Below are 141105 nucleotides of genomic sequence, written 5' to 3' on the forward strand. Positions count from 1 at the left end.
TTTGTATTGTATTATATTGTCATCCAGATTATTACTATTGTATGGATATTATTTTAAATATTTTAAAATTTGAGGGGGAAAAAAAGGGGGGGGGGGGGTGATGTGACGACGCATCCAGCGGAGGTAGGAGGATACTTGTGGAAATGAGTGGGGAGAGAAGGGAGGCGTCCTCTCGCAGCTCAGCCTGACAAGTAAAGAGTTAACGGGGCGGTGGGTTTGCCCGTTCTCCACTTTGAGTGACGCGATCATCTCTCTTCTTCCCCCAAGTTTGCATGTTGCCAGAGCAGGCAACCGAGCTGCTTGGACGCAAGCTGCCTAGTGTGTGTCCGAGGGCAGGCGTTTGTCTGTGCGTGCTTGCGCGTCTATGCTTGCGTGACATCCGCGAGCGCAACCGCACGCCGATATAACGTTACTGACGTGAGCGCGCCACCTCCAACCAAAAACCATGATGACTTTTTCCTCTCCGGCGGACGCCTCGATGTTGTGCCGAGGCGTGAAGCTTGCTCTTTGAGCGGAAGGTGGATCTTCCCGAATACGGCGATTGGCTTTGTCGCGTGCGGAGAAAAAGGAGGAGTTTGGCGGAAATCCCCACAAATACACGCAAATGCCACGGAGGAAACAAGAGGCGCCCAAGCGCGCGCCAGGTACGTATATCCTATGATGACGCGTGTGTCAAAATAGCTTTTATGCGCCTCACGTTGTGTTCATTTCACATAATAGTCAGCTAAAAATGACTTATTCCAGCGTCTTTAAATTCATAAATGATAGGTTGGACGTTGCTCGCCGCTTTTTCCTGCTGCCATAACTTCTTTACACAAGCTGAAAAACAAAGTCGGTTCCACGCCATCCTTTCTCTCGCTCTTGACAAGATAAACAATTTTGGAGCAGACAATGGGAGTTTCGTGGGCTGGAAGGAGCCGTAATCGACAGTTGCCATGTCCGATTTGACGGTTGATTGATTGGCTGTCACGCGGCTTTGATGTGATCCCTCCCGATTTGCATCAGAAAATCACTTCGCACCATGTGCTGCAGGCCCCTGACGTCACGTTTAAACCACTTTCAAAGGATCCGTGTACTTTTTTCGCTTCCCCTCTAGGACGCTCACTGATGGTTCAAGTGACTCATAAACTTCTTGATTTTCGCATTTTTTACTCACTAACCCAAAATGTACTTAGACAATAGTAACGGATATACAAGGCTTGTCAGCTGTATGTTGCAACAACAGGTGGCGCTATAGCCCCTGACAGTTATTTTATTTAATCAGAAGATTCACAATATTAATTTATTTGAATTTTATTTTAACTCCTTGATAAGGAATGTGTTGGAAACCCCTTATTTTAATTGTGTGTTTTTCATGGTTTTCAAGGATTTACATTATTTTTGAGCAGGACAGTCTGATAATGAGTAGCAATTCCACCTCACAGTTCTGAAGTTGGGAGTTTGAATTTGCATGTTCTCTGTGGACTTTTTCTGTCTCCCACATTCCAGAAAAATGCATACGTCCTTAGGTGTTAAGTTGTTTGTCCCGCCTCTTACCCAAAGTCAGCAGGTATAAGCGCCTGCTCTCTTACGACCCTAATGACGATAAGCGGTACAAAAGTGGATGAATGGCCATTATTTTCATATTGGGTATGGTTGGCCAACATCTGGGTACTGAGCATAATAATGCTAGCCATTAAAGTTGTGCTATAGGGTTGCTCTACATGAGCGTAGCACATCTTCCCATAGAGCTCATGTTGTTCTTTCACTAGTTGAGACTGAATTAATGGCACCTCTTCTGGTTTCAGCCAAGTAGGGTCGACCTGTTCAATCACCACATGTTTAATCAACAATCAATTCCACACTAGACTGATTTTGTAATCATCAATTCCACAAATTAATTTGGCCATCCTGACGAGGGAGACATTAAACCTGTCAAAAAGCAGTGCTTTGAAAAATCTTAAGCCTGAAGTGTGAAGTGTTTCTAAAAGGTATTAGCATGTATACAAAACACGTGTTTTATAAAAGTACCCAAGCGTGCTTGAACCTGGCTTGGAACACCACACACACACACACACACACACTAACAAACAAACAAACACACACATGCACGCACACACACACACACACACACACAGTGAAAACACCACACCCCCGTGCACACATGTTCACTTTGAACACACACTCACACAGTGGCCAGGGGAGGTGGGAGGAGCGGGTAAGGGGTTGTAAAAGGAGCTGTGTGCTATGTAATGGAGGGGAGGAATGGGTTTGCTCTGTCAGACCGGGCCGCCACAACGGCTTTGTTTCATGTTTGATTTAATTGTCTCCACCCTGACAGGCCCATTCATCAATGGTTTTAATGGTCAATCAGAGACAGGCTGAGTGAGTGCTCCCATTCTGTTTAGCCATAAGCTGGCCCGGGCTTTTATTTCATCAAAATGCCCCAGCCTAATGTACATGCTCACTGGCTCGGAGTGGCCGCGGGGAGCACATAAAGAATGACTGAAAGCTTTCTGATTTCAGATCAGTGAGAAGGATGTTTTGTTCCTCCTCCTCTCTCGCTCTCCTGCTGCCCGCTACACGGCTGTTTGTCTGTCGATGAAAGGGAATAAAAGGGCTGTAATACAGATCGTTTGGTGTTTGTAGAAAACAACTTTTTTTTTTCTGGCTGAAACCATGCTTCTTTGTGCATTCATTCATCCATCCATTTTCTTCATTTTTTTTCACACTCCCCTTGCACCCCTGTCAGTCAGCCTGTGCAGCTGCAAGTTATAAAGTTGTCAACTGTTCAGTGGCACACAAAGGGTGATGATGAATTGATTGCAGCACAGAGCGTGGTGATAGAGAGAGCAAAGAAAAGGATGACAGATGATGGGCCTTGATTAGGGACTTAGGGGGAGAGTCGGCCCACTGCAACCTTGAGACTTGCATGAAAAATCTACCTCCCCCGTACACACACACACACACACACACACAGGCGTACACCCTCTTTGCTCCCTCATTGTCTCTCAAGCACACACACAAGCACCCCCCCCCCCCCCCCTTGCCATCTCTCTGTGAGTGTCTCCACAGTAGAAAACTTGTTTTGCCTGCTTCATTAGCATCGGTCCAATTAGCCGTGAGGCTGATGGAGTCCTGACAGGCCTTGTGATTGGAGATGACAAGCTCGGGGTGCCCGGCCGAATGAGGTTTGCCACCACTTTGATGTAATCAACTTGATATTACGCAGAGCTGCTCGCCTTTGGTTGTGCTGTAACTCAATTTTGCGCTGCAGGTGACAAATGGGCCGCGTACCTGCATCAGGTCTGAGTGCTCTTAACAACCGGGGGCAGGCAGCTTTGTAACCTAACTGAGCAAAAGTGTATGTGGAAGTAAGACCCCGTATTGTTTGTTGCCGATGACGTCTGTGGCTCGAGAAAGCTGAAATAATTTGCCAATTTATCAACAGTCAACAATGGCTTTACAACATTTAAAACAGTTACTCCAATGAGATGGTTAACGTGCAGTATTTCTGCAGAATAGCGCTCAGTCTGCGTTATCCCAACTATATTGCACTAGGAAGCCACCGTTACTGAAAACGACCCTGGATTTTCTATTAACGCATGAGACTGTTTTTGAGACAGAAACAGGGGCAGGGGACATACTCCAGTTTGGAACGTCTCTACGGTAACAGTCTCGTGTTTCTGCAGGCTCAGATTCATAAGTGCCACACTGGCAGCCATCACTCATGAGCTTGTGCGTATGTGCAAATCAGTGGGCATCTACTTTCTGATTTCTTGGCTGGGCTCATGTTGTGTGTGGTAGGGATGGACGGGCAGTGAGGTATTGGTAACCGCAGCCCACTTGCTTGGATCGCCTTGTGTCTTCTTTCCATATGCCAAGTTAGCAACACAAATACTCCGAGCACACATTGCGCACACATGTTGTGTCCACGTTGTAAAAGCAAAATGAGTTAAGTGTTTGCATTTCTCTTTGGCCACCTGCTGTTTTATCTGTGAGAAGCGTGGCCTTAACAGGAGCAGCGGGGGTCAGCCGAGCGACGACGCACCACCTTTTATTCACAGGTGTAAGTAAATGTTTGGGCCTCGCAGGCCTCCTTGCTAATGAAAGTCTTTTGGCTGGATTCCGTTGAAGTGGAGTCACGTCTGTGATCTATGTGTCTGATAAGTGCATACCTAATGAGACTGTGAGCAGCAGTGGAAGGAGGAAGGCTGACGGAGTGTTTCCCACTGGTATTGACAGATGCCTTTTTTGTTTTTGCCATGGGCCTTGAATCCATAAATCCTGCCTGGGTAATGATAACACAGCCACCCTGCCAGGAACTGAATGCAAAAGATGAGAAAAGGCAAAGTGGGGGAGGACAAGGAGGAGCTGTTGGTGTAGGGCTTGATGAGAAAGAGAAGAAAAGTGGGGTTGTAAAGTGGCCCTCCTCTGCTTTTTAACACACACTTGACAGATGTCAAGCCATTGGGTCGGGCTCTGGGATAAGAAAGAAGCGGCGGGTCACAAATAGAAAACTGTTAGCCAACCGCTGGTCCAGCTTTCAGTGCTTTCAGACGAGGTTTTCAGCAGGGACTGCTGTCTGGGCACTGAGTAGCAGGCTTTGTAAAAATAGTCCCACCGCTCTTGTGATAGATGCAGCTGCACTGTAGCGACAATTGGGACGCACTGTAGCACTCTGAGCGAGCTCCACCAGCCCATCCACTCTCAGTCCTCACAGAGGCAGAGAGCCTGGCGGGATGTGTGCTCCTTTTGGGGAAACTGAGCCGCGCTGTTCTTTGGGGGGCCTGAAACCCAATCCAGCAGGAGAATAGCCCGGCCATGCCAGAGAGCCGATTTCCTTTTCAACAGAGTCATTTATCACTGACCCACCCTTCGCTTCTGACATAGTGACGTGTGTCATTTATCAAACTGGCTTTAGCAGACACACATGGGAGGGAGGGTGGGAGGTGGATGCGTGCGGTGTGGGAGGCTGAAAGAGACCGAAAAAGAACAGGAATAGGGAAAGAGATGAACAGTCAGGAGAGAAATGACGTGCAAGGTAGAGCTGAAAGTTTTTAAGAAAAAAATATATCTAACAAATATTGTGAATTTCATTCAATTTGTGATTTCCTTGAGATCAAGTTTTAGTGCACTATTTACAATGTGCAGTAATATCAATTAGAAACATGACAGAAAATGACATTTGTCCCTTAGAAAATGTTAAATTTAATGTAAATATTTTTTAGACCTATATTAATTAGAAACATGATAGAAAATGAAATGTGTCCCTTAGAAAATGTTAAATTGAATGTAAATATTTTTTAGACCTATTATTGTGGACAGCTCAAAATTCAGTACTGGGAAATAGTGCAAATATAAGGAAATAACATTTCTGATATTAATATTTTTTACATCGATCTCTTCGCCAGCCGTTCCGGTAGGTGTTTGCTAATAAAACCGCCGTCTTAAAAAAAAAAAAAAGGAAAAAAAAGGCAGCTTTGACAATCTCAAAATTGCGATTTTAGTTCCAAAACGATGTTGTTCAGTCTTAGTGCAAGAAACGGATACTTTCTCTGCTAACGTTTGACTGATCTTCCTGGGAACCTTTCCTGAAAGCTTCAAGAAGTTGCTCTAAGGAGGAAGAGACGATTGAGTTACCCTAAGTTTATGTTTTGACGAGTGACAGAATGTTCCTCAATGACTGAAGACATCTTTATGTAGAGGACAAACATTTTTTTTTGCATACACTCCCAATAAGTGTTTGGTTTGTTTTTGTGCACACATACTATATCCAAACTGAACTCTTTGAGAGAGGCTTTGTGTCTGCATGTGTGTGCGCCAGTGTCTTTGTGCGTGTGTGTGTGACCATATGGCGCCAGTGTTTAATGTGTGGTATGTGTGTGTGTGTGTGCGCTTGCTGTTCCCTGATGAGCAGGGCTGACAGGTATCACTCACTCAGCAGCCTGGCCTTTAAATGAACCCGGGCTGCTCTGCTCTCCCGTGGCCCTAACAGGCTCTCTGAAAGATGGATCCTTCTTTAAAAATCAGATTAATGATGGATACCAGGCTTATAGTGCCATTTATCACCAAGAATATTATTTAGGCCGGTCGTGTATGGCTGTAACTGGAGAGCCAGGGCGAGAAGAAGCAGGGTGGAAAGCCTTAGACAGACACTCACTGTGTGATGGATGGCTGAGCTCTCTCTCTCTGAGTGTTACTAGACACCAGTGCCGCAGCAGTAGACCATAATCAGATAGCCCAGGGATGTTTATACCGAAACTACACTTCCAGCATTGGAGAGTTGCTATATGAAAGGTGTAATCTCAGAAAACAGAAATCAGAACCTGAAGGGATTGTAAGGAACCGAGCGAGAGGTTGTGACCAGTGATATCTGGTCGCCCTTTTGTTTATCACGTCAAAGAGTCTATGTGTTTTAATTGATGTTTTCTGCATACACTGTTGTAGCACTACACTAAACTTTTACACAGACCAAGACCTTGACCTTTTTGACAAAAGACAAAAATACAGTTCAACAATTATCTGTCAAGCGTTGAGTAGATATGAAACAATTCCAGTGAATGACATTCAGGTAATAGCGTTAGGGTTAACTCCACAGAGCCCGAACCCAGGTCCATCTTCCGTATTGCCCCAAAGTCCGTGAACTAACCATTTGGCCAACTAGCGTGACTTGCAGGGAAATTTGGGAGACAGAATGGTCATGTCTAAAGTCAAAGGTTGTGGTTAGAGCGACCACTTTACTGTGGCTCTGTTGGGATTTAGCAAGATACCAAATCCGCACTTGATTAAAATGCTCCTCCATCATCAGCGTGTGAATGAGCTGTTAACTTTCCTTGCATGGCAACATATGCCACATTCATTAATCAATAATCAATTAAGCGACCGTGAAAAAAGTCCTTCGAGTACCTAGAGAGTACAAAGATTGAAGTCCTATAAGTGATGCTCTTTAAACGGTGTTCCATTACCACACAGGCACAAACTACTAACCTATAGGTTGACTGCTAAGAATGTTTTGTCGATGTAAAAATCCATGTTTGGCACAAAAACCTGCTTTTTTGTGTTTGTCTTTCACCTTCTATGCCTGGAGATTTATGGTGGCCATCCATCTTCAAGCTGTGTCCATCACCTCCTTGTTGCTAGGCAATAATGGCAGCAGCTGCGTGATGGGAAAGGGGTTATGTTGTCCCTGTCTTAAATTCCCCACCCCTCTAGACTCTGTTCTTACCCTGAGATTCATTTATAGCCCCACGATTTAGTCCATGCTAAAACAAAATCTAAGTTACTCCAGTCACTATTGTTAGTAGTACTGATTTTTGCATCTGTGACATTTTTAACATTTGAGAACCTATTACTCGCCTATTAGTCATAGATCGGGTACACTCACCTTGGAGTACAATGATTTGCAGGTTGAGTTGCTGTAAGATTGCACCTAGAGGGAGAGAAAATTCACTCCTCCATCAAATACCCTAAAGACATATGACTTGCATGTATCCACATCAATGCCAGTGAAAGGCCAACACTTAGACACAGGGCTGGGCGATATGGCAAACATTTATTTTCATTTGTTTCCAAATTGCCCCTTTTAAAGTATCTGCACTGAAAACTGAATAAACTAGGAAGTACTTCAACATTTTATCAACATACAAAGAAAATAAAGCAAAATAAATAAAATAAAATGAAAATATAAATATATATAAAATACTCACCGGTAAAACAAAGGTAGAAAAATGCTAAATAACATGGTAACTAGTTTGTATTCTATAATCTATCATGCTTTTGCAGGTATGCAGGACCCATAATACACAAATTATCCCTTTGGGGAAAATGGAAAAAAAATATAAATAATGTAAATATTATCTCAAGCATGCTAAAGTGTGTGCTGGAGGCTGCGGTATTTTCATGGTTTCCTTATAATCACTTGGGTGGTACTTTATACCAGAGTCATGGCTGACACCAGTTCCGTGTTCAGCTTCAGACCTGATCACTGTGGTGAACCTGAAATTTATCGCGATCAACGATTATATAATCGCCGAGGCCTATTTACACATGAAGTCATACAAACCACGGTACTTTCACACTGACATGATATAGCTGAGGCTGTCTTACAGAAACGTTCATGAGGGTAGACAGTTTGAAAACCTGCTCAGTAAGACGGTTATGAAAACATTCCATTGACAAGTTATTCAAAGTACAAGACACAAATCAGTCCTGCTATACCTCATTGGAACTGCGTGCTGAAAATATTCTTTGTTTAGTTTCAGGGTTTTTTTCCTCTCCCGTCTTGTTACAGACTGTCCGGCTCCATTAACACATCTTAAAGTCACAGTATGTTCCTTTTTACATAAGGCCTAAACAATTAGAATGAAGCAAACAAACAAATGGTATTGAGGTAGAAGCATTGAAAAAGGTATCAGGTATGTGGCACAGTGTGAAAAATCACATCGATATGGGTGTGATGTGGATGTGAAAATGGTCTCTTCATGTCGATAGATACGTTTCGTGACGTTTTAATTTTTAATTTGTTACATAATTACCTTGGATAGGTGTAGTATATTAATGAGTGGCGCGCCGTTAGGTTTTCTTCAAAGTCTTCTCTGTAGGCACCAACATTATTAGAAGCAAAAAGAATATTTGAACTTAGTATTTGAAATGGTAAGATTTTATTTCAGTCTTTTGTCTTCATTAGACAGGCGGCTTTCAGTCGGGTTTTTTTCTGTCCAATCAGATTTCAGCTTCGATGTGTTGCCATGGAAATATTATTTTCTGAAGCGTGCAAGCATCCACCTTTAAATTACTGATTCTTCTTTTAGCCAGTCAAATTGTCACTCCTCTATGCCTTTACTGATGCTGAGTGGCAAGTTTCTCCATACTGTCATTGGTTCAGCTATGTACGTGTAGCTTCTGCTTGTCGAGCTCTCCAGAGATGGGCACTTTACCAAATTTTGCCGGTCCGCCCTACATCCTTCTTCCCTGACCTGGGCACCTCTCTGCCATATCGCCGTTCTTTCCTGATTCTTAATATAATCATCACACCAGCTAGCCTTGTTTTTTTTAAAGGTGCTTCTTCTGTCACTCCTTCCCTTCGTCCGTCAATTGCCGTTTAAAAAAATAACTGCTTTTGTGCTGCTTTCCTCCCAGCTCTGGAATCATACCTGGGCCTTCCACATTGTTCGCGCAGAGTGATAACCAGTGTACTGAACGAGCTTAGAAAATGCCAAGCTCAATTGCCTAGTAGTGTTTAAAACCGCTGTCATTTACCAAAGCTAAAATTCACCAACAGCTGTGTGCTTCTCGATGTTCCTGTCATTGGCAGGATATGAGTGATACCAAGTATAAAGCAGCTGCGCTTTCGATGCCGTCCATTGTTGCTTAAATCAAGGAAGTGGTTCTTTTCCCAATCTTTAAACGAGTAATCCTCCACCTTTTCTCCGGTCACTGTGGTCAGAATGACACTCGTACAAGCAAGTGAGCGCCCACGATCAAACTCGCACAAGGCACGTCACGCCACAGTTAATTTTTGCTTCTCTGTTGAACGTAGCGTAACAAACCTACACAAGACAGTTTCTGGTGTGGTGGATTCTCTTACTCTCTCTCACACTCTCGCTCTCAGTCACACAGACACACATACACTGTATATAGCCCCCCCATGTGAGGTACATTGACAAGGTTTCAGCCCTAAGCTTTGCCTGAGGCCAGAATAATCTCTCTGTTTTTCCCATCTCCCGTATCACACATCCTGCACTACAATCAGCGGACACAATGTATTCACAATGCCATCAGGGGGTAGAGAACACACATGCACACGAATAACAAATGACAAAGGCTGCATGATCACTGTAAACATTATTGTTTGTGTTAGCATTTTGTCACAGCACAAGAGTGAATGACTAGAAAGTCAAACCCAATGTGGAGCATAAAAATGCATGACCTCAGTAAAGCTGAAGGTTTTTATTGACCAAGTTTGAATGTGTTTACTTGAACATAAATCACTTGGAAAAATTAGCCAGATATATTTATATATATATATGTAAAAGAATTATATTTGAATATTTTTCTCTCGTCAGTCTATATAATATTGAACTGCTGCTATTTTGATGGAGCCGTAATTACTCGAACCATTTTAAAAAGTTGTAAGCATCAGGGAATTGTGCCGTTTGATTATAACCAAGGTGACTTCCTGTGCTGTTGCATTTAGGAGCTATTTCCTGTGGTTATGAGCCACCCGATGTTGTTGGTTTAAGCCTTCAACCAACCTTGAACTTTAAGGTTTAACTTGAATATTGCACTTATGTTAAGAAATGTTTTTCATGTTGAGACAGAGTTGAACTTTCTGCGGTCAGAACCCTGGCTTCAAATCATCAAACATCATCTTGGCAACTCTCTGGAACTTCCTCTCCACATGAACTTGAAGTTCCAAATTTATTTATGCCGCATGTATCACTGCAGAAAAATCGTGCCTTAGATGAAATGTTCCTAAAACTATTAGAATACTGTAGTTGCTAATTATATTTTATCCCCCTGTGGTTTTCAGTTCCTTAAACTCGCTCGCATTTTTACTGTATGTAGGGACCACCCATGTAGATGACTTCCTCTCCCCACTGCCAGCTGCTATTTCTGCATTGTGCAGTTCACTGGGTGATTGCTGTGATTAAACTCAGATAGAAGACTAAACATTTGTTAATTGTAGTATTTCAAATGATCTGAAGGAATTAATTAAGGAATAGATTACATCAGCAAATGTACATGTTGCAAATGTTTCTGAACAAGAGGTGATGATTAAATATTGGTATTTTACATTGAGGCTTGTTTTTACCTTTTACATTTTAAGACATTGCTGTTTAAGCCAGACCTAGGAAGGGTTTTTAATGATGTATCCTGTTTACTACGTTGCTCTTGGGTGGGATCTGGCTCCCAGATGGTTTTCCCAGCTGTGAAGGCCCCGCCAGTAAAAAGCATGCAGATCATCTTGGGACTGATGTTAAAGAAGCACTGCGATTTTAACAACACGAGTGTAATGAGTTCTAAGGGAAGAAACTCCTTATTTGGGGGGTTCGTCTTATCACTCATTACTCTCAAGTATGTATTGTGCCTATTTCGCATTCTTCATTAGGATACTCAATATACAAAAAATGTGTTAATTGCTGCCTTATCAGCAATACCTTATGAACACCCTGACCCATGGGATCGAATCAGACGTTGAGCGCATCAGCACCTCCCCGCTGATTCACACCATCCCCGCAATGTCTGTTGTTCCTGATAGTCAGAGCAACACTGCAGTGTTCTATCAGATCATCTCTCCCTCCTGGTCAGCGGCCCTCATGTTTACGTAAAAGATACTCCGCAGGAATGCTTCCTGCATGCCAAAATGAAACTGTCTTTCCTCATTGCTTGCATTCATGTGCGTGTACAATTGTGTTTGGGCAGGAAGGGTGCTGTCCTAAAGGACTGACTAACGTATTTTGACAAACACGATGTGGATTTGAGGCCGTGTATCAGAAGGGGAATCTGTGCGCAACTCACGTTGAGATGCCACAAAGCAACAACGAGATAGGGCTCCATACCTTAGCAGGAGCATATTAAAAATTCTGCCTTTGTATATTAAGAGTCATGCAGACATTATTTTAACAATAATTCATTATTGTGATTATAGTTTGCTGCGGTGAAATGTGCAGATACCGAGGTGTTTCTATTTCTAATATTTTGTACCCTATGCACCCTTCACCCCTTCCAATGAAAAACATATTTCTTGAACATAAAAAGCTTTATATCCAAAACACGAAGGTATTTGGGGAAAGGTTTTTTTATGTTTATTTTTTAAAGTTACACCTAATTCATTGAGCGAAGACAATCGGAATTGCTACTATCTGCTGCACGAGTGTTCATCAGATATTTTGGGGACATGCAAGGCAATATTTTGTTGGACCGACAGAAATGGACACGGATTTTTCAAAATACATAAAATCATTGTGCTTGCGTAGTTGTTTTAATTAGTTTATGGATCTAATTTTTTTTAAGGAATCAGAAACAATAACACAATGTTATCTTAATTACTGTATGTCTCGTTGAATGTTGTTTTTGTTTGCATCTTTGCAGAAAATTCCAAGTAACAAACATTGGTTGTTGGAAATGCAAGTAAGGTATTCAGTGGGTTTTTTTCTCCCAGTTTTGGAGGCTTCATTTGAAAGCCTGTCACCGCCTTTTACTTAAAGTGGTCTTGGTACGTGAGAATCACCTCATAGTAGGTTAAGTAGCTCTAACTGCTGAGTTTGAGTTTGCATCTTTAGTTTTCTTGAAATCATAGTCTCTTCTTTTGTCTCATTTACTTTCTCAAGAAGGTCTTTCAAGATATTTTGGTTTTAATTATCTTTACTAGCTCGTGGCATTACCTTTTTTACTCTCATATCACGTGGCTGCGACAAACAGTTTGATGCATCTGATTTAAAAAAAATCTGACTCTGATGGCCAACTAAGGCCCAATAACTAATGTCCCACAGATCAGTATGAGTACCCTGCTCGGTGGTTGGGGCCCCCCGTGCTACACAATATTAGGAACACGCACGGCCATATGCTTACAGATCATGGAGAAAGTTTAATAATCTTTCTTGTTTTTTTATACTAAGGGGGCCTCTATACTCCCATCACCTTTTATTAGCTTGATAAATCACCTCTGTTGTCAGTCAAGCCAGGGAGAATAATTGGATGTGGTTGTCGCCCTACGTGATGGATTATCAGTCATTGGGGATTAAATTAACAGATAGCGCTCAGACATAATGGTTTTTGTTTTGCATTTTAAATTGCCTGGGAGCACAGCTACACTCTGTAGGTTTTTATAGCTCGTCCTTTTGGACCTCACTCCCCCACTCTGCAATTTAGACCTAATGACAAATGAACATTAATAGGGCTGCAGTCCTTTTAAAGTATTGAATATATTCCACAAACTTTGGGCATATAGAGAGTCTTGGGCACGCCTGTGAATATGGCACCATAACAATAAATAGGTTATAGCATTAGATGCATGAACCTGTCAGACAATGTGCAGAGATATATGTTGCGTATTTTTTTATTGAGGAAGAGACAAGTGACCTGACAACTTGGTCAAGTGGCATAGCAGTCTCTTCTGATACAAGCTGACATCTGTGACTAGTTAGCAGGGATACAAACACATTACAGTGACTACCTCGTCCTGACTGGATTTCCTCTTTCAAATGAGAATCTGACAGCAATTCCTTCGAGAGGAGAAGCGGATGAGAACCTAAAGTAAAAGGAAAGAGGGTGTGGGCAGTCACTTGCCTGGTAGCAATGTTCTCTTGCGTGTTTGCCCGAGCATGAGCAATTTAACTCGTTGCCCCTTTCTCCATCCTCCCAGGCCCCTCCCTCCCTTCCACTTCCACATTATCATAATTGTGTCCAGAACATGAGGGGCCAGGGAAGTGATCATGTCATTTTATTTACACCCTGCTTGGCCCTTTCTACAAACGACATGCCACCGACTGCCAAACGGATTGGGGCCCGACGACATCTTTTGATCAGGGCTGTCGGGGCCTATCAGCTTAGAATGGCAGGTAATGGATACCCAGTGACAAACCAAATCTCTGGGAGGACAGAGAGTGGGCCGCACCTGCCAGGTCTCCATTAGGCGGGCCAGCACTGTGTAGCTGCCTCCTGACTCAGCCCCCAGGGCCTAAATCAGACCAGCGCCAGCCGCATGGATGTCTGGAGATTGGCTGTTAGCGCTGGAAATGAGAGTTATTTCTGCTATGACATTTTTGTTTAGGGCGGACGTGCATGTATGTGTGTGTGTGTGGGGGGGTGGGGGCAGAGTTTAGACACGGTGCTGTGTTTTCAAATGCAAAATTTTAACTTGAGTGAACACAGTGATCACAACCAGCAGTCACCGCTTCTTTGTGATCTGTATCAGTTTTCTTTTCTTGGCTTGTTCGGCATTCCTATTTTTTTTCAAAGATTTTCAATCTTTAGGCTTAGCAGTTTAATTAGGTGCAGGAAAAATGCACAGGCACGTTGTTGAGTTAGTTGTGAATGCGCTTGCGTTTTGTGGAGATCAGTATCACAGTATGGAATACACTCAGACAGGTCTCTTGAATGCCGCACTTCATTTTGACTGTCTTACGTCCATCTTCTGTTTTAATCTCTTCAAGATGTCTTGCTCTAATTTATGACATGCAAGATATGGGATTGCAATAGCATGGCAGTTAAAACCTGTAAAGATTTGTAGCATGAAACCAACTGCACACATTACAGAGCTAATGAACTCCGCTTCCGCTCACTGTAGGATGCTTAGCTGACATGTCGAACTTGCGTCAACAAAATTCAAACATTCCTCTTTTGGAACTCTTCATCGTTTGCTATTACGAGCGTCTGTAAGGGTGTGTGATCAGAGAAAAGGGCAGATGAAGAGGCGTCAGACATATTAACTGACAGATGGAGGTTGATCCAACTCATTTATTACCCCAGAGGAGAATGCCACAGTAAGATTGGGCTTCATTAATTTCAGATTTAGTTTTCATTTCAAGCTGTTGCGCCCTGAGATAAATAAAATGGTGCATTATGTTTTTGCCAAGATATTTCTTTTTTTGTTTTCCTCCATTACTGGGAGTGAAAAGAGGGGAGGCATAAGTTCCATGTGGCTGGGGTAGTATATAAATACAGGCTCGCCTAGAGGAAAATAACACCTCAACGGTTGATGAGGTGAAATGGGATGACTGTAATTTCTCAGCTCAGCTTTAAAGGCTCCCACACAGATGGCTCATTTATCCCGGGGAGTCCTCGGGCACACATTGCAGAGAAACTTTTTTCAGTTATTCTAACACAGCGTGTTGACTCCTTGCAATTTTACTCATCTTGTTCTTTCTCTCTTTGTCTCCAATTGCCCTCCAGCCTATTCTCCGGAGGAGCTGACAAAGCACCCCGTAGAGGATGAGGAGGCGGAAGCAGGCGACCTGCCCTCTCCCCCTCAGGATGACCTTCCCATGAAGGATGAGGTTGTGGAGAAAAGCGCCGGGCCTGCCAAGGACCAAGTATGTGACCAGGAATCGGTAGGGGCTGCGGAGCTGTCAGGGCAAGAGATGGACAGCGAGTCACATGTGAGCGAGATCAGTGATTGTCTCTCAGACTTTGACAGTCCCTCCAGAAAAACTGAAGGAAACTTGGGCACAGCGCCTCTAAACGGTGGCACAAAGACACCACCCATTGGTATGGACACGTTGGAACATATGAAGGCTATCTACTCCAGCTTTCTAACAAGTCCTCTGTGGGCACCGCTGAACTTTAATACAAAACCCATACAGGTGCCACCATCTGCTTCGACAGAGAAGCCAACTCGCAGCAACAGCACCAGTAGCAGTAGTAGCTGTAGCAGCAGCAGCTATGACTGGCATCAGTCAGCGGTGGCAAAGACACTTCAACAAAATCCTCCCCAGAGTCATCATACTGCCCAGTCTGAGCCGAGCCTCTTTAGCACAGTCCAGCTCCACAGGCAAAATCCCAAGTTATTTGGTTCCATTTTTACCGGTGCCAGCAAGTTCCGCTGCAAGGGCTGCAGCGCAGCATACGACACGTTGGTCGAGCTTACAGTTCATATGAACGACACCGGCCACTACCGGGATGACAACCAGGATAAATCAGGAAGCGGTGCAAAGCGTTGGTCCAAGCCCCGCAAACGCTCTCTTTTGGAAATGGAGGGCAAAGAGGATGCTCAGAAGGTTTTGAAGTGCATGTACTGTGGCCACTCCTTTGAATCCCTGCAGGACCTTAGTGTCCACATGATCAAGACCAAACACTACCAGAAAGTGCCTCTGAAGGAGCCCATGGCTCCGGTGGCCACTAAAATGTTGTCTTCGAAAAAAAGGGGACTCCTGGGGCTGGAGCTCACTGCCTCACCACGTTCTAGAGAAGGAACCCCAAAAGCTAAGCACTCGCATTCAGACCCGAGTGAATCCTCCCAAAAACGTTCCTCCAGCCCCTACACCGCTTCTAGTAACCGATATGCTCACCAGAATGGTGGTAGCTATGCCTGCCAGTTTGAATCCAACAAATTCCAGATCCTCAAATGTATGGAGTGTGGGAGCTCACACAATACATTGCAAGAGCTGAGGACCCACATGATGGTGACTGGGCACTTTCTGAGGGTGACGAACTCTGTAGGAAAGAAAGCCAAAATGCTTCCTGAGGCCACCTCCCCTAACCCTGGTAGAATGACCACACCCACTGAGCCAAGAGTTCAGTCCGTCCCACTGGCACCCTCCACCTTCTCTCCTCCGCCTCTTCAAACCACTTCAACTCCCCCTGCCAGCTCTCCTCCTCTAAAAGAGATCAAAAGGGAGGAATTTGAGGAGGAGTGTACAAAGCAAGAGGACCTTGGCAATGAAAAACAAATTGTAATTTCAGTCAGGAAGGAAGAAGATCCGGAAAAGGAGGAAAAATATGATATCTCAAAGTATAACTACCTTACTGAAGAGGACCTGAAGGAGGGTCCTAAAGGAGGCTTGGATATTCTGAAATCACTGGAAAACACTGTGACATCAGCTATCAACAAGGCCCAGAGTGGCAATCCAAGCTGGGGGGGCTATCCTAGCATTCACGCTGCTTACCAGTTCCCCACTGCCCTCAAGCTACAACAGGGGAGCATTGAAAAGAACTCTCCAATGAAGTTCTTGTTCAACGGTGGGGATGGCATGTTGTCCTCCCTCACCAGCAACCAGCCTCTAATCAGCCCACCTCTTACCCAGTCTTCCCCCTTTCCCAGCAACAACTTCCAGGCGATGGAAGATTTAGTGAAAAAAGTGACTGAGAAAGTCGCAAAAGTAGAGCAAAGGGTAAAGCGGTTGTCTCCCAAAAGGGAAAACCATGTGTCCCCCTGCAAAAGAGAGGCTGGTGAATTGCATAAGGGTGGTGAGGCTGATTCACCCAGGGAATTGAGGGCAGTCACCCCAGCCAATAGTGACAGGGGAATCCATAGCGACCGAGCATCCCCGGCAACAGACGCTATGAGAGAGACAGCAGTCAAATCCCCGCATGCTTCCGATTTAACATGCAACACCGCCATCATCACTGGCCATACTCCTCCAGAGCAGCCCTTTGTCAATCCTCTAAGTGCTCTTCAGTCAGTAATGAGCATTCATTTGGGGAAAGCAGCCAAGCCCTCCTTGCCAAACCAAGATCCCCTGAGCCTGCTCTCCAGGTTCAGCCAGAGCATGGCCGAGAGGGCCGCTGTGGCTGCCCCTCCCCCACAGACTAAGAAGCCTGAACCTGTAGTTGACAATAGTTTTTGTCAGTCCATTGATGACCAGCCTATGGACCTCACAAAAGGGAAAGGTGAAAAAGGAGTATCTGTAGCGTCAGCTCCCTTAACTCCCTCATCCACTGCCTCCTCCACCTCTCCCTCTTCTCTTGTCACCCCTGCTCAGCTAACAGTGGTTTCTCCCTACACATCCAACAGCCCTTTGCATGAGAACGCCTTGTCTGATATATCAGACATGCTGAGGAACCTGACACAATCCCAGCCCGCCCCAAAACCAGCGTCTCGGTTACGGGTTACCGATAAAGTCGCCAGCCTGGTCTCCGCATGCGATGATGACGATGGAGCCCTGCACGGTCACAAACGCAAAGGTCGACACTCCAGCTGGAACCCCCAGCATCTCCTCCTTCTGCAGGCGCAGTTCGCCTCCACATTGAGACAGTCCTCTGAGGGGAAATACATCATCAATGATCTCAGCCCACAGGAGAGAATGCACATATCTCGTTTCACAGGTCTCTCAATGACAACCATTAGCCACTGGTTGGCTAATGTCAAGTACCAGCTGAGAAGAACCGGCAGAACCAAGTTCCTGAAGAACCTGGACTCCGGGCAGCCTGTTTTCTTCTGTAGTGACTGTGCCTCACAGATCCGAACCCCAACAGCATATGTTGGCCACCTGGAAGCTCACCTTGGCTTTAGAATCAGGGACTTGGCTAAGCTCACGCCAAAACAGACCGTCAGGGACTCCCACACGCTCGCTGAGAAGCTAGCACCCCTGGAGTCGTACACGTCGCCACAAGATGACTGCGGTAGTAATGGCTCCGTGTACCGCTGCCAGCTCTGTGTCCGTAAATTTGCCACTAAGCATGCCATCAAACTTCACCTCAGCAAGAGTCATGGCAAGTCTCCAGAGGACCACTTGCTGTATGTGTGCGAACTCGAGAAACACTAGTGCTCCCTCATCAGTCGAAAACTGGATGAAGTTTGATAGTATTTGTTGAAAACAACAAATACTAATTGTGGTCGAATGCACTACGTTGCCAAGAACTACTACCGGTAAAAAGTGTCAGCACAAAGAATTTATGTCTATTCGGTCTATAGAATTTTTCGTGTGTCTCTGTATTTAAAAAAAAAAGCAAAACTAAGATGTTTTCAGATCACATTTGAATGTCCAAAATATTCAACCAAATTTGTTGGCAATGGTGCCATTTGTCTCAATTTATGTGCACCTTTTGGTGTGTAAGACAAAAAACTATGCCAACAAATAACTTGAAATGCATCAGCTATATTTATTTTGTATTTCTGTGATTTTATTTTGGTTTGATTTTCCGGTAAACTGCATGTTCAGATTTTAAATTTGTACAGTCCTTGTTCTGTCCCGCTCGCTCTAAGTTTCGAAATGACACTTCAAATTGGTCTTCTTATAACAGCTTAAAACAACCAAATGCCCTGAAAAGCTCTTTAAAAAAATATTGCCAAACAGCCAAATGTTATTTTCAAATGTATTTCTATGTCTATCGTTGGAGTTTCTTGCTGATTGTAAAAGAGTCACTGTAGTTTATAATTGAGTGAGGGACAAAATCCAGGTCTGTTTATGTAAAAATGTACATTAAGTGTATATGCTTACAACTTGCTGTTTAAATTATGCATACTTGTTATATTTCTTAATTTAAAAGGACTATGACTATCCACTGGTGCAGAGCCCTGAAGAAGAATAAAAGGACAATGTTTTGCACACTAGTTTTATAAATGTTATTTGATAAAGAAAAAAAAACAACTATGTTAATGCCTTGTGCTTCTATTATTAAACTGAATTAATGCTGCGTAGAATGTGTTTTGTTTTATTTATTGTCTTTACTTGTTCCATTTGCATTCATAGTCATATTTTTAGCTGACCCATCCACTTCTATCCATCTATTTTCTGTACAGCTTGTCCTCATTAGCGTGAGCTGGAGCCTATAAGAGCTGACTTTAGGTGAGAGGTGGGGTTACATACAAATCAAATTTATTGCAATCTCTCGTCATCTAATTGCACATTTTCCAGTGCGTTCATCTTTAAAATTCCCGGTGATTCCTTTGTTGCCACGTCGGGCCTGGCTCTGGAGGTGCGAGTGGTGCCACTGCCTGCAAGGCGTCTGGCAGGTGTTGCGTGCCGCATGTAAACCACCAGATGTTTCTGAAACGAGCCACTGGAGGAGGAGCAGGAGGAGGAGGCAGGCGGGCTACAGCAGCAGGCGGAGTGGGCTGATTACCACAGGGGCTTGGATGCCATCAGGAGCCCCCGGCGCAGACAGCAGATCTGGCACACACCTGTACTCCAAGACTGTCCCTTGGAAAAAATAAAGGGGATGGTGTATATGCGCATTGAGACAAGCTGACAGTGGTGCAGAATGCACTGACAGGTGCTATTCCCTCAAAGCACACTTTTGGATCTCACAATATTACTGGCAGGTGTTGACGCCATCAGAATAGTCCAAATTCAGGCTCAGTGCCATATGCAAAGTTTGCCGAATGTTTTGCTTTGAGGTAGCTGGAGAAACACTGTCTTTCTTTTTCTTATCGTGACTGACTGACACGACAGACTTGAGCCTGGGAAGTTATCTGGTTCCTATGGTAACGGCCACTTGCCCAGCCTCTAACCCCGCTCGCTCACTCAGCAGAGGACAGCTCGAGTTCAGCACACCCATTTACTCTCTTAAATCTCATCATCTCGCTTCAGTTCCTCCCACCCGGGAACAGATTAATTAACACACACACACACTGTGTCCTGACCCCGTCTTCTCACACAAACTCATTACTGCCTCAGACTCGCTCCCGGCCCTCCGACGTTTAGGATACATTGGTCTAACATTGTGGGAGAACCCGACGATGACTCATGTCTGACAAGCAGAATAAAATCCTTAACAAAGAATGATAATTGAAAGATGGCACTCAGACCAGTCGCCATTGATAATGCAAATGAAAAAACCCGAGTTGCCTTATTGAATATCGTCCGTGTTATCTGCGACTAGCGAGTCGGCGCCGGCGTTCAATTATGTATGACATAATGGCCTTTTTTTGCAGCCTTGTATGTGTTGATGAAGGCTTTGGGGTAAGTGATGGGCACGAGGTGAGGATGGTTGTGGGCGTTAATGAGATAGTTGACACTTTGGGGGCTAATGAGGGGCTGGAGGGAGACGGCTAAATGACTGGACTTCTGCTTGGATGAGCATTATAGAGGCTGCAAGAGGACAGCCTTGTAACTGTGAATTTGACATTGTATGTTGCTTTGCATGGGAAAACACAGCCTCCTCACTGCTGTATCTTTCTGTGATAATACAGAGAAGATTAGATGCATTATCCATTGTTCTTTTGTCTTGACTATCCTTGAGGGCTGGCTTGTTACAGACGCTGATGCGCTCCAATGCTCTTAAAACAAAGTCAGCGGCAGAGAGGGACGAAAGGAGGCGGACAGGAAGAGGATCGGTTAGGATAGGATAGGATAGGATAGGATAGGATAGGAGGAGAAGTGAGAGTCCCCCCCGCTCCACAGATCTCCCATCAGCTCTTGTCATCCCTCTAATGAATATCAGTTAAATTGCTCCGCGGTTGTGAGGAGTTTGGATGTCAATGTGATTTGTGCGAGTGTGGCGGACGGAGGGGCCAGGCCTAATGAAAGGCGAGCCTAGCCTGACAGAGTGATGAGCATCAAGCCCATCAGACCAATCACAGCCGAGTGGCTGACAGCACCCTCAGACAGACAGCTGAAGAAGACAGGCCATGTATTTAGAAAAACAAAATGGCTGCCAAAGCAATAGCGAATGTCTGCAGGGCTCAGAGAAATTTATTGCTCCTTTCTTTAGTATGCTTTTGATACGAGCTGCTCCGTCAAACACAAGGATGCGCAGAGAAAAGTTATATTTCACGAGGATTAATCGAAGCTACTAGTCTTCTTTTAAGGCAGTGAATTAATCCAAGTCCTAAAATATCAACAGGTTAAGGGGAACAAATAGGTCGGGGATTTAACTGCAACATATCATTCAAGTCTTCGGAATGCTTGAACAAAAAAAATTGCATGTCGTGATGTAAGACAAAAGTAAGAAGTGTTGCTCAGTCAAGCAGCCTTGATGGCAAAAGAGACATGATGGCTTGTGACAGCCTCAAAAGAGTCCAGGCAGAGCTTTTGCAAGCTTCACCTTGGACCTTTCACCCCGCTGTCTCGCTGATGTATAGGAGGAGTCACGCGATGATAGCCAAAATAAAGTTCAGTGTTCTGTCATCATATTATAGCCAAGAAATATGGTCACCACACTGATTAAAAGAAACCTTAAGCGGACTCCTTGAGAAACTAACACCCCTCAGATCACAGCGGAAATGAACCAACATTTTGGGAAAACACAGACCTCGGAAGGACAAAAAGTCAGCGTTTGAACTATTGTCATGTATTATGTCATGTCACGATGGACCCCAGCATATTGTGCACACGATGTGCTCTTTGTCGACGAAGCAGCAAAAATTGCCAGTGCTCTTAATGAAGATTTTATAATGGTCATAATTTGTTACAATTTCCGATGGGAAAAATAGTTTCCAAATTAGAACAGATTAAACTAACCATTGTCTTGGAGCAGAATGTGTTCAGCCTCAGCGGTTCCTCTGCAATTATGAAAATAAAGGTCCAATACAACAAATTTAAATGTTGACGTACAATAAAGGGCTTCCCTCATTTTTATAGTAGAATTGGCATTAAGACAAGAAGGAACACAGTGAATATTTGACTGGCATTGTACATAACAAACCACATGAATAGGGTAATTTTCAGATTTTCCAGTAGCTTAATACATTTTGTGTTCAATTCAAACAAAAACTTTTCAGAAGTGGTTATGTGAAAATGGAAAGCAAGCCTAACAATACGTGGGTTTACTTTTAATTACAGTTCACCAATACAAATTGAGGGAATGTTATATACAGTTGTGAGAGTGAATAATACACACATTGGGTTATTTTGACAAAACCAAACAGGTCATGATTTTACATTTTTATGGTAAATAATGGATTTTTTTTTATGTTTGAAACTGAAATCACTGCTATGTCACCATGATATCAAACTGGTGTAGAATAAACTAGCTGACATTAACTTTATTTGTTCATGTTTATTTGTAGTCATGTGATATAGGCGTGTATCACGTGCATGATGTGAGTGATCTCACATTAATATGGTGAAATAAAAGACGGAAATGAAATGCAGATTCAAAACTTCCTCAATTGTTTTAATCAGAAGGGAGGAGAAACATTATGAATATGCATATTGGTATTTGCTAAAAAGTGAAGTAGATGCAAAATATCAGCAAGCAAGAGAGACTACAAAGAGGTGAGGCATTAGAGTTGGGCCGATTTCCAAATGCGCCTTCACCAGTGGGCCCGAGATAGCTGTCAAAGTCATTTTGCTGTGATATCTGACAGATTTGCTCCAGACGCTCTTCTCAGGGCACCTCTCTATATATCGTTAGTTTAATGCACAATGACATGACCAATTATAGGGAGCTCCTTGCTCAAATAGCATGTCAAAACCTGTGTATCAATCCATTAGATCCTGCCCTGTGTCATATAAAGTGGTACCTTTTGCTATCAGTTTGGTGCGTAGGAAAAAAATAAATAAAATGCCGACAGAATGGAAAAACATGCCTGTGCCATTAGTGGCGCTGATGTCTTTGGGAGAAGTGGAGCTGTCTGTCTCTCTTTGTTTTTCTGTCTGCATGTACTGCTCTCGCACTCACTCGCTCATCCCAGCCACGGAGCATAAAATGCATAAACAATACATCTACATAATGGCCCGCATTGTTTACTTAGCTCTGAAAATGTATTTGTGCAAAACCCTGAGATGCATTTAGAAGGAATCCGTCACACTGTGTAAAGCCTCGCTGACATTTGGGGTGCTTTCAAAAACAGGGGAAGTGTCATAACACGGTCATATATCTTGCAATCATTTTCAATAAGAAGCTGTGATGACGAGATGGAAACCAGTATACGTCTGACCGGGAGCCGTTTCGGGGCTGCGAGTAACTCTACATCAACCTGCTTTGTCGGCCATGACGGTGGGCAGGAGGAGGCGTTTGATTTAGTGCACTCGGTCCTAACGACCTTTCTGTCCTTGTGTCGAGGACATACAGCCTCGGGGAGCTGGCATGGAGGATGCATCCTGGACTGCCTGGCACCTCGCCTGGCACCACGCGTGGCAACACGTCCACACTCCGCCGCCTTTCTGATGGATCTCTGGTGCCGCCTTCATGAAATCACTTTTTGATTTGTTGTCAGTTTTCCCCTCTACTCGGGCTTTTCACCCCCTCTGGTCTGGTATTACAAGAGTGATTAAATTAACCTTCAATAAATCAGCATCAAACCACAGTGATTAAGAGAGTATGTATGTGCATGGCATGTCCGGTGTGAGGAAGGTGTACGTACTATTGGGAGGTCATCGCATGTCCATGAACAAGTGTAGGAAACACGCTTGGCTTGTGCCTGAAGCTACTTTTTCATCACATCAATGAGGCACGATTACAAGGCTGCCAAAATTAATCTCAAATGTCATTTCACAGAGCTGAAGTTGGAAAGCGCTCTGATCAGGTCACATTAGAGCGAAGCCAGTGAATGATTTGAAGCCAGATCAAAATCTATTTCACTTCTCAAATGCTTGGAAAGCGCATCTTGCCATGGAGAAACATTTCTCTTCAGATGACATTTGTGAGTGCATCAAACATTTAAAAGAGAAAGAAGGAATAATTGGGCGCTTTGCTCCAGGGCTCCCTTGCAGTTCCACCCATTCATATTGTGTCAGCCTACCCTGTTCAGGTTTGCAAGAGAACTGGAGTCTATTCCAGCTGACTTGAGGCAACACAATGGACCACTCGTCATGAAATGGACAGAATGGGGCACTGAGTGGGAATCGATCTCATGTCCAAGTCAGCTCGTAGAATCACAACATTACCATTGGCCCTCAATGTGAAGTGTAGTTTATTTTAAAATCAACAGCGGTAAGCATGCCAAAAATTACTTGCACTCGTCCATGAAACAAACAAAAAAATCCTGTTCATGTTTTGGCATTTGGAAATGTATCTGTTTTATTTTTTTAGGTTTTAACAGGGATGTCGCCATGGGCAGCTATAGAAAATGTCTAGTCCCAGTTAAGCCCCTCTAGCATTTGATTTGACATTCCAAAATATATTTAGGAATTAATTTCGCAGCCACCCTGTGTATCGGTCATACCCTCATTTAGCTCTGGAAAAGAAAAAAAATCCTGGAGCTGGTCTGAAACACATTAAGTACTTGTACATAGAGGCATTATAATACCGATCCAACAGAAAATGTGCCAAATGATTCATTCCAAACATTCCAAAATATATTTAGGAATTATATCCGCAGCCACCCTGTGTATCGGTCATACCCTCGTTCAGCTCTGGAAAAGAAAAAAAATCCTCGAGCTGCTCTGAAACACACTCTCTCATTATAAAACCGATTCAACAGCAAATGTGCGAAATGATGCAGACTTATTAAAAGCAGCATCCAGCAAGGACTGTCACCCTCAATCTTCAATTTCTATTTCGATGTCACTTGTCCTCTGCAGGGGTCTAGCTGAAATGAAGCCTATCCCATCTGATTTGGGGCACAAGATGGGGTCTGGTTGCCAGTCACTCGCAGGGCATGTCATAAATACAAACAGCCGTTCACACTCATATTCACACACACCTATGACAAATTAACCAAACTTGTTGGATTGGCCTGAGCCGAGGTTTAAATTCTGGACTGCTCAACTGTGAGGAATTTGGTTTTTATTTGCTTTGGTACATATAAAGATCTGTTAGATTTATTGTAATGAGTAAATCAGCATAGTTTGTGGCATGAGCCTCCTGTGGTTATTATCATTTACTGTTTTGACATTTGCCGCTTTTTAAACAAAGGTCAACTGTCATCTGAAAGTTAAACCATACTAATCACACAACCCCATAGAAAAATATGAACAGATTCATCTTTGATCTTGAGGCGCAAAGATATTTAATCATCAAAAGTTATTTCTACCCTAAAATGTATGCTAGAAAAGTTTGCCCGTCTCACAAGACCTCATTATTTCCCTCCACACTGTCATCATTGTCCTTGACGAGGACATCTTGTCTGCTCCGTCCCAAGAAGGAAGGCAAACTCAGGACATGTGCTTCTCTGCTTCAGCGAGACATGGCAGGGATTTTGATGCAGGGTGTCAGCGTAATGTGACGAGACAAGCCTCGCGTTGTATGGCAGCGCTCGCAAAATGTGCCGCAGTCGCTCCGGCTCGTGTCTTCAGTACATCATTCTGTCTTCTCCTCGACGGCTACGCGTGGCGTAGGTGGCACCCAGATGGAATGTCCTGAAAAACAAATGAAAAGAGAGCGAAAGGGGTAAAGAGAGTGGAGGAACAAAACAAAAAGTCAAAGCCGTGACCTCTTCGGCCGTGCAATGTGTCTGGAGCTGGCAGGGGACGCAATTGAGAGTGACACTCCTGGTTGGAGCTGCCAAACTGCCACTTCCTGTCCTCTTTATTCACACATAGCAGGAGTTTAAGGCTGGACATTTGAAGAGCAAAGAACAGACATGTGTCTCCTTGTACAGCCATCCAGTGCCACTGACATTATTGTGGTTCACCACTACGACGCTCCGACGCCACAGCTGCCAAATAAGCAAGAAAAAAGGTCAGCTTGACTGGACGCAATATAATATTGTGCTTTTATTTAGTTTCCTATAATTGATTGAACTATGAAACCATCCCAGCTATTATTATTATTGCTGCCTGTATTCGACTCTTTACGGCGTTGGAGGAGCATCATTGGATCGGGTTGTCCTCTGTGGCTCCGAGTGATCCAATTGTTGCAGAATTGCAGCAATTGGACTCATAATTTTGATATTTCACATCAAGTAACTTTGTTAGGATCAGGTTTGTCACTCTTCTTTGTGTAATCTTTTCTCTTTAATGGCTTTGTTTTTCTCCCTTCTAGCATCCCTATCAATGCTTTCACCAATACAAATGAGATTCAAAGTCCAGCTCCGGCTTTTCATTGAGCGCTGTCCCCTCGGGCAGAGTTTGTTTTATTTCTCTGATTTTCTTCTCTTTCCTACCTTTGTCTTTTTACTATATTCATCTTGTTTTTTTTCTCTCTCTCTCTTATCCTCCACTCTGAGACACGCAGTGCTTGCACACATGCACGCATTATCCTTGGGCTATTACAGGATAAGTCAATTTGATCCATCCAAGGCAGCGGATGTCATTTTATTCATATATTTTCAAGCCTGCTGACTTTATTAAAGGCTACTGCTTCAGTCTATCTTGAATGGATGAATGCACGTACTGATGAAAGAGGCAAAATGAATCCCACACAAATGACCGTCGCCATCCAGGCTGTCATGTTCACACAGTCAGAAATTTATATGCAATCGAAAACTGCATGGTGTTCCTAAAGCGCAATGTTTTCTATTCATCTGTGAGTGAAGAGACAGGGAGCTTGCCTGCCCGCCTTTCAACAACAAGAGAATGGCTGGAGAGTAGTTCCAGCTTGGGGGGAAAAATGAGACGTTACAGTCCGTGAAGGCGCACAGTGGAGAAAGTTGGAGACGACACAAAAATGTGTCTATTCATGCCAACTGGTGTCCTGACCCTCCTCCGGGCTGCCATTGCATTCTGTCAAGGGAGGAAATTAAAGGGCCTTTCACCAGACACCAGCACTTCCTCCTCTTGCCAAGCAGGGCTCATCCGTCCCATCTCGCCCTCACTCCCTTCAGGTCAACTCTTTAATTCCAAAAGATGTTGCTCCATTGTGTGGTTCACTCAGGAAAAAAAGAGTGGCTGTCTCTTTAAGGTTAACATGGTGATGCCAGAACGCGCAGTATTGTCGAGCATAGAGGAAGGTCATTGAGAGTTCAGAGGGAGAGCGATGACTGATGGCTTCACAGGGCACCACTCAAAAGAGCTTGTGAGTAAAGCTTGGCTGGGCTGGGCTGGGAGTGGACCAGGCCAGACCAAGGACAGAACTGATGTCATATACTGCCATTAACTGGATGGACAGCTGTTGGCCCGGTCTCTATCTGATGAAAGATGAACCCGAATGACTCAAGATGTCATCGGTTAGCTTGTCAGATGTTAATAGAAAGATAACAAGAAAGGAGAGGAAGAAATGCGAGGCTTTTAGGTTTGCTGAACAAATTGCACCTGTTGGATTGAACTGAGGGTTACGTTAATAATGGCCAGCTGTTGATTAAAAATGCTTAACCTTCATATACTGTGCTTTTTTAAACCCTCCGGTGTTGGGTAACATGTCTGTGTCCCAGACGAATCCAAATGTTTGAAGAGCTCGGAAATTATTAAATGAGAGGATTGTATGAATGGAATTGATATTAATAGTCAAGTTGGGTTTAATTATATAGCCAGTTAAAAAGATAATCCAAGAACTTTCCTCTCGCAGTCCAGAATCTGCTCGGCCATTTTCGCTTTTTGTTAACTGCAATTGGCTGGCAACCAGTTCCCGCTTCTCGCTCAAAGTCAGCTGGGATAGGCTCTAATTCAGGACAAACGGAATAACAGATTGATGGATGGTCTATGAGATAAAAGCGTTCTAAAGAGAGCACCTGGGTGAGGTTGTGTCAAAACGTGTGACGCTTAACCAAAACTCTTGTAGTTTTCGAGTCAAGCAAGGCAAACAATAGGCCCATAGGCAGTAGGAAAGAAAGACGTGTGTGTGTGTGTGTGTGTGACAGTTACCAAATCTAAATTCATCCCCCTCTTGCCTGCAAAGGCCTCTACGTCCCCTTCCACACTCCTCAACTATCAGAGCTGTATCGCTTTGCAAACCTCGGCGGTGATGTTGTCAGGCTCCTGTCTGTGAAGTGGCCCCGGCCATAAAACAACAGTGACGTGAGTGATTGATCCAGCAATGAAGATGGCAATACTCCTCTGCATCAATATGAAGGCAGCCTGCGGGACTGGAGCCCTTTCAGACAGCTTGCTGTTTCTCCTCAGAGGAAAAATCCATACACAATTGATGGCAGTTCAAAGAGGGGCTTTATTGTGGGATATCAAATAAAACATCAGAGAACACGGGAACGAGAGCAAGAGATGGAACGAAAGAATACACGAGTAAGCGAGCCTTTGAAAGAGGGGAGAGACACAAGAGCGTTCTGCATTTTGCTTTATCTTCCTTTTGCACCTGAACTGTAATGAAACGCATAGTTTGTTTCCAAAGCAGCATGTAGACGTCAACGGTACCTATGATGCAATTACGCGACATGATCAGACACAAAAAAAAACTGTGTAGATACGCAAAAAGGTGCTTTCACGGGACCATCGACATGCCAGATAGGCGTGCCCGTAGCGCTGCAAAAATCGTTCAAGGATTATTTTAGTTGAGATGAGAATGTAAGTGTAAGGAAAAGCGAGAGATATGGGTTATTTCCCGTCTGTTCTCTGCAGCCTGGCCTCTGGCAAACCCGCTTTGATTTCATCATCCACTTACTTCATCAAAAAGATAATGAACGCTGCTTAATTGTGGCACAGACACATCTGACTGGAATGACTTCCTCTTCTCGCATTTGAATGTGTCCTTCATCCAATTTATAACCTTTGCATTCGCTTTGTATTTGTATCATTAGAAATTTGATTTATCCAAATGTCTTCCATAATTTGATTCAAATGGATAATTGGCCAATATGTCATGCAATTACATACATTAAACAAATGTATCTCACGATTAAATAATGTTTCCTGTGCTTGGTTTCTTTTTTACCGCCACAGTTTTGACCGAATATGTGCTTAATCAATGTTGTCACAAAAACATTGATATTGGGCTGCTGCAGCAATTAGATCAATGCAAGGGCTGTATCCAAAACAGAGATTGTTAATGTGAGAAAGAGAGATATTATCCTGTGAATATGGGTTATTATTTGCGCTGCTGTGAAAGTGGTGTGACATGACATTGAGAGATGTTTTTACTTTTTTGTTTTTAGTTAGACACATACGGCTCTACTTTAATGACTGGCGCGAGCCCAATGCAGCAAAATCGGTGGCGAGACCAAATGTTGGTAATTTTGCATAGGTGCTAGTTGCCGCATTCATAAAAGGGCAGTTTGCGCTGTTGTGGGCATGAACAAAGCAAACCCAAACCCAAATTCCATTTGCCACCTGTCAGGAATAATTGGAGCAGGGCGACCAAATGCAGCTTGAACCAGGGTTTATTGAAGGGAAAGAGAGTTGGAAGGGAGGTAGGTGGGGTCAACGAAGACACAGACGGGCTAGAGACTCACGGCTAGCAAACAGAAGTCCACTCGGACACGGATAAAACTCTGACCGTGAGCCTCCAGACTAGACCGGGGGGGAAACTGGACGAGCAGGACAGGAACACAAGGCACAGACGGGAGACAACAGTAGACACTGAAGAGAGAGCAACAGCAAGGTATACATATTCTGTTAGGATAGAAAATCTCATGTACATTTTAATGTTTATATGTGAGTAATTCTTTTCATTAGTTTGTATAAACATAACTGCTCAATCAGAACACGAATACAACACACAGAACTGTATAAACACACACCCATAGACACATACACACACACACTCACAGATACCAAATGTTCATGTGACATTTTCCCACCTTTTCCGGACAGTATAAAACAAGCTGACCTGGAGTTGTTTCATGTGCCGCCGTGCCATGTGTTCCGGCCGCCATTAAACAACCCAAGTTCTTGCCAATAAAGAACCAACTCTATACTCCACATCTTTGTTTTTCCTGGCTCGACATCGGACATCGCTCACAACACGCAACAGCACCCACAGGGAGAAACACACGGGAAGGGCTTAAATACATACGGTAACAAGAGGAAGCAGGTGACAGACATTACGGTGATGAAGGGGTGTGGCTGAGGGAAGTTGGCACGGCACGTGACACCACCAATCCAAGTGGCTCTTCACAGTCCCTTTAAATGTGGGACACTCACCTTGGGCAAGTGTGGCAACAGGCAACGTGAATGGCTACCCTCATTAAATGGAGAATGAGCAGGTTGATCACCTCCCTGGTGACTGATGTCCTCAGATCTTGTGTGACTATCCACATCACTGATGGGCCTAAAACTACAATAATAAACATACAGTTAAATAAAGTCAAAATTGAATACTTGTGTTTATAGTATAGAGATAAAGTTATTGCAATGAGCCAAGTCAACCCATCATTTGGTTCAGTGAGCGTGCATTTGCACATTATTGTGGGGCGTTCATGTTTGCCCTCCTATGACTCAACCGCTCACTCTCTCTTTCTTTCTTGTATCCTCTTTGCTGGTGATTGATGGATATTTCAGGTATGATGGGCAATCATGGCGTCATGTGACTACAACAGATGGCACAAGAGAGTATCGGAACGGGTTCACCTGCTGTTTGCGCTCCTGCTTAGTGCGATCAAGTGCTGTCGAAGAAGAGTGGGAGGGAAGGAAAAAGCAGGCAGTAAAAGTTATAAACAAGCAAAGTGGGCGATCCACAAAGACACTATTGTCGATGGAACGATGAAGTTGAGGATGGAACTCTGAAAAATGAAATTCACAACATTAACAATTTCTGTTCTTATTCTCTTTCGGCCGGTCTCAAATAATAATCTCGGAATGATGGGATGTGCTCTCGCAGCCATTTAACACCCGTTCCAGACCAGCGGATAAGTACAGTCGGAGGAGGCACACAAAGTAACGATGAGTGATCACTTCGCCTGGTGTCTCCAAGGGACATCCTCTGCGTAATTCTCTTAGTGTAGCCAAATATCATTTATTCTACAAATAGACATATGACCCTGCAATAACCGTGTCACTCCAAGTTCAAGACTGCGCTGTGAGTGCATTCAAAGGACACGGCGAACAATTAATTTCATTGAAAGCGGTTAGTGCACATACTACATAAACACACAGTGTTCCAGCGCTGGAGCTCACTGAGACGCAGATAAGCAATGCCATTCACACGTATGGATTACATATGCATGAGCATGCCGTGCGGAGGACAGTGCTTCCTAATAGAAGCGCTCGATGAGGCCCCATGAAAGTATAAAACGTGTTATCAGTGATGAATTCCAGCAGGGCGACCCACCTTGACGACAGTCCAAGCGCCATCCTCCTCGCCTGCTATCTGCCCTCTCCAGCCCTGCTCCTAGGCTGTGGGAGAGTGAGTGGCAGCTGTGTGTAAACGCCGGTGCCAATATGTCACCGGCACCAATCTGCACCCCCGAGGGATTCTACCGGGAGTTCAACCCGAGTATCACACCGCAGAGAAAACAATTTCTGCTGCCAATACTCCCACGCAGATGAGAAATGTTTTAATATTTGCCACTGCTTTATGGCCATGCCTCTGACAGTGATGGAAAAAATGTCAGCTTTTTCCACGCTTAAATGCCACTCTTTGTCTCAGGCTGTTTCTTTTCATTGATCTTGCCTCTGCCTTCCAATCAATAACATCCGCCAAAGAGTCTCTTGTTTGGTTCCTTTCAAAGCTCTCAGCCATGCAAAGATTTCACACTTTACTTTCTTTGCCCAATTAGTTGTCCAATCGTTTAGTTTGTGCAAGGACAAAATGCAATTGTAGTTACGGACAGAGATGTTTTTAATAAAAAAATAAAAAAAGATGGACTGCCACCACTCAAGTTGGTTGCATTCAGAAAGTACTGAATGCTGTCTCTTACTATCTGACGTGCTTTTAAGAGTCTAATTTCTCGTCCAAACACAATGTCTTGAATGGCACGGACATTGTATATGATGCCAAACTCCACAGTGAAATAAAATCTGCCGCTCAATGGGCACCCCGAGTATAGAATATCAATTTTCCAAATAATGATGGGAATCATGGGAAGGACAAGCAGAAAAGGCTTCGCTTTTGACAGCTGTTTGCAACTGCTTTTTTAGGGGCTGGGTTTCCTTCTTTCCAGGCTCTTCAGAGCTCCGCAGGGGCTCTTGATAGTAACTGACCCAAACCCATCCCCTCAAAGAGTGAAGGTCCCTCAGTGTCTCTTCATTGCCTCCCCCTGGTGCTGAAGCAAAGAGAAAGCAACAACAGAGAAAATGGTTTACATCCAAAATGTTCTCCATTCATACTGGCCTCGTGAAGTAGCTGGTGACGGGAGCCAGTGTCCACCCTGGTTCTCCTGACAGAATAAGTGGTCGTTCATTGGAGGTCTAAAGATGATTGAAAGGTTAGGATCAACATGAAAGCAACAATAGCGCCATTTAGCTGAATTGTCCGGGGTCATTCAGGGGGCATTGAGCAGAGAGAGGATAAAACATAGCACATCGCTTCCTTTACATGTCGACACGGCAGATAATTAATGCTTTGTACTCAAAAAATGTCTTCCATTGCTGAGGGTCAGAGAGGGAAGCAGAGGAGGGTGTTTACAGACATGCGTCGATGCGTACGCGCACATTAAGTTTACATACCGCACTGTAGCACTCCAAAATACACCGAGAATTCATTAGCTTGTAAAATACAACAATAGATAAAGCGTAAATCTTGACGGGCATCCATAATAAAGACAGGAAGCAGATGTACAATACCTGGAAGCACCGAAAGTCGACACATTCAGCAGGTTGACGCCGGAGCAAACAGCACTTTACAACTCACTCGGACCATTTGAATGTTTTCCCTGCGGTCCACTACAGTTCAATCAATATTTACAACATGAGCAATCACCTCCCAAATCTTGTGTCACAGCTTGCAGGTCCATCCTCACAGCAAGCTAACAAACTAACATGTCGTACATCAGCAAACACAAAACGCTTTAGGGACACTTGGGTGTTGCTGATATATTTTATAAATGCTACTTTTTACTCCTGAACCTATATGAAACTTCTAGGTTGGTTTTGGTGTTTTTGCTTGTAATCCACAGACGTTCAAAAACATTCAACAGAGAGAGCAGACTTAATCCAAGGCTTGAACATTTGACATCTACAGAAGTTAGTATGATGTTTTTTTGCACTTTGTTCTCTTGACTATGAAAGATGCACCGTATATAGATATTTGTTCCTTTTAGCCATTTAATTTCCACCTAAACAAATATTGTATGCTCAATGATGTGCATGAATCTCTGCAATCTGTTTTTTTTTTTTCATAATCCTCTCTAACATACAAATTAACCAACTGAACATTTAAAAAACATTTACCAAAGATTGTGTGATGAATTATTAATTGATGAAGGAAATAAGAGTTTTAGTAGTTTCATAAAAGTGGAATTTGAAGCTGCCTTTATTTAATCGTTCTGACGTTAGCCTACGGGTTTTTATTTGCACGTAAGAATATTTGAGTACTCTGCTCTGCATCATACTTCATAAACTTACAAATGAAAAAAACATCACATTATTCATTCAGATGTGGCATCATCATGAGAAGTATTTCCGCTCAGTAGCAAAAAAGGGTGACTAAGGATGTACTGTAAGTGATGACTCAGTTTTATTCAAGTGGGCCGGCAAGCTGTGACAGAAAGAACACACCCACTCCCCTCAACCCAAGCAGCTTTAATGAAATAAAAGCGGATTTTATTTTTACATGTCATGGGATGTGTCTTCAATGAATATATTGGGTGTAATTCTACACAGCATTTAAATATCCAGGATAGAATACAATCAGTTAACATTGTCAAAGCATTCCGATTTGAAATGTTTGGAGGAAAACCACACTCTACTCAGAAGGTCACATCTCGGATCCACGCTGCTCACATTGTTTGGTGTGTTGTTTGAACTCTGATCTAGCAATATTACTCCAACAATGCCCCTCGCCCCTCCACCACACGTTTTGACTACACTGAATCTCCGTGCTATCGTAAAATCAACATGATCACCAGCAGATCTTAAGCTAAATCCGTCTGTTCAGCAGCAAAATGAGCTAACGTAAACAAAGACTCTTCCTGTATGTCATCATGTGCTTGATATTACGCCCTGCCCTGTTGGTGCATGTGTAAGATGAGCTTGTCCATCAGTAAAAACCCATTAAATATTCTTCCTTTAAGAGACGGATGTTCCATGACGCACACACGTGCCTGAGACCCACTCCCCATGAGGCCATTCATCAGGAGAATGTGAGTAAGAGAAGCCGATGGTGTGTGTACACAAGGTCCCGCGGACGCCTCAACAAGGTGGCGCAGCTTGTCAAAGCAACCCAGTGTCAGGTGACAGCGACTCAGATGGAAACGGACCGCTCACGTCTTGGCCGATGAGCCACGGGCCACAGCTTTGTCTCACCCCCAACCCATCACAGCTGAGTCCTAACAGCTGCCTGCTGCTGTCACCGTCTGCTAATGTGCTTCCGCATCCACGTCTGCTTTCACTCGCTTGATGCCTGTCCTTCACACTGCTTTGGATTCTCACCAGACAACATAGTACATCCAACGCATTGTGATTTTTTTAAATATAAATTTGACAAATACAGGACTTACGTTACTTTATGATCGTCACTTTATTCTGCCTACAATTGTGTTTATAATAAGAAAATGAATGAAAACAATGTTTTGATATCTCCCATTTAATAGGAGGGCAGCATGGTGGCAGAGTGCTTAGCATGCCTGCCACACAGTTATGAGATTTGGAGATTTCGGAGTTCGCACGCTGTCCCCAGTGGTTGTGTGGCACACAGTCAGTAACTGTCTTGATCCAATCACAATTGCCCTATGATTGTCAGGTGATAAATTCAGGTTACACCCCGCCTCTCGCATCCACTCAGCATTAATTCTGATGAGATAATCCAGCCGCTGGCCTGACCTTAACAGGATAAGTGATATAAAATGCAGGAGCACTCACTAATTCCAGGAAACGCACTCATTTAACCCTTGTTCTTAAACCCTTTGACTTGGATCCTTTAGACCAGATGAAAATCCTTGCTCTATTGGCCAAGCCCCTCCCCATGTCAATGATTTAATGCACTCTCACACCTCTTCCCTACTGCATTCCTAATCTATCGAACGTTTCACACACACCAAAAGAGACACGCGGTGACCGCTCCTTCCAGTTGCTTACACACAAGGTTTGCAGCTTCGGCGAAAAACTTTCAAATAGAGCTCGTGATTTTGCTTTTTAAACTAACTTACCCAAAAACGATGGCCACTGACATTTTTCATTGCCTGTTACTGTAAATCTTAGTTGTGAGTTTTTATTTCAATGTGCTGTTGTCTATTTTAGCTCAAAGAAACAGTTTTTATTCATTTGTGCAGTTTTAGTGTTTGCTCTGTAATACTTGTATTTGTTTTATTGGTGCAGCATTACCTTGAACATTCTTCTTCCCGCATCTGTCTCACAGGCTTGATTGTTCGCAATGATAGTTTTATTTGATTCCGTCAGTTATAATAAAAGAAAACATTGGCAAATTAGTTATCAGATTGAGCAAACGATAAATAAAACCCTTCGAGGTGGGAAAGAATGTCAGTATGATACAGCATAGTTTGCTCTGTCACATATCTTCCTCTTTTTCCCAGTCTTGTCTGGGAAAGGCCTTTCACTCTGGTGGCCTGAGGGACATGAATAATTGTTGCTACAGAGACTGTCTCATAAACTCCTAACACTGTAATCACACTCTGACAGATGTAGGCCTACAATGTACTGCACAGACACACAAGCACACACATGTGCATGCACACACAGACACACAGTGAAAAAGAGATTTAACCCCCTCTCCTCTTGCTTTCTTATCCCGGTGACTCATGGCTCCTATCAGCGTTATGACCACAGCAGGATCCCGCCCACGGGCTCCGAGGTTTGGAGCCACACTGGATTCTGAATAAACAATGAAGGACGTATGAGGAGGAGTGACTGATGTGTCCATAAACTACAGTTTGGGCTTTCAAACATGGAGTGATCCGTCACAGTCCCTGACATGATGCTGATGTAAAAACAAAAAGTAAAATGCTCTACACGGCTCGTTCTTGGCGGACCACCCGTATTTTTGCATTTGCTTTAATTGCGGTGTAATATAAGAGGAATGACATTTGTGAGCAGATCCCGAACAATAGCTTACAATCTAACCTTTTGTCCCCCGCTAAGTGGCAGCATCCTGGTATAGATCCTGCAACGATGAAGCATGAATAGTAATTGTTTACCTGGAGTTGGTACAATGTCAACAGTCTAATCCATCACACGGACCCTGTCTACTTATTTATAGACAAGAGAATAAATCAGATGAGTGGATGAAAGTTGAAAAGACAAACACAAGGACACAAATAGGAGCACTATGGATAATCCTTTAAACATTTTAATCAAAACGTCAGCGGTGGGAAAGATAAATGAAGCATCCATCTATCCGTAATTAAACTTGTGCATCATCATAACATGATAAACATAATGTGATAAACAGCCTGACAGGCAGCCGGTGATATACGGATGCCTATAGTGTGGTGAAGGATTGGAGCTAAATCATCGCCTGATGTTTGCATTGTAAAAGTGAAGGTAAACAATTTGAGCTTCATCATTAATATGGATTCATTCCGCATAACTTGCTGATGGCTCGTAACCTCTGTTTTACATATGTGCAATTAGGTCCACAGGTCCAGTGTTAGGACAGTGACGATTATTTTTAACAGCTCTTAAAGATGTGTATGGTTTTTACCAATGTCTCTTTATCTGAAACGTTTTGAGGTACTCTGATTACAATTACCCTAATTCCTAAATGGTGACTGCCATATTCGTGTTTCAGATTGCAAATCCATGAAGACTTCGTTTTAGAAATACTTTCGAACCTACGTTGAACCAGATAAAATGAGACAAAAAAATGCCTCTGAAATTCACTGGGGGTTTTTTTTACTACTACTTTTTTTTACTTACTTTTTTACAAAAAAAATGTAATAACTAAAAATAAAAATAAACAAATAGAATTTTCTAAATGTCATCATATTACTTTTAATACATGTGCCATTGAAATATTTATCATTTGGCATTCTTTGTACCGCAATAGCGCAGTGTATATGCTTGTTTTTAAATGAAACAAATAAACCTTTGCCGTGACGTCTTCCTCGGAAGAGGAGTCGTGTTTGCAAAGCAAAGAGTGAAATGTTATTTGATCATGTAACTTGATGGAGTGTCGAAAAAGTCTCCAGAGGTTCAACAGAAACAAATGACTCTTGGAAAAATGTGTTTGTAATAAGTCATTCTTAGCTCTTCGGACAGCGGCTCAATTGCTTTCAAACTAAACAGTTCATCATTTACCCAGAATAGTCCCCCAAAGTATAACGAACAGATAAGAAAAGACGTGCGTACTTCTGGTGAGAATTGCAGACTTATCAATACTTTCCACATTTTAAGCGTTCTGAGGAACGTTCCATGTCAGTGCTTGCTTCCCTTCCAGACGTCCCGCCAGGATGTGTTGTCTCTAAAGTCATCAAATTTATGGGACAGGAGAGACACGACACCTTTCGACTGTTTGGAATACATTCTGACAGCAGAGGAAGGAAGGCATAGACAGAAGAAAACAGAAAACAGCTTTAATCAGTGTCACTTGTTGGCTTTTTATGTTCTTCTTTCTGCTGCATCTGCACCTTGCTGCACACATTCAAACCGTGAATAAGCATGTCCCTTATTTGTTTCTTCCATTTTCATTTTTACTCTATCTTGGGACCAATCTGGGACGTCGAGTATTTTGTGCCTTATCAGGTGGAAATGTGTGTTACTATGACAATAAAATTCCTTAAATATGAGTTTTGGGTCCTTGGCTCCGATTTTATTCTGCTTATGTAGCAATCATCCAATGTTACTGGATTCATTTGTGTGCTATAGGAGAAGGATGGCGGGTGGTGGGGGCTAAGATTACAGTGAATGTCACCCAAGCTCCTCTCTCAATCATCCTCTTTCAATCCATCGCCGTGTCAGAGTTTGTGAGACAGCTTGGCAATGATGCCAGTAAAATGGGATCAATAGCATCGGGAAAAAGGGAGCAGACAATCTTTTACCCCCTTGAACTTCTGTACCCATGATTGATTTGTCCCGTGCCACAGCAGAGGAGACATTAGAGACAAGAAACTTGCGTGCGTGCGTGTGTGCGTGTGTGTGTGCGTGCGTGCGTGCGTGCGTGCGTGTACACCTGTGCACGTGTGTGTTGAAAGCACGGTTTTGTAAAAGCAGTGCATATGTGCGTGCGTGTGAATGATTGACGATGTAAACTGCACACACATCATCAGCGAGGCATTTGCGAGGTGTGTGAGTCAGGGGCTGTCATCCCCCTCAGTTTCCCCAAGCGGAGGCCTCCCTCGGCGGTTGATTTATAGTAAATCATTAAAATCTGCTTATTATTGCTGCAGCCTGCTCCCCCTCCCCGCGTCCCCACAAGCAGCTCCCCCGCCCCCACCGCCCAAAAAAGAGGGGGGAAAGCTTGTGTGACCAGCTCACACAGAGCAACGGTCAGCAGGCTCTGGCACATTAAATCCATTCTTGCCGCATGTTAGAAAATAAATAGCCAGATGTCTTATTTCATAAACATCGCCAATGAGAGAAGCTGGCTGTGTTCCTGCCGAACAGCTGGAGCGCAGTGTCTGTCCTTAAAAAGTGGCATTGAAGGGCTCAAGAAACTTTACGACACACACCTGTGCACTTGCTATTGTCTCGCGACTTCGGAAGTGTAAATGTGATGTGACTTGAACAATGACAGGTGTGTTTGTCAAGGATGTGCCTGTCACTTCAAATCAGTGGACGAGGCCTTCTTGCCACACAGGCTTTCCACTTGTCGGTCATGTGCATGTTAAAAGACAATAAAGTGTTATTCGGGCATCTTTGTCGGTGTCCCACCGTATCAAAATAACCCAAAGCAGTTCATTTGAGATTCAGTGTCATTGGATAGATGAGTGGAAAAGTGTGCACAGGTTCCCGTGACTCATACTGTGATGATGAAAATGATTATCTGGGCGTGTATCCATCTGAAGTCCATTAGCACCGACAAAAGTGAGAATCAGCATTTGACGTACTATTCAAGCACGTTGTAAAGTGCACGGAATGAAATGATGCTGATTATTCCTGCAGAATAACTCATGTGAGAATCACAGCTTGTCTATTGTCGCCTTGGTTTGTCGCACGGTTTGTCAAACGCTTTTCAATTACAGCCTTTAACTTGAGGCACTCGCACATCCCCATGAAGTGATTTTAATGGAGTTTTGGTGCAATTGTTTGTTATGCGAGACAGGTCCTTTCATGAGAATGAGGAGAGGAAAGGCAATGAGAGGTATTTCGAGAGATAACGCGATACACGCGGGTGAGCAGCTCTTTATGTTTTAGTTGAACATCTATCCATCCGTTTTGTGTAATGCTATTCCTCATGAGGGTTATGGGTGATCTGAAGTTTATTCCAGCTGATGCTGGCTGAGAGATGGGATGGGCTGATCGCCAGTCAGTCACAGGGCAAATGGAGAAAAAGAATTACTCAAGATCACATTCATACCCAATTTGGAGCCTAACATGCATGTTTTTGTGAGGGGAAGCTGGAGCACAAAAAAACATGAAAACAGACCAGAGATTCTAACACGGATTCTTTTGACTGTAGGTAGTTGTTGGCTATCGACAAAAGCCGTGGTTTGTGCACAGTCTGTTCTACATTCTCTCCTACATGTATTTTATATTTAATACAGAGCCATGATTCACTTGAAATGGTGTATAGAGTTGTGTTGGTGCAGTCGATAATAATTTATTTTCTCAATGAGTGACTGTGTGACTATCTGTGCTGTCACAGTTCAGCTGTTTGTCTTGTCTTACTCATTTACCAGTGTTTTTCCATTCAACTCTTCACATCTGCACTTTGCCACAAAGTTCTTATATTCAATAAAAGCTTGTGATTTGTAATTGGTGTGAATGTGTGTATGAATGATTGGTGATCTTTTTTGTCCCTCACCCAAAGTCAAGCGAATGTACCACTGTACCACCAGGAAAAATACTTGGGCACTTGTATTTATAGGAGTTGCATTGTTGCTATTTATAACCTTGTATTTGGGAGGGAAATTGCAATCTAAAAAGCTCACTTAGAGAGTGACGTTTTTTTTTTTTTGGGCGAATTGGTGGCTGCCCAACCTTTCTTCACTGTGTGTGCCCTGTATATGCATTTCATTGACAGATAACGCAATCTGGTTTCAATCGGACCGCTGTGTCCCACTTTCTTTCTTCCTCTTTGATTTACACAACCTCATCTCCTAAGGCTGCTGGATGGTCCGAGCAGGTGCGGGACTGCGGGGCTGCAGCCCAAAGGCCATAGAAGCCGAAACAAGAGAGGCAAGCCAACACGCATGCAGAATAACAATGCCTCCATTTCTCACACTGACATAATCCCCATGTTTTATTTGTTCCCTTGTAATGCTTTTTATATCTCAGGCTTATGTTCCTTGGCATTCGTTCAATCCCAGCCTGGGGACACAGGGCTCAAGCGGGCCCATATGTGTGCCTTGCTCCAGTTAACGCCTATTAGTTCCATTGTAAGTGTGACTAAACTGGCACGTCTCAGCCGGGGAGATGGGCTGGTTTTGACTGACAGCCCATGTCTGGATCCTGTACTTTGAGTCTCACGCAGACTTGTCAAACACAGGCTGTGTCAAAGCATCCTTCACTCCGCATCCAAGCGCGGGAGCCATGCTGCTCTGCACAGCTGACCACATGACCCTTTGTGACTTTGCATTCCACACTGGAGTAGGACCTTGTGTGAAGTCACGCTGAAGTGCTCACCGCACTTCTTTTTTGTTACTTTCTATGGGAGTCGAGAAGATGGAGAGTTTTCCATGTTTTCATTAGAAAGGTCCTGAATGGGAGAAATGACGTTTTAAAACCTGCCTTTATGAAAACTTACAAGCCAGCCAGCTTTCCAATAACAGCTTCATAATAAGACCGTGACATAGTGATGATGCATGTTGTCGGCCAAGCAAATCTGCGAGGTCTGGACCACGTGATGCCAACTTGAATATTGTTTTCACAACTGTGCAAGCTAATTACCTTTAATTTTTCATCTGTGCTCCGAGGGTTGTAGGAGACTGTGATTAGTGATTCATTACTTCTCATTACCTGACCTGTCAAACTGTTTCCTTTCCTTATTGAGGCTGATTAGGCGAACATGGCCCGTCGAGCTCGGTGAGTCTGAGAAAGACCTCAAGCATGATCTGCAGATGAGCCTCTGATGAGAGGGTAATAACGAGATGATTGTAAAGAAAAAGAAACATGACTCTCTGCAGGAAAGGAAGTCATTAACCCAGACAGACATGTTATATTTGAGCTACACTATACGGACAAAGTACAGCGGACATATTCGATATTTGTCAATGATATTGCAGCTGAGAGATGGCCAGACTCACAATCTCTGTTCATCGTTGCAAAGGTGTTGAATGGGGTTGAGGTCAGGATCTTGACGTGCTTCTACACGAAACTCATCCAACTTTGCTTCACTTGATTTGACTTTGCTTTGTACACTGGGGTACAGAAAAGGGCCTTTCCTGACCTTCCCACAAAGTTGGAAAAGATTTAGGATGGACTCTTGAGGTTTTAGTGAAATATAATTGAGTGCTAATGAAAATCTTAGATGACATTTTGTACTTTCCTTATGGTTGAGATAGATGAATGATTTACAGCAGGTTGTCATCCTTGGCAAAAGATCAAGGTGAGCTTAATCTCGAGACAAGACAAGCGTAGGCCATCTCAGTCTTTACTTTGTCCGTCGCAAAATTCAGGCAAATAGAATAGTACGTAAAAGAACCTGATGGTGGTCACTTTCCAATGCGTTCAGATTTTGAGTGAAATTTTTCTGATTGTGAACATAAGAATACGTAATTCTTTGCGTGGTCATAGTGTCTCCACCTGCCAAATTGCGAATGGAAAGAGGTCCAGCTCACTCTCATGAGGGCGGGCTAAAGGTGTTCGATGGCATAAAAGTTACAATTCAAGTGTCACAAAAGATGTATTTGAAACTTAATTATCCATCCTTGGGTATTTTGATGAAAGCATGTCACAGACATTTTATAGACATCTGTTTTAAATTGTGAAAGAAAATGTAACCTTTATGACAAGTAACATATGGTGATGCAGAAGTCTTGAGCTTTCAATTCGAATCTACTTAATCATGTTTTTCTCAAAACACATAAAGCAATTAAACTCGTATGCAGAGTTTAGTAAATGACCAGGGGTTTGATTCTTTCGATTTTTGTGAAACTTTAGTGGTGATCAAAAAAAAAAAAGTTGAATTTTACATTTGAGGATCAGCAAAATGAATAATAACATGGCAGGAAGCCGGAAACACGACAAAGCGGCCGAGCGTAACAATGGCTACAGTCGCGAGACGTCAAGTAAAACATTCATCACTATTAGTCGTAATTAATCCCCAGTATTAATTAAAGGGTGTTGCTTTAAGGGATGGTGTGCCTAATTAGGAGGTTTGACAGGATGACACCCACATCCAGCGGCCTATTAGAGGAGAACAATCAACTGAGTTCCCCTCAAAGGTTTTGAAGCCTGGCAAAACTCTGTGTCCTTGATCAAACTCAGAAGACGTGCTGGTCCTTGCGTAGTTCAGAAAGAGTATTGACAGGTATGACAGGCCTCCGATTAGCCAGTCAGCTGGAGGCCCAGACCTTGTCACCTGTCAGGTAGACAGATGAAGGGTGACTGAGCAGCACAGAGGGAGAGGAGGAAGAGGAGTAGCTGGGGTGGGGTCACTTTCAGAAGTGTTTCTGATTCACTCCATCACTAAAAAGTGGGTGAAGCCAAAGATTCTGTGATTGGATCAGGGATTAAGGGGCGAGTTGTCTCTTCAGGGAAGGGTGCACTTAAAGAGAGGAGAAAGTCAGCTTGGAAGGAGGACAGTAAACAAATGTCAGATGGCCCAGGCAGAAGACAGAGTGGCAGAGTGGGTGGGCTTTGACAGGCACATCTCACGCAGGCTGACAGCGCCGTCAATAGCCCCGGGACGACCGTCCTGATTGACAGCTAGCAGGTGGCGCTTGAATGGAGTTGTCAGGACGACTGTCAGTCAAAGTCACATCACCGTGGCTACCAGGCTTCATGCGAACAGGCACACAGCTGCCCAAGGTGATCTCGGGGTACAAGCAGAATGTTGGCACGGCAGGCGGCATAGTGGATCAGATGCCACAAATGGCAGCAAACAAAAGCGAACCGCGTTTGATTTACACAACACGAGAGCATTTTTTCTTTAACCGATTCCATCCTAGAATTTCCCCCATTTTCTTGGTTCCCCTTAATTGAGCATTGTTCCAGCACCATGGCATAAAGCACAGGAGTTAATGGGCAATAATTATATGTGAGAGAGCCTTTCTCCCTGGAGTGGAATCCAGAACAAATGGAAGCTCTGATGTGCAACATTCTACTTCATTACATCTGCCGCCACGAAAGCCCCAACATCTGGCACCATATCCTGACAGATAGACAAAACTTGTGGACTGGAAGGGAAATAGAGTGATATTTTGAAAAAAATAACATAATATTTACTGGCTGAAGGAACAAATGCTTTGGACAGACATGGTTCATCCTCCCTACTGGACGAGCGAGAAGTATGCAAACACAAGCCAAGATGCCAAAATGAACTGCACTTAATGCTACTGTTTTACTTTCACATCACAGTGGACTTTATTATTATCATTATGATGATATGCAACCTCATTGCTACAGATAAATACATACTGTGGATCTTCAAGAAACACTGGAATGTACATAAACATTTGCTGTTAGAGGGGATATAGTAGTATTGCCCCACATTGCACAGCGGAAAGGACCCATATTTCTTTCACTGTAAGATCTGTCTGACGGAACCACAAAGGAGGGAGGAAGCGAAGGAACACTTGTCTAGTACTTAGTGTATGAACACTCAAACGCGTTATATTATTATAGAACATAAGAAAGTGCATAATAGCCCCTTTTAAATGAACATCTCAGTGTTTTTTACCAAAGCAATAATCATAACTGTCTGTATCCATGACAACAACATCAAGTCCCACAAAGCGACGCAACGTCGATCAGCTCTTTACCCGCAGCCTGAGTGTCTTCCGCAATGCTCGGTGGCGATCTGGACGGATCTGGACGCTGTGGTGTGTGCGAGCGGCGGAGACGGCGGTCCGGGTACAGGCTGTTGTCAAAGGGTTTTCGGTGGACGCAGATGACGTGTGTCTTCAGATTGCCCTTCTGCGAGGCACTGTAGGGGCAATATCTGCACGGGAATGGCTTCCGAGCTAGGAGGAGGAAAGGAGAAGAAAGGTTAACAAATGAAAGAAGTAAAAGAAAAAAAAAATGGAGCAGCTCATAGTTTGATGCAGTGCAGTTGCGCACCCACAACAATAAAAGTTTTGTTTTGTGTCACTCAAATCTGAGCGTCATTGTCTTTTGATGCAGTTGTGGCCAGTCAGTGTCATAAATAATGTAATTGAATTGAATTATTAATTAGATAATTTCACGATGAGCCTAATCTGAATTCAACATCAAGGTTACAATGGTTCGACATTCTGGTGGAGCGTTTCAAACACACAGTAAAGTGTTTGTACTCTTGGTAGGGAGCTATGTTGCTTGCTTATTTTCTTTCATTGTTATTTGTATTTTTCTCCTATTTATTTTTATTATTTTTATGCATATTATTTTATTATTATAGTTATATGGCATTTACTTATTGACTTATATTTATGACTTGTTTTGCTGTAAATAGACCATTTATGAGTGATTAATTTGGTAAACAGAGGCTTGGGTTGATTTTGAACTTTTGAGATTTAAGAAACTCCCTCTAATCCATTGTCACCCATTTCCTGCTTGCTACGGCTGTACACACACACACACACGCATACACTGTGATAAATAAACACACACGCACACAAGTGTTGAGTTGAGGAATGACAGACGTCTGCAGCTGAGAGAGGAAAGGAATGTCAAAACTTCCTGTCTGTCCCGTGCAACTTAACTCCAGTCGCTTTTCTTGATGTGGTTCACTCGAACCACACAAACAACAGTGCATTGCAGTAAATGGCTTCCTCGCCTTGTCTGACCTTAATGTACAGCAGACATTAGCGTGACACGAAAGCTTGAAGGTGTTGATGTGATTGAAAGAATAACTCCTTTACCTTTGCGCTTTGATGGACACGTGTCCTTGATCACTGCAGAGCTATTTGGGACAAGTTACCTCATCAAATGGCTTTCTCTTTTCCTGTCTGTCTTGCGCTTCAATGTGTTTTTCAGTGATTCACAGTTACAGTAAACCGTGACGTGCTGATGTCATTTGACATCACTTCCCAAAAACCGAGGGCCGTCTCCCGTCTTTTTCCCATTCTCCCTCCCCCTCTGCTTTTCCTCCCTTTTCCTTTCTATCACGCTCATCATCAGAGCCTGGACAGCTGCGGGAAGCTGAATACTGGGCGGTGCATCTACATAAAAATGTGTTTTGGGGGTGAAATTTGGGAAAACTCACAGAAGGTGTGTGCAATAAAAGGTAATGCTCCATCTGCTAGTGTATAATAACCTGATGGCCAATAAAGGACACACACACACACACGCACACACTCATCAGAAAGAGGATAAGGCTTGACACATGTGAATATCATCAGTGGCGCACAATGTTTTGCGTGTGGAGCGTTAAATGTGAAAGAAGGGGGCTCTAAATAGTAGTAATTGAACGCCTTTGTTGAGCCCACTTTTTTAGCTTCAGTTAACGACGATGGAAAATCAATCAAATGTGACATGAAACGAAACTTTTGTCGTTAAAATTGTCTACAGTCTTGACATAAATCCAAACAATGTTGCACATTGGTGTAAAAAAATCAATAAATTAGATGACGATGCCCTCATAAATTCAGGTTAAAACGAGTCGAAAAGGTCTAAGGCCTAAATCAGACCCAGCTTGTCTTTCATTCTTTCTGTTCCTCCTCTTCTCACCGGACCTGCTGACCCCCCCACCCCCACCCCCGACACACACACACTCACATCCACTCCCACAGGAGGCGAGGGGAGGTCCAGGAGAGGGCAACCTCCAAATAAGTTCCATTAATCACAGACCAGAGTCTAATGTAACTAATATTTTACAATTAGAGGAGACAGCATTGGGCTCGGAGCCATCCATCTCTTCACCACATGATCCTCTATTCATAGGTTGCTTTTCGCCACAGCTTTCAAAACGACAACATACACTAATACACAATGCACACAGTGTGTGTGTGATCCTATACCTTTACATGGACATGCATGGGCACAAATAGATTGGAAGGGAAATGAGAAAGGAGAGACTGTGAGGTGCTGACAGAAAGAGAGATGATATGCCAATTGTGTGTGTGTGTGGGGGGGGGGGGGGGGGGGGGGGTACAGTGATTGCTGATTTTGTAGAAGATATTTGCCGAAATTACACTTTAGCTGCGGCAAGCAAGAACACAATATTTCACATCAATGTTTTAATTGGCACCACCCTCGCTGACAAAATATTAAAGCCCTAACTCATCGTGGTGATTTGGTCATTTGTGTTTGTTGCTCTGCTTTGTCCACTTGCAGACTAATCACTAGCATGTGTTCATGTGCAAGGCCATCTTTGGTTAAACTCTTTTCAAGAGGATTTTACCTGCAAGAACCTATTCCTGCTGTGGATTTTTCTTAAAGCCAACTAAAGATATCAAACACAAAGTAGTTTGATTGGATTATTTTAGAGGACTATTGAATAACTTTGAAAGACACTTATAGATAAACAATTCCAGTTATCTTCTTTTATTACTTTGAGAATGAATTAATATGTGACAAACTTGAACTGTGTTTTTACGTATACGTTATTTTATTTTATTACACTGATTGCACTTATACATTTGATAAGTGAACATAGCTATTGGTATCTATGATAATTACCACGGAAAAAAAAGAAAATACGATTATACTATCAACCACTATTACTCACACACCACGAGGTGGTCACAAGAGAGCGGATTGAAAATCTCTGCACCAAAATGTAAAATGTATTCTATTTATTTGCTTATATTTTTATTTTGTTTTGTTACTTGTTTTGCGTCTTGTAACTCAAGCCGAGTTATGATTTTTTGAATTTGTAAATATATATGAGGGAAATGGTGATGGTGATGAGACTCATGCAATATTGAATCGGCAGCAGTATAAAAATGATTACAAAAAATGTTATCATGACCTGCCTCAGCTCCAAGTGCACATTTCTGTGTGTGTGCGTGCGAGAGTGTGTTTGTGTCTGAGATAATGACCATGATGACAGTGGCGGGGCCGACGGGGGCCAGAGGAGCTGAATGGTGACGGATGACACAGTGCTGAGCTCTGATGGCACACAGACAGTGAGTGATGACCGCACATCTTTCCCAGCACTCCACCCTTCATTATCTCTATGAGGAGAGGCACGGCACAAAAGAGGGCCGCGTTGCCCTCTCGCTGCCCTCGGACGACATCTGCTCATGGAGACGGGCGCATCGTCGCTTACTCCTCTTTCACCTCGCTGTCGCTCCATCTATCTCCATCTACTGCCATCTTTCTCGCTCCTTTTCTCTTGCTCCCTCCACGGAGGGAACACAGAGGTCAGACAATGAGATAATGACTCATCCCTTTCATACAGGGAGCCTTTTCTTTCTCTCCATTCTTAATCATTTCTGTATAGATCTTCTCATATTCACCGTGAGAGGACAGGCTTTATCAGTTCATTTGTCAACTGGCTCAAAGTTATCCAAGGGCATCATGTTATCAAAACACTTTTCCCTGTTGAGCCTTTGAAATATGATTGCGCGGTTTCGGAGAAGTCGGTGCATTTTAGCGTGGAAAATGCTACCATCTAGTGTCCAAAAAGAAGCATCGCAGGGATGACAGGCTCGGTTAAAAACATAAGTGGCGGGAGGGTTCTGTTCCGTGAGAGACTAATGAGCATGCAGACAGGTTCAAACAGAGGTCACCATCTGGCCAATTACCATCGTTGGCACATTGGAGCCGACCCGAGCTGTCGACGCAAACGCATCACTCCATGTCCAGTGTGCCCGGCAATATGTCAGCGTGCCACTCGACATGCCATCCAGTGTGGAAAGGATGGGGGCAAACGGGAGACAGCCTCATGACAAAGCCACCTGGTCAGTGCCGCAGACAAGACAGTCTGCTGGGCCACCTGCTACGCTCACTTTCCGAGGACACTCCACGCGCTTCTCAATGTCACTCATCTGTCTCAATGTCCTGTTTGACTGACACCACCTCATTGAGGATCTCAAATTTGCTTCATGCGACAAAATCATTCGGCTGAATGCTTAAGAATGTTTGAAACAATTCTTTTCAGAGAGTGACTGCACTAATTCAGAATAAGGGCAGAAGTATTGCAACACAGCTCTTAATGAAATGATCGCCTTCCTGTTTGGCTCTGCCCTCTGAATCTTAATTGTTTGCCTTTACAGGACAATTTGGAACAGTTTATGGACGGCTCATTTAAGGCCCATAAAGCGCATGGTTAGAAGTGTTTGATGTGGAAGAACTGATCAAAATTCCCACAGATACAGTGGAGACATACATAGCAACACTATCATTATTTACAGTGGACTTACATACTGCATTCACTGTAACTGGCGCAACACTTCTCCTTTATTATGGTTATAAGTGTGGCCACTTTTATATGTGTGTGAGCCGGTAGTTAAAAGTTGGGCACCAGATGTGTGATGTCATGGCGGAAGAGTGCCCTTCTTTGATTTAGGCCGTGAGAAGAAGAATTTCCTCAAGGCAAGAGACATGCGTATTACTATAATTTCGTGCGATATGTATCGGGGTCATTGCAAATTGGTGATCTGGATGAAGGTGCAAAAACATTTATTATCACCATTTGAGTTTCAATGGCATCAAATTTCTTTTTGCAAGTCTCCACAAGCCAGGAAATAGCCTGCTGACTAACAAACAGTACACACAGATATAACTTTACACTATTATGATATAACATTGCTAAAACGACAAACCGGATGGTGGCCAAAACACCTTATATAGCTGCAAATGAGGAGACCAACCTCATGTTTTCTTTTATTATCTCCAAAAGGCCAGCTGTGCAAATACTTGTATCCATACAGAAATTTCAACCCAACAACTCAAATGAGTCCATCTTTTCTTTTCTTTTTCTTTTTTTGAATCCAAATGACATTAGGTGCAATTGCAAAAGTGTGACAACTCAGAGAGGCGTCGAAGGGGAGACATACCTTTTGCCACATTATAATAACCATCTGTGCAAGATGACACAAAACTACAAGTTGCTGTTTGAATCATAAAGAACGAGAACAGATGTGAATCTCTAATGGAGTTGACAGGCACTTTACTGTCTTTCACGTACGTAGGAACACATTGGGTTTTGGAATAAAAAGGAGGTGGGGAGGAGTGAAGGTGTATCATGTTGCACTCATAATACATGCATATCAAAGACCCCAGCTGTTGGATCCCCTCTCCTGAGAGACAGCATTATTAAATTCTGCACTCAGCAAGCGTATCACACCAGCACAAGAGCTTTAAGCCTCTCTATCAGGGGGCTCAATTGGCTTGGGTCATTTGTAACCTATCACACAAGGAGATTATATCACTCCTTAAAGCATGGACGTAATCAGTGAGACACACCTGAGTCTTCCTTAGCTTGGATCAGTGACAACTTTAAAATGGGAGGAGGAAAAAAATAGAAAACTTGTTTTCAATCTGTGAGCTTTGTTATTTTCAGTTCAGGTGATGCTTTCAGTCACACATCCCTTTCACACTGGTGGCTGCCATAGTCTTTTATGGGAGGTGTTAGGGAGCATCTTGTAACTAACAATGCGACACATTTATAAGCAATTTCCCAGAAACTTGATGTGACAGGGATGAAAATCCCCAGACGCATGCTGTACGACAGGAAGCAAATGCATAATTAACCTTTATGTCCACTAGGTGGCAGAATCCACCTTCTAATCTTACAGCGTCACTTTTATATTGTTAGTTTTTCTCTCATTTCATACCAACAAGGTACAGACTTTACATGACCTAGCTACAATAAAAATGTCACAAAAAGTATTTTGCCTTCTTGTAGAAGTGTATTTCATTGTCCAGTCTGTGACTATACTTGTTGACATCTGTATTAGACTTATTCTCAGGCAAACATAGGCGCCCAGATTTTCAGGGGCTTCCAAACGTCTCCTAAAAATAATTTATAAAGTCTTTTTCAGTTTAGATTTTTTTATTCTTTAGTCTTAGTTCGCTCGCTTAAAAACACAGCAAATTGCTGTTGGTTAGATCGTGATCACTTTGGGCCCTCTCCCCTTCTCATGCTATTCCAACTCCCTACTGCATATGTGCAGGGTTGATTTAGGAAGACCTTAGAAATAGTAACAACAAACAAGCAACAAATATATTGGTGCATTGTGAGGGAAATCAAGTGGTGTAATCACAGTGGAGCAGAGAACTGACAATTGCTGCTGCTATATAGACCCATGAATAGATTTGCCAATTACGTAAAGGCAACCCTAGCTGGTAATTTGAACAGCGATAGTGTACATTATTTGTAAAAAATAAATAACATTTCTGTTATTTTTTTTTCCGAAGTATTTTTTTTGATGACTCCAAATCTGCCCTTTTTTCTCTAACAATCAGGTTTTAATAATAATAATTATTATTATTATTATTATCATAACGTATTTAGTTGTTTCATCAGATTTATGAATAAAGGTTTAGGTTCACTAATAAGTGTATTTTTTCCCCAAAGAAATCACAGCTTTTAGTAGAACCCGTATTGCTTGAAATGAAAATATTTCAAAGACTCTCCAATGTGCTCGGGGGAAAAAGTTAAGACATTCTTTCAATCAGCATCAAAAACATGTTCAGGAATGCATAAAGCCAGTCTCAGACTTGCTGCTGACCATTGTAATTTTCAGACCAATTAGGTGATAATTTCCCACTGCACACCTGATGATCCACTGTGCTATGGGACACCGGTTTCAATGGGAACAACTAAAGCATAAAGAAGATGCTTACCTGATGCAATGTTACTTGTGTTGCCCCCGCCATTCAGGATGGTCCCATGAGTGCCACTCCGGTTCTTCTGGGCTCTGAGGAGTGAGAGCAGACCAGCTTGCTGATAGGGATTGATCAGATCCCGAGCCAGCTTCTCAGGGGAGGACATGCTCACTTCTGCTGCAGTCCACGAGCCCATCTCGTCACGCTTTCTTCCCGGGATGTCAGCCTGGCCCTCATCCTTCAGCATCTTCCACTCTTTGTCCGGCTCTTCTTCAAGACCTGTTTTCCCGACTTCACCTGTTGACCCTATATTCTGTTTCTCCACACCTTGTTTTATTCCTAAATGATCACACCTGTACACAGGTTTCACATCAGGTTCAGTGGGGTAATTGCAAAGTGGATTGAGTCCATTGCTCAGGACACCAGACATTTGGACCGGCAGAGCAGGAGACACGGTGGAATGAGAAGAAACTGACAAGTCTAAAGGCTCATACTGGGACTTGATGGTGCGAACGGAAGCAGGACTATCACTGACTGGATTCTTGTCAGGGACCAGCAGGGCATTTTCTCTGTCTGGTGAAAGGAAGTGAGCGCTCACAGGGCTCCCGTCCTCCCTGGACCGGGGTCGCGGCTTCGGGTTGGGACTGGAGCTTCTGCTGCTGGTGGCCTGCAGCGGAGAGGACAGATCCCTGCTGCTCTGCCAGGACGGGAAGTGGTAGCGGTCCAGCTGGAAACCGATGGTGGGGTAGTCGCTGGAGGGTAGACACTTATAGACATTGTCACCTAATGCACACAAGAGCAGCAAACACATAATCAAATTGCGTGTGCATAGGAAGCATTTTCCTCTGAGAAAGGCACATGTAGCAACGACTGTTCTCAGCATGAAAAATGTTGCAATCCCACACCGGGCTGAGTTGAATGATTTAAGCGGTGCCCCACAGTAAATCATGCTTGTAATCAGCTTTCAGCTCCAGTGATCCATCATTTTACAGTATGGATGCCACCACCGTGTGCAATAAATACACCCAAAGATGTTAACACTAAACAAGATTCCTGCAGAAATAATAAAAGAGTGAAATTGTAAAACATCCAGAAGAGGGTGGTGATTGTGGGCAGATAGAGAGAGAGGAAGCCCTGTTCTATCAAAGGGCAGTAAAAGAGTTTCACAGTCATGTGATCGGTTCTGATTAACACAATGTACTTGCGCTAAATTTATTTTTGCATTTCACTTTCAAAATGTTATTAATATAGAGAAGGGCAGAGTGATTCATTTTTTCTCCATGATTTTGTTGCCAAAGCTTTAATGCCCCTCAACCTTTAATTATCTGATATTAATGTCATAATGTCGGCTTCTTGTGTTTACCTACAAAGTAATCCTCACAGTGATCCAGGAAACACTCCAGGGTTAAACACACTAAGTTCCCTGTGACCGTTTTGAATAAGAGATCGTCGGGCGCGTACTGTCTTTAAACAGCCCAGCTGTTTCGCTGCCATTCCAATTACAGTAAAAGTCATCCAACGCCATTAAGCCACAAATATTGGCAGTTTATTGCCCAACACTCTCTTGGCATTTGAAGGTCAGGCCATACATTATACTGTGTCTTTTAGGGATGCGTCTGGGATAGGCAGATAAACCCACCACCATTAATTTAATTCCATGCATATTGATGCCTTATTGTTCTTCTTTAATGGACTAATATCTGAGTTACAACAGTGATTCATTCCCGCCAGAGAAATATCAATTTCATACACCTCGAGATGTGACCCTGAGGTAATTCTCCAGATCTAATGATCTGAAGTCGGCACTCGACTTTGTTTCCAACTTTAATAGAAAAACTACAATTGTGCAGTGAACGGTAGTAAAAGGAGGGTTTCGCTTCTTTATGTTTGTAATGTAAAAATCCATAAAATATCAGAGTCCTTGAACAAAAGTCATTGCTTTGTGTACTGTGCCAACTCACTCACAGACCGCAACATTAGGTACACCTGAAGTAATCTCAGTAGAGCTGTATAATATGTTCTAAAATTAATTTTGATTGACACCTTTGCAGGGGTACAACTTTGACTCTTTTTTTTTTTAACGCTACATTAAGTGAGCAGATTATAAGAAACAGCACTCAGTGTGATACAGTACAGTTCTACACCACGGAAAACTACAAGCACAATAACATCTTGATATCTCTCTGTGTCCGTTAAAGCTGAGAATTATTGCTGTATCTGTGTAAATGTAGTGTTTTTACTGCAGCTCTTCAACTAAATTTCATTGGATTTTGGATGTGTTTTGTAAAGCGGGCCGTCAGTGTTATTACTGTAGCTGTAGATTTCAGTGGTGGACAAGTGCTACCTTATTAAAGACGTCATGCATGTATAATATTGTACATGTAACATGAGAAAGGCAAAAACTAGTATATAAAATGGCAATGCGGACGGACACATGCAATGCCGACAAATCCATACATGAGATGTATGTGTGTGTGTGTGTTTTTGCTTTCAGCCTGAACAATTTAATGTCAGTATACATGAAATGTGCACAGCAACCAGCATCATGGATGTGCATGAGCGGGAAAGTGGCTTTAACAGCACCACACCCTTACGTCTCCAGTAAGAGAGCAAAAAAAAAAAAAAAATCTAAACTGCTTAATGGAACTCTTTCAGATGCTCTCTATATATCTCAATTATTCTGCGGTTTAAATTACGATGACATTGCCGGTCAGCCCCAAATGCAGAAAACACAAATCTGACCTCATCTTTCAGCATCCTAAAACCATTTGCCAACCTACATGAGAGCAGTAAAACAACATAAAGACTGAATATTCCGCTGTTTTTTGCTCTTCCTCTGGACCGGTGCCATCTTTGTGATTGCCTGGTTCATGCTAACTTAATCAGTTTAAGATTTACTTACACTGTCGAGCTTCACAATATGTGAGGGGAGTCATTTCAGAGCTTAGATTTATCAAGCAAAACTCCAATTACCGCATCATTACAAGCTGCCGCCTCCCTTGCCTAACACAGAGCGTATAATAAAGTGATGCATAGGCGTTATCTGACCTTACTGGATGCAAAGAGAAAACTGTAAATAAATATGTAAAAGACTCCAGCAAGCCCGAAAAAGAAAAGAAAGTGAGCAACCAGACTTAGACAAGTGATTCATTTCATATGGAAATTGGCTTTAAGATTTACACCCATACAAGCCCATCAATGCAATCACAGTCTTGCATAGTATATGCTTACACAGCCATTTGGCAGTTATATTGTCGACATCAAACTGTATATGGTGCAGCTCTTTCTATATGTGCAATCAAGCACCTGAAATGCAAAACAGTTATTCATGGCTGCTGGTTTGGTTTAAGATGAAACAGAGTGAGAGTCGCACGCCAGACTGGTGAGAAAAACAGGGGCGCCAGATGTTCTTTGATGTTTATAATAGCATATATTATTAATATTAATTAGACCACACAGTCAATGACGCATTTGGGACGTTTCCAAGTCAATTAAGCCACACGGCATTCAGGGTACAGTGGAAACAATATTTCAGGGCAGGTGTTCAGAACTCCCTGGGTAAATCTTTTTATCTGCATGCTAGGAAAACAAGCATTTTGAGCTTAATTTCAGTCTCCTATCTGCAATAGTAATTAAAAAGAGGATTAAATGACAGAAGTGCAACTGAGGTGCAGAAAGCCAACAGGTAATCTTCCTGCTTAAACCAGTCTGACTCACATTTATTAAAAAGAGTAACACCTTTCGAATCTGATAAAAATGCATACGCGCGTTGTTGCAGCAGAGCCGAATAAATCGGGAAAAATCTCGTTCGCTCATTAATCAGGACTTTTCTTAATAGCCCAATATTCTTATAACCCTGATGAAATGATATTATTATGAAAAGAGAAAGTTTCTTACACAACAGCTCTGAACTCAATGACTGTATTTTTCGGAATAATAAACAGGCAGACGCATGAAAAAAAACTTTAATCACATTATTGTAAATGTGACTCTATAGAAGCCATTCACTTGAGAGGTCGAGAAATTTGAAACCGATATTTACGTCATCACTCAATAATGAGTGAGTCATGTAGGAACATTGCTGTTGTTCAAGTAGTTTAAGGCATAGTAAAGGAAGACAAATGTAGCAGTGATTAATTCACTGGTGTATAGCTTCAACGCTCACCACACATTTATTCATACAGAGTTTGAAAGTGTTCTCTCTAAGATGACCTGCAATTTGGAGCATACGTATTGAGATCAAACGTCCCTGAACCCAAAGTAGTACAAAATGGAACTAAACCAACATTTCTGGAAAATGAATACAACTTTGGAGCACTTGTTGTTACAGCTGCAGCTATTGTGAAATAAAGATTTATTGTATTGCAAGACAAGATGGTCAAATTAATGAACATAATTATTATTAATTTTTTGGGGGCAAATATTTTAAAACAACAATGGACACCATGGACTGTTGGGTAATTGTACATCAAGCAAAACGAATTCCACCTACAAAGCTTCAACAGTTACTCTTCTGAAGCTCTGAAACGCTTGTTGAGTTTGGTTAAAATGAAAGGTAATGTAACAAAGTGATAAATACAACCCTCTCCCAGCTAGTTTGGAATGTGCTGGTAGCATCAAATTGCAAATGAATTAATATCATGAAAAAAAGTTTATGGTTTGAACGTTATATAGTGCGTTCACTTGAATGCAAGTATTTGCAAATCATTGTCTTCTGCTTTACACAAGGTCCAAACTTCATTGGAATTTGAATCTAGCTGATGACAGAATACTAAAAAGCTTCATCTGGACCTGACTGTTATTTTATTCACTTAATTATTCATAGCGATAGTAATTTATGGTTCCTTTCACATTCTGTAACTCCAAAGTATTTTGTTTACTGTTCTGTAAAGGGTAACTGTTAACCTTTTCTTGCCATCCATCACAAAGAAGAGACTGGTAATAGGAGCAGCTGAAGCAAAAGTGTTGCTTGCGCGTAGTAGCAACATGCTTTGACATACATGAACGTACAGCGGTCAAATGACTGGGATTTTAACAGGAAATCATATTCTTAGTTCTGGCTGTCTTGATTGTAACCGTTTAAATGAACACTTGTAAGGAGAGAATTAAGAAGAAATCATGCAAGAGGACATCATCACATAGTGTCTGCTCACTGACCTTGAGGTTAAAAGTACTAAATGGGCTACTTAATTATTACGTGTCAGAGCATTTTAGGATTGTTTGGGATGTGTTTTCCTCTAAGCTGGACTAATGTAGGTCACAAGCCTAAAGCATGCATCCTTCATTAGTTGATCATCCTAAACGGAGTCGTTCCTCCTATGTGCATTCTCAAATCTGCCCTGATCAGATATTGAGCAAAGCAATTTGCTTCCTATTGAAAGCTGACTGTGATTTCTAATTTAAGATGCTATTTGTCGCTGGGAATCTAAATCCCGAGCAGTATCCGAACATATCAAACAAAGAAGCCGTCTCTCACCCTGACAGCCGTGACTGTACTATATTTGCCTTCCATATTGCGAACATCAATAACATCATGACCACCATGGGCTATAGTATGAATAATGCAGCCAGTAATTCTGGACTAATCAATGTTCCTCAAGCTGAACATCTGGCACTGGTAATTCTTTCTCAGCATCTCCGCTCTCCTGAATTAGAAAACACTTTCTCACTTCCTCCCTCCTCCTCTTGCTTGACGTCCAACCATCCAAAAAGGCAGACTTGATCAGTAACGGCAAGCACCCCCCCCCTTCACCCCCACCCGCCACCATCTCCAAAAAACTTATCCCTCTGTTATTAAAGCCTCATCAAGTGGTGCGTGTTGGCCATATGTGTAGGATTTACCTATCTGTCCTGTAGCAGACCTGAGTGTTGAGCCCGGGCCAACAGTGTGTGATTGTGTTAATTAATCTGTCATTGTGAGCGCGGGGAGCAGCTGCAGAGGTCTCAGGGATATATTGTCAGAGCTAAACAATGCGGTGCTAAGCCCCCAGAGTGAGTCTACCATTACACAGGACTAAGAACAGAGAGGAAAAGGGGGGGGGGGGGGGAGACAGAGAGAGAGAGAGAGCCCGGCGGATTCATCATTGACTAAAGCAATGACGCCTGACCTTTACAATGAATTAGTTTCCATGCTTAATATTGACTGAAATTAGAGTCTGATGCTGAATGTGCCATCCCTGCACTGTGTGCGCTCAAATCCTCAGCTAGCCAGCGATCATAAAGGTTTTCTGCAAATGACAGCATATGGTCTCGGAGATAGGGGAGAAGTGAAAACAACAGTGCTTAAATATGTTACTTAAAGGCGGAACTACAAGTGGAGTCAGCCAATATACGCCTGCAATTTCATGGAAAATATGCAGATAGTGGTATATGTGCACAATGTGTAAACAAAACATCTAATGAGATTAGGCCTGATCCATTTATCTCAGCTACACGGACCGCAAGAGCACATCAGACTTGGATGGACTTGACTTAGTAGTAGACAACAGCCATGGTGACAAACTGATGGCAAAACAACACAATATGGCTCCACTGTCCTCTCTTCTCTTAACTGTTATGGCAGTAATTTAGACCCATGATAGCATGTTAGCAGGATGCCATGACAAGAATGGCATTTACCCAGAGAGCCAAATCATCCAAACCACCAGGTGGAACAGAAGACTATCAATAAAAATACCAGGTGGTAGATCAAATCATAAAAATCACTGGGTGGTATATATCAAATCATTAAAAACACCAGATGGCATGCATTAACATCTTGTGCCCCCGGAGGCAATCGGTTGAGGATGTGACAGATATAAAATAGAGGGTACTAATTATCCCTACAATGCCGATGATGCCATTATGTTTTTAAAAAGAAGACAAAGTCCTTGTGCGTGTCAGTAAAATCTACTGCGCCCTTGCTGACCCTACATTCCACATCCACCTTCTCTTAAGTGGGAACAAAGACAAAATCATGCCTATTTGGTACTGCTGCAAAATGTTTGAAGGGTGAAAACATATATTGAACATTGTGACGTGCAGTCATTTGAGCATTTCTTTTCAATCTGCCAAAGAGTAGACAAAGACAGCAGACAAAATATTAAAGGCATGCTAAAGTGACTCAGTACTTCATGTTCCATGAAGTTACGGGACTTGGAGAGACATTAAAATATGATGTAAGGGCTGCAGGCATGACATGTACCACATAAACATCTGCACTTTAAATCTGCCCTGGACATTTATTGCGTGTTATTCATCTCTCCATTCTTTTAGCTGCATGTTTTTGAATGTTTGTAATAATTGTAAGGTGAAAATAAATAAATAAAAGAATAAACGCAGCAAATGTCAAACCCCTTTCCAACTATTCTCAATAGTCTACATTCCTCACTGAGTGCTGAATAAAAAGCCCGCCTTTTCAAAGATGATAATGCTCAGGTCTGAATGACATGGTCTGAGAGGTATTCATTTTTATTCTAGTGGTTGAAGCTTGCACACTGCATTGCCATCGTGATGTTTGTTTCTACTTTCCCCTTTTTGTAGCTAAACAACCAAACCACCATAAGTATTTCGTGCAATTCATTAACTACTGCAATAATTTAAGATGGGGTTGACCATGAATACATGGTAAGTGAAAATTACATTTTGTTCTAACAAATAATCACCTGGTTTCTACTTTGATAATTGACTTTCCTCCCACATTCCAAAAACATGGAATTGCATACTAAATGTGAGTGTGAATTTTTATTTGTCTTTTTTCCAAAGTCAGCTAGGATAGACTCCATTACACTTGTGACCTTGAACAGGATGTTTATATTTACACTTTTGTCTTCATATCCTTTGTGGTTCACGTAAACGTTATTATCTTGTGGACTGTCGCTATCGTATTTCCTCTGCGGGAATCGGTTTTCTTAAAAGGACGAGAGGAAATAATGTACATATAAAGTACATATGAATATTTATCAATTTCAAAGCTTAAAATTAGGAGAAACCTGACTGTCACTGGCAAGTAAATCATTCAAACAAACCCAATTATTAGCCGTATTGTTTCTCTATGTTACCTAGAGCTGAAGCTGGAGAAGAAGACTGTGGCCGACGTTCAAGGGCGCTTCCGGTCTCTGTGGCGACCTCGGTCGGCCCGTGATGACTAAGGCTGCCTTTGCTGCTGGGCCGGCTGCTCGTGTTCCCGTCTTGGTCGGCGAGGCCCACTTTGCCGTCATCCAGGGGAAGGCGTCGCTCAGACAGGTAGGAGGAGCTCTGCTGGTTCTGCTGATCTTTAGGGTTGAAGATGTGCTGTGGGGGTGTCATGATCTGCCAGCCTGAATAGCTAACTGCATCTCTGCTGGAGATGACTTTCTGCAGGTAGTCCAGATTGGTGGCGCTCAGGGGAGGGTGAAGGTGGTTCAAGCCCAACAAAGAGGAGCCCTTAGTATCGGCGAGCGGGCCGAGACTTGGGGAAACCCGGCGACCTAACATCTCGCTAACTTTGATGTCAACACCGGCTGCGGCGAGTAACTGGCTATAATCTGTCTGGTCGGCTCTCTCGGCTGTTAGGAACCTGTTGTGAATGCGAGAGACATACTGCGAGTAGAGGTTGCTCTGGTAATCTTCTGTCAAATGAGTCATGTTAACAGCGTTGTCATGATGAGGCGGGAGATGAGCCTTGGAGGCCAGCTTATTCAAGTGGACCTTCATGTGGTTCTTGAGAAACCAGGGCTCTTTGAAGCGACGGCCACAAATTTGACAGCAGTGCTCAAAAGAGTCCTTATGTTTCCTCATGTGACCCTTTAGGAACCAGGCCTGGCTAAAGGTTTGTCCACAAACATCACAGGGGAATTCACCACCAGGCTTCCCCTTATCATTGACCCCCACCGTAGGCTTCTGTCCTGGCCCTGAATCAGTTGTAATATGCGCCATCTCAACATGAGCAATAAGCTCCTCCTCTTGTGCGGCAGCAAACTCACACAAGGTGCATTTATAGGGTTTGTGCAGGATCCGGATGTGACGCTCAAGCTCCTGCTGCTTTCTGAACTTTCCCTTGCAGAATGAGCAGCGAAACCCGACGGGTGGGGGCTGGTTGGTCTCATCATGGATGGCGGTGGCTTTCGGGGACGTGGACGCTACGGGCTGGCTGTTGAAAAACTGCTTTGGAGTCTGGGCCTGTTGGGGTTGTTGAAGTTGCGTTCCGACGGACGTTTGCTGAGAGCTGACATGAGCGCCTCGCATGTGCCTGTCCCTCAGTATGGCCCTTTCTTCAAGCTCATGAAGCAACCTGTTCTCCTCCCTAATGCGTCCACGGCCTTTACCCAGAATGCCTTGTTTGTGGGTGCGCAGGTGTATCTTCAGGTTGCCCTTCTGTGCAGCCCGGTGGTCGCAGTAGGGACACTTGAATGGCTTTTCGCCGGTGTGTGTACGCATATGAAGCGAAAGGATGCTGTTGAAACGGAAACGCTTTCCGCACAACGGACAAGGATACTTTCTGTTCTTGCGATTGTCATCCTGAACAGAGTTTACCTGGGTAACAATGCTTTGATTCGTAACCCTCAAGAACTGCGAGAGCTCAACTCTGCCGTTCATGCTGCTGAGAATTCTCGCATCCATGATTTGATTGGCCAGAAGCGCCATCTGGCTCCTAATTGGGCGGGTGGCCGGCCTAATGAATCTGTCCTTTCAGTGTCTGGCTAAAGTTACAGACTAGTGGTCAGGGGTGTTTGAAAGGTCTGCAGTGAACTGTGTGCTGGCTTGCTTGTACTTATTCAGTTTAAAACAGGATGTGGATTCATGCTGATCAGATGAAATCTCGGCTTGTTGCAGCTCAGACCTAAAGAGAGAACAAAGGGAACATTAAGTGCATTCAAATTCTGGTAAAACAAAGAAAGCATTCACAAGCAAAAAAAATAAATACAATGCAAAAACTATATGGATCGCTGTGGCATCTCTTAGCGACTGCGCTTGACGTCAGAAGGCTGACTTTCTACTCATTATTAGTCATTCAAATGTCTGCGGTAAAATACCAGAGATGCACTTCAAATAGGTCAGCAAATGATGCAAAGTAGGTTATAACTCTTCTCATCCTGTGTTAAGTATACCTGTGGTTTTACATTAACACTGGAGACTGTGCCACTGCTGATTAAGTCTGACCACAAAGCTTCACTCAACAAACATATCACCCCTACTAAAGGGTAAGATGGAAATCTTTGTCTTGATCTTATGTGGTGCTGACACACAATACCAAGGCGGCACAAACATCAAAGTCTGACCTCTTCTACTTAGCCTCTGTTTTGCATTTCTCACATAACCACCCCCCAAAAAAAAAAAAATTAAAAAAGAAAGATTAAAGTAAGGCACAGGAATACTGAGAAAAATAAACAACTTAATGATGCAAAAATGCAAGCTCAGTTTAAAGGGGAAAGTATTCAAATTGAAAGCATTTTTTTTCCTCCCCAGCACCATTCTTTGATTCAACTGTAGCAGCGAAACAAAGGCTCAAATTCACATGGTGCGACAATGGTAGGGGTCACATAAGCGAGGCCTGTGCTGCACCAAAGGGCACAGAACAAAGCCTTCACTGTCCGTACTGAATTAACACAGGCTTACATCATCCTGGGCTGCAACCTCAGTCACTCATGAAAATGATGTACACAAAACCACACAGTTAAAGAGCAGCAACACGAACTGAGCGGCATGACTGCACTCAACTATTGATCAGCAATCAATGTAACCATACGGACCTCATCTAATCATATCTGACAGGAACAAAAGTGAATGTGCTTCATATTACTTAACCGTCTGTTCATTTTTAAGTCAACCGCACAGGTGTGTGTGTGTGAGTGTGTGAGTGCGCACACATGTATTCAGTGTCATGGATTGCAGTAATTTGAACTATTATTGCAGTGGCCTCTATTAATGGCATTATACAGTAAGACTGCAGCCTTGGACATGCAATGTGCTAAAGTATATCCAATTTGAAGTCTGCGCCCAAATCAATAATATCGATCAAATTCAAGTTCTGGCTGGCTTTTTGTCATAGAACCACAGCAGGACTGCATTTATGATTCCTTTAATAGGCAATTCACAGATGCTCTTTCACACGTCGGTCACATCCTATAAAAAGAGCGCAACCCCACACATTCACTCTCGGAAAATATTTGTGAGACACAAAAAAATCCCCTTTCGTAATAACATTTATGAAAGCTGCTGTCTGTGTTGGATGTGGTGACCATGAAGGTGGTCTACACACACACACACACACACACACACAGACACACAAAAGATGTCTGCTCGTTGAGATCAATATGCAACTTGGAGCAAATCATGTCTGCCGCGTCGAGCTTTGATACTAAAAAGTCTTTGAAAATGCAGTCGGCCGGCATAAAATCTTCACCTGTGTGTGTGTGTGTAAATGAAGGAATCTGTGTTTTAGGAGCAGCGACAGAGCCATCAGGTGTTTTCCTTCTGTCAGAGTGTATTAGGCTCTTTTTTGGAGCAGATTCACAGAGTGCTTGAACGCTATTAAACATCATCTCACAGCAGCAGCTCTCAGGCAGGGCGGCGCATTGACGAACAAGGAGCAGGTGCGATTACATGCAGGCAATAACGGAGGAGAAATGTATCACAAATTTAAACAAGCTATGGGAGCTGCGCATTCCGGATTACTTTCGTTGTAACCGTATCAAAAATTGCCGCATTTATTTTTACTGCTGTCAGCCAAAAGAATTTGTAAGCAATTTAATCAACATGCAAGTGGAGATGTAATCTTTTAACTTTGTTGCTGCTGTATATTGTCAGCTAGGATGGATGGACAGTATTGTAAATCTATAGTGAGGTGACACCGCGGAAGCGCATGAATAAAATTTATGGATCAGAAGTGCATATTTCTTTTTTAACAGCAGATGCAAGGCATTAATAATTTGCTTGCTTGGTGGAGCAGAACACAACATGCACCACAAACAGCTTCTGTAAAACTGCAGAATTTAAATGATGCATAGAAATTAAAGCTTTATGAATAAACGCAATTATTTTTAAGACAAATGAAAAGCCATGGAAAATCCTGCTCAAGTCAATCAAGTCTTTTTGTGACTTGATGACACAAAATCTGGCAATGCAATCATGTTTCTATGAACTGGATTTGCTTTGGAAAATAGACACGACATGCAGACGCACCTTGTATATAGGACACCATGTCATTAGAACTACAGGAACTGAACATTCAATTATAATGGGCCAAATAATGATACAAATGTATAGCATGAACTATTGTGAAAAGGTTTTCAGCCACTATTGGATGTTTTGGTTTTTTATTTATTTATTTATTACTCAACCACAGTATAGTATGGGTGCCTGTGTAATTCGCAGTTTGGCATTTGAAAAGTTACAAATTTTTGTAGAGCACTTACCTGTTCGCATTTTTCAGTAGCATGGGGAAAAAAAACGTCCTGATGTTCTTATTTCTTTGTTTTTAATTTTCATGGAAAAATACTGTCTACAGTATGTGTATTTATTGTATTGTAGTGTTTCTTTGACTAAGACAACAATCGGTTATTTTTTACCATAGACACACACACGAATAATCAAGTCACTCAACCAAACGTCAGCGTCGGAAGGCAGAAGGTTGTAGCGTGTAGGTGGACCTTTCACCTGCACACACGCATACTCACTCACCCCCGATCGGCTCATCCAATCACAAATCTGATAGCAGCGGTACCTGGCGTGTAATTGACAGTCAGCAGGAGTGGATATATGTTTGATGATTTCATTCAAAATAATGGAAACAGGTATTTTTGACATGCATCCCAATTCTACACTACACACAAATATGTAGATAAATTATTTATACTGTATTTATTCAATTTATTTGAAGTGTTCACTCAAAACATAATATTATTATATTAATAAAAGAAAAATATTTGAGCCAGCTCTTGTATTTGATATCATTGTTGTTGCTGCTCAGTGTTTGTAGGACATATTGCCATTACACTTACTGGAACTGAACGTTGAATTGTAATGGGATAAATATTGATCAAAATATGGATGCTACAGTACGGTACTGCGCAAAGCGTCGCGCCACTATTACTTTTATTGTTTTAGCAAGACTATAATGACCATAGAATTCCTCAGACATTTTATGAGATAACAATCAAAAGCAGTATAAGAACTAACTTGGCAAGCTTTCAGTGTAAAAGCACACTTTTATCGTCCGATACTCAAAATAGTTACACAATACATTTTAAGACATCGATTTACAACTATGCTAGGCAAAAACGAAGTTATTACAACTAAAGAAATGCTGCAGAATGATTTGCAAAGGTGTGAAGAAGGTGCCTTTCAAAATCTTATGCAACGGGAGCCTAATTAATGCCATTGCTATCACATTTTGTCCATCAAAATGATTATTATTAAAACATTAAAACAGCAAAGTTTTTTGTGGTGGCCTTTAGCACATCAAACTGTTTGTACAAATACAGTACAGAAAGCTGCATTAGAGCAGAAAAAAAACTCGAAAGAAAAGAATTGCCCAAATTTAAGAAGTTACCATGCCAAATCCCTAATTGATTAGTTTATTGATTTAAAGGTGGTTAAAGATTCCCTGACTCTTTCCCGCACTGCATGGGTGTTTTCTATACATATGTCTGTAGTACAATCAAAAGTGAAAAAGAAAAAATCTCCCCCTCTGGATATTATGCTTATTGTATCCTTTGCGATACAGGTGCTGTACGTGTTGATACAAAACACTGCCAACTTCAAAATGAAAAAAAGCCTACATCTTCTGACTTCCATGTCAGCATCTAACAACTGTTTCATCAGGAACGACCAAGAAATCTCATGCGTGGGCTGCCATACATCATGCCCCCTGTGTATCATTTCACACACACATAGCCAATCAGCCAACCAACCATCCTGTGGAGTGTCCTGTCAGGGTACCAGGGGTAGTAGTAACGCAGCTGCCCACCCTGACCCGGACAAAAGATAGCACCCATACACTTTCTGACAACTAGATTAATGAAAGCCTATAGGAGCTTCTCTGTAGGCCCCCCCAAATGCCTGACGGAGATAGAATAGTCTAACCAGCGCCATTCATTACTGCAGAAGCAAAGAAAGAGCACACACAGCACTGACAAACTAGCTCCTTGTGAGTAATAGCTAAAGAACTCATATAGGAATGCGCACACATTTGTTGTGTATGTGGAGAATTGATGCTTTTGCTATCAAAACTGGGAGAAATATGACTGGGAGTCAGTCGGTGGCCCTTCGGTGACATGCACCTATTTGAGAGTCAGCTTGTCGGCGGCAAAGAGGCTTTTGATCAGGCAGCGTTGTTAAAGCAAAGTAATGCTGATTGAGTCAATTGCTCTAAATTTGCGTGGAAATCCTGTTGGGAAATAGATGGGACACAAAGAGACTCAAAATAAAAGACTTACTTGTAACTTTGACTGTCTGCCTTTGCACTTTTGATGGAAAGTGAAACATTTTCTTAAGGCTAATGATTGCATGAATTCATCCGTGCGACAAGCAACTGTTATAAATGGCCCAAATTTTCAAGAGGAGGAACCCCGCAGTGTCCTAACCTTGTTGCAGTGTGTCATATATAAACGTTGCATTCATGAGCTTCCTGGAATGCCTGCAATAGTGCTCACAATAAGTAACACAAACACAGTCTCCTTAATACTCCCTCATCAAATAGTGTTTTTGTGCATGCAAGGACACACATTCTCACATGTAGTCACTACCTCCCTCTCTCTGCCCGTAATGCTCACACACACACACACACACGCGCGCACACACACACGCACACACACTCGAGCATGTGTATATAGAATGTATTTTAAATCACTCATGTGTAAACAGTTGCTGGTGTTTGCACAGGCCACCTGTTCTTCCTGGACACAAACAAAGCTTTTGGCGTATGATGGGCTATGTTAACAGTGTGGCGTGCGTAGGGGATGCCTTGCGCAAGACAAGCCAATCCACATGGTGCGGGCCCGCATCAGATGGTTGGGCCCCCGCAGGCCCGCTGCCAACGCCAACAGAACTCACACAGATCTCAAAGAATGGATCTTTTTGGTATGGTGACAACACACTGACATGGTTTGTGCAACTTCCTGTCCCACAGTGCAAAAAGGCAGGATCGCCCTGTAAACTCCCATCGCTATTTCATTTAACTCAGCGAGGGCCTTTGCCTGCATTTGCATGATATGAACGATGCTCCTTATTCGCAAAGTGGCGCCGAGATGGCAAAAACGGGGGGAACTGGAGATGTGTCGACTTTCACTTGCCAAAGCACTCGGAGGCACTAAAACAAAAGACATTAAACGAGTCATCACAAAACCACAGCAGGAGTCGGGTAATGCCACTTACAGTATCTCATTAAGCTATGGCATCTACAGGAAAAAAATGACAAACAAAGAGTATAATCCAAGGCACATTAACTGGGCTGATAATTCAATGAGCCCTCATTTGGCAGCCATCTTGCTTTCGTGATGGTCTTTTTTTTTTTTTTTTTGCCACGGCAACACACGCGCACACACATGCATATTCTTCTTCCTCGACCCACCCCCTCTCTCTTTCAAAAACAACAAAACATCCACCATTAGACAACGGGGTACCAACGTAATTAGAAAATGACTTCCTTTGCAATCCTAGCTAAGTAGTTTACACACTGTAATTACAGGGACAAAATCATCTTTTCGTCATTCCACTGATTGAGCTCATCAACCCAGTGGGATCTCAGGACTGTGCTCAGGCAACATCTGGGCTAAAAGAATTAGCCCCTGAGTTGAGCAGGCCTTACGCGATGGCAAGCGACGCACGCCGTCCGTCCGTCCGTCCGTCCGTCCGTCCGTCCATCCATCCATCCATCCATCCATCCATCCATCCATCCATCCATCCATCCATCCATCCATCCATCCATCCATCCATCCATCCATCCATCATGGGGACTATCCTGTCTATCGTTACAGGAAAGCTGGAGCCTATCCCATCCAACTATGCGGGAACGACACAAAACGACACCCTCAATCGGTCGCCAGTCACACCAGCATTCACATTGGGCCGTGGGAACCGCTACGCTATCATCTGCGTCTTGAAAATGTGCTTTTTTCGGTAAACATGAAACTTTGGAGAGCAAGGTCACCGCATAGCGACTATCTCCATATCACACCTCCAGTGGCATATCAAACTTTGACTCCCCATACTCCAAATTGTCAATAGGCGCACCGGCGCAGCTCGACCTTGGTGCACAATGACTTGCCTTTTCATGAGAATGTCTGTTTATTCTAATTGTGTGTTTGCAGCCTTGACTTTCTAACAAACACGCGTGGTGTTGAAGGTGAAGTGCCTTGTCGGCCTGTGTCCTATGTGCAGCGGCTCTGTGTTGGCAACAGAGGCAAGTGTTTAATGTGGCAGCTGTTAGCCTCGTGGATTTTCACTAATCACTCTCTCCTGATTACTCTGATGAGTGTATGATGCTCTTAAAAAATCAACCCGCAGTGGAAATAAAAAAAAAAAATAAAAAAGAAAAATAATTATCATCATCTCCCTAAGTAGTGCAGCTGCACCCGCCTGCAATAATTACAACTAGAACACAAGCGGCTTCTCCCATCACTTACAACCACTTATTATTAGAGGTAACGTTAATTGGTGCAGTGGTGGGCGACAATTCTTCACGGGGTTTGTCGTAAAAAGCCAAACCTTGAAAGTTACAGCACATTAGTGGTCTTCAAGCCAGGGTAGGGTATTAAAGACTGCACGCAAGAAGCGCCAATAGACTGAGCCGGGGGGGTTGTAGACGCCCTATCAGTAGTAGCCCCTTGGTTGCACGGCTGCTTTGCCCTCGCTTCACCCTTCCCCCACTCCGGGTATCAGCCTGGCAGAAACAATTAACATTTTCATAAAAACAATTCCCTGCCTCCAATAGTCCGATGTAATTTGTTTTCCATCTCTGTTCATTAATCATTGTTTAAATCGGTGAGCCATCCCCTCCACTCTGCCATCTGCACTCAGCTGTGTTACAGATATGACACCTTCCGCCTTAATGGGAGCTGACAGGCAGGAGAGGAGGCCTGTGGAAAATAGCTTCCTGTGTGTGCACTTCCACCTCGCATAGTGCCAGCAGGTGAGAAAGGGGGTATCTAATAGCTTCTGATTAGTCTCAAATGCAAACACGTTGCCGCCGACAGCACGCAACACTTACACTTCTGCATTTAACACTGTGTGAAAAGATTGCAGCGGTGAAAAGGAGTGAAAGAAAAGTCAGACTAATAACAATGCATTCCACATTTTGCCAAAGTTCTTTCACGTTTTACCCCCACCTCTCTCCTCTAGTTAAATTAGTGCAGCGCTCCTACAATATGCTATTGTTTTCCTGGAATTGGGAGCAAGGTTATTAATTATTCACTGTTGTGTTCTCATATCATGGGGCTATGCTTTTCACTGTATTGCCTCATAGATCAAATACTTAGGGCCATGGTACTCGGGCGAATTTCACCAGGCAAAATCCTAAAGATATTATTATCGCAAAGCAGCCATTTGGGAGATTAAAAGTTTCCTGAAGAGTTACTAGAGTGGCTAGAAAAGGTTAAGATGCTCTCTCTAATGTTGCCACAGTATGAGAAAGACAAATAACTTAGTGATTTTAAGCCAAGAGTCTAAACAGCTTAGGCATTTGTTTGGCGAAAGAAAAGCCGACTCAGTGAGGTGCCAAAAAGTTCATCTGGCCTGTTGATTTCAGCACGGATTACTGCTATTCAAATCATGTGCCCCGTGTTCAAACAAGTGTGACTGTCAGGGGGGAGAAAGTTGCCAAGCCCAGCTTTTGTCGTCATGTACGCTTATGTGAGTTTACTGCGGCATAATGAGAAAGAGGCTGTAATGATACACTTTCATGCCCTCCCTCTCCACCCATTTGCCTAATTTCCTCATCACTTTCAAACCACACAGTTTTTCGATTTAAAGATCATCAAAAAGAAAGAGTGCGGGGAGCTCGGTATCACTTGTAGCTCGCTTCTCTTTTCGCACAATAAATTATGTCACACGCGGAAAGCCTTATTTCTGGGATTGTCACAACTATTCTAACAAGGGCAACGGTAGAGTAAATGATGTGCATATTCAAAGCTGAATATTTCATGTTGATTGATCGCACTGACTTCTACCCACCTGCTCCTCCTCCTGTCCCACTGGAGCTGGCATGAGGAGAATTCAGTAATTGAGAGGAGCAGAGCGTGGTCTCCCTTTGCTCATATATGACAGATGGGGCATCATCGCTTCAAAGGAGAGCATTTGGAAACAGGAGGAAGGGGGACAAGAGGCTAAGGGGGGGCTTTGAAAAGGGGGCTGTGCCACTCCGTACAGGTGACAGGGGTGGAGAGAGGAAGACTGAAAGCATGTGCCTTGAAAAAAAGTAATTATTTTTAGGGGGGTTAATATTGAATATTTCTGTCTAGATGCTTTCCTGCACTGCCCCCCCCCCCCCCCCCCTAACTTGTTTAAAGCATGTTTAGAATTCTACTTTACTAAATGAAACACTGGCATCGCATGATTATACTTGTAAAAAATAAATATTTTTTTTTACAAAGGGTCGCATGTTAATTAGTATGTGGGCATCAAAGAATTACAGTTACAGAAGCCCACCACTAAGATTTCAATCTACTTTGTAAAGTCACATTTCATTAATACGGAGGCAGTTTTTCAGAAGCAAGCAACTTGATGACGAGTCTTACCTGACTTGGACAGGTGGCGTCAGCTCAAAGGATGGATGGTGAATGATGAGGAGCGGACGCTTTCTCGCTATAGAAAAGGCGGAAGTCAGAGAAATACGGAGAGAATTCCCCTAGAAGAAATCAAATCAAAGATTGAAGTCTTCACCGTGAGGGCATAGCGCTATAGTACTCTTCGCTCCTCTTTGTATTTCCGTCGGAGAAGAGGAGGTAATGAAATGTTCCAAAAGGACTCGGTATACTTGGTATACTAAGAGCCGTGTGTCTCCCTCATCTGGACGCTGACGTGGAAGTGGAACAGACGTGCGCCGTGCGTAAAAATGTGCGGCGGCGCGTCCACGGCGCCTCATCCATCCCCGCTCACATGCGTCTTTTTGAATACATAATGGGCTATTATGCGTGTCACATTTGATAAGGCGATGAGAAGAAATTGGACGCCGAATGAAAGCTTTGCTTCAAGAGTAGGCGGGATTCTACTTCTGCGATTTTGGAGCGCTGTCAATAATGAAATGAAAAGATTTGGACTAAATTAGCGTTGACGTTGCAGCGAAGTAAACGCGTCCCTTCAAGCGTTTGAATAGTATGACGCTTACATGCAGACAATTAATATATTTTCACCTCACAAATCAATCTGACCTTGATTAACAGTGCCGTGAGTATAGAACATGTCTTTAGCCCTAATACACTCTTTTTTTCCGCTTGCAACCAAAACGTTCACATTTCTTTACGATAGCAACGCTTACTTTTGACTGACGGCAATGGTGGAGAGCAACAAAATACGAATACTTCCTTACTTTACTCAAGTAGATTTTTCAGGTACCTGTAGTTTGCTTTCTTTGAGTATACATTATATTTTTTCTGACAACTTTTACTTTTGCTGCATTTGAAAACAGATCTGTACTTTCTGGTCCTGACTGTCACAATAAGCTTATTTCTTTTTTCTTTTTTTTCGAACTTTGCAGATGACAACATAAAAAGGAGATAAACAGATGGAAGTAACGAAGTCAACCTCAGTGGAATTCCCTATTGAGATCTTGGAATTTTTTTAAGACAGAAAGAGACTAATATGACATATGGAGGAATGGGAATTAGGGAGCATTAGCAACAGGAAGTGATTGGGACAAACAATGTATTCCCCATCCAGAGCCCTTTTAAAAAGTTGAATCTGTAGTTAAGCTTTCATATTTTTTCTGTTTGTTTGTTTGTTTTAAACAAGTATCTGCACTTCCACCTTCACCTGGAGCTTGAGTCTGTCAACCTGCATTGCACAACATTGAAAAATGTAGGTTACAAAATGCATGCATCTTTTCAACCAGTATTGCGTTCAATACCACCTACCTCAGGTACACCCTGAACTGATTGCCAGCCAAGTGCTGGGTACATCTAGACAACTATTCACACTCACAATCAAACCTAGGGACAATTTAGAGTGGTCAATTGGCCTAGCATGCATGTTTTGGGAATGTGGGAAACCTACGAGGCATAGAGAGAACATGCACACTCTTCAGAATCAGAAAAACAATGTTTCAGGAAGATGGTCTTTTGATAATTACATCCAAAAAGAAAAATACAGAATAATGGGTTTTATGGGGCCTGAACAGCACCAATTATGGATTTCCAATTGGAATCACAATAATAAATGGATAATTTCAAAGATGGCCCAGATAAAAAAAAATCAATGAAAAAAGTAGGATTTGTATTGTCATTCCGAAGTTTCAATTAATATTTTTGCATTTGACTAAGAGCTTGATCTGAAATATAATTCCTTTAATATTATGTTCGAAACAGCTATCTTTGAATGCATCCGGCCTGGGAGACAATCTGAATAATCTTTATGAATTTCTGGCAACCTATGAAATTTACTTGAGGTCCACTGAACAGCACAGCACGATAGCCTGAGATGTATAAATCATACAAAAGAAAACATAACATACTGGAAATTAACTTCATTTAATTTATTCATACCTTTGAAAGCATGTTATTGATGCACTGAATCTTCATCTTTTTGTAGACCCCGTGAGCCTTCAACAAGTGGAATGCCATTTTCAGCAAGTGACAAACTAGCAGCTCACTGAGATGGATAATAACATGTGGATTTTGCTGCTGCATAGTTTATACTCCACCAATGTACAAAGCATATTTTTGTCTATCAAAATAAATCAATCAGAAGTGAGTCCCCAGTTTTTTCACTTCACATTTACGCATGACATTATTTGGAGGACAACTTTTTACTTGTACTTGAGTCCGATTATTCAAAGGAAACCGTTCTTGAGAACACATTTTGGTGCTGCACATTTATTGAATTGTTTATCAGAAGAGCTTGAGCCAAAATAATTGGTCAGTTTTGCATTGAATTTGATTGTGAAATGTTGCCAAGATGTGATATCACCTTGTATCAGAGGACAATGGATCACCTGAGCATGTCCCGCCATGTCCACCTGATGCTCAACTCCTTTACAGGCAGTGTCAATGCTGGAGTTATGTAAAACTTCAGCGTTAAATACTATTTTAAATCACAAGCTAAAATAAGCAGAGAGACTCAACTGCTCTTCGATGCCCTTGGCATTTGCAGGTTTAGATTCCTCTCTCAAGCCTGAGCACCTGTCTGGATAACAATGTGTGTTTGAATCCATAATCACACAACATTTAAACCCCCCCCTTAATCCTTGAAATGTAGATTTTGTGCGTTTCATCCCAGTTTATGGGCTCATTTTCTTTGAAAAGTAGTTCTGCTCTTTTGGAGCATACACCTTCGGAGATTAACCAACATTAAGTCCATTGATCTGTGTCTCACCAGCACAACGTTAGCATGTTAAGCATTGCCTAATCTGTCTCATGCTACCTGGATTTTCATGTTGGTGAAATAATCCAGACGATGGAAAATAAGGGCCGAGTCACCTCAGAATCTGTTTAAAAGCTTCTTATCAGAGACCTGCACTCCCACCATTAAACTAAAAAGGGCAATGATATAGACTTTCAAGCTCACAAGCTACGGATTTAATCAAAGCAGCTTGGGATAAAATGAAGTTTGGTGGTTTGTGTGCGAGTACACACGCATGTCTGAAAACAATACAAATTGAGCCCACAACCATTTCAAGTCGTGTCTGGGCAATTATCAGCCTCAAAATCATTAGAGGGAGGCTGAAGACATTAGGAAGTGTCATTGAGTAATAGCAAGTGCCAGGTAGTTACACAACATGAAACCATTCTACTTTAAAGGATTAAACAACTATTTGGAACTGTGAAACTTAAATCTTAGAAATAACTACAATAACAAGAGCTCATGAGTCTTTACTTTTCCAAGTCATGAGCCTCAAATCTGAAGTTGTTTTCTCTGGCTTGTTTTCGTGAGACAATTGTAAACTAGTACACAATTGTGCATTCTTGATCATCTTTGTACTCGTATAAACACTAGTTTTTAGCGAATGTTTTTCCTGTAGTGCTTGGTTACTGTTTTATTTCAGAGTAGTGCAGAATAAGGAAAAAATAATGGCATTTATCTCACGTATGTATGGCAATAGCAGTTTGAAGACCAACGGTTTACATTCAGAATCAACATTCTTCGTTAATACGCATATCATTTTGGTTTTTGCCAAATTGTCACGACAAGCCATCTGCAAAGATCAGTCCAAACAGGTGAACGCAAAGAATTTCCTTCCGGCAAAAATAGGGAAGAATGACTTCTAAAGCAAAATCATTTATTTTCCTTTTACATGAATCTTGTTATGTCTCAACATAAAGCTAGTCATAACCAAACGTTAACGCACATTCATTAAGCAGGTCAAGAGCAGGAGAAAGGTGAGCTATAACTGACACATGATTTATAATGTGTAGGCCAAAGAGGCAAAGCTTACAGTCCTACAAAACAACCCATACCAAAAAGAGAACCAAGGCAGACTCACCATTTAAAATGTTGGTTAATTATTATATTGACAGAAACCGTGTCCATTTCGAAGGGTAGATTGAATGCTGTTTAAAGTAAGTAAAGAAGTGTAAAAGATGCTTTGTATTGCAAATAAAAAATCATTTCTGATGCATCCTGGCAGCTTTGAACTTGGACACCCGTTTTACAGGCTGCTGCGGAGCTTCCATGTCAGGCGCCACCTCCTCCAGTTTCCGCTCCATGATGGTTGGCAGCGCCGGAGGACCGATGGTAAGAAAGGGAACGGCCAACGGCATCGAGTCTTTTTCCACCACTGTACCCGAGAAGGCCTGAACAACAAAGACAAATAAAACATTGCAAATTGCCTGTTGATCTGCCTCGCAATTAACTCAAGTCAGTACCAGCTATTTTCAGACCCTTTTTAGCCGAAATTTCAAAACAGTGTGTGGAGTCTGAAAAAACATTTGCCATTACGATAATGGAGGGCACCCTTGATAAGACATTCTAAACTGTCAGAGGTCACAGGACCCAAAAGGTATAAAGATCACAAATCAGTGAGCTAAAAACTTCTTCACCTCAAATTGTTCTGCAGGATGCGATGGTATTCTCTTGGAGCTGTCGTCCTCGGCAAGGCTGTCGCTGTTGTCGCTGGGTGTGCTCTCATCGTGGCTGAAACTACGGCCCATCATCCGACGCTCTTCCATGTCTGCTGCGCTGCTCTCGCTTGTGTCGCTGCACACGCTATTCTCGCGGCTACGTGATTTTAAAATGGACTTCTTGGGGATGGGCTCCCCGTCCTTCACATCCACAAACAACCTGATGGGGAAATAATATATAAACTCAACATGTCCAGAAAAAATGGTACTAAATGTAGTTTCACAACACAGGCATGCTGGTTCCACCTGTAGATGTCTGCAGGTGTTTGGATTTTGTGAACTTCGTGATGAGAGTGTCCGTTTTGGTGACCGTTTTTCTTTTTCCGCTTTGAATGTTCCTTTATTTCTTTCCGTTCGCTAAACTTCAGAGTGGTGTTTTTACTTGTGTTGATCCTCACCTAAAACAGAGCGGGATCTGGGTTTAGCCTGGGAACAAATTTCCAAAACAACTTCCCAGTTATCACACTGACCTTTTTGGGCTCAACTGTGTGGGAGAAATAAATGGTTGGCAGATTGTGGTGCTCTTCGTCTTCTTTTACTTCTCCACTCGAGGGCGCATTAACATGGTGTTTCAGACTAAGTCCATTCACCGGAGCAAGGGAGTCCGTCTCAATCTGCTCCTCCGAGGAAGAGGATGATGTGTCCTCCCCGCCAACGTCTGTATTATCGGACAAGCTAAAGAAACAAACTGTAATGAATGACCAGAAAAGAGCACACCATTGTTACGTGAAGCCACAGATGTGGTCATGTACCTCTCCCGCTCATTTTGTCGTTCCTCGAGTTGCTCAAGCTCATTCAATCGAGCCCACAGCTCCTCCTGTGTCATGAAACTCTTTGCGCTCCTGTTTTGTTGGGTGTCTTCCCCACTTCCTTCGTTCTCCTCTTCCAAATCCAACACGGTTTCCAGTTTAGGCTTGGAATTTGGTCTGTGAGCCACTCTACGCTTTCCTAAAAGTAAATGTTTTCATAATATCTTGACATTTAAAGATGATTGAATTTTGTGTGAAATTCATCAATGTGCTGGCAAAGATGATACCTTGTGTGACAGTGGCCTCGTCCTTTCCAATCACCTCTCTGATGTCAACATAGTTCCCTTTTTCCTAAAATACAAGCAGGGTCTGTAAACGTATTGGCTTTCAGGGAAGTTTCTATACTGTGTTGATTTCAATATAAAGCAACGTACATTTACAATATTTTCCCAGTCCTTCACCATTCCTACTCTCGCTTCAAAGTTTGTCATTGTCTTGGACAGGCCACAAAGTTCATTCTTTACATCTGCAACAAAAGGTTAGTTAGAGATATTAAAATGGGCACACTGATGAAACGTCTAGCTGTGGGGTGAGGAGAATTAAACTAAACATTTTACAGAATGATTGAAATGCCTAAAATCCGCTGCAAGAGGAGGGCGGGGGCATTATGACACTAAACGGTACAAAATATCCTCTGGCCCGAATACCACTCCGGATCATTAAATCTTCACAACAATTAAGCCCTTTTACAAAACGCAAGCAGAGAGCCCTTGTTTCCATGGCAATGGGGAGCCCCTTCAGTGTGTGCATCAAGTGGAAGTGAGGAAAGGTCAAACAGAGAAGGCCTGACAAGTCCATCGCTGTCTGACACATTTCAGCTCGCGATGTTTGCATTACAGCACTTAACTCTGTAATAGCGGGGCAGGAAGGGGCATAAGATTTGGTGATACATTTGGGGGGGGGGGGAACAGATGACTGAATGGCCTGTGGCAGGACATTTCTGCTTCACTAAACACTTAATATTCTCATCAAAGACTGTCACAAGAACCCCATCCTAATCATTCACATTATTATTCTCAATTTCACTATCCGCACAAAGTACACAAATGAAGAAGAGGGTGGAATGAATTGCAATTACAGCAAATACATACAGTAGTGAAAAATTCACATTACACAAAAAAATTATTTAAAATATAGCTGCGAGCAGCAATGCTCAGGCTCCTTGCATCCACTTCATTAGGATGATCCTTCAAAACCATCGTCAAACATTGACAGCATAATGTACACAAAAACTGTTGAGGGTTAATGTTTTCAGACTTTTCATTGGGGTGCTACAGAGTGTGTGTGTTCTTTTTAATATCAACTGGGGATTAAAGATTGGGAAGCACTGCCACAAATAATTCCACTTGAATGAGGTTGCAGTAATGTCAGTCTTTTGGGCAACAGTGCTATTGTGATTGATATAACAGTGCCCTCTGCTGGGTACAAAGTTTTTGTTTTTTGTTTTTTAGACTAACGTGTGCCATGTTTTCTTTCACGGGGGGTGCTTAACAAGACTCACACTTCATCCTGTGGTCGACAATTTTCTCAGCTTGCTTGGCGGAGCACTTAGCGAACCAGTTGTCACCAAGCAGCACGGTGACCTCATTCGAGTGCACCAGCTTCCCAGGCATGAAGGCCATCGGGCCAAACGGCACCTGCTCAGAACAGGGATGCAAAAAGTCAGCAGAAGTTGGGAGACATGATTGCAACCAAAACACAAAGCCAGATTTACATAAATGCATTAATTTGAGTGTCCCTCTTACGGGTGTATAGTATTCACAGATTCTAACACTCACCATGATGTCATAAGACAGTCTATCCGGAAGCGTTTTGAGGCGTTCTTTCAGGGCATCATAATCACCTGACACCTTTTCCCTATAGATTCATGGACACAGAAGTAATGAGTGGCAAAAAAAAAAAAAAGTACCCACTTTGTTTTGGCTCAATTCAACAACAATGCGAGGGGGAAAAAGACATTTTGTACCTTACTCATCTGGCCACATGAGGTCACTGTAATTCATTTGGATTTGTGGCTAATGAAAACAAGTTTTCTTGTCTAAGTATGATCGGCTGGCTGAACTGAGCCCACTAGCTATTTCCATTTTTCAAATAAATTAATATTCTTTTTTTAAATGTATTGATCTGACCAAACCATTGGTTAAATATTTATGATGACATGAATTGTAATACAATTCGTAAATGAGATTAAATGATTTCAAGTCAAACTAATTAAATGACATTTTGCATCTTAACTTCCATTTTTTTAAACCATATCTACAAATGACCTGGCACATCTCTCCATTATAAATGTCGAATGTGGCCTTTTGGCACAAATGTTTGCCTACCACTGATCAAGCACAATTGTCTTATGTTGCGGAATTTGGCTACTTTCAGCAATCTGAAGAGAGCACAGAGTATGGCCTGAATTTTGCCAACAGAATCAATAAAGTATTTATCTAACTAGCTACCTTACATTAATAACAACAACAATAAGGGGGAACAATTCAACAATTGTATGCATTGCAGATAATACAATTTATTTTCTTTTAATATAGATTTTCAACTACAGTTTTCCAGAACCGTTCAGCACCGCCCTACAGTGTCCAGTCACTTCAAACACATTAATTGTAATGAAATTAGACTGCAGTGAAGACTCAATCAGTAATGGTTCACTCGCAGGTATTTTTACTTCATCTACCAGATTGTGGCTCCCCGTGCTTGACTAACACCTACTCCCTATCGTCTGGTCACATAAAGGAAAAATTTCAACATAAAGGAAAAATTTCAAGTCTGCAGGATATTATTCAGGACATCTGGATTCCATGAGTAAACTGCTTTGCAACAGCTTACTGAACAGAGATGTAGTATATTGACTGCATATTTGTGATCACGCTGGTGTTCGCTAAATTAATACATAGAGTTTAGGACAGGTGGTAATACACCGGATTGTGTTATTCCTTTAAGATTGTTCCTTACATTAAAAAAAAGAGAAGGACGATGACAGCCAATCACAGCTGCAGGAATTGGTGGCTGATTTAAAGCCTCCTAATACTGCAAAACTGCTCAATTCTATTAATTTCTTTTTTTCCCTCCTCTTTCAAATTCATTTATATTCATTGACATCTAGTACCTAAATAGACATTTTTGTTATGGAAATTTGCTTCAAAAGGGTTTTCCTTGTTTTAATCCAACTTTTCTGTAAATTTGTTTATTCAACTTTGCATTATGTTCTACGAGTGTCTAGTGTGTCAACAGCTCAACATTGCTATTAACTACCCTTATTTTTATGATACTCACCAATGCTGAATCCGACGTTCACAGTCTTTCACCACCTATTATTATTAGGAGAGAAATTCATAACATATGATGATAAACAATTGTAAATGCAGAATTGAAAATACATTTCTGGAAAATTACCACTTTTTACTTGTTGACTGATAATGTGGAACAACTGTCAATTCATACACTGTGAAATGTAATCATTAATTCATTCTATATTGATTCATGCTGAAAGTTGACCTGCTACTGGTATCCACAGCCGGAATGTGGTTGGGGAAAAAAAAATGTTTCATAAATACAGTTACTGCCTCAACATAGGGTGCACCTTAAAATCCAGCAAAAGATGAGTCTATAGTGTATCTTCACAAAGAATGACCCAGGAAGAGGTCTTCAATTGCAGATTTAAGAGGTGTGGAACTATTAAATGATCATTCTTTTGGTCTTCTTCAAATTCCTGTTTCACACAAAAGACAATCATACTAATTTTTGAAGGGAACATGGAGACACTCATTCACACTCACATTCTCAACTATTAGATCCCTTCATTTTAGAACTCCAGATTAAAAAAAAAAAAAAAAAAAAAAAGCGTCAGAACTGGGGGGAAGACACGGACCGAGCTGCATGATCGACAATCGTTCAATCCATCAAAATTAACGCAAATACGCGTCTTTATGATGCACTGTAAATACACTCTTTTTTGCTCTTGATTCCCTGTCGGCATAACTGCTATAATAACGCCTTTTATAATTTGTCATTCAGCAGCGTTATGACCACAAACAAACACACAAAGGAAAAAGGCAAATAACAGCCGCTGAAATCGTCATTTAGGTGATAATTATACTGATGACCCAAGACAAACAAATTGCGCCATTATGAAATTATCGTGCACGTCAACGCCAATACTAGTAGGCGTGGAAAATAGTTTGCACTCCCAGAGCAGGGGCGTTTGCATGCTTAAGAGTTGCACGCTACGTTAGCTGACTTAGCTAGTTAGCTGACTCGTTCACTTTTGTTTACCCACAGCAAACACGTAAAAGTGAAACTGGCAGCCTTGTTTCAACTTGATTAATTTCACGTCAGGTTTAAATGAAACGAAACAGGACTCTTATTCATTTGCTTTTTGGGCAAAATGACTGACAAGTGAGTTCAAGTGGCATGTTATGGGAAGGTTCTAGAAAATGGAACGTCATTGGTACAAATCTGACGTGACATGACGGTGTGGTAACTGGTTTAGCAAGTCGTCTATTTATCTTGCACAAAGGAACGAAAGCTCATGCAATCGTGGGAAAACCCCCGTCTGGTTCACCGCATGGTCAGCTAGTGGGACTTTGCTCGCCTTTAATATTCGCTTTATGTGCTTAACCATTATTACGTACAAGTTACCTTTTCGTGTTCCTCTCGGAGCCTGGTCACTCCGCCGGGGTCCTCCATGTTGATTTTTCTCGTTTCGACCTTTATCATCCCAAGGGCACAAGCTTTTTTTGGGGGGGATACTTTTGGTGAGCCAGAAACAAAGCTCAGGGGTTGTTTTGAGTCCTAAAGAAATGTTTATGAATGCAGCAGGAGCTTCTCCTCGGACCCACTTTAGTTGAAGTCATCAACGTGACAGCGGCGATTATCCACACTTTCGGAAGTAATAACATCTCACACTCTCATTTCAGGATCCCCGCATCATTCCCCTTAAAAAGAAAAGGTTTTGAGACGATGTCCAGCGGAAATATTTCCTCTTCGACGTCTGCACCACGAGCTACAGAATGACACTGACTGGCGCTGTAGTTAAAGCAAAACATCCTGTTTTATTTGCGAGCTCCTTTCACAATAAATTATATTTTAAAGAACTGGAGGGGGAAAAAATGACTCCGACGAATTCTTCACCCAAAATAATATCTGAGACAAACACACAATGGAGTTCCAATTGGTTAAAATGATTTTACTAGCACTATACCGTGTTGTAAAATTTGAGGTTGTAGTCATGCTTTTGTTTTGAAAGAAATGTATTTCCTGTCAACTCGTGTAATTTAGCACACTATACATTATCAGTGCGTTGAGGGTAGCGTGCGCTTCGACGTAAACGTAAACAAGATTCTCACCTCGCGTAAGTGTCGGTTATTTTAAAATAATTTTAAAATAATTAACACACATCATTACATAATAATAGAGAATGAACTACTGAAGGAATCAAGTCTGAATTCCTGTTGTTGGTTGGTCTTTATTTGCATCAGCTTCCACGACCTCGCGAGTAAATAGTAAAGTTTGATGTTGTGTAGGGCAATGTAGGGCTAATAAAGACTTCTTTAGGAATAAATAGAATTTAAAAGACATGTTTTGCTATAGTAGTATGCACGATTTTATTATTTATGTCATAAATGACCAACACCGGTTTTTTAAAAAAGAGATGGAATACCCATCACGACGCGTATGGTTCTCTCAGCATCCACGCCACGTGATTATCCACTTCCGTCTCTCTTCCTGTGTTGACACACGAAGTCAAACGTCAAGGCTGCTGTACGGGACATTTAATTTTAAATAAATAACACGTATTTAACCGGTATTAATGAACTCCTAACAATCAAGGTACGGTAACCTACCGGTATGTATGGTTATTGCCTCTTATAAGAGGAAATTAATGTTCTTCACACGGTTTGTTATAGTCATGTAATGTTTTGTTTCCAATCAACTATATAGTATCTGGGTTTCTTTTTCTCTCTGTCATCTTTTTGTCTGTCTGCACGTCTAAAACGTCTCGGTCTAATAGCATATTCCAATAATCAAGAAGGTGCAATAATTCCCAGAAATTTGATGCAAATTTTTAATCCCTACCTTTTATGATCAGTGAATATAAATGTAATGTTGTGAAGCTAAATGGCATTAGGTACTTAAATACATTTTGAAAATTGTTTCAAAAATAAATTTAACTAAACGGTGTTCTGTAATTTCCATAATGCAGAGAATGTGTCATCGGCTTGAAGATATTATGAAGCTGTGCTGTGAGTTATCTGCTGATAAGCAGATCCAGACCACAGTCAAGTGTTCAGGAAAAGGGGCAGCAGCAGCTGGAAGCCTGGCCTTTGCCGGAGGCTTGGTCGGGGGTCCTCTTGGTATTGCAGTTGGTATGTAACACACTATTACTTATATAAATTAGTAATGGTTAATGATTCAAAATATACACATGCAGTACAACATTTTGAACCTTGGCTCTCTCCAGGCAGTACTATTGGAGGCCTTCTTGGCTGTTGGCTGACCAGCGGTCAGTTCAAACCTCTTCCTCAGGTCATTATGGAGCTCAGTTCTCATCAGCAGCAGAAACTATACGAGGATCTGGTTGCCATCCTCGGGGACATTCAATGGACCGATGTGGCACAGCTAACTACTCTTGTCTTAAGCAATTCTACTCTGAAGCAGCAGCTCACAGCTGCCCTCCTTGGCTTTGTTACGAAGGAGCTCCAAGCAAACGTGCACTATGTTGATTAGTATGGATAAGTCCGCAGGCTCCACACCCTAACTGCTTGATAAGGACATGATTTTTTGTGTGTGCACGTCCAAAGACTGCTGAATGGTATCCACAAACTGCCGAAAACACTGATAACACATTTAAGTGTTGTAAATTGTGCCATTGCCTTCATTTATTTATTTGATTTTGAAGCCAGCACATCACTAGCCAACACCAAAGTCATCCTTTTGTGAAGTTAGGTTTTGTATCTGTTTATTGGGTATCCTTTACCTGGGAATACAAATATGTTTAATGACATTTCTAACATAATTTTTACATATTTTTCATATTTTGTGTCATTGGCAGCCAGTCTACCATTCAACTAATAATGCACTTCTATTACCATTGACCAGTGTAGGGATAATTTTGGTCTCAACGATCATGTTTATTATGAATCATTTGACTACTATTAGTGAACTTGCATTTAAATAAAGGGTGATATATTTATTTGTCAAACTGCACAATGTGACTTACCAGTAGGTTGAATTGAATTACAAAAGGAAGGGGGAAAAAAATCCTGCAGCAGTGGCATTTGTTTTGTGAATGTTCTCAATGATCATGCACACTAAAACTTGGGTTGATATTCTTTTAAAGTCTGGAAAGGCATGTAAATAAAATGATGCACAAATGATCATTCTCCAAGACTGCTATGAATATAGAACCACCATTTCATTTCCATTCAAATTGTTTTTGGTTTTGCAGGTTTGATATATCCATCTCATGGAAACTAAACTTTTAATAACACAATAAAACCTTCCTCAGCTGAAAAATCTATATTTTCCACTTTTCGATTAGATAGCATGGCCCGTAACAATTTAGCATCTCATTCACATTAACCATTATGCATTCTCCGGTGTTGCTAAATGAGGTAACACAAATTATTAAGATTGGCTCTCAATACGATGCAGTGGAGTTATACACCAATGTAAACTACAAATTCAACTCAGTGTTAAATAGCTCTATTGAATAATGCAATTTAAAATCGAGCATATGAGGCGAATCTTTTTTTGTAACATCTCATCAGTCTGCAAGTCATTGGCTTTTCTTGTAATACAAAAGCAGGTTCATAATTTAGTCACTTGTTTCTGATTGGAAATAAAACTCATTAATTTTTGTCTGCTTACCTTTAGTAATCCGTTGCAGTGGTGGGTAGTGAGGGCCTACAAGGTCTTTTTCGCTGGCTTCGACACTACCACAAACACCAACCCACATTTACAACCTAAAGTCCCAAATATTAACATTCGTTATATAATTGTATTATGAACAGTTTTTTCTTTTTATTTTGAAAAACTTTCTTACTGCTCTGCCTCTAATTGTTAATCAGTACTATGACCAAGGCCTTTCAGAATCAGTAGTGATGGTTAATGTAAGTTTGTGCTTTTTTCCCCAATTTGATGTTCACTTCCTTAAGCGTGCCAGCCCTCATATTTAATGTCCACTTGATTGGTTTGGAAAAGCAAAAATTGTGAAACCAACTTAGACAGCAAATCCCACTTAGTGTCTCCGATGCATTTTGTTTCTTTTTAAATAGTGTTGAAGAGTTTTTTTTTTTTGTGGTGATAGTCCAGGTGTTTGTGGTGAGTTAAGTAAGTTAAGTCTGGCTCAGGGTTAGCATGACCCCCACCCCATCTGTTGAAACTAAACATAGTGATAAATGAGAATTTACAATGAGAATAAAAATAAAACCTGCAACAATACCATAGGAAACTGGAATTTATTGATAATTGCCACCTCCACCTTGTACAAGAGTCATATTTCGAACATATACTACAGTAGGGGGTAAGCTGGTATAATAGTGCTCTAATATTTATCCCACCACAACGGTGTCATCATCTGGGAACTCATAGTAGGGAACCTCTAGGTTAAGAGGAGCCGGCCCCTTTCTAATTCTTCCTGAAGCGTCGTAGTGGGATCCGTGGCAAGGGCAGTAGTAGCCGCCGAAGTCACCCGCATTAGCAATAGGCACACATCCCAGGTGGGTGCACACACCAAGGACGATCATCCATTTGGGGTTGAGCACTCTATCCTTGTCGTGCTGAGGATCGCGGAGCTCTCCAAGATTCACAGCCTCCTCGGCGACAATTTCCTTCTCGGTGCGATGGCGGACAAACAGGGGTTTCCCTCGCCACTTGAAGGTCATGTTTTTGCCCTCTGGAATCTCAGTCAGCTTGATCTCAATCTGGGACAGGGCCAGGACGTCAGCCGAGGCACTCATAGACGAGACAAACTGGTGGACAGCTGTTTTGGCTGCGTAGATGCCAACTACAGTGGTGGCCCCTGTCAACAAGTAGGAGAAGGCCCTCCTTCCCTCGCTGCTGTCTTGAGAGGACTTGTTTGGGTCGATGACTTCAGGGCGGCGGTAATCTGTAAAATCTGGGATTTTGATGTCTGTATGGGCGAGTCGGATTCCTCCAGGAGCTATAATCAGATAATATAAATGGTCATATCCAGACACAGTTCAAGACAACGCACACCCAAATATCTATTTTTTTTTTTATTGAAAAAGCAGCTGGATAAATATTAAAACTAGTGGAGTCCTAAAAACAAAAAAACAATCTTTGACGTACAGACGTGTACATATGTCCTACGACGAACGATCTATGAAGAATGCTTTAAATCCACGGAGAACATGACAGGTGACATGACACATGAGCAAGTTACAATTAAAATTATTACAGTTCGTCTTTGTGGTTAGATTCGGGTTGTTGAACAGGTAAGCTGCAGCTGACGTTAGACGAAGAAAGGCCCGGTGAACGTATCTTACCCGTAGCAGGAACCAACTCCTTAGCTCCAGGTAACACCACACATTTGGCTGTTTGCTGTGTTCCGCGCAACACTGGGGCAAGAGCCCCAAAACGACCAGCAAATGTCATCATTTTCGCTCGATAGAACAATTGTTCACCCCGTACTGGGGACACGACCTTGCGTGAAGAAATCTTACGCGTGTCTCCGTATTCCGACACGTCGGAAACACTTTCTTGCTGGAAGGTTCCGCCTTGAATTGTGACCGTCCTACACTGATTCTTTTTTCAATGCCTAAGTCAAAACTATGGTAAATTCCTATTTCCAAGAACAAAAAAAATCACAAATTTCCAAGATCAAAAGAATAAATGTTTTCACATTTGACTTAAATCTAGTAGAAATAGATATCGCTTCATTATCATACAGCTGTTTAAATGTCATTTTTAAACAGGCATATCTTCAAGGCAACTTCCCCGTGATGTAAACAAGGGTCCTCTCATCCCCCAAAGAAATGGAGAAGGTTCATAATGGTAACATGAGCGATCATAGAAAAAGAGAAAAATGAAATTTCCAAAGAGAAAGTTGTTTCTTTTCATAATTTTTGTTTATGTGGCATTTTCACTGTACGCTGCATACAATGTGTTCTTCAGCACTAAAGTCATATCCCGCGTTCACAGGGTGGAGACGAAAGAAGCAGGACCCCCTGGTATTTTCACCAAAATATACAATCCAATCGCTTTTAAAAAGAAATAGTTGCAGTACAGTCACGGGAAAATATTCGATTGAATCAACAAAACGCTTTTTCCAAACTGTGTCTGTTTTGCTTGCAGGTGGTGTTCGAGATGGCGGAGCTGCTCCATTCATTGGGGATCAGTGGAATCCATGGGAGGGTGAACAAGTGGAGTACAACTCCGCACTGAACAAAAGACGAGAGGCCTTCAAACAACATATGGCAGAAATCGAAAAGAACAAACCCAAAAGATACAAGGTGCAAATCTGGGGTAAAGCAGCCATAGGTGAGGCTTGTTGCGACATTATTTATTTCCGTTTATCCTGAGGGGCCTATGCTATACAACTACTAGTTGCCATACCTTTCGCTGCTACTGGTACTACTATTAATAATAAGTCATTTTCCCCCATCAGGACTTTATCTTTGGGAACATATTATGGAGGGACCCCTCAATCCAACTGACAAGATAGCGCAATGGATAGAGGGTGAGCTCCCGTCAAGCAAAATAGATTTCAGGTAACAGGTGTTGTTACCCATGTTGTGAACACTGAAGCCATAACACGTTAAACAGAAAGAACCGCACTATTAATTCATTTCCTCCTCCGTCTGTAGCTTCTACACAGGGCCTGCTGTAGTCCAAGGTCATGTACCATTGGATATGAACAGCCTAGTTCTGGTTCTGAATGGCCGTGAGCAGCAGAAGGTGGCGTACTCCACACGTTGGTTGGAGCACGTCCGAGCTTTGGTTCAGTCGCACACTGTGTCTCACGTGGCTGTGGTCCTGCTGGGTGATGAGCACTGCAACAATGACTGGCTAGGGCCATACCTAAAGAGACATGGCGGCTTTGTGGACCTGCTCTTTTTAGTGTATGACAGCCCTTGGGTCAATGATAGAGATGTCTTCCAGTGGCCCCTCGGTGTTGCCACGTAAGTCATTCTGATATGGGCTTCAATTAACCAAATGTGCATGTTCACACCTATGGGCTTCAATTAACCAAATGTGCATGTTTTTGGAATGTGGGAGGAAGATAGAGTAGCAGAAGAAAATCCAGCGAGAACATGCAGTCCACAAAGGAAGGCGAGAGAAGTTTCAATTAAATGCACTTTATTTTACATGTCATGTTTCTTGTTCAGATACAGGCAGTTTCCCATGGTCAGGCCCAATGCTGAGATGATCACCTCCAAGAGGCCACACCTCTGCAACTTCCTTGGTACTGTTTATAAGAATTCTTCTCGGGAAACACTCATTCAGGTTCTGAAACAGTCCGGTCTAGAAAAGGATTGCATCACCACTGCCAGGGAGAAGTAAGTTAGATTGTTACTAAACATTTCCCATCATGGATTTCTTCTATTATATGACACTTTTGCATTTAACTCATGATAGTAGTAAAAATTGCAGGCAAATGGGATTAGAGATGCATTGGAGATGAGGGCAAGGAGACAGTTTGTGGATTTACCAGCTCTATTTTTGATACATAATTAATTAAATTCAGTTATCTTAAATCTGGAATTTGGTACCCAAGCAAACAAACTCACAAAGTGAGCTACTGTTGTATTGCAATGCTGTGAGAATCATTTATAGAACATTATTGTCATTTGCATTAGTCTTAGAACTGCATTCATATTATCATGGAAGTTCCTTCAATATATTTTTTAAATACACATTGTTTATCAACTACTACTGATCACTCAAAAATTAGCTTGGTAATACAATTTTTATACAGCTTTTGTATTGAATCTCATTAGCATGTGAAATTGTATTTCATATGTAATGATGATGTGAGTAATAGGCCGACAAAAACAATATGTATGACCTTATACTTTCCACAATAGACAGCTATGCTGAGCATTTTATACATTTAGACATGGAAAGAAGGAAAGGCATCAACCATAAGCATTTTATCCACATAATTGAAAACACATTTTGATTTTATAAGAATACATGAAATTGATATTTACCAAACGCAGCCTTGCCTAACATAAACCCGTTTCCCTCTTGTCTCCCCCTGTACCTGGAGATGGCTCCCCCAGGAGACAGCAGACAGTTTAAAGAATTATCAAACCGCCCTGGCCCAGAGCGAGCTCACCCTTTGCCCCGTTGGCGTCAACACAGAATGCTATCGCATCTACGAGGCTTGCTCTTATGGCTCAGTGCCCGTGGTGGAAGATGTACTGACGCCGGGGACCTGCGCGGCTGGGCCCAGCTCCCCGTTGCGTCTCCTAAAAGCCGCGGGAGCGCCCTTCATCTATATTAGCGATTGGCGGGAGCTTCCTGCTATTCTGGAGAGGGAGCGAGGGATGAGTCAAGAGCAGAGGGTAGACAGGAGGAGGAGATTGCTGGAGTGGTACGCCACTTTCCGTCAACAAATGAAGGATCGCTTCACTGAGGTCATAGAGGAGAACTTTTTCAAAAGTGGCTGATTGTGTTTAAGAAATAACAAAGGTGACATCGGTGTGGAAAGTGGAGAAATGTGATTGCCTTCTAGTCTAGTGAACCTGGTGACAATATTCTGTTATGTGCAGTTTATCTGAATGATATTTATGTATATGTTGTGAAGTTGTGGGAACCTCCAAGAGTTTTCTTTGGTGTTTATATTTATATTTTGACAGTGATTGAATGTGTAGTTATGTAGAGTTTACAGATAATTGGAAGCATTTGCATACCGATGTCCATATATTTCAATGACATTTTGTACATGTTTGTATGAATTCAATGGGGTGATTTGTTTTTGTAGCAAGTGTGACGACAACAGTAAAAACAAAACAACACGGGAATGTGCTTCAAGGCCTTGTTTGAAACGTGTGCATAAGGCCATTTTGTATTGTGGAGCGTTGGAAATTGCATGTTCAAATTATTTGATAGTGTCTATTCTTTTCGTTGCTATGTCGCATGAATATAATTTTGTCAGTGCCATTAAATAAAAGTGAGTTTTTAATTAAGCCTTCCATCACCTATAAATGCTATCTTATAGAGAATCCGGCGTTTCCCTGACTGTTCAAAAAGCAATATTGTATCCTGTAGATGGCGCACAGGTCCAATTTATAGGAGAAGTCAACAGTTGGAATCCGAGTATCACGCCATTCTTTCAGGCGTTGACGAGATGTTTAGCAAAATCCCTCACCATTTTAGTGATATCTTTTTTGAACACGCGTTTCTACTTCCCTCAAGCCATATTTTCATGTTGTGCAATTGTTAAACGATTTGGTATTAGGGTTGAATGCCTTCATTGTGCGTGCAGCTGTAATATTTTTTACTTGTAATATTAAAGTTTTGCCAATGCATGGTCTTAAAGAATTTCTTCAGTGGTACATTTCTTGCATATTTAACCAATACATTGTGCGTGTGAACGTGTGTTAGGGTTATAACCCCCCCTCCTGCCTGGCTCTCGCTGCCGTGTGTGCTGCGGTCGGCCTGCCTACTTGTCTTCCTCGCGCCTGCCCTGCCGGGAGTTGGAGGGGGAGAAACCTTCCAGGGAGAGCGAGAAGAGGGGGAGGTATTTGCGTGTGTCTTTACTCTCAACCACTTAAACCGGACACACACTCCAATTCAATTCGACTTTATAGCCTCCTTATGCGGCTTTTTGGGCACCGCTTTTCTACGCGGTGCTAACTACGAATGATGCTCCGCTACTAAGACCCTGAAAACTTACGTGATTCTATTTGATATTTTTCTTTTTTCTTAGTTCCCTGTGGTAGCAAGAGGCTGCCCTTGGCGCTGTGCGGATCTATTGGTTGGAATCGGATTGCGCATCGCCAGAAGGAAGATTATCAATGAAGTGAGCGTTTTCTCCTGGGAACTTAATCGTTCTGTTAGTCCAGTTTGGGATGAGTCCCCTTTTGTAACCCCTCGCCTGTTGACAAGCAGTTTAAAAAACATACACACATTCGTTCACCAAAAAGCGGACGTAAGATGTCTTCGCCGAGGTTTAAAAAGGATAAAGAAATCATCGCGGACTACGAGAGTCAAGTGAAAGGTAAGAGGATTGAATTTCTTGAATCATTTGGTTTATAACACGCTGTTAACGGGAGGGCTGGAATTTTTTTTTTAGCCAAGCTAGTCCATCAGTGAGGCGTGAGCTCGTGATTTAAAAAGTTTGGAATGCATGACCTCCAGCAGTGCTTTAGTCAGAGACATGACCACGACTAGCCGGTGTGACTTTTACGTAAGCATTTAGAAATAGAGAAAGCTCCATGCGCAAAAGCTTTGGAGATCTAATTGCACCCCCTTTTCCCTTAAGACTATTTTCAAATTTTAAACTCTTGTTTATACAATCTCGTACTATATTCAGCCTAAAAAGTCGATTTAGGTCGTATTAGCATTGTACACCGAAGAAAAGCACATGCTGAGACAGAACACCTGTATGAAGATCCGATGTAATGCTCAGGGGCACTTGAAGTTGGTGCTTCTTTGTTTATTCCCAGACGCATACCACAGCGTGCTTTCGGAATCGTACGTGTGTGCAAGGATGCTGTTAGTAGGTATGACTTATTGTCAAATACAAATAGACTGTCACAGGAAAGACGGATTGGGTTGCTCCAGGGTAGCCATGGGGATTTGGCTTTCAGCCAACCAGCTCTGTTTATCCCAGCCTGTTTCATGCCACCCCTTACAGTGGAATACAATCCCGTGTGGGTCACTGGATAGACTACCATTTGTTAGAACTGTACTTCAAAACAATTTTAACCACAGGAAATGGTGGACAGAGACATAATCTGTTCCAGGGTAAAACTAAAACCGCTATACAACCTTTATTAACTGTACAGGCATTGATGCCATCGCATCATAGAAATGTCAATCCAATGACTTTTAATAATCTTTATGTAGTCATTTGCTTGACACTACTTGTTGAGGCAGGTCAGCTCTCTGTAATTAGTGCCAACTCACATGATCTGATACTAATCCTATGATACTCACTTTGGTCTCGTGTGATATTTTCAGTATATTTTTGGGTGTTGCAGGGGGGAAAAGCCAGAGGAAAAAGCAAACAAATATCCTGAATTATTTCTTTGATGCTTGTTGAACTGAGATCTTAATCTGTATGATGATGGCTTGCATAACACCATGTGAATTCTGCCCTAATTAACAATTGTATGACTTCTAGTGGTGTGGGATATTATTTTGGTGGCGATCCAATACCAATTCCATTCCATTCCGTTTTTATTATTAAACTGTTAAAAGCTACGACATAATTGGACCGAATATTATTGGTTAATAAATTCTGCCTTTTACCCACGAGTTACCAAAGTTCAGAAACTACTACGCAAAATTTTAATAAAATGTATCCCTTCGATTTTTTTGCATCTTATATGTGCTTAAAGAGTTCACGTTGTTCAAGGTGAGCCACAAGAGCGAAACTGAAGCTTCGATATTGATCCTTTCGCGCTAGTATCAATCTGATATTTATACTGACTTAATGTCGATATTTTCAATATTTTGATTGATTTCACCACTAATGACTTCAGGGGGCATTGGACTACAAATGTTCCACAGTGCTATTCACTTCCCTCAATGGAGCAACCGAGGGGGGAGGTTGTTGGTATTTGAAGTCAGCCAGCCGTGCTGCTTGAAGAGTTTGCATGTGCCGGCCAAAAGAATCCCATTTGCAAAAAATGTTAAGACCTTCCTTCTCCTCCTGATGACTAAGGCTTGTAACAGGGCATGATACATAGTCATAAGAGATGCAGCTCTACAAATGATGATGAGAAACTTCCCATATGTCAAGTGACATAAATGCGCTGCTCAGAAAAGCTTTTGTTAGATCGAACACAAACTCTTTCTATGAATCCCCTGAGGGGAATGGTTTTGTTTGAGTGATGTTGCAATTCAATTCTGATACCAACCAAGGCTTGGCACCCTTGAGTAATAACTTCATGGCTAGTAGGTAGGATACAGTAGTAAACCTTTTACTTTGCAATTGGCCTACAATGAGTTGTGTTATTGAGCTCAGATTTTTTTGTTTCAAGATGGACACATTCATCAAGCTTTGATTACAAGCCAACATTTGAAACATGACTTGGAAAACAATGAAGTAATACATTTAACGCCGATATTGCATAACAATCGAGACCGATGTTTGGACAATGTATGTTCTGGAACTCACAGAACTTTCTGCTTTTCAAGTATAAGCTTTTTTTTTTTTTCCTGCGTGTTGCTTATTTTATAAAGTTTTTGCAATTGCTGATGTTGGCTGTACACAAGGAGCTAACGTTAAAACTTGATCAGCAATTGGCAGATAAACCTAGCCACTGATTAACCGAACATTGTTTCATTTTGTGCAACCATAACCAAGTGAGATCTGTGACTAAATTGCCCCACGTATGTTTCTACTTAACTCATGTTTCTTTAGCTTTTTTGTTTGGTTTTAGATCAAGAGCCAAAACACAGACAACATTGTGTTGAAATTGTGTACCTGCTTATGAAATAATAGCTTTCAGCATTTCAATCTGTGACACAATATAAAGCAGATTTTGTTCAGGAATCCCTGCTCTAAAGGTCATAAGGTTAGTTCATTGGAGCAAGATCATAACTCTCGTGCTGCGAGGGGTTAAATGCATCTGATCTATTTCATGCGCACAGTTTTATTTCATTTTGAGGGGTTGTCTCAGTTCATGTATTTGGATCTAGCGCTAGTGACTCAGACAGTTACAAGGATTGACATGAAGTATTCTGTTTTCATAAGACCCTAGATTTTGTCGCAGCACAAAGTTTTATGTGTTGCAGTGACATTACGTCGCATGCCTTCTGCAGTGGAGCTGGATAACCAGCGGCTCAGCGTGTTGCTTGCGCAAGATGCTAAAAACGTGTAACCGAGACAACAACTCTCTCTTGCACATAGTTTTAACTTCACAATGATCTGACAGCCATTATTATTGGTTGAAGCCACAAATCCATTAGTCATATAAAAATTGGATGCACTTTGTTTTGTTTTGTCCTTAATACCTCGACGAGGTATCTGTTCGGAACTCTGTATCGGCAAATCCTACATGTACTGTAAAATCTCATGAGTAACACGTATCTCATACACGTCATTTAGCGTGCTGTAATTAAAAGTACAACATTTAAAAGACTTTAGTTGCAGAGTTAGAGATTTAAAAGCTATGTGAAACAGTTCAACAATCAACAAAAAATAATCTGTTGTAAGAGTATTTATTATGTATTTTTCAGTGTCTTTTAATGGACCGGGTTCATTTTCTTTGCTCATTTCTGAGTGCACATGCAATATAGTATCCAGAAGCTGTTATTTTTGTATGAACCTGATGCAATATTGTGTTACCTTAAAGCCAGCAGCATTATTCATATTCATATTACTTTCTATTGTTCATCGGTTGATTTTGAGTAATCTGGATAGTGCAGTGACATTAAAAGTGCAGGCCTGTTGCTATCGATACGTTTAACAGGACAACGCAGCTATTGGCATGTCTCCAAATGCAGATTTGATGTCAAATGCTCATTGTCTTGAGGTCATGACTTTATGGGAGGCACGCATTGAGCTTCTGACAGGGGTACACCCCCCACACCATCATGAAGGCTGCCCTCTTTGACCTGCCTTCATTACTGTCAAAATCGGAGCCAATGTATCTGCAACCCCACTTCCAAACAGGTGTGTAAAACAAATGAAGTCACAATTGGAAAAAGCACTGATTTAAAGGTTATTCTTTATTTTCTTATAACCCAGCAGAAAAGCTTTGATGCCACTTTGCCAAACAAAAAATGTTGGGGTTCATAAAGAATGTTGTTTTATTTGTGCGCAGTCGTCCATAGTTGATTAAATACGGAAAGTTATCTTAAGGCAAACAATTTATTCCAAAGTTGAAGTTAAAATGTGTGTGTGTGTGCGTGTGTGCATGTGTGTGTGTGTGTGTTTGTGTGCTTAGTGCATCCCCAGTTTGTGGTATGGAATTGGGTGTGGTGTTTCTGTGTGCACTGGTGGTTAAATGATGCTATTGATGGCCACCTCTGTGGCCACACATCCTTTTTGCAGCTTTAATAAACTCTGCCCAACACAACCAAAGCATCACTTTCCCTGCTGTCCCCCGGATATATGTAGTTGCAACGCTCCAAAAAAAGAGTAAAAAATGGGTGCTTCTATAGTTGACACAGAGGTTGTGCAACAGCAGCACGAAAGCACACTCTCCATCATGCAGCTTGCTTTTTTAAAACAATACTCTTGCATGTTATGTTATCATTAATTTACGGTATGTTATAAAGGGATTAAAGATTCAGTTCTTGCCGTTGTTATTTACGCTTAGCTACTCAATTTCAACTGCAGAAATGCACTATTTGAGTAGTCTTTTTTTGAAACTGACAAATGATTTGTCAGGCAAAACCACTGTGGTGCGACGTTTATACTTGAATAAATGTTGTCGAGTGTGGCAGGCACTGGCCTTTCAAAATAGGTTTGTATATTTGTCACGTTTTGCTGGACGGCGCCTCCCAGTCTCGCTACTGCTTTGTGTCAAGCCTTAAAGTGGGATCCCGACTCGTGTGGTAATGAGAAGGATGTGATTGAGTGTAACCCTCCATTAGCTAATAGAAAGTACAACCGTGACAATAGAATTGGAGCAGACTTCGAAAGTGAATGGAAGAATTCAAATGAGGAGAGAAATTAACAGAACAGGGAGGGTCTAAGCAGGATTTCGAGAGATTTTTTCTGGATACGGACAACTTTAATTCCTTTGAATGGCTGCTGGACTCCAAGCAGATGGAGAGACAGGAAGGCAGACAGACATACTTTGACCATCAGGCCATGCTGCTGCCTGCCACCTCGTCGGACTGGATTAGTGGCCATGAGATTGGGGGAAGGGGATGAGGCGCTATGAGGTCACTGTGCGACTAAGGCAGAAGTCATAAGAGCTGACTTATTTTAATCTTCATCTGTGTTCATCAGATTCATCTGCTTCATGTAAGATGTCCCATGTTAGTTAGATGAGCAGAAATCTGCTACTAGCACAATTTTCTGGCGGCTTCCTTTTCCAAAGTTCACATTAACACTACATTTTTTGCAATAGTTATCACAATATTCACACCACGGGAAACAGTTTGGAATGTGGATGACTTTTGTGTTTGATCAAAGTCATTTAGACTCAAAGACACTGTTCTCCGTAGGCTGACTGAGTGATTGACGTCATTCACATAGTAACACAAAATAAAGTCTTAAATGTTAACCATATTAACTAAATTCACAGCTGTGAGTGCTTGTCTGATCCAGGAATATTACTTTCCAACATTTCCGTTACATCTGGTTGGCTTGAGCGCAATTTAGAGAAAGAGATAATTATTTCCCAGGCAATTGCTCCTCCATTACGTCATCATCTTACTCCCATCCATCCCGAAACATGCGTGAGTGTTTAATTTACTAATCTTGTGACTTCTAATCATTCCTCCCCTTTTTCCCCTTTCTCCCACCATGACCTCGTGACCTGAGTGAGGTCGGCTTTGTGGCGGCTGCCTTCATAATCAATAAGCAAGGACCACCCTGTGTGGAAGAATCCCATTCTGGCTGGCTGGCTGACAGCAGGCTTTTGTGCTATAAAAAGAAAAATTATTGCGTCATCCACTGGATATCTTTAATATCGATTTATTACTGCTTTAATCCAGGGGTTACCCCTTTACCTAAAAATCTTTGCTCAGCTTTATCTGAATTTCCAAGACAAAATCAAGGCTCCAGGAGAGAGAGGATGAAAGTGGCATACACAAGGCCCGGTGTCCTGTTGTCCTTCATTTATGCTCCACGTACTACCTTTGTTTTTTATGTTTCCAGTTATGGATACATGGCTATGGGATGCTAGCAGTCAAATCAAGAGAAAATAGTAAAGCTGTCAACCATATACCACTGCTCCAGTTTCCAGCAGTCATGAATGCTTGATGAGAATTTGAGTTCTGAGGTTTTTCTTCCTTGTCTAAGTCTGTAAATTCCAACTTTTTTTCCCATGACAAGCTACCAAAATGTTAATACATATTGGTGGCAGAGATTTTATTTTCATTGCGATGTATTACTGTCTCAAGTCGGCATTAATCACAGGCTTGTGTAAAATGTGTATTTTGCATTTCTGAAGAGTTTCCATTTTCATCCCTCTTGTACAATGCTGGTCAGCTGTTTCCATGAGGAGCAATCTTTTTCTGTCTTTGGGCCTCAAGTCATATACAGTTGCATTTTTGCAATAGATGAGAAGAAGGAATAAAATAAAAAGGGCTACATATATATATATATATATATATATATATATATATAGATGTATATAAAATTATATATAAAATAAAAACGCTAACCCAAGTACCTTCTCCATGTAAGGCACTAACTAATACAGTATATCTTCTTAGTCATCACCATCAGTGTACCTACATTTGCTCAAAGGACTTTGCAGCTTGCTCACGTCCTCTGTGAAGTGTGGACATACCTCATCTAGCTCTCTCTTTAATCAGGCCATGTCGAAGACACCGCCATCTCCCTGGGGGCTCATGTGTTAGCGGAGTATCCAAGTGTATGATGCACAGCAACCTGGCCGAGTTTGCACCACATGCACAACTGCGTTGGTCTCACACACAGTCACGAAAGATTCTCTTAGCTCTGTTGAAGACAGAAAAGGCCAAAGACCTAGTCTTGCTGACCGCAGTGTAGCGAGACAAAGAGCATTGAAAGCTGATCTGCCTGTTCTTTTTCGTCTTTTCTTTCTCTCCTCTCTTTGTCCATTACTCTGAACAGCTGCCCTCTAGTCGATGACATTCTCTAGCTGTGCCTCAGTCCTCATGCGGTAATCCGAAAGCATTGACTGGATTTGTGTGCTGCTATGGTCTATGAGAATAACTGGCATTGCTTTCACCTGTCCAGTCTTGTAGAGATGCTCATGCTTTAAGAATTACAAAGGCTTTGACAAACATTTCTTTCGTAGAAGGCATGGCATCTCTTTGTCTGAGCGTCATCTCTCAAGTTGGCTCCGGTATTCCGAAAATTGGAAATGATTGCCCGTTAAAGGCACCCTGAGGGTAGGTGGGAGGGGAAAACAGTGCTTAACTCTGTCACTTCCTCCATAGTGACATACTATAATTATGTGGAAGTTCAGCCTTTGAGACAACTCCTTGTTCTCTCATCTTCTCTTTCTCTTTGACGGGGCGGATCATTTTGCCCCTTTTGTGGCCTCAGGTTCCCCCTGAGAAAACAAGTCGTCACTGTGGACATTCCCCAAAGCTTAGTTTTCACCGCCGATAGTTTGTGAAAAATCAATCACTGCTGGCCTGTTCCTTGAAGGGGACAGGTTGAGCTGTCTAACCGGTACAAATACGGTGGGGGTCAGTCAGTCTGAAACATGAGCAAGGACAAAAATGTGAGTTGCTTTACGTTAGCTTGCTCTATGGTCTTTAAAATCAATCCCTGGTGAGGAAAAGGCGATTAAAGTTTACTGCATGAATGCTAGATAAAATACTGGTCCCTCCTTCTTGTTTGCATGGTCATCGATATGACATAAACATGCATTCGTCCTAGCAGATTTCTTTGTGAGCAGGGATTTCTTAGGTGAACTTGAAGATTGGGAGGGAGAAATGGAATATGTATTTGGATCCATGACTCACTTTCTAGCATCAAATTCAGCTGCACTGCAGCAGCCTCTCACGACCAAGACGGCCTCATTATTATGCCGTCTTGGTGCAGTTTTGCCTCTACAGATGTTGTTGCGTCATACTCGGGTGCAAATTCCCTCCTCAGTTTTAAAATGGCACATGAGACTTATTTAACAACTTGATCTTTGTTTGATGAGAGTAATTTTTAGGTCAGTGTTTCCCAACTTTTGTTGATCAAAGGTACGCATGAATGATTTGACATTCTCATCGTCGACCATCAAACAGAAATATCACAAAAAGTATGAACAAAACAGTCGTATAAATTGTATTGTAAGGATCTTGACTTAATTTGGTCACTAATGCACTGACTGTGAAATCATGGAAGATAATTTACTTTCTCTGTCAGCCACCATACTCCGCAGATATAGAAAAAAAGTGTATTTCTGAAGAATTAGAATAATATAAAAAAAATAAATCAATGTCAACAACAGTAATAATAAATAAATAAAACAATGCTGTGAACACACCTTGTGTTCATTCTTTGCCTTTTCAACTTAAATGAAGACTTTCGACAGGGACACTTTCATTTTAAAAAATATTGTAATTGCTGCCTTTCAGGTTGAAGGAGACATCTCATTTTACTCTGCCATCACAATTATTATTGTAGGGGTTGTGTTGGATGCGTTTAAGATTTTAAGATGTATTGTTTCATTTCATTTATTGTGATGGACTGCTGGCATGAGGGGGCAGTGTCCGAGGCTGTAATGTTATTCATGTTATTCCTGAGGGTACTAAGTGTAAAGGATTGTAATTCTACACTTGCACAAGATATATTACACATTCACGGGTAGCGTTTCTGCTGTCTAATAATCAAAGATGCAAAGTCAATATGATGTGATAATATGTCAAATGACGGCGCTCTGTGAATGACGGTGAGTAGCAAAAATGAAGTTTTTATTCCGCATATTCATTTTGTAACAGACAGCATGTATCAGATTGGAATAAAAGTACACCCTTTTCCTAAGTCCCAAGTACTACTAGACATCCATCTATACAATGTGACAAATATTCTTGATTTGGCTTGTACTTGTGTACATTGCAGCCCTTCGATTTATGAAAAAATGAATTTATGATAAAATGATTTAAAGTTGGCCTGACAATAATAACCCCAATCATTCCCTTTGTGTATCTCCCTCTTCCTTTCTTAAAGCATGCTTGCATTAAGTACGTGGCCTTGCTTCTAAAATTACAGGCCTGGTCTTGAATAGTAGGGTTGTTCCTCCCAGAGCCCTCTTGCTCCTCTGCTGGTTTAACCCCATCAAAGGCCCAGAAACCACACATCCTGTAAGGCACTGTTTTTTGTGGCGAGGTAATGGGAGGGGTGTAGCAAGCGGTGCTCACTGTTGAGACAGAAAACACATGACCAAAGGATTGCTGTTTTTCTTTGCTGTTTAGTTGGTATAGCACAAATAAGAAAGGAAGGCAGATGTCGCCCATCTGTGTTTATGCCCTGAACACATAGTATCAGCTCTCCTGTGCTCTATTGTTGCTCTTTCCTGTAGAGTAGACTCTTTAAAATGCAATCTTACTCCTGATCCAACCAATGAAAAGAGTAGTAATCAACCACTTCATTTCTACTAAGTATTCATACACGTTATTCATTCCGAGATCATCACCTTCATGTCTTGATTGTCTGAACAAACTATTATTATGCAGACTTTGACTTTGACTTCTTGATAACCACTTACACAACAGGTTTGTACAATTTTGCTTTTTCAGGAGAATGTATTCTGAAGTAAGACTGGCCAGGAGAGGAAGTTGCTGGTGGGGAGCCAATAATAGATTTCGATAGAGATGCTGATGATAATTACATTGCATTGTGGGAGAGAGCCCTCAAATAAAAAAAAAGCTCTACTTTGAAACACAATGCTAGTCTCCATCTTGGTGGTATGACTAGAATGCTCTGTGCTATGTGAAATGAAACACCTTCTTCTTCAACGTGACTTTTTAATAAACACTTAAAAACTGCCATTGAAAAACTGCATTGCTGTCTTTCAGGCCATATTCGATCCTAATCCAGCATTAATCAGAAATTCCTCATGATTAGTTAACTCAAATCAAACACATGCACAAGATTTCTTGCTTTGGGATATTCTATCTATGTGACATCTATTTCAGTCGAACAAAGTTGCTTCCCTGCTCTTTTAGTAAAGATTAATAGTCGTTAAATAGATACAAATGGCTTGCACATCTGTAAAACATATGGCTCATCTCAAATGCAATTGATGTGGACTGTATCACACAATAAAGCGGCGCGCTTACTGCATCAAATTAAAATGATTGGTACTGACTAGGTTTGATTGCATTCATAACACTTCTTCAGTATCTGTGTAAATCACGTCTTTGTCATGAAAACATGCTGACTGAGACTGCTGGTTGGGATTCCAGTTGGCTACTGAGCCAGATCCCTGGGAAACACCATTCACATGATGTGAAGGAAGACAAAAAATACACAAACTACAGGATTATATTCAGTGTGACTGAGCTCACCTATTCAAAATTGAGGGGTGCTTAAGAGCTTTAGGTGCCTTCAGAAGCCTGTGATAAACATAAAACGAGGTGAAATTTTCCCATAGAAGTAAAGGTCTGCAGATGCATACTATGTCGGGCGTGGCAGGACATTGCAGCGTTTTTAAATGAAGGGCCATCAATATTGCCTGTTCCCCACTAAGTTCAAAGTCCAGGTGTACTCTTGGTGAGGTCTTATTTTGCTCCTCCTCTTCATCTTAGTGCTATTATATCATAAACAAATCGTCTTCAACTTAATTGGTTTCCCCTAAGGGGAAGTTTGTATTCCTTGAGTTGAAAGTTTGTTGATTTTGATGAAGATGTTTCTTGAGTGATACCCGGTTTAAAAGTATTTAATCACCGAAGGGTTTTCACGGTATTTGTTACCCAAAACAACCATCCAAACTCCAAGTCCAATGCTTGTACAGTCAAGTCTTTTGCCCGAGGTCAGCTTTGTTGAGAATAACATGCTGCCTTGACATTTGAGCTTGAGCCGCCTTTATCTCTTTCTCTCCGCACTTAATTTCTCCAACCTATAGTACAAAGGTGGGACAGCTGTTGGCTTTTTTTTCCTTTTTTTTTATCTTCAGTCTTTTTTTTTTCAACATATAGGCAGACAATCTGATGGTGGAAAACAGACCCTCTCAGTTTACTCTGTTTATTGCAGCTTTGATTTTAAATTTCAGTTGCAATTTCACTTGTATTTATTTTTCTATTTGTGAGAATGGCATTATATGTATACATGTTAATCATTTCCTAGCTTTCCATTTGTTCTCACTTTAAGATTATGCTGGGTTTGAACTGTAAGTGCATCATTCAGGCCTTTTAGTTGTCTGTCTCTGTTGGATAAAATCTTGAATGCATTTTGTACCATCATTCTGACTCCTTTCATTATTTTTGCTCTCATTCTAATATGGCAGTGAATACCAATAATCTGCATCATGGAAACATCATACTAGGGCCATACTTTCCTTATGATTTTTAATTTTTTATCGATGACCGTGAGCATCCACATGTGACACAGAGTCTCAGGATCACTGTAGCCTGCTTTCATTGAGAACTTTCCCTGTGGTTTTAGAAGCCACGAGCACATCAGTCACATGTCTTAATGGCTTTAGGACAACCGCATCTTTAATAATTAATCATTCACAGAAATGCTTGCAAAGTAGATGTTAGTGTCGCATAACCTCTGTCTTTTTTCATCTACTAGTTCAGGTACTGCTGTACTGTAGAGAAACACTGCAAATGCAAGCCAATATTTGAAGTGGTGGCAACATGTCCCAGATAGTTTTCTGTGAGAGACTAATGAACAAAACCTGTAAAAACTTTCTAGTCTTTTCATGAGGCATTCCAACATTTGCAAGCAAGTAACCTTTTGGAAATTGCTGCGGTGGAACAATGAGCACATTAGTGAGGTTCCACAAAAGGTAAAAAAAAGAAAAATGCTGTGTCTGTCACTCCAACAGTCAGCGAACTTTTAAAGTTTCTAAAGCCCCTGCTTCTCTAGAGCTGCGGGATGTGAGAATAGCATCCATCTCGCTTACAAGGCAGTTTCTTTGACAATAGAACTGGCCTAGATGCTATTTTGACCATATCTGCCCCGATGACAATGGCAATGGGAATTATGTGATGTGGCCAAATGTGGAATATTTGGATATCACCCAGGATAGAAACAAAGAGGCTATAGTCTAAACTGATCTCCACAGAGACCAAACGGTGCTCTTTCATTGTCTGTCTCGACACTGTGTGTTCTTTGGGGGCACACACACTGTAACACCATCAGTCAGCTGGATTTGTTGCTGACCGTTTTATCGCCCTTTTTATTCCTGCAAGTCACTATTGTCTTCTGTCAACATGACAACAATGTCACATCATGAAACATCATCAATTTTGTGTTGATAATTATTATTGATTGTTAATATGTATTTGAAACAGTAGATGTAGATAGGTGTCATGTACTGTAGAGGCTTTTGTCCACGCTTTGTTTAGGTGCACTTATCACGCTTATCTCTTCTCAGCAGTCTTGTTTGAAAGGATTCGTACCAGGCTTTCATATCCTACCCCGACCACGCTGTCCCCCATCACACACTTTAGGCCTTCGGACACATTTTAGACTACAAAGGATGAAATTGATGGATGGATTGACTTCAGAACTATAGCTATTGCAGTCTTGCATACAGCATGTTAAAATCAGTTTGTCTGCCTACTACTATGTATACAATAACAATTGATGCATTTGCGTATATTGTCAAAACTAGATGGTACCTACGATGTGTAGTAGTAGCTGGTCAGTTGAGGTTCCAAAGACCGACAAACCATAACAGTATGTGATATAAGCCAGTGTTTTTACTTTTTGGTGTATCAAATTTTAAAATACAGAAGACAAAAAACACATTTCCACTTTTGTCTTTATCAGAGATCCGGTCCCAGTTAGTGGAGCAGCAGAAATGCATGGACCAGCAGACAGACATGAGGGTCCAGCTGCTGCAGGACCTTCAGGATTTCTTCCGGAAGAAGGCAGAGATTGAGATGGAATACTCCAGAAACCTTGAGAAACTGGCTGAACGCTTTATGGCCAAGACTCGCAGCACAAAGGACCACCAACAGTACAAGTGAGTTCGCTAAGTCTTTGAGCGTGCGTGCGTGTGTGTGTGTGTGTGAGTCTTTGTTCAGTTTATGGTGTCACGCGGTCTGTGTGGCGTGTGTGTGAGTGTTTTTGTGTGTGTGTCTGCTTTTGAGGCCATTCCTTTGGTTTAAAAAACAATGAATCTGCCACAAACTTAGGTACAGTACACCTGCACGAGCACGGTGTCAGCTTTGCTTTACAAATACAAAGAACATAAACAGTGCTCAGTTTTATCGTTGCTAATAAAGTTTCAATATAATATATATTATTACACATACAATGCTGGGAAAAGGTTTCGCTCCCTTCTCAAAGTATTTTTTTTTGGTTGTTGCATAGTTTCCCCAATTTCATGTTTAAGATCCTCAAATAAATATACTGTAATTCTACTAAAATAATTACTATAACATTCCAGGTTATAAAAAGACTGACTCAGAAGTAATGTTTGGAACTTTTGGCTGCACAAAATAATTCTGAAGGCGCGAACTGGCACCATTGGTCTGCTTTTATTTCAGCAACGTCTATTCCGTGTCCTCCCTCTCTCGACCCAGTTTGTACTGATGAGGTGCACTAAAAAAGGCAAACATTAGCATATTGTTTGAACTTGTCGAGGGAATAAAAATAAAACGTATACTTTTTCTTCCAGACTCTGTGTAGACTTTGCTAGCTGTAGGAAGATTCAATGGCTCAAGCAGCTGTTTGACTGTTTACCGTTTAATGGACTGGATGTATGAAGGTCTGTAGTTTACATTGCATGGTGTATGGTCACAGGAGCACATTTCTTAAACAAATAGAATAAGTTTAAATTGCATTAAAACACTACTGTGTGCTTTAAAGCCAGAGGCCTATATTTGTGTGTCCATATAAACAGGGTGCACACAGTGAAGCCTTTGTGTTCACATTCTGTGGCGTGTTTTTGTTGGACAGATTTTTCTGCGGTGTGAAAAATGAGTTTTCACTCGGCCTGTAGCCTTGTGTCACTTTTCATATGGTAGGTCAGCTTGGCAGAGTAGCAAAATGTTAAAATAGCATCACAATGACCAGCTATAGAATTCTATGTAATTAGTCTAGACAAGCAACATTCTGTAGGGAACCCCTGCTGGGTTTTTTTAGTGAAGCTGCAATTCTGAATTTGAAATGACATATTTTCACTCAAAACAGCATCAATATGCAGCGTATAGTTTTCCTTTGCTGCCCTCATACCATACTTCACATACAAACTAATTCCACTAACGCATTTTTTTTCACTTGTTTTATGCCAAATTATACTACATATATTATGACATGGGTGCACTGGTTAGCATGTCTGCCTCGTAGTTCAGAGGTGCAGGGTTCGATTCCGGGTCCGGCCTTGTTTATGGAGTGTGCATGTTTCCTCCATGCCTGTGTGGGTTTTCGGAATCCCTCCGGGTTCACTGATTTCCTCCCACATTCTAAAAACATGCATGGTAGGCCGATTGACTTTTCCAAATTCTTAGTAGGTGTGATTGTCAGTGTGAATGTTTTTTTTGGTCTGTATGTGCCCTGCGATTGGGTGGCAACTGGATCAGTTTGTACCAGGCGTTTCTCCCAGCCACACCATTCCAGGTCTCACTGTCATAGTCCATGTGAGCATTGAAGTCCCACAACAGAACGTGAGTTCCTCCTATGTCAGAGAGGTAGTGATCCACGTCCCTAGAGTCAGTTTCTGTAACCGGAGATCAAACCACCGAGGTCCCTCCTTCTGGCCACCATCCAGCTCAAATTGCCTCCTTCCACATGAGGTGAGCTCACGGGAAGGGGCACCCACATTGTCCTTTCTGGCTGAGCCTGGCCGAGGCCCATGGGTGCAGGCCCAAGAATATTTGCTGACAGTGTTGATACAATGATGTCACACCGGAGCTCTGTAGAAAAACGTATTGAAGACTAATCAACTCCTGTAAAAAGGTTCCACCGTGGCTCTTTAATGACTGATATTATCAGTGCACTACGAGAGGACTTCGCTATTTTCCCTTTTGACAGAGTCTCACATTTCAATATCCTGCACAGTGACATGGCAATCCTTCAAAGCCTGCAGCTTTCTGTCATATGGGCATGTTTTTTGTTGGGATTCACCCTTCCTAGATTTTGACTATATAAAGGACTCGAACACCCATCCAAACAGTAACAGCAGCCAACAATTTGCCATAGTTGTGATTTTCACTCCTTCCCTGCTCCAAATGGACTCTAGTTTGTTTACTAATTGCATAGGATGTCCTTATGGCCCCTCTATCTGTCTGTTTGTCTGACCCAGTTCCTGCCCAAGTCAAGGAGGAAATGATGACATAGTGAGATTTTCCTGGTATTATGTTGTGTGAGCAACACTGACTTTCTTCATCAAAGGGAATGTTAGTTCTCATATTCATCTGCACTGTCCATTTTGCAATAACGTAGCGGGTACTTCAAAATAGAGGGAGATTAGGACTGTTGTACTATTCAGAAAGCGATTTTTGGAATATGTTGTGATTTACTCTGTCCCCTTTCTTGTCTGTGGCCATCTGGACATTATGTATTGGCACGTGCAAGAGGAAATATGAATGAATTAATAAACACACAGACACACTCGCCTGCTGAGTGGATGTCTTCCGATGTATTATGTTGTAAGGATTTATTGTAATTGCTAGTTGACAGAGTGTGTGTAATGTTGTCCAGTAGTGTATTTTAACATTTAAACTTTTAGGCCCATTCCCATATTTAATTCTTCTTCTCTACTTTTTTTTTTGTCTAAAATTCCCTTCCTTTACACATGACATGCATGGGGATGTAGACCCAGTTAATCATTCTGCCTTGGCTTTTATCAGATGGAATTTACATCCTGTTCCTGCACTTTTTTCAATGAATGTTTTATCTTTTTTTTTCTCAGTTATACTGTACATATATCCAGAAATGCTTTTCACCTTTGCAGCAGATTGGGTAGCATTGCTAAAGGTTCAAGGCTATGTCACTGGCCAAGTTGTGTGGTTTTCACCTGTTGTGTTGACAAGTGTTGCCTGTCTGTGTAAAGTGCACGAGGTAAAAGCAGGGGCGATTCTCCATATGGTTCCTGTTGACCGCTCATCCATCCTTAAAATCTCACATGTATTCATACTAATATTCTTCTGTCATAGATTAACTCAGAGGAAGTGCAGGTCAGAGCGTACGCAGGGCTGTAACTCACTCTGGCCTGGACAATATCCTACCACTTGCAAAGAATAGTAACAAAGGAAGTAGCATAGCACTTTTCGTCTCAGATGATTATCCTTTCTATGTGCTGTGACGTATCCATGACTACTGTGACAATTGCTACGTACTAATATAGTCTTTAACTTTTGTTTTAGAATACAAAATCCTGCTCCCACGGCCTCCCCACGTTCACACTGCAAGGTGTATTTAAAGCATGGAGAGCTGCATGAGCTGTGTGTGCCCCAGAAATGTCATGCAACCAAGTGTGTCATGCCTATCAATGAGGTTCTTGTCGTACATGCTGGACTTTTAGACCCAGAAATGACAGTATCTAGGACAAACACCAAGGGAGGGCCATGACGCATCTCTTACAGGCCCTGATGTTTTTTTGACTTTGGGGAAACTTTCGACTACTACTCCACACCTCTGTTCTGATTCAAAACTTCCTTTTCCCACTAGAAAAGACCAGAATCTACTGTCCCCTGTTAACTGTTGGTACCTGCTGCTGAACCAGGTGAGAAGGGAGAGCAAGGACCACGCAACTCTAAGCGACATCTACCTGAACAATGTCATCATGAGGTTCATGCAGATTAGTGAGGACTCCACACGACTACTTAAGAAGGTGAGGTCTATTAAGTGCACCTTTTTGCCTCTTAGGTTTAATGGTACAGAATATAAAATTAAAAATAAACCGAATTTAAATGAGGCAAAATAACAAGCTTTTTCTCTCGAATATATTGTTATAATTATTTGTTTCAGATGTACTGTAGTTATTTTCTGTATGAAAATTAAATTTGGTGTTCAAAAAGTCTTTTTTCAAACTTGAGTCTTGAAAAAGAGGGGGTCGTCTTATAATCAGGGTCGTCTTATATTCGGTAGTTTCCTCACAGTGACATCAAGTATTTTAGTTAAATGAAAGATCTGATATGTATGAGTACTATATATGAATTATTATTTTGTGAAATGCATCTCTTTTTAAATGTGAGAATGCAGCCTTGATCTGCCTGATTTCACATCACTTGGTCTTCACCCCACTGCATCAAGACCATAGATTCATGACCAAAACCGGTCCTTTGCCGCCTGGCCCACCACAAAGATGACAACTCCCTACTGGATTATGAGTTCCTTTGCTGTTGGAGTCACATGAACCCACCACAGACCCAAATTACAAAGTGGCTTTGCCTTAGAGGCATGCCTTTGTGTCAGCTTAGCTTGTGTGACTATTTCTATCTCGTCTGTCTGTCTCTCGTTCCATCTTTATTTCCGGCTCTTGCAAGCCATAACCATAAACATTTAACCTCCTTGTTGAGGTAAGGTCCTTTCATTCATGTACACAGTAGAGAAACAGAAAACTGCTACATACGTACTTCCATATCCGTGTCACTGATCTTTTATTTACACCAGAAGTGACAGTCATTTTGGAAAAGTTACTGTTTGTTGTTGTCCACACCTACTGCAAAGTATTACAATACTTTTTGAAACTAACAAACATGTTGTATACAATACTGAGCAGATGTTTTAGACACCACAAGCTTGTTAAAGGATCTTTTTTACAGCAGTCATAGTCAACAGTAAATGGTAGAACATTGAATGATGGTTTCCTCCAGACTTTTTTAAGGAACAACCAATCAGAGCTGAGGTGCAAATACAGAATTTAGTTTTGCTCGGGCATCTGGAATGCCACCACCGCTGTCACTGCCTATCTGGTTCATCATTTCACAGACAAACACAACTGCGGCCACTCCAATTTTTTTTCCGCTTTTGTGGCTGAAGTCTAAGCTCTACTGAGTGACATTCTAGTGATACATGGTCATTATAGCATTGTTGTAATACCATAACCTAAGACCTTTGCATAGTGCTTTGGTAATTGAATTTCAAAGGGAATTTCTGTGACATTGTGTAAAAATAATGCAGTGTGGTGGGAGGTCTACTAGGTTATAGGAGACCCTCGCTGTTGCTCGGCCTCTAATTAACGCCTCAGCAAGCCTTTGAGCCTAACAGTTTTGAAAAGATGGGTGTATTTTTGTCATCCTACCATCAGACACATCTTTATTACCCTGTGTGCTCAGATGTCATGCTGTTTGGGATAAATCCTCATAATAATAATAATGCACATTTTGTTGTGTGGCACCTGTTTTTTTTCCTGTTCGTCTGTCTAAAATTGGTAAATCTAAGTATATAGTCAGGCAAATCATATATATATATATATATCATGATGTAGTATTCATAATGTGGTGTTGTTTATTCCTTAGCACACAAACACACAAGGCCTTTTATTTCATTGAGCTCTGGAACACTTCCAAGTCTTCTCAATGGAGTTGGGTTGACCACTGACAGATAGTCAAATATTGTGTCCAATTAAATGATGGTTGTAAATTGATTTTTCCTTTAGTCAAGGCTCATGTCTTTTCATCGTTTTGTTATGCATAAAGAGTTTAAGTATTTTATATATGTATATATATATATATATATATATATTTAAGTATTCAAATATAAAAGTACAGATGACTTATAAGCAGTTTAAATCATTTAGTATGTAATATTATGGTCATGCTTCCTCATCCATTTTTAGTTTAAAAATGCGCAGTTAAAATTTTAGGAAATATGTCATCGCTTGTCCAGGTGGTAGTTAAGGTGTTGCAGATAGGCTACTTTACCAGCACGATGTTCTAATAATTTCAGACACCAGCCATCTTAAGAATGTTATCCACTTTGCTGTATAGTTAGGGAAATGCAGCCTTGTGAGGAGTGTCTTCCTTGTGTATCTGATTTTTTTTTTCTCAACTGTCCAGTTTGGCTGTGGCGTTCTGGGCTGTATAGTGTTAAGTTTTATTAATCTTAAAAGTGCCGCTCAGCACTGAACCATATTCAGAATGGAGTGTCTCCGGAGCGTGGCCAAAGTGCTTGGCCAAAGTTTCAAGCAGGTACCATTGGTCAACCAACAGTACATACAATACAATTAAAAGAATAGTTTTTTTTTCTCATCTTTAAAATATGTTTGCTCAGTCCTTACATCCATCCAGTTATGCATAAGCCCACTTTACTTGCATAACTTGCAACTTCAGAGTTATATGACTTCAGGAATTGTTTCATTGTTTTTTTTGTGACAATGACAATAAATATTTTTGAATCTTTGAATAGATAATATCACATCTGTTCCACTTTGATTGTGGGGGTTTCTCAGATCTTGAAGCAACATCTGCAAATCGTAGGCTCATTGCGTTGGTAAAGCTTTATTCACGCCAAGATTGTACTCATACGCTTTACTGTAGTGGAGTAAATGGAGTGGAAGGAAGATCATAATTAATTACCACAAATCCTAAAAATGGTGTGCAATAAAGTAGTATATATGAATACTGTATATGAATGAAATAAATTAGTAATGACCGTTCATTTGTCTTCCATTATCAAAACGTGCATTCGTGTGTCTGTAGTCTGTCAGTTTTGCTAAGGTTAGGAGCTGTATTGAAATGTTGAATAAGCAATTCGCTCGCTTGTTCTCACAGTTTTCCATTCCTTTAAATTGTTTTCCCAGAGCAAGGAAATTGCATTTCAGCTCCAGGAAGACTTAATGAAGGTCCTTAATGAGCTATACACGGTAAGTAGTAATGATTTCCCTTTTTTGTTGCTAATGTGTTTCAAGTGCCTACTGTGCCTTATGCTGCCTCACTAAGAACTACTGATAAATTGTCTCTATTGTTATGCCTCCAAAATGCAACTTATAATTTTTACTTTATTAAAACAGACTGTAAAATAACATCAATTCACATCAATTAACTGGTTGCCAAATAATGCCATCTCTAACAAATAATAATTTGTAACTTTGAAAAAATTTGTGTATTTATATATGTGTATGTACTATATGTATTTTTTTAATATATATAGTAGTATATAGTATTTATATATAGTCCATTCAAGTCAATATACAATATCCACAAGTGAGCAACACACTTGTGGATTTGACCTGGTTTAGCCTTGGTTAATGTACATGTGCACACACAACATTGAGTCGGGTGCACTCGAGTTGGGTAAGCTATTGCATCAGACATCCAGAGTCCCTGTGTCTGCCCCCACCAGTGAAATAACAGGTCTGGTCTGTCTCTAAATGTGTCAATCTAAAAGAAGCTGCAAAATAAACACAGCATTGCCAGATTCTAGACCAGTAAATGAGGAGTACATTGCCCAAGGTCAGTCAACCGTCCCTAAATTAGTATGAGTTGAGCCAAACCCCACCAAAGGCAATGGCTTCCACATCAGGCTTTGCACTGCTCTCTTTATACAGAAATAACTGATTTTAAGAGAAACAATGTTTAGATTACAAGTTGGGCTCGTCTGAATCTATGCTAAAACTGAAGGTTTTTGCAAGTTTAGTGCTTGCGCAGGTTCTGGGGCTGTTATTTGCTGAAGTGTGTATCATCTACCAAACTTTGGGAACAAAACGAAAATATTTATTATAGCATATGTATATTATTGTCACATATAATGGAAGTGAAACGACTCGAATAAACACGGCAATTTTGTGTTCTCGCTTTTGCATTGAGTAGATTTACAGTGTTTTACTTATTTCGCTATAGTATCGTTTCAGTATCGCAATCGAGCTATTATGAGCTGGTATCGTGTCAAAGTCAAAATCTTGGTAATGTGACAACACTATAGGTGACTTTGGAACAGATGTTCTCTCTCGCTTCCTCTTGAATACCTGCAATTCATGGTCTTGCTTCATGATTTTATTTTTATTGATTGAATCTTTTCATAATGGATCTTTATTGAGTGAGTGTGAATAATACACCCACTAACAATTTCCTAAGGCTGATGATTCATTGCAGTTCTTTAATCACGAGTATCATAATGCTTTTCATCCCCCTCCACTAAAAGCTTCTCTCTGATATTGTTAGTATTCTTTCAAACCAGATTGTAGTACCTCTGTGCACATAGGTTTGAACCAAATGCCACGTCATGATGGTGACGCAACTGACTCATAGTATTAGTTCAGTGTATTTTGTACAAAGGGTCAGTCCTGCAGACAATACTGTGTAAGGAACTTTGAGACTCCCTACATGATACTTCATTTAGACTTACAGTACATTCCATTGTGAAACAATCAAGCATTCACTGTTTTTTTTTTGCACCCTTCCTTTTCTCTCTCCAGGTGATGAAGACCTACCACATGTATCACTCAGAGAGCATTAGTGCGGAGAGCAAACTGAAGGAGGCAGAAAAACAAGAGGAGAAGCAGATTGGTAGGGGAGATCCAGTTTTCAGCATCCGCATGGAGGACAAATACCAGAAGCGCAACTCTGTGAAGAAGATTGAGAAGATGAAGGAGAAGGTACATTAGAGCAGACTGCAGGGCTTATTTGTGGAAGTTCTGTTTGAATTCTGTCTCACTTGGGGACAAAAGATGTCCATTCAATAGGATTATTTTTAAGTCTTCTCGGATTCCTGTTGTAGGGAGTCTTAAAATATAGATGCCATGGAAGTGTGTATGACAGAGTGCTTTGGTCATTGGATGGTGACTAACAGCTTTCCGTGCGTCTGCTTGAGAGGAAGTGTAGACTGAAGACTAAGAGTTCAGGAGCATTCCGATGTGTTTTACTTCTTCTTTTTGACTCATGTCTGCTTTTATTAAGGTGATGTTTGCCAGACATTCTCTGCCGGATATGCAGAGACATAAAAAGCACAATCATTTGTCAAAAAGATGCGATTCGGAAAATGGACGAATGGTTCGATGGACAATTCTTGTCATTGGATTGCTCATTATGCCTCGCAAGCTCAGTTGTTCAGAGCATCTCATTCTTGCTTCCAATTCTCTCACTAGCGTCAAGCCAAATATTCAGAGAACAAGTTGAAGTCCGTCAAAGCACGAAATGAGTACCTCTTGACACTGGAAGCCACCAACTCGGCTTTTTACAAGTACTACATTCATGATCTGTCGGACCTAATCGATGTAAGTATTACTACATTCTTTTGTCTCCATCTGTCTTCTGTTGTAGCTACACTGGTTATCATTACAAACGATTTACAGTTGAGTATCTCTCATTTCTCTGGTTTTCGTTCTCTGTGGATCCGCAATAATTCACTGCCAACATTATTGACGATTGCTTTAATGTTCAATGTATTGATGTATCGAAAAGTTATACTGCTGCTGAAGGGAATGAAGTGGAGTTTTTTGTTGTTGTTATCAAGCAGTTGAGATTTTGTATTCCAGACAGCAGTGAAGGAGATGACTCAAGTGTAATCTCTATTCCGGAGCATGCTGTGTGGTGAAATTACCCTTCACTCCGCCTTGCTCACAAGCCTTCAGATCTCTCCAGGATTTGTGTTTGAGAATTCATGTGCAAAGCTGCCTGCATGAGCTGCATTTGCGGACTGAGCACATTTCTTTATTACTCAAGACGTTCACAATGTCAAATTGTTTTCGTGTGTGTCTTGTCTTTGGCGCACAAACTTTGGTCGTATTTCTAATCATAGACGATTCCAAATATGTTATATCCTGAGCATAATGATGTGCTGTAGAGGATGGTAACAATAGTTGTGTCCAAACGTGACCTCCAATTTATCTTTCTCTTTAGTGCTGTGATTTGGGATACCATGCCAGTTTGAATCGAGCCTTACGGACTTACCTGTCAGCTGAATACAACCTGGAGACGTCTCGCCATGAGGGTCTTGACATCATTGAGAATGCGGTAGACAGCCTGGACCCAAGAAGTGACAGGCAAAGGTTTATGGAGATGTTCCCTACGGCCTTCTGTCCTCCTTCAAAATTTGAGTTTCAGTCTCACATGGGTGATGAGGTGAGTTCAGAAAAACAACGTCACGAGGGAATGCAGAAGAAAACGAGGACCCTTTATTTAAAAAGTAGTTGAAAGATCGTTATCGCAAGTAACATTGTCTACAACAATTTGAAAAAATAGTTGTACTAGGTTCATCTTGTTTTTTCTTTTTCAATTACTTCACTGGTTCTTCTATATCAAACAATTTTCTTTAGGTTCATTTACCTGACATGTTTCGGCGGGACTCTGATGAAGGCGGAAGAACCCGCCGAAACATGTCAGGTAAATGAACCTAAAGAAAATTGTTTGATATAGAAGAACCAGTGAAGTAATTTGAAAAAATATTTCAGTATCGATGATTTAGTCTTAGTTGTGTTATTGCTTCTGACAGCACTGATGAATGCAAAGGGCAGGAAACATAAATATCAACTTTCCTGTAGCTGTCTGCATCTTTTTAGATTTTTCAATGATCCTAGTAAATAATAATAGTGTCCCACCACTGGTGAGCTACTCAGATGGTCTTTATGGGCACCACGTTGGTGAGCCCTGTTTTAATTGATAATCTGTTTGATTTCACTACCAAATGCAACCGTAGTTAGCAATGGGGGGGTGAAGTGATTTTATGCGTATTTCTTAGATGTATATGTATTGTTTGTTTAGGTGTGTCAGATCTCAGTGCAGCCACCAGTGATTGGAGAGCTAATACTGAGGTTCCAGCAGTTGCAGTCACGCCTGTCTACTCTGAAGATTGAAAATGAAGAGGTAAAACAGAATTCATTTTTATATTGTGAATCCCTTCAGTAACATTACATGCATCAAGCTGCTCTCCCATGTCTGACCTGCTTTCCGTCTTGCCTCTTCCTTTTTTCTCAATTTCTTTTACCTTTCCACATAAGAGCACTATTTTGAAATATTTCACAAAAATTAAAGAGTGAGGATATGTGGGTATTTATATTAAAAAAAGTATTTTGTGTATTAGTATTCCGTGCAAAATATATCTGATAGCTCACCATGTATGACATCATATATCATTAAAAAATACATTCTGTCCATTAAGTATTCAGCATACCTATTTGCTGCAAGTGGCTATGATGACAAGCCTTATGTCCTTGGATGGTTTAAGTGGATGTCCTGGTGGGTCCAACTAGAAGGACACTGCTGCCTTGTGTTATTATTACCAGATGGCCTCGCTACCCTGGCAATGTGTGCCCGAGACATCCTTGAAAAATGAACGTTAAAAGCATTTTGACGACATCCAAGCATGAACTGTCAAACGTAGCGAGCCTGTCTTCATCCGGCCGGGAAAAGCTTCAGGGCAGTGCTTGACAGAAGTGCAGCTGTTTCCTTTGCTCTTTGACTGCTGGGAAACGGTGAAATCGTCGCTGAATTTACTTTGCATGAGTTGTGGATTTATGTTTTAGAAGAACACTCCGGCTCTTATATCCAGTAAGCAAGGTTTAAGGTGTGATAGATGCCTCTATAGTTCAAAACTGTTTCCCAAGGGCACTGTTTAATGATTCAGTGTGCTTAATCTTCCTTTTATTAGGAAATTATTTAATGCGGCAGACTGACTGCCGACAAGTGAGACAATACGGCGCCAGCTTGGAGGGTAGGACGGCTGAGTTGGGCCGGTCCTGACTGTGTCATGCGGCTGTCCTTACGGCTTGAGCCAGACTCAGGGAGCACGCGCTGAGGTGCGGGCAGTAGGTTCCAGGCGACGCTGACTAGATTGGGCAAGACGGCTGGGTTGTGCCAGTCCTGTCAGTGGCGTGAAGCTGTCTTGATGGCTTGAGCCAGAGTCAGGGAGCACGCGCTGAGGTGCGGGCAGTAGGTCCAGGGCGGCGCCGGCTCGACAGGCGGGACGGCATGCAGCTGAATGACCGTGGTGGAGCTGGTCCTTATACAGGTGCCTTGCAGCCACCCTTGACAAATTGCAGGAATTTATTTCTCGGCTTCACATTGTGGCGTGTCAAGTCACGACGGGGTCACCAATGTGGCAGAAGTAAGGAACACATCTATTCTCTGACTGACTGCCAACAAATGATTTTCTCCTTTGTTTTCTTGTCAACCCATACTTTATGAAGAAAGTACAGTATGTTTCTTTGTCAGTTTGTTTTCCCTAGCAACTGCGTCAAAGCTCTACTTATAGTTTGTGGTCCACCAGATTGCACATTTGCTACATTGTCTTTGGAAAGCTGCAGACATTTCTTAATAGCCTCTAAAAGGTTAAGCTAGGTGTTACTGTTCATGACTTAATGACACACCGCTGTCTTTTCTAATAACATTAACTTAAAGATGGGGCAGGTATATTGTGATTTCCTTGTACATATGAGATGTTTGTCTATTTTAAGTCACAATACTGCACATTGGGGGGCGAAGGGATGGACAGCCCAGACATTTATGAGCTCCTTTGACAAGAACCAAGCAGTCATGGTACTCACAGTAAAAGCCTGCAACTGACTCTACAATCTCCTTTGAACGCTTTGAGTGCATGGAACAAGATTGCTTTACTTTTACTTCCTTTTTTTAGTGTCAAGGGCTCGCACGAAAGGAGTTTTAGTGGGTAGAGACACAATGTGCCTCAAATCCGGTCATCATCTGCGTCATCTCATCTGTCCACAGGTGAAAAAAACATCGGAGGCCACTCTCACCACCATTCAGGACATGGTGACCATTGAGGATTATGACGTCTCGGAGTGCTTCCACCACAGCAGATCCACAGAGTCGGTCAGATCCACTGTTTCAGAGACTTACCTCAGCAAACCGAGCATTGCGAAGAGGAGGGCCAACCAGCAGGAGACCGAGCAGTTCTACTTTATGGTAAGCCTCCAGGTGGTACTATGCAAGGGGAAAGAAAAATTATAATGATTATAAAGAGCAGTGGGCAGGTATGCAATTGTTCTGAAAATATTGGACACCAGACCATTGCCGAGACTAGAGAACTCAGCGCTGTTCACATGGTCTCGTACTGTAAGAGCCACACCAACATACCTACATAAATGGACATGAATTGAAGACGGTTAACAATTTCTCAGTGTCTTTTGCCCTTGGCTGTCTCGATGATATTGTAGTGGGTAATATGACAAGCACTTGAGGCAACGTAGTTATTATTTGAAATTCTCCACAGAAATTCCGTGAGTTTCTGGAGGGCAGCAATCTCATCTCCAAACTGCAGGCCAAACACGATTTGCTGAAGAGGATGATTGGTGAAGGTACGTTCACTTTTGATTTCATAAAATGATTTGTACATACCGTACATTGTTGTTGGTGTTTTTACCTCTCTTTGCCTCAATCTATTCGATTGATGCAATTCTCCCGTAATTTTCGGACTATAAGTCGCGGTTTTTTTTCATAGTTTGGGTGGGGGGGCGACTTATACTCAGGAGCGACTTATATACATATATATGGTTTTTTTCACTTTTTTGGGCATTTTATGGCTGGTGCGACTTATACTCCGGTGCGACTTATAGTCCGAAAATTACGGTACTAAAATGTAAGCTGGTTTAGCTTTGTCTCTATTCAAATAGACATCATACCTCAACATTTAATGCTTTAAACGTATAAAAACAACAACAACAACTTTATCCAAATGTGAATCTGGTAGTCTTATTTCTGGCATTATAATGACTGAAGAAAGTTCTCGGGATATGCATAGAGAATGTAATGGTCAAAGCGAGTAAAAGGTCGCTTCTCAAAGTCCACTACACTCAAAGACAGAAGCTGGCATATCCAACTCACCAAGCATTGTTTCTATTTTATCTCTTTAGGCCACAGAGCTGACTACATGACCACAAGGTAAAGTAGAAAAAAACAAAAAAAAACTCATGCTTCAGGACCAGCACATATTCACAACCTCATTCAGTTGCGCCAGCAGCAAATATTTGACAACCTGTTTGCATGTTAAAGACAAGGTGCCATCAACACAATTTTTAATGATTCATTGAATATTTTGCTACATGCAAATATGACCCCTTTGGCAAGTTTGATCATTCCCTATCCTGAGAGACGACAGGCCTGTATAGTAAACATTTAATCATTTTTATTTTTTCAACATCTCCTTCATAACGTGACTAATTCATGGACATAATGGCTACTGGAGGGTAACGTTGCTGAAGACGATTGCATTGTCGTCTCCATCTAATGCATTTTTTGTATTCTAGACATCCCAATGGGCTGTTCAAAACCCACACTGGCACCAGGCGGGCTAGACCCCGCTCTGTTTTTAATGTTAGGTTATTTAATGGAAATATGGAGTCGTATATCAAGGTACTGATAACCACACTGTCCGCTCAACATTGCTTCTCCTCCTCATTTTCTCTCTTGCTCCAGCTTTCTGGCCATTTTCATGGGATCCCCCAAGCCATTTAAGCTGCAGTTTAGCCTTAACCTGCCAAAACCTTTCTGCGCCTAAACTGTAGCAATGGCACTGATAGCTTGGAAAGAGAAGAGTGCCACTTGGATGGCTAAATGGTTGTCTCAGTCAGTGAGCAGCCTCTCTGGCATGGTCAGAGAGCAGAGTCTGGTCAAAAGATCATGCTTAGTGACAGTCTTGAGTGGATGCCAAACTGATCAATTGTGCTGACTTCCTCCTCCACTCTTTCCACTGCCACAACTGGTGACCAGAACCGTCCTGTCCCGTCCCGTTCCGTTCTTTTTGGTTTAATGTCAGCACAAAGTTGGTTGAGGGTGCCCTTAAAAGCTTTGGTGAGCAGCTGCTGTGGTCCTAATCCGGGTCTTGCTTCTTTCCTTCTCTTTCGCATTGCCTGCCTGTAGCCGTGGACGACGGAACTCACATGCCCGTCATCAGGTAGACATCTTGAAGCATCTTGGGGAGCCCCTTCTGCTTGCCTGCTTTCTTTAATGCTTTAACATTTTGCTTCATTGTATTTTGAATAGCATCTGACTCAGACAGATATGACTTGGTTACAGGTGAAATTACAAAATTGCAATATTTACAAAATGCATAGAGCTGCTGTGACAAAGAGCATCTACACTGTTGAACTTGTATCTGTACCAAAAGTCTCTAAGGCTTCTAAGTACATATATGAAAAAGTGGCACTGTAGGGTGAACTACCTCAACGGCAATAGTGAAACAATGAAAATGCGTTTCTACTACAGGTAATAGTAACATGCAGTTACCACTCAATAATAAACTTGTATGGTATCAAGGTTTCAGGGTTCATTGTAAAATTCGCATTCAGGTCTTTAACTGTGGACTTTGATTGTTTCCATTTGCTTTTGTGTGTGTGTTTTTTTAATTTTGCACACAAAAAAAACCATTATGCTAAAATGTTAATTGCTAAATGCTGGAAACAACTTTTTGTGTGAATGAGTATTATCCGCATAGAAAAGTTAGTAGTTTAATATGAAAATCAGTCACCCGTATTCCTTGCGGAAAAGATACTATTACATAATTCTGCCGCACCAGACCTTTTCCTCAGCTGTCCGAGTCGCCACTTCCACAATTGATAGCCAGCATTGGCATGGACCCTTTTGGACTGTGCGTACCCCTGAGAGCTGTAAACAGATCCACTGTATCATAAAAAAAAAAGCATGCACTGCTTTCCTGTGCAGTCAGTCTTCAGCCGTGGCTGGCACAGAACCAGAGCAAGAGTGCAGCCCACTTATGAGTGCATTTAGTAAATGTATCTTCATAAAACTACTTTGCTTCGAGTGTGTCAAGCCATCTAAATGATAAATGATCATTGCTTCAAGCAGGCTTTTGATGTGAATACTGTCAGAGACAAGAAATTGCTGCTGTATATTAGAATTTGAAATTATTTAACATTGAAACACAGGTTTATACATACTCCCTGTAATAGTAAGAAAAGTGGTTGGAGTTTATCATTTCATAAACCAAACAAGTGGTAATAATTACAAATTGTACCTGAAGTCAACTCTTGTCTGCGTCAGCAAACTATACACTAACCCTCTTGTCATTGCTTAACATACTATGTATTAGAAAAAAACCATGTGCATGTTTGTATGCTGTCGCGGTTCCACAAAGATATATATATTTTTTTTAAATCTCCAAAGCACAAATGAAATCATTTTTGAATGCAAAAACAAACACTCAAATAATTTTGAGACATCTTTGTTGGACAGTGATGACACGTGTTATAACTCAGCTGAGACTCTAGATTAATAAAATGTGTTTTTACATTTGCTAAAGACATTGGTCCTGAAGAAATTTGATAATTGTATTAGGACTAAAAGTACTACTAAATAAAATGAAGCTTTCCAGCAAGTGTTTGCATGAACATATGTTAAAAAATGCTGTCTCTAAACTGTGCAAATGTCAAAACACAGACTGTCTTTGAAATTTGTTACAGTTCAGTTCAAAATGAGTTGCTTTCTTCGATTAAGCATGCATCAGCTAATATACGTACCTTTTAAATCTTTTCAAGGACTCTGGGCAAGCTATTCCTCGCGTGGTTGAAAGCTGCATTCGTTACATAAATTTGTATGGTGAGTTGTTTTTACTTTCCCTCACAGAAAAATGTCATTTAAGTACCACATCCAGAGATCCTCAAACAACGTTTGTCATTTAATGACTATGAACAAAGCAAAATGTTGGTGTGTGACAAGGGAGTTTCCCTCACATTCCTTGGGAAATGCACAGCCTGGTTCAAAGCTTTTTTTGTACTTGAAATGACCCTCTTAAAGAATATTACCTCAAAGCTTTAAATATGATATCCTATAGTTTTCCGCGTTGTCTGCTGCATTTTTAAGACGCTAATTGAGGGCTTAAAAAGTGCTAATTATAGTTCATTTTGATCCTTGACCTTTTACCCTTTGATGAATCCTAATACTAATTTGGAGACACTTAAGTATTCCCTAACTCGAATGATTTTTAGCTAGGGATGTGGAGGGATATAAAGAACATAATGTGGCCTTGTAGAACAAAGCACCGTCTTTTTCTGTTCTCAGCTAATGAAGATATGTTCGCCTTCCGTACTTATTTCCTGACTATTTCTTTTTGTCTCTATGAGTAGGTCTCCAGCATCAAGGAATATTTCGGGTATCTGGTTCCCAGCTGGAAGTCAACGACATTAAAAATTCATTTGAAAGAGGTATTTATTCATCAAAACAGATTGGAAGAATTCTGATTTCCACATGATACATGTAATTTACACTCAACTGTGCATTCCAACTGACTCCATTATTGTGCCCATGTTAAAGGAAATGATCCTCTGATAGACGACGAGAGTAATCATGACATCAACTCGGTGGCAGGCGTGCTTAAACTCTACTTCCGTGGCCTGGAGAACCCTCTTTTCCCCAAGGACAGATTCAGTGAACTGCTGTCCTGCATCCGTAAGTATAGGGGTGTATTTCTTTAATCACCAATGTGTGCTGTAATGCTGCTTTGTGTAATGTTGTGTAGGTCGAATGTGCTCCCAAGTGTACTTTAGTGCACTTGTGCAAGATGAGTGATGGAGATTCCTATTTACGTTCCCCAGCTCAACATGACAATGATAGCAGTGTGGGCTGTGTGCCCAGCAGGGTTCCACATTTGGAGAAAAAAAAGTTTTTTCAATGTGGAGTTACTGAGATTAGCCTCAGGCTAACGTTTCAGTTCAAGTGCTCTCAGATGATTGTTTTTTAGGAGCACTGCAGCTACTTCTGGAATTCATTGTGCAATGTGCACCATAGAGGTTTTGCTTTAGTCTTTTGCACAGGCCTTAGGTCACAAACAAAAGGGGTTCTGGGCTTTATCTGGTCCCTCACCACCTCATGTAACTCCTAGGATAACTTGGACACACAAACCCCTCCATCACAATAAGGTGATGACTCAAGGCGAGGACTGGTCCTTCTATTCAATCTTAAGATTTCTGTTTTCTAAGTCAATTTCTGAACATAGGCTTAGAGCCTTAGACTATTTGATTGGTTGTGCCATCATTATGGTCATGTGATCATGACCTACTGTACCGTTTGTCAACATTCTGTGACAGCAGCCTGAAAAAAAACTCCATTATTAACAACTATCAACCATGCGCCCGCAAGAGACCTTGCCATTTGAAGATACCCGCTTTAGGTGCAAATGTGTAGTGCATTAGTAGATATTTGCTTGACCATAGAGTCACCCAAGACCTTAGTTGTTCATAAAATCTGTCATGCATCACAATTACCCTAGGTGCCCAGATGGCACAGAATAACTGGAGGGTGTCAACGCTATTTTTAGCAGCCAGCAGAACCACAACTCAGCCAAATATAACAAGCAACCTCAAGTGCCACCAAGGACACTTACATATCTACAAGCTCCTTATGAATTTTGCGAGAAGGATGCTCCATTAGAACTTTTTTTTACTTTTTCTACTTTGTCATTGTTGCTGCTGTAGGAATAGATAATCTGTACGACAGAGCACTGTTCATTCGGAAGATCCTCCTGACCATTCCAAGATCAGTCCTTGTTGTGATGCGCTACCTCTTTGCGTTCCTCAACCAGTAAGTTAATTTTTTTTTTGGGGGGGGGGGGGGGGGATCTGAAAAGCTTTTCATACTTGCATTCAAAAATACATTTTTTAAATTTCTCTCCACAACAGCTATTTGCAGTCTGCCTGAAATGTCACACGTTTCAATCTGTCTACTTTTCCCCCCCCCACAGCTTATCTCAGTATAGTGACGAGAACATGATGGATCCGTACAACTTGGCCATTTGCTTTGGCCCTACACTCATGCCCACACCGGAGAGCCAGGACCAAGTCTCCTGCCAGGCCCACGTCAACGAGATCATCAAGACCATCATCATTCACAATGAGACAATCTTTCCAGATGCCAAAGAACTGGATGGGCCAATCTATGAAAAGTGCATGGCAGGAGGAGATTATTGGTAAACTATTATGACTAGAAATATAATTAATAGAGTTTCCACCAAAATCTCTTTTCCTAGCTGTGCTACTACTGTGTTACTGGTGTCTAAATCAGGTTGAACCTAACCAAGCTTAAAAGACGAATCGCAATGAGGTCACATATTTTCTAAATGAATTTATTGGCAATTTTTTTTCTTCTGATTCATTATTGTTATTATTATTTTGCTATGTGTCAAACATTGGCATCCAGCTAAACCGTCATATGGCAACCACTTTTCTACTTTATGAGAGCCACCCTGCAACTGTGGATGTCGTATATTTATTATTATATTTATTATATTTATATTTAAGAAGTTATTTTACTTAATGAAACCTTCCCTGGTGATAATGGTAGATTGAAACAATCATTGTTGTACGAAAGGAGAGGTCATCTGTGATTAGGTGAACCAAATTAACATATTTGAAGGCCGTTCTATGGAAAGAAACAAAAATAAGACTCACTCAACCTAGAGGTTTTTCTTTGTCACCCTCTGATTTTCTTTTTTTGGTTGAGTCACCACAAGTTGACACGGTTTTATCCCTGGCTAGAGCTAATCACCCATCTCAGCATGACCCCACATGAATCCCTTGGGAGATTTGCACTCTTGGCTGCCTCCCTTCTTGTAAAATAAGAGGTGGTTAGTGACATTTTACCATGGGAGGAGACGGTCAGTAGGGTAATCTGTTCGACAGAGATGTGTTCAGCTCTCCCATGATGTCAGAGGAAGACCATTTGGGAAAAGGAGGGCAAACTACAAATGGAAGACTGAATCCACATAGAATACCTACAGTATAATAACCACTGTTTTCTCTTCATGAGTACAAGCCTCCTTTATTTCCAGCTGGCCAAAGAAGCAATAGACCCCTTTGTATGATAAATCCATGACTGCCCGTTTGTTCGTGTTCCCCGCAGTGAGAGTCCCTACAGTGAGCATGGGGTACTGGAGGAGGTTGACAATGAGGGAGGCACAGAAGCACACACCAGTGAGGATGGTGAGTAAAGACATAGTTGCTGCATTTAATATCACAGTCTTCGTCATTCCATGAAGCAAAGCATCATATTTACACTAACTGTCTTGTCAAACTTTACAGTCATGCCACACATGCTTTCCTCAGTGGTTTTGTGAGGGCTAAACCCAGCTCACCGCGGCTAATCCCGCCTTTCAGCCTGTTAATTGCAATAACCTTGAAGGGCCAGGGGTACTGGGCTTAAAAGGATGGACGACTATTAGTATTCTAATGTTTAAGCTTTTTCCTAGGCGCTGCCTCAACATCCCCCCCCCCCCTTTTTTTTGTAAAGCCAAAACCAACTAACTGAGCCTCTTCACAAACACAAGTATTTGTTTGAAGCTTTAGGATCACAGTTTGTAAATTAGTTTTTTCGATGTGTCATAATTTAGAAAGAGTGAACATAAGACATCTGACAGGAGTGTCAGATTTAGTTGCGACAGCATTAGTTAAGGTGCGAAAAACAGATCTTGGTGTTGTCATTCAGAATATAGTAGAGAGAAAAAATGTTGAAAAGTGATATATGTGACAATTCTCTGGTATGGGACTGGACAGAGAGTCCCCTAACCCCAATTGTTCTTTTGCATGGCTTAGTCAGTGGTTTTCAGATGTGAAGCATCACCAAGGGGGCACACAGCTGCTTGAGAAAAATAAAATACAAACATAGTAATGTCATTGAGCGCCAATTTTAAAAGACGATGTATAATATTTCCGTTTTCCCGACGACTACTCAAATAACTTGAAGTGAGTTTGCAAAAATATTGGATATTTTAGATCGATATTTTAGGCACAGTGGACACCAGCTATTTGCTGAGAATAGCAGCCAGGCCCGCCTGTGAATTGCAAAACCAGCAAATAATTATTCAAACCTCAAGATATAAGCAGGCATATACAACCAATAAGTGTTTTCTATGGAAAAAAGGTGCCCCCCCAAATAAAAAATTATATTTTGAGAAAAGACTGTTGGAGAATAATATTTAGAGAAAAATATCTGTGATAGATGAATTGTGGTTGCCCTAACCATTAGTATGCGAGGGTCCACTATATATATTTCATTTCAGGGTCCAAATAAATGTTCTCAGTTCTTTATTATCTTCCACTAGACTAGATGATGGTGGTCAGTGTAATTTCCATCATTTCTAATTGAGAATTTGCTCAAATGCACAATGATACATAAACATCAGCAATAGACTTTTTAATTAAGGGTGTGTAATAAATAGCTGCTGTGGAGAAATCATCTCTCTGGGAGGGTATGATTTTAACCTTTTATCACGTCATACTGGAATAGAATGCACAGAAGGACCATAAAGAATGATGTAACATGGGGCTCACTGACTCACATGCCGTGACATTAATAGTGTTACATCTTCCACACCATCGATAAATTGATACTGTAGTAGCTGGGGATTTTGCTACAAGGTCGAAGTTGAACAAATTGGCACATTGATTATATATCACGTTGTAGGAGGACACCATGATGTCCTCGTTGTCAAATGTACCCACAGGCATATGTTTTATTGGAATGGACATGTTGAAGGGCAATATTCTATTTTGCAGTGAGGCACAGCAAGTTTAGACTTTTAGAATTTCTTCAACATACAAGTCGTGGACACAGTGCATTGTTCATTTTTTTAGTAACACATTGCAAAATATACATGTTGTTTGTATGCCAAGATAATTCTTCTGATTAGGCAGTTTTTGTGCAAGAACATTTAACTTGCTTACTGAGTTTCATTTCTGGTTTCATGTTCTTTTGCGAGGAAATTTTGGTTCGACAAGCTTAATTTCGTTAACTCTTTTACTATTTCGCTTCAAAATAATTCTTTATTTTATTTATTTTCTGTGGACTGTGGCTTTACTTATTCCCGTGCTAGTATGTTAGCAATATTCAAATTGTTCTAAATCATTCATAGAGTTGAGCCCAGAGAGGCACAGTTCATTTTGCATTATTTGTTATGAGGAAACAGTATCAGAATTAGAACAACTTTGAATCCAGTGTCATAGACCAGAATGTTTGACTTTAGAGATTCCATTGCAACTGAATTTCAAAAAGGGAAACATGTGTTTAAGTGAGAAGCAGAAGGAAGGAAAATCCTATGTGCTGACGAGGGTCAGCTTTATTAACAGCGTGTCCATTGCAGCTCAGCCCAATTAATTCAGACAGTAAAATCCTGCTTGTCACAATTCGTTGAAGTCACGTCACGTTTATTGCATCTTTCTCGACAACTCATTGAGGCTGCTACCCTGGGCTCGGGGTTAGATGCGGGAATACAATCACTGAGATTGAAAAGTACACATTGAGAAATGAAGTAACCTCCACACTGCACAGATAATCACTTGCCTGCTCACTGTAAAAATGCCCAAAAGTTATTTTTCTCTCCTCCTAGCAGTTTACATAGAGGATGTGTGGTTTGGTAGGGCTGCATCTGTCCAGGGACCACACGTCTGACTTGAAGTGAGTAGGAGGAGGGCAGGGAGGAACAAAGATTCTATTTTTAGATCGGGTTGCCGTAGTGCACACTAGCTTGGAGACTTAGACACGAACCGGCACTTACTGGCAGAGACTTTCAGGACCAAGTGAGCAAGTGACAAAGTCTGTATTTGCAATGTTCTGTTCAATTTGTGTAACTGGTTCCCTGGTGCAGTTGTATGTTGTTATCCTGGAATAGTTTTATGAAGCAATCCAGCAGCAAAAAACATATTTGATTGTAGAAAGCGATTTGAAGTAGCAAAAACCCCCAAAAAAGTCATCAAAAATCTATCTGTAATATTTAAATATTGAATTATTGTAAGGCAAAAGAGATGGAAGAAAGTGTTTGGTTTATGTGGGAATTTTGACATTCACTTGCTAAAATTTTGAAAACAATATTGATTATTTTGCCTGTCTTGATATGAAAGTTGAATACATTTTCATGCAATGGGCTAACCATCAAAATAAGTTAAATTTTTCTTGGCAAACAGGGCATCGCCGTGGCAACAACAAACACTACTGGTTTGAACATCATAAAGGCCTAAACACTTTTTTTAGCAAAAGTGAGGTAGATCTGACCAGGCCCGATGGGTTTGCAAATGCTTTCAAAAATAAGATTCACTGTGCGTGACAATAATGAAGAAAAAGAAAAATATGAAATTTCGCATATAAGCAATAGAGACCTCACAACAGTTGCTGCTCAAAAAAGTCTTCTGGACTTCACTTTATTGAGTTTCCACGCATTTCAGTGCATTAAAGAAGAAGAGCACAGTCATTTAAATGAATTATCTGAGGTGCAGTAAACTACCTCAGAAATTTATTGCCCATTTTTATTTCCCCTGTCAGTCATCCAGAGGTCCACCTGTACAGTTATCAACTCAATCTAATGATCTACATACTTACTGACTCCCCTCTGACTAATTTAGATTTCTTTTCACCAGGTTCTATAAATACAGTGTGTTCGTTCCCCAGGCCCTGTGCTGTGTTGTCAAGCTAAAATAGCAAAACTGACTCACACAGTCAGCACCCTAACTCCATGTGCACCAGCTGTCACACGCGAGCATCCACGTGTACAAACATCTGCATCAGATATGTTTTAACTGCATCCTTAATGTAATGTGAGCTGAAATATTGAGGCTTTTTTTTTTGGGAGGGGCATGCAGTCTTCCAGAAGTCACACTTGGCATAGTGTACCTGACCTGTTTAATCTTCTCTGTTGACAGAGGGCGAGCCTATCGAAGCCATTGCCAAGTTTGATTACGTTGGGCGCTCTTCAAGAGAATTGTCCTTCAAGAAGGGTGCCTCACTGCTGCTCTACCAGCGGGCGTCAGAAGACTGGTGGGAGGGGCGACACAACGGCATAGACGGCCTGGTGCCACACCAATATATCGTGGTCCAGGACATGTGAGTGACCTCAAATAAATGGACATGTAAACTGTTGTGGTTTACATTGCAGTGGAAGTGGATGTGAAATGTGATTTTTAAACCTACTTGTTGAACCATGCACTCTGTCACGGTGTCTCTATCAATAAATCACCTGAAGGCGCACTTGCTGATGTCTTCTTGCCTAATTAAAGAGCAGCAGGATTTAGTGCTGGTCGTGCCAGGATGCGTCACATCCTGTGCTATTTTCAAACTGAAAAGGCTGAGGAGTGCAAGTGCAGACCTGGTTGTGGTCTTTCCATGTCCCATAAAGTAGCCCGTAATAAAACATGCATCGTAGAGAACACTTTATGCCAGGTAATGGTTCTGCTCTTGGGGTGTGCTGGGAAAAGCCTCCAGATGTACTTTCGAAACATAGTTTTCTGAAACCCATTCAGCCTTCCTTGTGTGTGCAGTGCCTATCAGGCATACTGAAAGGCACAGAAATGTGACTTGTGAATATCAGCCTTTGAGAGGCCAAAGCACATGCTGACTCTGTTCTGTTTCTCAATGTGTCTCTGTCTTAGAGATGACAACTTCTCGGACACGCTGAGCCAGAAGGCTGACAGTGAGGCCAGCAGCGGCCATGCCTGCGAGGATAAATGCTCAGGAAAAGACATCAGTTCACCCACTGACACTAGGATCTCAGAGGCCTTCATCACCAGGTTGGTGTATGAATGTGTGCCAGGAATACTGAAGGCTGTCTCTTCAAGAGCAATGTTGAAACTATGGGTGTGACTTGCACACGTCAATATGATGAATTCTTTACAAAAAAATTCAAACTGTCAAAACATTACGACGTAATCAATGTTCGCGTTTTCAAAATCCATGCATTGTTTTTGATGGAAACGTTGCCCCCACCAATGTAGCCGCTACGTAGCCATGTTGAATCGGTGGGCTGCTCTAACGTGCTGGTGTGTATCATCTTCTGTTCAGATCTGTGGATAGTAGCATTTAAATGAATGCATGTCGCAGGAAGCACAGAAACCAGCCTGGGGCTGTTAGCCGGAAATATTGTCAATAAAAAAAGAAATACGAGACAGATTGTTGAGAATCACAACACAGACAAAACCCGAATGTCCGGTACAGTCCCCTGCCTAATTTAAAACTATTTGCGGCGATCAAAGGCGTTCACTTGCTCTGATTGGAAGCTAGTTAATGGTGATAAAGTTAATCTTGTTTTTTAATATCGCAAAAACCTCTCATTATAACAAGGCATTTTTTAGACTTTGTATATGTGCTGTGCACATCTATACAGTATAGATAACCAAAGAAAAATAAATATCCATGATTTTCTTATGATGCTGTACTCAACTGATTGCACTGACAATCAAACCAAGTGATTTTGACAGCAGGTTGTTGACCATTTGAGTGTATTTTGTCTCTGCTGCTCCACTTCTTCATTGCTGCATTTAGTGACCTTGAAACGTCTGTCTCTCTCTCTCTCTCTCTCTCTCTCTCTCTCTCTCTCTCTCTCTCTCTCTCTCTCTCTCTCTCTCTCTCTCTCTCTCTCTCTCTCTCGCTCTCCCTCTCTCACCTCTCTGTGCCTGACAAGCACACACACACACACACACTCACACACACACCTTAGGACTCACATATATCATATCCGTAATACCTGTTCCTCTCTTCCTCACAACAACGACTGATTATCTCCCAGGTGATCTGCACCTACTGGTTGTTCACCTTGCTCACTCGCTGCTCCGCACACCCACACATGTTGAATTATTGTGGTTGAATCATTTTCGCAGGCACACTCACCTGTCCCTGTTTGGTCCTAGCATTATTGTGTCTTCTTTTTACCATTGGGCATCAGTACTTTTCACAGGACTGTGGCAACGCACAAATATTCACATTTTTTATGGATGAAACATGGAGTCATATAATTCAGATAGTCATATTAGATGAGTATCATAGTAAATGTTGCCAGAGCTGATAGTGTAACGACATATTAAGACAACCAATGAGTGGCAATTCAATGCCTCTCAATACATGTGGCTTTTTTATGTACAGTATATACGTGCAGACATCGCCACCTGCAGGTGATTGTTAGTGACTGTTGTCGTTTGCTTTCCCAACACCAATTTTCCACCAATTGATTTTTTGCTCACCCCAAAGCTTGTATCGGTTTCATTGTCCTCTAAAGAATTCAAACAGTGACAGAATTCTCCACTTCACAGTTCTGAGACTCAAGGTTTGAATCACTGTTGTTTCCTTTTCATTTCTATCCCAGCAGGCACAGAAAACGATTGGACCCGCCGTCCCGCCGCCCCCCTGCCCGCCCTAGTGACATCCACTGCATGCTGCATACCTCTCAGCAAGGTCATCCCGTACATGGGAACACTCCCGAGACAGGCTCCCCAGTTCTTGGCCACTTCAGCCCGCGCGACATTCTCCGGAGCCGTAACCATTTACCCGCAGACAGCCCAGAGCGTCGGCGCCGAACCGGCCACGGCAGCCTGACTAACATCAGCCGGCACGAGTCCCTAAAGAAGATGGAAAGCCCACCCATTCGTCGCTCCACCTCGTCGGGCCAGTACACGGGTTTTAGTGAAGCCCACCACCATCATCACCACCACCACCACCACGGTGGCAAGCCCCTGGACCCGGAGACCATTGCACAGGTCAGCGCGGGAAGAGCTGCGTGCCGGGCCGCAACTCCCTCCGCCGTCAAAGTCCTGCCCCACCCTGCAAAAGCCTAGTTGTCACCTGTCTTCTGCTCCAGGGTCTGTGTGCTAACTACACGCAAGAGACCAGCATGACAGGCAGCCAGGCAGCACGGCACTTTTAGAGTATAGAGTAGTTCACATTACCTTTTATCGTGCTTTTTAGAACTTTGTGACTGTGGGAAAATATCCAATCCAATAACCAATCTTAAAACAATATAAAGCTATTTTAATTGACTGTATTAATTATGAACGCTCCAGAAGTTGATGCCGATTCAGTACGTTGCAATTAAGATTCAGTACGTTGCAATTAATTCATTAATAGTATTTGACTATTTCAAATAATACTTCAGACAAGTGATTCTGATGAGCACTCCATTGCGATACTGCTCCAAGTTTTTAAAATATTCTTCAGCTTCGTTTCCTCCGTCCCTCTTAAACTTTCTGTTTGTCTCTCACAGGACATCGAAGAAACCATGAACACTGCTCTAAATGAGCTACGGGAATTGGAGCGCCAGAGTTCGGCCAAGCACGCCCCTGACGTGGTGCTGGACACCCTGGAACAGAGACAAGCCCCGGGTGGCGGCGTGGGTCCCACGCCGGCCAGTTCCAGCGAGTCTCTGGGCCCCCCCATCCACGGTGTCATGCTGAGGTCCACCGCCAACACAGAGCCACCGTTTCGCCGCAGTGCCGGCTCGACCAACGACAGCGTGAGCACCTTCAAACCCGCCGTGGCGCCCCGCATGGGCGTGCAGCTCAAGCCGCCCGCTTTGAGACCCAAACCGATGGTCCTGCCCAAGTCCGGCCAGGTATCACAGCCTCCTGTCATGTCATCTCAAGATTCTCTGGACAAATCCTGCACCATGTAATGTTTGGGATGCAAAAGAAGCAGCATCTTCCACTGGGGCATGCGACAGAAACTGTAGGCTCCCCACCACTGCTCTGTAGAATAAAATCACAGTCCTGAAGTTTGAAAACTAATGTGAAGTTTAGAATAGACAAAACACAAAAGCTTCTCTGAGTGCTGTATCATTGGAAAAAAAACACTACACAATGAACTGCGTCACATGATACGATTTGCATAGATGTCTTAAAAATCTGTATTACTCACAGAAAATGGGTGAACATTTGCAGTCAGAAGTCAAATTATGTTCACCCATAAAGACTTTTGTGGATTTTAGCTTCATCCTAAAATTTCACCTGTTAGCCAATTTATTGCTAACTTTTGTGAGTACTGTACATGAAATAGAATATGCACACAATATGATGTGGAATGCTAATTTGTAGCTTAGTTGGCATCCTAGCCAAAGACCAATTGAAGCATGGATGTGGACCTTCTAATGGATTGATGTATGTACTCTAGTTCCTCTTCATGGAGACTCTCAGGAGTGCTATGTAGACCTAAAAAAAAAGGACTTGCTTGTCAAGATCACAAACACTTGATGTGTGACAACAAGGAGTTGAAGTCTCTCGTGTCAATGTGTGCGATTGTCATGTATAGTTCTGTATTTAAATCTCAGTAGTGATTTGGGCGAATGTTGAAAATGTAGCCAACATTAGAACACTACAAACCATTTAAGAGTGAATTTGCAGGTTTACGCTGTCAGTGGATCGACAGACATTGTGTATCTATATTCGTGAAAATCTGAATACCTAGTTTTACTAACGCTCATTATTTTTGTAATCATTTTTGGTTTCCGAGTAGATCTGACTAGAGAGCAAACAATGTAGAGTAAGCAAAACATCCCTGTGGACAAGTGTGCTTTCCTCATACGGTAATAATATCGTAAAATGTACTTGTGAAAGTGCCTTTGAAGATGTTTCTGGACACGTATGCATTCAGTTGTCATGTGCTGTGAGGACACGCGACAATATTTTAGAACTGAGCAGCTCACCCACTGCACATCGATGTATGTAAATGTAGATAAGGCATGTATGTGACAGCATAACCGAGATGCTTGAGGGATTATGAACCTCAAAGGATTTCTTTCTAATAAATGAAATAGTTTGCCCAGTCCAAGGTCATTTTTATTGCACCATGCAGTGTATTACAACTGTAGAGGCTGTTTTATTCAATATTTACTTTGCACTATATCGAAGCTTTGTGTTAACATCGGTAAAGCATTTTACGTTGGAGCATTTCTTACATTATGGTGAATGGATATTGATATCATTAAGCATTTTATTGCCACAGTCCAAATTGACACGCAAACAGTGATTTGCCACAGAAAATAAATCTGTTTTGACATTTTCTGTCTGTAAAATGTTTTAGTTTTACAGTGCAGATATAATTAAACAAATTGAAACGTACATTGCACAATCTCCAAACTCTTCAGTTGGGATGAAAGCAAAAATCACATTAAGAATTGTCAGGGAAATATTCCTCATGGATACTGACATCATTTGATTTCATCATCATGTCTATTTTGCCACAAACGCAATACGATTATTTGATTGCAATTCATTGTAGGAAGGTATCAGATGTTTGATGATGTACCTGAAGTTGATGAACCCGAGCGGTCCTTTTCTAAATCTAAGCTTTCCCATGTTGGGCTATGTATGGCAGCTTCAGTGGATTTGGACCTTCCCTGTCAGCAGTTCCAGCATCACCACTACTGATAGAAGAGCCTCTGTGTTGGCTCCAGAATTTAGACTTGGAGGTCATCTGGGAAGAGAAAAAGAGATGATAAGTTATCAAGCAAAATAAGGAGACCTAATTGTATTTAAGCCCGGAATAGTTTACCTCAGCAATCCCAACCTTTCTCTGCCAAATGTGAACGCTCTGCTGCAGCATTTTGTGTTTGTCCTTGACGTGCATGTACTGGGCGACATCAGGTGCCTGGTAAGTGGACATCAGGCGGCGCAGCTGCTTATTCTGGGCCTCAGCCTTCGAACGCTCCTTCAAGTAGAAAAAGTGTGGGGGGGGGGAGTGAAGAGAGAGCGTCGATGAGGAAAATCCACATTGTAATATGATTTCAGTCCGATCTTCTTTTCTACTATGAAACAAATATTGAAGTTGGTTTTCGAACAAGCTGGGTTTATTAGACAAGAAAAAAACATGTTGTCAAACCTCTTCAACACGTAATATGTCCTCCTCTATTTTCTCCAGCACCTCCTTCTTTTTTGTGAAATTGCTGCTCAACTGTGCAGACTCTTGCGTCACACGTTGAAGCTTCTCCTATCCATGAGAAGACACACAAGGCCACATTTAGCAAACAGTAGTTAAAAAGGGCTGTGCCTAACATAAACATGTGATCTACCTTGTAGGAGTTCAAGGCGCGCTGTGCTTGTGAATGTTTGTTTTGGAGTTCTTCGAGGTCGATTGTCTGTTCGCTGTCTTCCAAGAAAATGTCCTGAATGTAAAAGCCAATTGAAGAATATACGGTCGAGGATGTCCCCCGTATGTTTGCCGTGCTCACCTCGAGTCCTGCCTTTTGCAGCTCTCTTTTCTCCTGCATCTGCAGATGGAGCTTCTTTTCCCGTGCCTTCAAGCCTTGGATCTTCACTTTCAACTTGTCACACTGGGTGCTCTGCTTAATGTCGTCCCGTACAAAAAAGGCAACAGGATGGTTAACTAACAGTAATACAGAAAGAGAAGAGACCTCTCACTATTCACGTCAAGATTATCATCTTGACATATTTATGACAATACATTTTATAGTGCTAATACTGTACATAATGTTTCAATTTACAATACAATTTCTACAAGACAGAAAGATAGACTCCAAAGGAACATTTATAAAAAATAAAAAAAACATAAGACTCTTCTTTGATAAATGTTGATAATAAGGGCCTGGTATTCTCTGCAGTTTAACGCCCACATGAAGTAAGGTACCTTACTACTGATGTAGTGGAGCACCTTCTCTGGCTCGTTCATTTCTGACATCTTTAATGGTTTGAACAATTTTTGTTCCAAGTCTTTCTTCTCTTTGCAGATGTCTGCTTGCTGCAGCTCAAATTCCTTGAGGGAGGCCTGAAAGAGAGCCACAGAGGTGAAAATGTAAGGGGTCATTTGACATTTATGTTGATTCTACTTCCTGATACAAACTTTGTAGTTGGCCAGAATTCTCTCCGACTTCTCCTTGTCTTTCTGCTGCTCTGTTATCATCTCTGCTACTTCCCTTTGTGCAACGCACAGTTTTTGTCCCAAGGTCAGCTGCAGAAGGCTGTCAGGCAAGTTGCCCTCAGATGTCTGCCTCCAACCTGGCCCCTGACAAGTCAGTCATATAAAGGTGCAAAAATACATAATTAAAAATAAAACACCACTAAAGCTAATACAAGAGTTGATCAAAAACTTTTACATTTACGACAACATTTACTAAAATAACAATGTTCAGTTGTGCAGCGTGTAGGTGTATGCTTACCCCGTCTTCCATTTGGCAACAGGCGGCAACACCCAGATTTGCAGGCTTGGCCGATTGGTCCCGTTGATCCAGCCGGGTGATAAAACGTTCAAACAGCTCATTTTCTGCTAAGAGTGCTGCGTTGGAACTTCTAGTGGACGGGTAGATTTAATTTAGTAAAAAGCCTCCAAAATTTTAAGAACTTGACTCAAGGGGGCAAAAACTAGTAGACAAAATAAGTACAGCTAAATACCTGCACTTTGTTAATTCCTCTATCACACCATATAAGGTAAACGAATTCAACATTACATTTTAAGTACTATGAAGCGTCTACTGGGCCAGTTTACTGACAATGGATTAGTTACGATCTCAGATAGTTATCGTGAAAACCAACATCGATCGCCGAGATCACTTAGCAATAGCTTTGTTTGTATTGTTAAAACCAGGAGAAAAGGGTTTGCATTTTTTTCATTCAAAGTGGATTAAATCGAGCGGTATTTACTGTAGCTGATGGATACGGGCGGAGATGCTTTGTTGTCGTTTTTGTGGGCTTTTCTTCTCCATTGGGGCTCAATGTTCCAGGTTGCTAAGGTACACTGTGATGGTTGCTATGGCCAGTGTTACTGGAAGTACGTACAGTTTATTTGAATTTGTTTAACCTTTATTTTTCCTGGTAATGAAATTGAGGAAAACAATTCTCTTGCCTGCACATTAAAACAAAGTCAATTCCAATTTTAATTAAATAAGTCCTTAAGTAAGTAGTTGATGTTGTTGTTTACTAATACGCAAAGGCTACACATTCATTTTCACGTTCACTCATGCAAATCACACACCAGATGAGTTGAATTTATTATTTGTATCGATTTCCATTTTTATGAGACCGTGGGTAAATCTAATTTCCGTCAGTCTCTCCAAGCTTCTCGCGCGATCTGACATACAGGGAAATTCTTCGATCGCGTGTTTCACTTTCGTTTCGGGAAAAAAAAAAGAGTTGGGTTGGGAGAAAACAACTTCCGCAAGACCGCAGAAAAAGTCGACAAGCTCGCGCCGAGATGACAGCAAAAGTGGCAAATTTTATCATCCAGACTTTATGTGACGACCAAGGCAGTTTGGACTTTGGAGTCCTGACTCGGAAACTGGAACAAAACTTTCTTGTTTCGCCGTCAATTCTTCAACAGGTTTTTAGGGATGAAGCCAGGATTGCAGTGCAAAACGGCGTCCTTGCCGTCGCTGTTGGTCAAATATTAAGCCAAGACAGCGTGATTGTGGCCAAAACTTCGCTACGGATCTGCTCGAAGAAACCTGGCGGGTGTACTCAATGTGAGAGTTTGCACCTATGCAAGTTTTATGTTTTGGGGACCTGCGTGTTTGGGTGAGTGAAATGCTTTGTACTGGTTTGTACAATCACGTAAGCTTTTTGATATTACACTTTACATTGCTACATTTGGTTATTCTTACCGACTGTGAATAATTACATGACTTGTTTTTATACCTGCGTGAAGCTGGCCCCCCACCCCACGCAAAATTTAATGAAAATAGTCTGTTTTGTTTGTGCTGGTTTGTGCCGTAAAAATTCTCGTTTGTGCAGCAACGGTTTTCTAGTTATAAAAGATTATTTTATAGGTCATCCAGAGTTCACCCAGCCCCCCATCTGCTCAAAATGAACCCAAAATGGTACCGTTCGTTTGTGCTGGTTTGTGCCGCAATTTTTTTAATTTGTGCTGCTACGGTTTCTTAGATACTACACGTTTAATTGATAGCGATGACGTCACCCAGGTGTTTTACCTCCGCATAAGCGAACATACTGCCCCCAGGTGTCCACAACAACAGAAAACCGGTTGCAAATGAACCAAAATAATAAAGGCCTGCTATTAAGTTACTTAACTTTATTCATCCTTTGGGATTGCTCCCTCAGAAAATTACTGTACAGCAGCATTCATACCCCGCGGCGAGGGCGGCCACAAGTGCGAGGAAGCAGACCTCTCACATCGGCCGCTGCTGCTAAGCCAATTCTTTTAAATTTCATAAATGTATTATTGAAAACTGCCGTATTAAACATTGTTTTTTTTTGTATTTTATTATCCACCCATTTATTATTATTATTTATTAGGAAAACAACAAGAATCATTCTGTAATTTTGGGAATGCAAAGAAATGCCAATCAATTGCTGCAACATGTTAGCGGAATTAGGGGTAAAGATTTCTGGACTGATATAAAACATACCTTATGAAATAGTGACCTGTCTTCTTGCAAATGCTGTGAAAGTATTTTTTTTATAATGTCTTTTATTAGTGACCCGTTTTCTATTTGGATAGAAGTACAGTGTGCACACAGAAATTCTGTTAAAGTATTTATTGATAATTCCTTTAGAAGTTAGCCTCTCAATATTTGGATGGTAACATACAGTTGGATGATGGATGACCTCAGTCTGAGTCGCTGCTGCTGCTGCTACTACTGCTGCTGGAGGAATACTGTGAGGACAGACAGATTTATAAGTATGTTAATGGCTTGTTGCTTGAAAAAAGAGGAAAAGTATCATTCGTTCTTTGGTTGCCGCAGCTCAAAATGAACATGTTGAATCACAGTAGAATCCCCAAAGTTCAATTCTACTAAGCTTCCAGACCCTTTTCTTTGAGAGAATTGCACAACAACTCAAATGTTTCCACTTTTGATCCACTTGAGTTAAAGACTGGAAACGTAATGTGAGAATGTTGTCAGTCTCACCTTGCCGCCATAGTAACCGTACTTATGCAACTTGTGGATCTTCTTCAGCTTCTTCCCCTTCTTCAACTTCTTATGGGCTTTATGTGCCACCAATCCCATGGCCATGCCAGTCAGGGAGCTGCCAATCCCCCTGCTCGAGGGATAAAGTGGATTGACCCCCGCGTGGTAGAGATGGCCCTTGTTGTAGTGGGTCTTATAAGGCTGGTGGTAGCCTTTTGAAGAGTATGGGTACACACCGGGGTGGACGCCGACTGGGTACCCGCCAGGTGCCACGGGGTAGGAGTGAGGTACTGGAGCCCTCGCGTAAGGTGGCATAACTGGAGGTGCGTTCGGTATCATGGCTGGGTTGACACCCATTGGATACTGGACAGGCGGGTACTGTTGATGCGGGGGCTGGGGATACATTCCTGGGGGCGGAAATGCGGGGGCTGGGTATGCAGAGTTATAACCAGGGGGAAAGGCTGGGTTGGAAGTACCTAATGTAAAACAAAAAAAACAAAAAATATTCACAGTGAGCCACCATTTTGCACCCCAGAAAAATCACGCCATGTGTATGTATAGTCTACCTTGATTTGGCCACATGGCTACAAGGTGTTATAGGAAGTTCTGGAGAGACATTGAGAAAAATAAATGGAATGCATTGAATAGATAGAAGCTAAACTTGAACATTAACAAAACCACTAATAATAATCTAATTCAAAAAGTATAAAAATGGAAACAACCATAACAAGCAAATGAGAAACTAATATTCAAGTCACAAATGAACTAAAACGCTTTGAAAAAACACATTTTAAGTAAGGATAGCATGTAAGTAAGAAGTGATCCGAAAGCTCACCTGTGCCTGTTTTGTGGCTGTCTTCCGCAAAGAAACAAACAAACATTCCAGGAGCCTACGCCCAGCCTTTTAAACTCCCACGCCCTTTGCTTCACGTCTACATGTCATGGAACAAGTGAATACAAAATGTCGTCATTGTTTACTTATAAAGGAGCCGCAAAAATATACAGATGTTTGCACACTTTATTAGGTACACCTGTACATGTTAATACGGTGGGAAAACATACATTCACAGAGACGATGATGTGATGTCATCTTGAATTGCTGTCTCCAATTTCCTCACGTCTCCAAGCATTCCCTCCTTTTTGTGTCCTAACTCCCTGATACAGTTTTTTTTTTTTTTTCTGGTTTGTTTTTTAGAGCTAAGTGTAAACAACCACACCTTTTGACTTGGCCACACAATGCAGAACTGTTGAGGAAATTTGACTTGCAACACCTTTCAGAAAAACAACTGTTCCAGCTGTTAATACAGAATGACCCTTACCTTCTTCCTGAGGTAGGTACTACTGGTGCTAACGGATTCTACAGAGTTCCTCAGTGGGTCATTTTTCTGCAGTTTACCTTTGAAACAAATGCACTTGAGCTTGTTACGGAAAGACTTGATTTCTCTGATTTGGTACATCCCAACCCAAACACAGTCCAAAATGATGTTGAAAATCTTCTCAAAAGAGTGGAATGAGTGTAATTATAATGTGTATTAATGCATTCATGCTCTGCTGTACTATTCCGTAGATATGCTCATACTACAATATGGGCGAGGGTGAAAGCGGTTTGTGCAAATTCACTTCTGGGTGCCTCAAGCTTCACATCTGCAAGGCCCATTTCACCACAGGAGTCTGTAAACAAGGCTCGTCGTGTTCCAGAAACCACGGTTTTGATGCAATGACGCACAAGAGTTTTGAAAAATTCAGTCCAGAGATGATCAAGAGTCTTCCAAAAGTCTACAAAAATAAATACATCATCGAGAATCATTGGAACGGCCCTGCTGCTGCTGGTGCTGCTGCTGCTGCTGCTCCTGGTTGTAAAAATAATTTCTAAATCATAGTTTGTCTTCACCTTTAGTCCAATATGTGTGTTTGTCACATGCAATATTTTCAGTGGTGAGACGTCCCGCTGGGTCAATGGGTGCAACTAAGCCAGTGAGTGATTCTGACACAAAAGAAATCTGCCTATACTTCATCAAAAAATTCTGCGCCTATAAAGGTAATGAGCACACGGCTCTCATTTTCAGATTTTATATGATAGTATGATAGTATCTTATACTATATCTTATATGATGAGACTTTATATGAGGACAAGTTTTTCTTTGAATTGACTATGTAGCTATAACATTGTGCGCAGTTTTGACATGCACTAAGTCAAGGAAAATAGTAACTACCTAAAAAAATGCATTGCACACTAAGGATAATAAAGAGAAGAGAAACGTTTTGAAAACAATTGTGAGATTTGAAATTTAAAAAGAATTTGGATTTTTGGAATAATCTGCTCGATTCATTACCCTTGCCTGCAAGCTGAATTTTTGTCGTTTTAATGAGTTCACAATAACCCAAGCATTCATCTTGTTCCGAGCCCACTGTTGTGACAAAATCAAGCTCCGAGGCCAGGGGGAGGAGAACAAACCAAACACGGCGATGCCGGTGGATAAATGCATGGGCACTGCAATTAATTCTGTTCTCGCCGAATTACCAGCAGTTTTCTTTTTAAAAGAACAGCAAGAAGTGCTTTGTTCATTTTTAGTTGGTAAAGATAGTATCATTCTTTGACATGATTGGTCAAAAGACAGATGAACAAACAGCCGCATCACCCAATCAGCTGGAAGTATTGCAACAGGATGCTGTTTTTTTTTTTTTGTTCCCTGCAGAGAAATGTGTTCGTGTCCACTGGAGCTTACCTTACAGATGGCAGGTTTTGGACAAGGACGGCTTGACCTGGAAAGACTTGACTGACATGGAGGAGATTGAAAAGGCCTACTGTGACCCAGCAAAAGACTCAAGCTCCGCAGGCCAGCCCTTGAGTTTAACCGGGTTTATAAGATTAAAAATCTTTGACTTTGCAGGGTTTGTAGCATTGTATTGTCTAATAGCCATAGCTAATTTTTAAGGTATTTTTTTGGTGGATGATGGATCCTCCACTACAGTTGTTCAGCACAGGCACTGAATACTTCTTTGAAATGTCACAACAGATAATTGTTTGAAAATTCACTTTTGTATCCAACTCGTATTGGATTTCATTTGCTTGTGCAAGTGTTCCTAATGAGGAGTCAGCTTGCATGCACTTTACATTTTCACTGCTGTTTTTCAGCCAGTCTCAGGCAAGCGAAGTTGACTTCACGTCGATGACTTGCAACGGCTCTCCCGTGCGTCGCCTGTCCACAGCCTCCTCTGTGATGAAGGCCCGTCACTTCATTCTGACAACACAGTGGCTCTGGTACTGGCAGGAAGACATCGGCAAATGGCATGAGTTTGGTCAGGTTCGTTGGAATTGTTGTATTATAATTGTACTGGAGTAATCCAATTCATTCTTTGGACAATTGAGCCGTTGGGTTTCCAGAACAAGGTTTTGAGTTTGCATAGTCAGACAGATTGACCATAGTTGCGCTAAACACAATCTGTTCCCCGACACTGGTTGACCTCAAGGTTTATCAAACCACAAATTGTGTTTTGTTTCCCATCGGGATCGCCGCGTCTTAGCTGTTGTAAATTGACTTACTGGTGGTTCAACACTCAACTGTCTGAAGTTGTCTAAATCATTTTCGGTATCCAATTCGATTTGAAAATTAAATTTTAAAATGTGAGGATAAGCGGTTCAAGGAATGAATGGATGCATGGATGGATGGATGTTCCAACTTGTTTCTTTCATGCTGTTTAGAGCCAGGTTAACATGCCGACAGCTCTCACGTCTGAAGCGCTGGAGAATGCTTACTTGGTAGACCAGAAGACGCAAATACCTTTCACGATGGGCAAACATCAGTATGAGCTCTACTTCAAAAATGAAGCGGGAACTCCACTGATGTATCAGCAAAATATAAAATATTCCACCAAGCGAGAGGTCCGAAGAAGGCCTCGCTTTGTGTCCTCCAATGAAGTGGAGGTCATGCGGAACAGGTATGTTTGGCTATTACACATTCAGATGCTGTTTTTATTCTCAGGGACTGTTAATGCAGTGCTTTTAAAACTGGTAGATCAGAATGTGATTTCTTTTAAGTTTATGAAGATTACAATTGTTTTGGGGAAATTTCCTAAAATTGTAGTGTGCGACGGAATGCGTGCGTCAGTCTGTGGGCAATACCATGAGCACTAGATATACATAACAAAAGTGACAACGGAGGACGATAGCCCATTTAATTAATTTACGTCTGTAATTCACACCCAAAAGATGAATGGTAGACACTAGTGCAGTCATTGTTCTTTCAGAAAACAAATTTGATTATACTTCTGCAGCAGTTTGTGCAGTGCCAAGAGAAGATGTCAAAGCACTTTCTCACAAAACTGTAAATGCACTTTTAGCGCAACCACCAATTTATGCAGCAAATTTTAGTCACAGTGAATATTTAAATGATTTTTTAACCAATACAAGCTCCTGCTATGTGTACTGTATTATGTTTGCAATTTTTATCTGCAGGTTTGTGTGAACAAGTTTAATGTGTCAACTTTTCAAAATGCAAAGAAAAATGTTACTTTTCCCCCGTAACACGAATACAAATTTGTAATCGAGGTTTTTAGCCGCATTTGTGAACCCATTTCTGGAATCGCATAGCAGTTGTTTTCAAATACTTCTTAAATGTATCATTACACAGCCCCAGAGTTGTCACAGCGGAATGCCCTCCCCATTGGGACAAGACTGCCCTGCCTGACATTGGATACAAGGTTTCCTTCAACATTCTTTACTGTGCTCGACATTTTGAGCCTCTTGTCAACTAATTTATTGTCACTCTGTCAGTTCGTGCTTCTTCCCAAATCTACAGAGTACAACAGGATTGAAACTTTGTTCAAAGCAACGATGCCAAAGAGTAGGATCCAGAGTGTCAAGAGGATCCAGAACCCTTCTCTGTGGACACGCTTTCAGTTGTAAATATCACACCATGCTTGAAAGTCAAAATGATAAGACACACAACCACACAAATTGCATTTCATTTTTTTATGTGCATTCAGGCAGAGAGAGCAAATGAAGAAGAGGAATGGCGGGAAACCTGTGATTGAGGAGTACTTGTTCCACGGGACAAACGAGAACTTGATCGAAGCCATCTGTGAACAAAACTTTGACTGGAGGATGAACGGCAGCAACGGCACCGCCTTCGGCAAAGGTAGTACATCAAAGTTTGTTGAAGACTAAATCCTCTTTCCCGTCTAAAAATAATTTGTTGACTTGCAACGTAGGTGAAGTTCAAATCTATTGCGAAAGCAGTTTACGTGTTCATTATTGACTTGAATAAATTGTCTTTATAGGGAGCTACTTTGCCAAACAGGCTTCTTATTCCAACCGATATGCCACAGCCAGCAGTTCGAACAAAAGTATGTTTGTGGCCCTGGTCTTGGTAGGCGACTCCATCAAGGGAAGCAGCCAGTATGCCCGTCCACCAGCCAAAAGTGGAAGCACAACCCTTTATGACAGCTGTGTTGATGATGTGAAAAACCCCAACATTTTTGTCATCTTTGAAAGTCATCAAATCTATCCTGAG

The 141105-nt window shown here is 41.7% G+C and overlaps 10 protein-coding genes and 2 long non-coding RNA genes across 22 annotated transcripts in view; 6 read left to right on the top strand and 6 right to left on the bottom strand.

Moving 5' to 3' along the window:
• Positions 1-246: 246 nt before the first annotated feature.
• tshz3a (teashirt zinc finger homeobox 3a) lies at positions 247-19063 on the top strand. Its single transcript, XM_037254800.1, has 2 exons — positions 247-644; positions 14878-19063. Exons 1-2 carry the CDS (start codon positions 605-607, stop codon positions 18186-18188), a joined length of 3351 nt encoding a protein of 1116 aa, XP_037110695.1. The 5' UTR covers positions 247-604; the 3' UTR covers positions 18189-19063.
• A 9210-nt stretch (positions 19064-28273) lies between these two features.
• LOC119124880 lies at positions 28274-33184 on the bottom strand. The gene is made up of 2 exons (XR_005098348.1): positions 32802-33184; positions 28274-32606 (listed from the first exon to the last, which is right to left on the bottom strand). It is a non-coding gene; the product is annotated as an uncharacterized LOC119124880 (long non-coding RNA).
• Positions 33185-43787: 10603 nt separating this feature from the next.
• Positions 43788-60788, bottom strand: LOC119123956 (zinc finger protein 536-like; the record flags this gene model as incomplete). The annotated part of the gene is made up of 3 exons (XM_037253375.1): positions 43788-44416; positions 51168-51932; positions 59189-60788. Coding segments are annotated over 3 exons (2607 nt in total), but the record flags the coding sequence as incomplete, so codon positions are not given.
• A 7315-nt stretch (positions 60789-68103) lies between these two features.
• LOC119124416 lies at positions 68104-72006 on the top strand. The gene is made up of 3 exons (XR_005098270.1): positions 68104-68238; positions 70801-71120; positions 71850-72006. It is a non-coding gene; the product is annotated as an uncharacterized LOC119124416 (long non-coding RNA).
• A 1499-nt stretch (positions 72007-73505) lies between these two features.
• Positions 73506-80255, bottom strand: uri1 (URI1 prefoldin like chaperone). Its single transcript, XM_037254365.1, has 11 exons — positions 79831-80255; positions 78466-78500; positions 76965-77043; positions 76688-76823; positions 75561-75652; positions 75414-75477; positions 75130-75325; positions 74848-75052; positions 74624-74775; positions 74297-74537; positions 73506-74050 (listed from the first exon to the last, which is right to left on the bottom strand). Exons 1-11 carry the CDS (start codon positions 79906-79908, stop codon positions 73862-73864), a joined length of 1467 nt encoding a protein of 488 aa, XP_037110260.1. The 5' UTR covers positions 79909-80255; the 3' UTR covers positions 73506-73861.
• A 197-nt stretch (positions 80256-80452) lies between these two features.
• Positions 80453-82915, top strand: zgc:112052 (protein C19orf12 homolog). Of its 4 annotated transcripts, none has more exons than XM_037254816.1 (3): positions 80453-80520; positions 81395-81557; positions 81653-82915. In XM_037254816.1, the coding sequence occupies exons 2-3, from the start codon at positions 81398-81400 to the stop codon at positions 81916-81918; spliced, it is 426 nt and encodes a 141-aa protein (XP_037110711.1). In that variant the 5' UTR covers positions 80453-80520; positions 81395-81397; the 3' UTR covers positions 81919-82915. The 4 variants fall into 4 exon arrangements, with proteins under 4 accessions (XP_037110711.1, XP_037110712.1, XP_037110710.1 ...); XM_037254817.1 differs by lacking the exon at positions 80453-80520 and adding an exon at positions 80859-81037; XM_037254815.1 differs by lacking the exon at positions 80453-80520 and adding an exon at positions 80865-81021.
• Positions 82916-83632: 717 nt separating this feature from the next.
• Positions 83633-84940, bottom strand: LOC119124653 (cytochrome b-c1 complex subunit Rieske, mitochondrial). Its single transcript, XM_037254813.1, has 2 exons — positions 84702-84940; positions 83633-84355 (listed from the first exon to the last, which is right to left on the bottom strand). Exons 1-2 carry the CDS (start codon positions 84811-84813, stop codon positions 83745-83747), a joined length of 723 nt encoding a protein of 240 aa, XP_037110708.1. The 5' UTR covers positions 84814-84940; the 3' UTR covers positions 83633-83744.
• A 214-nt stretch (positions 84941-85154) lies between these two features.
• rxylt1 (ribitol xylosyltransferase 1) lies at positions 85155-88701 on the top strand. 2 transcript variants are annotated; one of them, XM_037255051.1, is made up of 6 exons: positions 85155-85385; positions 85510-85695; positions 85823-85925; positions 86022-86336; positions 86544-86714; positions 87428-88701. In XM_037255051.1, the coding sequence occupies exons 1-6, from the start codon at positions 85241-85243 to the stop codon at positions 87828-87830; spliced, it is 1323 nt and encodes a 440-aa protein (XP_037110946.1). In that variant the 5' UTR covers positions 85155-85240; the 3' UTR covers positions 87831-88701. The 2 variants fall into 2 exon arrangements, with proteins under 2 accessions (XP_037110946.1, XP_037110947.1); XM_037255052.1 differs by lacking the exon at positions 85155-85385 and having other exon boundaries at positions 85627-85695; positions 85823-85894.
• A 102-nt stretch (positions 88702-88803) lies between these two features.
• srgap1a (SLIT-ROBO Rho GTPase activating protein 1a) lies at positions 88804-130542 on the top strand. 4 transcript variants are annotated; one of them, XM_037255452.1, is made up of 23 exons: positions 88804-88903; positions 89093-89383; positions 101948-102143; positions 105794-105956; positions 108870-108932; positions 110484-110663; positions 111153-111281; positions 111907-112128; positions 112768-112869; positions 114730-114927; positions 115235-115319; positions 115875-115902; positions 116268-116373; positions 118515-118575; positions 119103-119180; positions 119290-119424; positions 120450-120555; positions 120716-120940; positions 121873-121952; positions 125661-125841; positions 126387-126524; positions 128093-128483; positions 128987-130542. In XM_037255452.1, the coding sequence occupies exons 2-23, from the start codon at positions 89320-89322 to the stop codon at positions 129392-129394; spliced, it is 3339 nt and encodes a 1112-aa protein (XP_037111347.1). In that variant the 5' UTR covers positions 88804-88903; positions 89093-89319; the 3' UTR covers positions 129395-130542. The 4 variants fall into 4 exon arrangements, with proteins under 4 accessions (XP_037111347.1, XP_037111348.1, XP_037111349.1 ...); XM_037255453.1 differs by having other exon boundaries at positions 88847-89383; positions 128096-128483; XM_037255454.1 differs by lacking the exon at positions 116268-116373 and adding an exon at positions 116881-116914 and having other exon boundaries at positions 88848-89383.
• ccdc113 (coiled-coil domain containing 113) lies at positions 130537-133486 on the bottom strand. 2 transcript variants are annotated; one of them, XM_037255466.1, is made up of 9 exons: positions 133371-133486; positions 132890-133019; positions 132574-132735; positions 132361-132498; positions 131945-132055; positions 131786-131878; positions 131596-131703; positions 131269-131424; positions 130537-131190 (listed from the first exon to the last, which is right to left on the bottom strand). In XM_037255466.1, the coding sequence occupies exons 1-9, from the start codon at positions 133430-133432 to the stop codon at positions 131059-131061; spliced, it is 1092 nt and encodes a 363-aa protein (XP_037111361.1). In that variant the 5' UTR covers positions 133433-133486; the 3' UTR covers positions 130537-131058. The 2 variants fall into 2 exon arrangements, with proteins under 2 accessions (XP_037111361.1, XP_037111360.1); XM_037255465.1 differs by having other exon boundaries at positions 131945-132058.
• Positions 133487-133828: 342 nt separating this feature from the next.
• The window catches only part of parp12a (poly (ADP-ribose) polymerase family, member 12a), a 7415-nt gene continuing 138 nt past the window's right edge, over positions 133829-141105 (top strand). The window contains exons 1-11 of one of the 3 annotated variants that reach the window (XM_037255456.1): positions 133829-134240; positions 136788-136923; positions 137160-137445; positions 137520-137630; positions 138289-138484; positions 138729-138897; positions 139296-139531; positions 140224-140293; positions 140367-140494; positions 140579-140730; positions 140873-141105. The exon at positions 140873-141105 is cut by the window's right edge and continues 138 nt beyond it. In XM_037255456.1, the coding sequence (XP_037111351.1) occupies positions 133921-134240; positions 136788-136923; positions 137160-137445; positions 137520-137630; positions 138289-138484; positions 138729-138897; positions 139296-139531; positions 140224-140293; positions 140367-140494; positions 140579-140730; positions 140873-141105 (2037 nt within the window). In that variant the 5' untranslated portion in view covers positions 133829-133920. The remainder of the gene's footprint in view (positions 134241-136787; positions 136924-137159; positions 137446-137519; positions 137631-138288; positions 138485-138728; positions 138898-139295; positions 139532-140223; positions 140294-140366; positions 140495-140578; positions 140731-140872) is intronic. The other 2 variants (XM_037255458.1, XM_037255457.1) reach the window with 2 other exon arrangements.
• On the bottom strand, positions 135206-136537 carry LOC119125034 (proline-rich protein 13-like). Its single transcript, XM_037255467.1, has 4 exons — positions 136428-136537; positions 136159-136198; positions 135593-136068; positions 135206-135339 (listed from the first exon to the last, which is right to left on the bottom strand). Exons 2-4 carry the CDS (start codon positions 136172-136174, stop codon positions 135292-135294), a joined length of 540 nt encoding a protein of 179 aa, XP_037111362.1. The 5' UTR covers positions 136175-136198; positions 136428-136537; the 3' UTR covers positions 135206-135291.

This window comes from Syngnathus acus, chromosome 6, assembly GCF_901709675.1.
Source record: "Syngnathus acus chromosome 6, fSynAcu1.2, whole genome shotgun sequence".
NCBI classification, from domain to species: Eukaryota; Metazoa; Chordata; class Actinopteri; order Syngnathiformes; family Syngnathidae; genus Syngnathus; species Syngnathus acus.

What these genes read in the sequence shown, in the direction of transcription:
- zgc:112052 (XM_037254814.1), top strand. Translation starts at nt 81,389, where the DNA reads ATGCAGAGAATGTGTCATCGGCTTGAAGATATTATGAAGCTGTGCTGT. An exon ending in TCCTCTTGGTATTGCAGTTG is followed by an intron (nt 81,558 to 81,652) that starts GTATGTAACACA and finishes GGCTCTCTCCAG; the next exon opens with GCAGTACTATTGGAGGCCTT.
- srgap1a (XM_037255452.1), top strand. Translation starts at nt 89,320, where the DNA reads ATGTCTTCGCCGAGGTTTAAAAAGGATAAAGAAATCATCGCGGACTAC. An exon ending in TTGAGAAGATGAAGGAGAAG is followed by an intron (nt 110,664 to 111,152) that starts GTACATTAGAGC and finishes TTCTCTCACTAG; the next exon opens with CGTCAAGCCAAATATTCAGA. An exon ending in ATATGGAGTCGTATATCAAG is followed by an intron (nt 116,374 to 118,514) that starts GTACTGATAACC and finishes AATCTTTTCAAG; the next exon opens with GACTCTGGGCAAGCTATTCC.
- LOC119124653 (XM_037254813.1), bottom strand. Translation starts at nt 84,813, where the DNA reads ATGATGACATTTGCTGGTCGTTTTGGGGCTCTTGCCCCAGTGTTGCGC. An exon ending in GGAGTTGGTTCCTGCTACGG is followed by an intron (nt 84,356 to 84,701) that starts GTAAGATACGTT and finishes ATCTGATTATAG; the next exon opens with CTCCTGGAGGAATCCGACTC.
- ccdc113 (XM_037255465.1), bottom strand. Translation starts at nt 133,432, where the DNA reads ATGGAGAAGAAAAGCCCACAAAAACGACAACAAAGCATCTCCGCCCGT. An exon ending in GTTGCCAAATGGAAGACGGG is followed by an intron (nt 132,736 to 132,889) that starts GTAAGCATACAC and finishes CTGACTTGTCAG; the next exon opens with GGGCCAGGTTGGAGGCAGAC. An exon ending in GAATTCTGGCCAACTACAAA is followed by an intron (nt 132,499 to 132,573) that starts GTTTGTATCAGG and finishes GCTCTCTTTCAG; the next exon opens with GCCTCCCTCAAGGAATTTGA.
- tshz3a (XM_037254800.1), top strand. Translation starts at nt 605, where the DNA reads ATGCCACGGAGGAAACAAGAGGCGCCCAAGCGCGCGCCAG. An exon ending in GGCGCCCAAGCGCGCGCCAG is followed by an intron (nt 645 to 14,877) that starts GTACGTATATCC and finishes ATTGCCCTCCAG; the next exon opens with CCTATTCTCCGGAGGAGCTG.
- uri1 (XM_037254365.1), bottom strand. Translation starts at nt 79,908, where the DNA reads ATGATAAAGGTCGAAACGAGAAAAATCAACATGGAGGACCCCGGCGGA. An exon ending in TCCGAGAGGAACACGAAAAG is followed by an intron (nt 78,501 to 79,830) that starts GTAACTTGTACG and finishes TAATAATAATAG; the next exon opens with GTGGTGAAAGACTGTGAACG. An exon ending in ACACAGTTGAGCCCAAAAAG is followed by an intron (nt 74,776 to 74,847) that starts GTCAGTGTGATA and finishes GCTCTGTTTTAG; the next exon opens with GTGAGGATCAACACAAGTAA.
- rxylt1 (XM_037255051.1), top strand. Translation starts at nt 85,241, where the DNA reads ATGAAATTTCCAAAGAGAAAGTTGTTTCTTTTCATAATTTTTGTTTAT. An exon ending in GAAAGAAGCAGGACCCCCTG is followed by an intron (nt 85,386 to 85,509) that starts GTATTTTCACCA and finishes TTTTGCTTGCAG; the next exon opens with GTGGTGTTCGAGATGGCGGA. An exon ending in TCAAGCAAAATAGATTTCAG is followed by an intron (nt 85,926 to 86,021) that starts GTAACAGGTGTT and finishes CTCCGTCTGTAG; the next exon opens with CTTCTACACAGGGCCTGCTG.
- LOC119125034 (XM_037255467.1), bottom strand. An exon ending in ACGGTTACTATGGCGGCAAG is followed by an intron (nt 135,340 to 135,592) that starts GTGAGACTGACA and finishes CTGTCCTCACAG; the next exon opens with TATTCCTCCAGCAGCAGTAG.